Source organism: Oncorhynchus mykiss, chromosome 25, assembly GCF_013265735.2.
Source record: "Oncorhynchus mykiss isolate Arlee chromosome 25, USDA_OmykA_1.1, whole genome shotgun sequence".
NCBI classification, from domain to species: domain Eukaryota; kingdom Metazoa; phylum Chordata; class Actinopteri; order Salmoniformes; family Salmonidae; genus Oncorhynchus; species Oncorhynchus mykiss.
The window spans coordinates 13,865,209-14,009,387 of NC_048589.1; the positions used below are offsets into that span (position 1 = coordinate 13,865,209).

General features: G+C 42.4%; 1 protein-coding gene across 2 annotated transcripts; it reads left to right on the forward strand.

Moving 5' to 3' along the window:
* The first annotated feature begins 278 nt into the window (after window positions 1-278).
* LOC110504194 (collagen alpha-1(XII) chain) lies at window positions 279-69,395 on the forward strand. 2 transcript variants are annotated; one of them, XM_036962414.1, is made up of 66 exons: window positions 279-469; window positions 1,479-1,587; window positions 8,184-8,300; window positions 8,406-8,549; window positions 8,928-8,984; window positions 9,996-10,259; window positions 10,527-10,691; window positions 10,851-11,024; window positions 11,225-11,515; window positions 11,661-12,263; window positions 13,244-13,522; window positions 13,730-14,005; window positions 14,140-14,415; window positions 24,277-24,546; window positions 27,470-27,736; window positions 28,052-28,244; window positions 29,528-29,649; window positions 33,479-33,628; window positions 33,798-33,917; window positions 34,274-34,438; window positions 34,698-34,844; window positions 35,574-35,713; window positions 36,352-36,481; window positions 37,167-37,312; window positions 37,943-38,072; window positions 38,281-38,417; window positions 40,184-40,313; window positions 40,474-40,613; window positions 40,796-40,928; window positions 41,054-41,077; window positions 41,272-41,411; window positions 43,076-43,205; window positions 43,482-43,621; window positions 43,851-43,980; window positions 45,818-45,960; window positions 47,589-47,718; window positions 47,825-47,967; window positions 48,131-48,260; window positions 48,735-48,854; window positions 49,028-49,174; window positions 49,267-49,383; window positions 50,039-50,191; window positions 50,376-50,450; window positions 50,569-50,708; window positions 50,888-51,011; window positions 51,219-51,362; window positions 51,641-51,805; window positions 51,928-51,966; window positions 52,100-52,238; window positions 53,240-53,382; window positions 53,866-53,975; window positions 59,184-59,342; window positions 59,694-59,771; window positions 60,701-60,787; window positions 61,358-61,411; window positions 61,941-62,036; window positions 62,393-62,446; window positions 63,686-63,739; window positions 64,184-64,237; window positions 64,718-64,789; window positions 65,128-65,163; window positions 65,255-65,321; window positions 65,422-65,604; window positions 66,131-66,208; window positions 67,565-67,735; window positions 68,166-69,395. In XM_036962414.1, the coding sequence occupies exons 2-66, from the start codon at window positions 1,518-1,520 to the stop codon at window positions 68,174-68,176; spliced, it is 9,216 nt and encodes a 3,071-aa protein (XP_036818309.1). In that variant the 5' UTR covers window positions 279-469; window positions 1,479-1,517; the 3' UTR covers window positions 68,177-69,395. The 2 variants fall into 2 exon arrangements, with proteins under 2 accessions (XP_036818309.1, XP_036818310.1); XM_036962415.1 differs by lacking the exons at window positions 8,184-8,300; window positions 8,406-8,549; window positions 8,928-8,984; ... (10 more) ...; window positions 28,052-28,244; window positions 29,528-29,649 and having other exon boundaries at window positions 280-469.
* Window positions 69,396-144,179: the final 74,784 nt, after the last annotated feature.

Sequence of the window (144,179 nt, forward strand, 5' to 3'; positions counted from 1 at the left end):
ATATATATATATATATATATATATATATATATAGTATGTATGTAAATATATATGTATATATAGCCTACATGTTAAGTTCCTTAGGGCTGCCCATTAGGCACTTGTAACTCATAAGATCAATGTGCCGAATGAATTCAGAAAAGAATGCCGTTTCCAGAAGTGTATTCCCACTTTGGGGGATGTTTCATATATCAAACCATTGCGAGGTTTACCAGTGGAGTTTCGTAAGAGCTTATTGTAAAATGAGAGTTGGGAACAGCCCCCTATTAAGTAGCAGATTGTGGAAAGATTCTTCCCACTTGGAAAGAGACTTTCTTTCTGGAACACATGCTGTTGGATCTTCCAGTAGCCAGCGAGAGAGAAGTGTCCACCCAGAGCTCCTGAAAGTTCTCTATCAGTTTCTAGAAGGGGGAGTCTTCAAGGCGGGTGCGCCTACATTTTTTGATTTTATTCTGTTAAGATTGACCAGGTGAGCAACATATTTTATTTTCTTCTATCTTGCTGTGGGTTAGAAATAATATAAGATTTATACAAAATAAATGGTTTTCAATTAATCAAACATTGTGCTTAGCTGTATGTGCTATATTTATGAGTTTTTTCTAATGAAAGGACTGATTTATTATTTTTCTGTGAATAACTGACAGACAGGTGAAAGATTTTTTTTTGTGCTTGGTTAGTTCTTCAGCCTGTATTTTTCCCATAATGGAACATATATGTTGGATTATGACGGTACCCCTGTGTGGAATCAATAAGTATACTGTATTAGAGTATGAACATTGAATTAGAATAGCCTAGCCAAAGTAACAAATAAATTAGTTGATCATTAGTCATTTGCTAATAGGCACATTGTTTAGGCAAAAGTAATTTATACTACATATACTACATTTTTTTATTTATCTATGGGCCTGATGTGTATTAAGTTGACATTCATGATAGGATATATAAGGGCCAATTCTGAGGGTCTTGGGAGCTAAATGGGATAACTGAATGAAATGTCCTTCCAGTTTCAGTAGCCCTATATGAGCTCCTGTGCCACTAGGCGGGGTGCACAACCTGTAGGACCAGTAGCCTATTTCTGATATTCCAGGCAGGTTTGCTTTTGACGAAATTCTCAACCGTTTTCAATGTCGAGCCTATACGACAGGTCGAATTATGATTAAATGATTTACTAAAAGTACGTGATTTAAAAAAAAAACCGAATGGTTATTAACGAATAGAGTTAATATAGTTATGTTAATTCTTGAGACCGTCATTGTAAATAAGAAAGTGTTATTAACTGACTTGTAAATGAAAAAATGTAAAAGACAACGCATGCATGAGGTGACAAAAATTAGGTCGTTACTTTTCACTCCTTTGAACCCAATGTTGCCTCTTCAGTCACGTTCATTTAATATATTCCCTGTCAAAGGCTCGTGACTTTTTGCCCATTCTCTTCTCAAAGCTAAACCTAATGGGTTTGAACGCAACTCTCTCCTCAGATTCATTAATGTGCTGCTGCTGACCCATAACTTCTAAAAATGAAGATAAGGCTGTCATTGGCCGTGTCGGCTTTCGTTGCAGTGTTATTCGCCTCCGTTGAAGCGCAAGGTAAATGTGCCTCCCTCCTGCCCTTTTCACACACCCCCACCCCCAACTCTGGCTCGCTTTCTCTCTCTCTCTCTCTAGTCGTTTGATATAAACCTACAGGATTTAGGGTATTTATTGTGTGAGAACCATCACATGGAAACAACCATAATGCATTGTACAGTATGATTAATAAAATGATACCCAGTTGTGTGTATTTTACTTGATATGACTTGCCCTGCACCCAGGGGCACCATGCACCCCCAAAATCTGAGGGCACAAAGTACATGTTGTAGGGGGTGGTCGGGAGAATTTAGCTGAAACATCTTCTTCCTGGAATCAAGAGACATAATCATTGTGCCTAATTTGATGTAAAAAAGAGAAAATAATAAAGCTATATTTTCTGCATAGGTTATCTAAGCATACTGCCTTCACCTGTTCAATTGTGATTTTAATAAACTTGTATGCCTTTAGTACAACTGCCACATGGGTATATAGTATCATTACCCCATAATTAAAGCAATTTTATTCAATTGTGTATCTATTTGTCATTAGAGTTTTGAAAATAACAATCTAAATATCTGTCAATCTTTGCATGCATAGCTCTGTCTATTAAATTCAGTGGTTACATTTCCCCAGCCCCTGCCTGCATCTTTGCTAAAATATGGGTAAAATAATAGAATATGAGTCTTATTCAGTACATTTAGTAATTGCTTGCTTTTTTAGTTAGGTAAGCTAGCCAAGCTTGCTCAAACTTGATTGATAGGCTGAAATGGCTTCTAGATGGGCTACCCACTTGGCTAAATCCAACTTGATAAAATTGCTAGTTACCTGGCTAGAATTGCAGCAAAACATTTGTTTTATTTTGAATCAAGAGGGAATCAGCTATCAATATCTTGATCAAATTAATTTACAAACATACCTCCTGTGAGTTCTGCCCACCAATAAAATCAAACTACACTATATATACAACGGAATGTGGACACCCCTTCAAATTAGTGGATTCGGCTATTTCTGCCACACCCGTTGCTGACAAATGTATAAAATCGAGCATACAGCCATGCTATCTCCATAGACACACAATGACAGTAGAATGGCATTACTGAAGTGTTCAGTGACTTTCAACGTGGCACCGTCATAGGATGCCACCTTTCCAACAAGTCAGTTCGTCAAATTTTTGCCCTGCTAGAGCTGCCCTGGTCAACTGTAAGTGCTGTTATTGTGAAGTGGAAACATCTAGGAGCAAGAATGGCACAGCCGCAAAGTGGTAGGCCACACAATCTCACAGAACTGGACCACCGAGTGCTGAAGCGTGCGGCGTGTCCTCGGTTGCAACACTCACTAAGAGTTCCAAACGGCCTCTGGAAGCAACGTCAGTACAATAACTGTTCATCGGGAGCTTCATGAAATGGGTTTCCATGGCCGAGCAGCCCCACACAAGCCTAAGATCACCATGTGCAATGCCAAGCGTCGGCTGGTATGGTGTAAAGCTCGCCCCCATTGGACTCTGGAGTAGGGGAAATGCGTTCTCTGGAGTGATGAATCACACTTCACCATCTGACAAATCTGGGTTTAGCGGATGCCAGGAAAACACTACCTGCCCCAATGCATAATGCCAAATGTAAAGTTTGGTGGAGGAGGAATAATTATCCGGGGCTGTTTTTCGTGGTTCGGGCTAGACCCCTTAGTGCCTTTAGCATTACAGCATACAGTGACATTCCAGAATGTTTCTGTGTTTCCAAGAAATTGACTGGCCTGCACAAAGCCTTGACCTCAACCCCGTCAAAGACCTTTGGGATGAATTGGAACAACAACTGCGAGCCAGGCCTAATCGCCCAACATCAATGCCCAACCTCACTAATGATCTTGTGGCTGAATGGAAGCAAGTCCCCGCAGCAATGTTCCAACATCTAGTGTAAAGTCTTCCCAGAAGAGTGGAGTCTTTTCTAGCAGCAAAGGGGGGGACCAACTCCATATTAATGCCCATGATTTTGGAATGAGATGTTCGATGAGCAGGTGTCCACATACTTTTGGCCATGTAGTGTATGTGCGTGCAGCGTGTCACTCTAGTCTACAGCAAAGATGGTGGAGAGTCTACTCATACTCAGGCTGTTTACCATTGGAAAAAAATGGTCAGTTCCAATCTACTTAAGGGTGGTACTGTCCCATAGACACTAATGCAATAGCATCTGGGTCTGATCTACTTAGACTTCCATTGAAACAATGAACAGGTTGGTTGTTTATCAGCAAAACCGATGCTCGCGCAACCATGGGACAAAACAGACTGGGTTGGCTTAGATTGTTGACATGTAAACTATATTTAGTCTCCAATGTTTGTTGAAAACACAAATACATTTGCATAATGAGCACTTGTCTCTGAAATACATTGTTACAGTTGTTGGTTAGCTAGCTAGCATTTTTTTTTGCCATATTAGCGTTGACATGAAATCAGTCAAAACACCTCAAAACAAGACATGACATCAAGAACAAGACGAAACTATCTGAAACAAGTCACGATTCCCCACATGGTAGTTTCTTGTCATTGTTGGTAGCTATCTGGCCATCCAGAATCACAACAACTTGCAGACTTCTGGCCGAATGAAGCGCCTGCATTGCTTTCGTGACGTTGTCAGCTAACCCATCTATAGAGAATGATAGAGAAAACATCTCTATATAGTTCCCATTGTGGTGTATGTGAGCACATGTCGCAGAGCCATTGAGGCAATCTTCATTTTGAAGTCGTCAATTTAAAAAAAAAATGATTAGGTGATCCCTCCTAATGACCCGGTTGGACATGACTCCAACAGGGTCATCAGGAGGGATCAGCCAATAAATTTGGAAGTCCCACCCAGTTGACTACATTAAAATGGTGGAAGCCCTCAATGGCGCTGCCCATGCTAAAACTGCCTTTTGGCCACTAGATGGTAAATCTTTATTAAGTTTAGTAATTAATTTATTAATTTATGTTTTTTTAGCAGGACAAATCTGAGAGGGAACGTGCCCCTGGGCATGACGCTTCTGTCTACACCTCTTCCCTTTCTCTGTGATGTAATATGATGCCCCATTCTAGGAGTCCCATTCTAGAAGTTATTTCAGGATAATTACAATTTGATTAATTTATTTGACATTTAGTCCATCTTGGTATATATATATATATATATATATATATATATTACACATATACTGTGTGTATATGTATATATATATATATATTCTCAATTTGTTTTTTTAAATGTAATATCCCAAATTTTGGAAATGTTTCCAACTTTACCAATGAGAAAGCTCATGTTCTCGCTGGACTGAATCCTAACTTGACAAAACTCAAGTGACTCATGTTGTCAACTGTAACAGTTGGATCTGACTCTTACATTGATGTCAGTGTCTTCACAAGGCCAGGTAACAATGTGTTACCTTAGTCTTATTGATGTTATTGTTTGGTAGAAGAATCCAGGACCCAATAGTCGGTCCTTTAAAAATTGGATAGGATTTTTTTTTTTTTATCTTTCCAATTTTGTTTTCTCAAACAAAAATTAAGTAAAGTAAAACTACAATTATTTCATGGTTTAGCTATTCCTCTCTGTAATTATGTTGTTACATTGACGTTACGGTAGCTGTTCTAGATTTGATTGTTTCTCATATTTCAATATCCAAACAAAATTAATGGTCTTGATCATTTGTAGAAATGTGACATCATAGTTTCAATATCCTTGATGTTCAAAAACTGGAGCATTCAATTGTTCCCTTTTTTGCCCTGAAAGCTTTTTGGGGGAGTCCAATGTCTACTCCCATATATCTTCTCTAACGGAATGGAAAGATGTAATATGAGAATCGCTAATTAATGCTCAGACAGGGCAAAGACAAAGAGCCTTTTTAGGCTTTTTACGGACATTCTCAAAAACGCTGAGTTGCAATCCATATAGAAAGTTAATATGCAGAAATGTTTAATGTCAGCACATGTTGCGGAATTACTTTGGCATCTGTTCTGCCTTTTTGGGAGAGTCAGAGCTCTTTCTTTGACTGGCTGGCCTGGCAGTAGAGCAGGCCAGGATGAATGGCTGACTGGCCGCAGACTGAGGTTACTGACAGTAGCCAAAGTCTGGCCATGGGTAAGGCAGAGGTGTCTTCTGGTCGGGCAGGGTGCTGTGATCTGCATCCACACCTGGCAGAGGGAACGAGTCTGAAAAGATATCTGCTAATGTTTATTCTGATTATTTTATATCTTCAATTTATTTTTTTTCAATGTCTTGTTTTAGAAAATTACATTAAAATGCAACATGAGAAGACTGAAAAGAAAATGTGTGAAGTAACAACTCTGTCATGAATGATTCCAACTACTTGCGACTTTTTGTACAACGATGATCAAACACCTTGAGTGAGGTGACACAGCTCTTTGCTCTTGTGAGTGAAGACAATCTCCCTACCCAACTTTCCTCCCCACTGCCCCTCCCAACCCCCAAGTGGGTATATTGATTCTTGTTCGAGAGACTTTGTTGGAGAGGAGGGCAGCTTACCCGGGCCCCCTAAATTGATGTGGCAGGTTGGTGATCCTCCTTTACCATGTACCAATACCAGCTTGGCTCAGGTCCTAGATGTTGTCTGCCTGTACATTCAGTGTGTCCTGAGCTGTGGCTTGTCTCAGCAGGTATTTTACAGTGATATTCTTGCATCCCATCCCAATGCCCCTCCTCAGCAGCTTGCATGCCGTCCACTCGCTGACATAGTCTGAAAGGCCAGCCTTTGTATGTATGTCTTTATCACATCCTCATCATCATCCTGGACTATAGTATGTAGCCTATGAGAAGTACATATACAGCCATAGGCTACAGGAAGAATAGAAACTCATACATCACCTGATAGATATTAAGACTTTCTTATATTCTATGCAGTTAAAGCTTGTTATGCTGTTTACCCTTAAGTACAACCTTGTCTGTCCAAAACAAAAAATAGCATTTTTTAAACACTTTGTTTCCACTCTCCTTTAACTGCACTCACATAAAGGTGAAAGGTCAGCCAACACTGATCTAAATAGGTTGCACGTGAAACCCCAGTGAGGAAGAATATCATTGTAAAATACATTTATTGTCTCTCTGTGTGGTCCCTCGTGTACATGGAAACACCTTCACCCAATTTGTCAAGTTGTTCTGAACAACTTTCTCATGTACACATGCATGGTGCCGTGGCAACCTGCTCAATGTGGACACGCGTGTTGTCGGACTGCATCTGTCGCAGTTTTTGTTTGTTTATTTTGAATGTGTACACTATTTTTCCTCTGTATCTTAACTCTCTCTTCATTTTGACTGTGTACGCAGTGTGCCTTCACCTCATGCCATCTTGTGCACTCTGTCAATGAAAAGAACATACACAACAGTCTCCTGTGACACATTGTGTATTCTTTTTGCAAGGTTTGCAATGGATCTATGCCAAAGACTTGTGCTTGAGTCTCGCTCTCTCGCTAGCTCTCTCTCTCTCTCTCTCTCTCTCTCTCTCTCTCTCTCTCTCTCTCTCTCTCTCTCTCTCTCTCTCTCTCTCTCTCTCTCTCTCTCTCTCTCTCTCTCTCTCTCTCTCTCTCTCTCTCTCTCTCTCTCTCTCTCTCTCTCTCTCTCTCTCTCTCTCTCTCTCTCTCTCTCTCTCTCTCTCTCTCTCTCTCTCTCTCTCTCTCTCTCTCTCTCTCTCTCTCTCTCTCTCTCTCTCTCTCTCTCTCTCTCTCTCTCTCTCTATACATATATAAATATACATAAACACTTCATTTTGTCAAAATATGTATAAATACTCTATAAATACTCTATAAATACTGTATTTTTATTTATTTAAACAGGGAAATCCCATTGAGGCCTCTTTTACAAGGGTGCCCCACACACAATCATACAAATTCACAATATTTACAATTCCAACACAATAAAAGCATACAATATTTACAAGTAATTTAAGATAAGTAACTTACAAAACACCATCATGAAAAACAAACACATTCCTCAGTAAAAAAAGTAATCAACCAGCTGTCTGAACTGCTCTAGCAAAACATCCAATTTTAGAGTATATATATAACATTGGGTGTTAAATTCAGCAAATGCCACCCTCAACATTACCTGGCAATCTTGACTCCATTGTATAATCAATAACGTTGGAAGGAAAATGTTGCTGTAATTATGTGTTGTTCATGTCAACGTGTTGGTGCTGGTTGGTTGGGCATGCGTGGTAAGGACTGCACTCAGCATGTATTGGATGGTTCACTCAATGTTTGCACTCAGGGGAGTTTTGTGTGGAGTTGGTCTGTATTAATGTTGTGTACTCCAGACTTCCGGTGCTTGAGTTGCTGACTAGGGTTACCTGGTTGTGCAACTCAAACAAATGCCATTTTGTTTTCCAAAATGGCTACTCACACTTTTTAAATGTTGTTGTGTGCTTCTTTTTTTTGTCACTTTTACCATGGATGTTGGTTCTTCTTGTCTCCCTCAACAATGAACGTCTCAACTTCAGTCATGAAGTGTTTATCGTTGGGCTAAATGTGAATGCTTGATATAAAATGTCTTGCTGAAATACTTGATCAACATTTTTAAACTCATACACACGTTTTGTTATTCATGTATGTAAGTTAACATCAGTTCGTCTTTTGTTTGCAGTGGAGCCCCCCTCAGACTTGAAATTTACAATTCTAAATGAGAACACAGTGCAAATGTCATGGAGAAAGCCATCGCATAGGATACAGGGCTACAAAATACAAGTTGTATCGGATACAGGTTTGTATTTATTGATCTCATTAGTTCATTGATGTTTGCCTGACTAGTTATAGCTTTTCATGCCAACCCGAATGATCTAATAGCAACCCATGCTCTATATCCCAGATGAACCAGCCAAAGAGTTTAACCTCCCAGCCACTGCTACAAAGACGTCTATTACAGACCTAACTCCTGATCTGGACTACTCAGTGTCCATCAACTCCTATGATGACACAGAGGAGAGTATACCCATCTTTGGCCAGCTCACTAGTAAGTGTTCAAGATTCTGATGCTTTTACAAGGTTAAACATAACTTTGGGAAAATCCGATGGCTTTCTCAAAAGGCGGATATAGTCTGATATGAAAAGGGTTTAATCTCAGATCAGATTATTCTGTCATAAGGAACAAAGGACCCATTACATGGTTTCAAACCTCCAGCTTGTCTGTTAGCTTCTAGCGACATTAGAATCAAATAAATCTGTTTTTAAAACTCGAATCACACTCTGTTCATCGCCGATTAACCAGGACAAATATGTTTATATGTATGTGATTGAAGAGGCTTGATGATTTGTTGAATGTCTAGGATTTATTCCCCATACATGGCACACAGGATGTCATGGTAACAGTCCAAATTATTTTGTGTTTCAGTTCAGTCCAGTAACACAAGTGAAACAGAAAGGAGGCCGCAGACTTCAGATGCAATCAGTAAGTATGTTTACGTCAATGTCAACCAATCTGTACTATGCCCATTGCCTGTCCACATAGCTTTATGATCTTACCAGTCCATTTTTTTGTGTTTTTCCAATCCAATCATAATATTGTTCACTGGAATAATTTCCTCAGACTCAAATACCCCATCTGTACTGCTGAGTTGTTCATATTTGAGCAGACAGGGGGTTCTGACAGTGGCTGAGAATTAGTTTGTGATTGAAAACAGTCTTCACATCAAAATCTAAGAGTGAGAGTCTTCTGTTATGCGTATAATCCAAGGAGAGTGATGATGTCACTGTCGTGCCAGCTCTGTGCATTTCCGTCTATTTAAATGTTGAAAGAAGTGGAAAGGATTACTACTCTGACCAGAAGTCCTTTTACTGGAGTTGTGTGCCTCTCTCTGTGAGTTCAGTCTGTGGATTGACAGGGAGACATGCTCACTTTTTCCCTCACCATGTACGCTTTGGGTGTAAATTCAACCCAAAGTTCCTGATGGTTCAAAAACCTTTGCTCCTAGAAGCTATTTCTGGTGGAACGCTCATAACACTCTTTCACAATTGACCCAATTGGCCAGATAAATCCATAGAACTTGATATTTGATGTTTTGTCAAGAAATGCTCAAAAGGCGTAATAACAAGATGTGAGTAGCGTGGAAGGATATTCAGTCAAGTGGACCTACGATAGCTAGGATTTGAGACATTCACAGAAGTCCAGCCAATCATCTTGGATGTTCCAGAGAATCTGAACTATCCACGATAAACAAACAAAAAACCACGGGGGTTTGAAAACACAAAACCAAACAATGCCACTGAAAGTTTTAGTGATTATTTGGTCTACAAAAACACATTTTTGTCATCATGTCTGTTGAAATACCATCTGTCAGAGACCGTCTGTCAGATATACAGTATTCATTAGAGTACCGAAAAGTTGTGCCAATCTGCCAGATTGTGTCCAGACAGTTGATTGTGTTCCTGCTCTACCCCATCCCCCTCTCCACCCCTCCAGGGTGTTCAGTCAATGCCATAGCAGACCTGGTCTTCCTGGTGGATGGCTCCTGGAGCGTTGGCAGGGAAAACTTCAAGCACATCCGCAGCTTCATCAGTGCTATGGCTGGGGCCTTTGACATCGGAGAGGATAAGACCAGGGTGGCTGTGGTCCAGTACAGCACAGACACCCGCACTGAGTTCCTCCTCAACCGCCACTCTAAACGAGGAGAGCTGCTCAGAGCCATCAACACCCTGCCCTACAAGGGAGGAAACACAATGACAGGTATACATGATAGGTGGGACCAGACAGCATGGATATACAGTACTGCCGATATTTTGTAAATACTCGCTGGACTGAATCCTAACTTGAGATCTGTGTGTGTAACTAGAACATTGGTGCAAGTCTCCCGTTGATTGAGGTACATGTTTTGGTTACGCGCTTGTTCTCAAGGTAGGCTTTTGCCCACAGACAGTAAATGTTATAATAAGCAAAAATGTTTTAAGAAACGCTATTTTCTTAAAGGTTTAATATGTTACACTCTGTGTCTAGGGGACGCCTTGGACTACCTGCTGAAAAACATCTTTACGGAGGCGGCCGGCGCCAGGAAAGGCTTTCCGAAGATAGCCATGATCATCACAGATGGAAAATCCCAGGACCCAGTGGAGGAGTACGCTAAACGACTCAGGAACATTGGAGTGGAAGTATTTGCTTTAGGTACTGTGTGTTTTACCTCTGAATGCTAATCTCTCTTGAGAACATCTCTATAATGCTTTTAGTTTTTGAATGCCTGGAAATCCTGGAGATTCCGTAGTGGCTGATTTCCACAGTACTCCATTTGTCAGGCTAACTTCTGAGATGTTTTTCACCATTTAGGCATCAAAGGAGCAGATGAGGATGAACTGAAGGAAATGGCCTCAACTCCCCACAGCACACATGTCTACAACGTACCTAACTTTGATATGATCAAGGCAGTGCAGCAGAAGCTCATCATGCAGGTGTGCTCCGGTGTGGAAGACCAGCTCAACTCTCTAGTGAGCGGAGATGATGGTAAGACATTATAGATGATTCATTACATCACATTTCCGTTGATTGATTTAAATAGTCACATATTTCAAGTACATTGTCTATGGGCGGTCAGTGTAACAAATCGACAACAACTATGTAACTGTAAATGTATTGTTAAAGTGTTTTCCAACCATACTACAGTACATTCCAACCTCAACAGTGTTTATTTGTTGTGTCTCTAGTGGTGGAACCGGCCTCTAACCTCCAGGTGCTTGAGATCTCCTCAAAGTCCATGAGGGTGACTTGGGATGCCTCTCTAGGGGAGATCACGGGCTACAAGCTGACCCTGATGCCCATGATGACTGGGATGAAGCGCCAGGTTGTATATGTGGGGCCCACCCAGACCACTGTCAACATCCGGGACCTGTCCCCAGAGACCGAGTACGAGATCAGCCTGTTCGCCCTGAATGGCCTGACCCCCAGCGACGCTGTCCTGGCCATGGAGAAGACTCAGCCCGTTAAGGTGTCATTGGGTGAGATAAAGCTCTGTAACAGCATATCAGTGATCTAGTATCTCACTCACTCGCTCACTGAAATATTACATTGTTGCTTTAAAAACAAAAGCAAATCACGATGTAGACCATATACAGATGGTATCTAATGTCCTTCCCTCCCCAGAATGCTCTCTTGGAGTGGACGTACAGGCTGACGTGGTCCTGCTGGTTGATGGCTCCTACAGTATCGGATTACAAAACTTTGCCAAGGTCAGAGCTTTCCTGGAGGTCCTGGTCAACTCCTTCGACGTCGGGCTCGACAAGATTCGGCTCAGCTTAGTCCAGTACAGCAGAGACCCCCACACAGAGTTCGCCCTGAACACTTATAATGACATTGCTTCAGTGGTCAAGGCTGTCCGGACGTTCCCCTACCGAGGAGGCTCCACCAACACGGGCAAGGCCATGAACTACGTCAGAGAGAAGATCTTTATCCCCACCCGAGGATCTCGCAACAGTGTCCCGCGTGTCATGGTCCTCATCACTGACGGGAAGTCCTCTGACTCCTTCAAGGACGCTGCAACCAACCTGAGGAATATAGATGTGGAGATCTTTGCTGTGGGTGTGAAGGACGCTGTGCGGTCCGAGTTGGAAGCCATTGCTAACACCCCGGCGGCCACCCATGTGTACACTGTGGAGGACTTTGATGCTTTCCAGAGGATCTCCAAGGAGCTCACCCAGTCCATCTGCCTGAGGATCGAACAGGAGCTCCTCAACATCAAGAAGAGGAGTGAGTAGCCATTTAACATACCCTTATAACAAAAGGCCAGGGTTTTCTCGGTCTGGGCATGTGGTCAACTCCTAGGCCTACTCATAACACATACTGTTTGAAGTTGAGCATGCTTACCATGGACCATACACGTGCCGGTAACTATAGCTATATAACCATACATTCTGGTTAACTTTAGTGGCAGCCGCTAAATGACCTCAAACTCCAGACAGTCTATTGTAATCAGTTATTTGCGATGTGATACAGCAGGTCAAACTGAGCGGTGCTACTGAAATAGTGATGTCACGATGTAACTACATCTGCACAACACAAAAAGGCTGTGTAATTATCTTCATCTCTTAATTCCCAATGCCTTGGGTCTGTTTCAGGCAGGCACAAGCGAGACATATTCATTGTTTTAACTTTCCCTGACTGATCACGCTGCCTCAAATACCACAGAACCATATGCCTGCATCTCAGGGGAGCCCGTTACACCATTTGTCATTGTTTACTGTTTTTAAACACTATAGTAACTGACTGGATACTTTTATTCTGACCTAATTGTCCTGCTAATTCAAAGGCCACCTGTCTCTGAAAGTCAGCGGGACTGTGGATGGTTTTCAACACCATGGTAGCATGACATGAGTTTCTCCGCTGCACATATTGGTAATGATCCCCCTGTCACAAGAACACAGAACATTTAGGCATTGGCAATGTCCAGGGGTTTGTAATATAAATGTGTTGCAACCCTGTCGACTGAATGCATACTGCTAGCATACGAGGAGTGTTTCCTATGGCTAAGACACTCATGAAAAATAAATGTTCAGAGATGGAACTGTGAACAAAGTTGAATGAGTTCAAATAGTTGGTTCCATTCCAGCTTTTCTGAAGGAATGAGATATATAGCTCGGCTTAATGTTACCAAAAGCCATTATGATGACATTGTCTATGAGGACAAAACAGAAACCAGCCATTTAATTGTGTTTTATCCCGCTCGTCAGGTCTGATTGCACCCAGGGACCTGGAGTTTTCTGAGGTGACGTCTAGAAGCTTCCGTGCCACCTGGGCCACCGATGCCACCAACGTCATGTCCTACCTGGTGCGTTTCCGTAAGGCCGAGGACATCACTGAGGATTACATCTCCCTGGCTGTGCCAGCCGACACCACCAGCACAATCTTGCCACACCTCACTCCCCTCACCACCTACGAGGTCAACGTGTTCGCCCAGTACGACAAAGGAGACAGTTTCCCTCTGTCGGGGGAGGAGACCACTCTGGAAGGTAAGGGGTTGAAGGCGTACACGTTCAGGGGTTTCACAGCATAAGCAAGTGAAGAGATTTATGTTTTAGTGCTTTTGTTTTTTTCACAAGAAACCTACATGGCTTCTTTAGATGCAAAATCATTCAATAGGTTATCCAGAATATTTATTCTTAAAAGTTATATTGACAAGCTACTGCTAAACAAAACCTAAACATTCTCCATTCCAGAGCAAGGGACTGTGCGGGGACTGAGTGTGTCTGAAGAGACCACGGACAGTTTCCGGGTGTCATGGCTGGCGGCGCCAGGGCCCGTGGTGAGGTACCGGTTGTCCTATGTCCCCTTGACGGGGGGAGGAGAGAGGCTGGAGGCCCAGACCAACGGACCTGACACCACCATCGTGCTCCAGGAGCTGTTCCCTATCACCACCTACCGCGTGTCTGTGTCTGCAGAGTACACCTCCGGCCTGGGAGACGAGATGCAGGTGGACGGAACCACCAAGGAAGGTCAGTAAGTTAGCCAGCATGGCTGCTAACATTTAAATTCCTTACCTGTAGCTAATGCAGTTTTTTTAATTTACTATACAGTAAATAAGTGAAGATGCAGTAATTGGTTGACCACTATGTCTTTTCCCCCTCAGTCCGTGGTTCTCCCCGTGATCTCCGCGTCTTCAACGAGACCGTGTCCAGCATGATGGTGTCATGGCGGGCCGCTCCCGGGAACGTCCTCCAGTACCGCGTGGCCTTCAAACCAGCCGACGGCACCGGGGAGAGGAAGGAAATTGCCGTGAAGGGAGACACCACCGTGGCCCTGCTGAAGAATCTCCAGCCTGCTACTGAATATGAGCTGTTTGTCAGTGCCCGCTACACCTCTGGGCTGGGAGACCCCCTCCTGGGTACAGGCACCACCCTGGAAGGTACAGGAACAACCTTCTTGTGTCTGTCTTTATTACGACTGTCTGCTCTTTGGCTGCTTTGAAGAATGGGGGTTGTTTCTTTGACAGCTGATGTGAGCGAGAGTGTGAAAAATAGCTTGAGGCCATCTTCAAAGTGAGTGTCTATACTGGCCATCTCTGTGTACGGCATAGTGTCCTGCTCCACTTTTAAAGACTGAAAGAAGTATAGTGCCATTAATTGTGTATGCCTCTGTTTCTTAACCTTCCATTTTTTGTAAAGGGAAAATTGTCTTTTTTTTTTAAAATGTTCTGTGTTTTCGGAGTGCGATGTGAAAGTCTTTAGAAAAACATACTGCCCTAGAAATCCTTCCTAGATATCTCAGGATCCCTCTTCTCTGACTCAGTGTATAAGGGAAACTGTGCAAAATCTGGAATGTGGAGCTTTATGTCATTCCTGTGGCACAGACAGACTGTAGGTTAGTTCTGCTTTTACCGCCCATGAAGCTGGAAGAGATGGAAATGAGTGGGGGTACTCTCGTAAACCTATCAAATCTGGAACAGCCAACACATGCCATGCTAGGCTAGCTCATGCAGTTTTATACACTCCGGGGACATATGGTTTATTCAATATTATTTTATTTGGCACATGGGGAGTTGTTTAACAATTCTTCGATATCACTTTAACGATTTGTAAACCATTTGGATTAGCAATGCTGCTGAGCAGAGACGGCTACCTCTGCTATTCTGCTAACTAAGATCCTCAACCATAGAGTTTGATGCATGCGTAGGCCTACGTCTTCAAGAATGTAAATGAACAACATTAGCCAACATTTACCAAACCCTTTGAAGACTATACCCCTCTCTCTAACCCTAGGGGATAGTGTTAGAAAACTGACCATTATTCAGGACTGACATGCAGTGAATTAGTGTGGGGGGACATCTGTTAGTGCTATATAGGCTTTTCAGTAGGAAGCTCTGCCTAGAGGAAAACCTTCAAGCCATGGCAGCAGGGGGTTATGGTCCGGGTCACGCTAGCTTGGTTCCCAGGGCGCCCAACAACCACAAAGACCCCTGTATCCTACAAGCCAGAACTTACACGCCTCCACAATCCATTCTGCTCACTGCAGCCCAATCACAGGTCTCTGGATAGCTTCATGACATTAGTGGAGTTCCATCCTGAGGGTGGTCTAGGAGAGAAAGCTCTGGGGAAGGGGGGCTCAAATAGGACTGGGGTCAGGCACTCAGGAGGCTGTATGTGCTATGCTTTAGTTTGGTTTGGGGGTCAGTAGTATGTCATGTTTGGACTAGAGATATATAGTCCTTGTCAAACGAATTAAAGAACACTCGAATGGAAATTAATTGAGGGCAGAGAGGAAAAAAATATTTAGCAGTGATAGAACTTCAACCCTAACTGGCTCTGAGCAGAATCCAGCCTTCTCCCTTTAGTGTCCCCTATCTCATTCAGAGGCCAAGTTGAAAGCAGGTAGTGGATACCAAATGTGAACCATTTCAGGAAACTAGGTGTATGTCGTAGGTCACTACTTTACAGGAGAGCCGCTTGAACATAAACTTGATTTTTTTTAATAAAGGTGCATTTTTTTGGCAGAAATGCCTTCTTGAACATGTGAACTCTCATGTGCCTTAAAAAACTTCTTAGGGCTGAGATCCCGCTAATGGGATCGATATGACAACAGCCAGTGAAAGTGCAGGGCACCAAATTCAAAACAACAGAAATCCCAGAATCACAATTCCTCAAACATAGAAGTATTTCACACCATTTTAAAGATACACTACTTGTTAATCCCACCACAGTCTCCGATTTCAAATAGGCTTTACGGCGAAAGCACCACAAACGATTATGTTAGGTCAGAGCCAAGTCACAGAAAAACACAGCCATTTTTCCAGCCAAAGAGAGGAGTCACAAAAATCCGAAATAGAGATAATAGAGATGTTATGCATGGAACGTCAAATACACTTCTCCTTAATGCAACCGCTGTGTCAGATTTCAAAATAGCTTTACGGAAACAGCAAAACATGCAATAATCTGGGTATGGCGCTCAGAGACCAATCAAGCCAAAAAGATATCCGCCATATTCTGAGGTCAACAGAAGTCAAAAATAACGTTATAAATATTCACTTACCTTTGATGATCTTCATCAGAATGCACTCCCAGGAATCCCAGTTCCACAATAAATGTTTGTTTTGTTCGATAATGTCCATAATTTATGTCCAAATAGCTACTTTTGTTAGCTGGTTTTGTAAACATATCCAAAGTCACGAAGCGCGTTCACTAAGAGCAGACGAAATATCAAAAGGTTTCGTTACAGTCCATAGAAACATGTCAAACGATGTATAGAACCAATCTTTAGGATGTTTTTAACATAAATCTTCAATAATGTTCCAACCAGAGAATTCCTTTGTCTGTAGAAAAGCAATGGAATGCGAGCTACCTCTCACGTGAACGAGCATCACGAGCTTGTGGCACTCTGCCAGACCACTGTGACCCTAATGAGCCCCTCCTTTACAGTAGAAGCCTCAAACAAATTTCTAAAGACTGTTGACATCTAGTGGAAGCCTTAGGAAGTGCAACATTACCAATATCCCACTGTATCTTCAATAGGGAATGAGTTGAAAAACGACCAACCTCAGATTTCCCACTTCCTGTTTGGATTGTTTCTCAGGTTTTTGCCTGCCATATGAGTTCTGTTATACTCACAAACATCATTCAAATGGGTTTAGAATCTTCAGAGTGTTTTCTATCCAAATATACTAATAATATGTGTATATTAGCAACTGGGACTGAGTAGCAGGCAGTTTACTCTGGGCACCTCTGAGCACCTTATTCATCCAAGCTACTCAATACTGCCCCCAGCCATAAGAAGTTTTAATAACAAACTTGTATGCCGTTTGTAAATATAAATAAAATTGTTAAATTACGAGCCTAGTTGGTTTAGCCAAAGAAAAATCAGCAACCTTTCTGCTAGCCATGATTGGCTGAGATAATGAGTGGGCTGAACATGCCGAAAGATGAGTTTGGATTGGTCTGCCATATAGGATGCTTCTGTCTATTTGAGCTGGTCAGTATGTCTAGGAAATTCTCTCTAACGCGGCTTTTTTAAATGTATTGCGTAGGAAAACTGCTCAAGTCTAATGCCAAGTTAAGGTGTACCGTTAGCTAGCTAATGTTATGTGTATGTTCTCCACTTTCTGGAGGACTGAGTTTTGAAATCAGTTGAATTCAAGTATGATAGCTAAGGAGATGGAGAAAACACCAGTCTAGCTTGGGTGCTTGACTGCCGTTGTGAGGTCAGAACACTTGGATCAACCCTACTCCTCAGCCAGAGCGTCCAGTGTGCGCGTAATGTTCAATGAGCTCTTCTTTCATTTGTGTCTGGAAGTAGCTAGCAAGTTAGCTTGAGTACCTGACTGCTTTTTTTGTTTTTTTGTTATTATTATTATGAACAAAACAAATACAAAACAGAAATATACAAACAAGAGTACATAAACCTAACAGACAGGGGTAGATCAGATCGAGATCCGTTTTCAATTTGTTAAAATGTTTTATGGTACGTATGGCTTTTTAATTGTTTTTGCACTTTTTAATTGTTTTACACTTACTGATACACCCACTTAATTTTATGGATAAAGAATCTGCCATGAAAAATAAACAAATTAACAATGAAAGTTAAATCAGGGTCCATTTAATTTGGATCAAAATAAAACATAATATCGGAGTCTTTCAAATTAACATTAATAGTAGTTCATTTTAAAATAAAATCTTCTAACTCACTTACATCTTCTTGCAAAAGAACAGTCCCAAAATAAATAGTCAAGAGTCTCTGGGTCACAACCACAAAATACACATTTGTCAATAGCTATTTTGAATCTGTGTATAATAAAGGTCTTTACAGGGGTGCTTGACTGCTGTTGTTAGTACAGAACGCTCGGATCAACCCTTAAAGTGATGGGTGGGGCAAAAGCTTAAGATGGTGTGAACGATGCTGAATGGGTGTAGACGAAGAAGGGCTCTCCAGTAGTAGTACCAAAACATTCAAAGGCCATTTTCTCAAAAGTGAGTTTATCAACTTTCAAAGCAAAACTACTTTCCAATTGTTCCTCAGCTGTAGTGTATGGTATACTATTTTGTAGCTCTGAGTCTCTAATTTTATCCAATGTAAAAAACACAATTTCAAATTTTGTTACATAAGACCGATTTGAGCCTGTCACAAATGGTCTCTCCTCTTAAAAGCAGTTTGAGCCCTCTACACATCAAAGCTTATATCATTCATCATGACCAAACTGTGGAGTCCTTGTCTCTCAATGTCACCTCCTACCTAAATGACAACATGTCTAGCAGATCAAATGGCTTCTACACAAGGGAATATCAGATGCCTTCTCGTGCACTAGAGGACAATGGAGAGGTGTCCTGCTATGAAGTATCATGTAGCTATTTTCAGTTCACATGCTGAATGGTGCACATTCATTCTTTCCCCATGGGACTCTCCTGCCTGAGGCAACCTTCTCCCCCTTCTTTGACAACAAAACTGACCTCATGTGTCCACCTCTGGACCTCCAGCCTGGGAATGGTCAGAAGGTCAGAAGTCAGATGGTGAGATTCCATGACATGGTCAGTTATGCTGACTCATTAGCCTTAGCCTCCCACCAGAATAGAACCAGTGTCTGCGCTCCATGACAAAGCATTTGGTCTGGTTACAGCAGCACAGCTTGACGTCAGAAAAACAGGCCAACACTGATCTCGTTGTTTAGGGGGCCACAGACTTCCAGTCATCCACTGTGTGAGTTAGCCTATGTAGGCGGACCTGGAGAATCCGGAGGCACAGTCAGGCTGTATGGTAGAGAATGCTAACAGGATGATGGAGACAATATAGCGCCCCCTGTGGCAAGCTTACTGTATGTTGAGCATGCCATATCCTGATTCCTGACCAATAAAGATTGGCTTGATTAATGGAGTCAACTCTGGCCCCGAATCATGTGAAGTGGAGCTGAGTAATTGCTGAGATTCATATTCCAAATGTGAGCCTTTAGAAAACAATGTGGTGAGAATATGTATCGAAGCGCGGAGTCTTTCTCAACATGTGTTAGGTTTTACCTAGGAGGTACTGTACTTCAAACCTGTGAGCGGTCGAGTACTGGCTGGTTCCTCCAGCAGACAACTGACGGTTCACTTCCTCCCAGGCCAGTGAGGGGCCCAAAGAGCATGGGGAGAGAAAGAGCAGATAGAACCCACGCCACACTAAGCAAAGCCCAGTTTGAAGAACAAAGAATAAAGTTGAAGTCGGAAGTTTACATAAACTTAGGTTGGAGTCCTTAAAACTTGTTTTTCAACCACTCCACACATTTCTTGTTAACAAACGATAGTTTTGGCAAGTCGGTTAGGACATTTACTTTGTGCATGACACAAGTCATTTAAAAAAAAATTGTTTACCGACAGATTATTTCATTAAGAATTCACTGTATCACAATTCCAGTGGGTCAGAAGTTTACATACACTAAGTTGACTGTGTCTTTAAACAGCTTGGAAAATTCCAGAAAATGATGTGATTGCTTTAGAAGCTTCTGACAGGCTAATTGACATAATGTGAGCCAGTTGGAGGTGTACCTGTGGATGTATTTCAAGACCTACCTTCAAACTCAGTGCCTCTTTGCTTGACATCATGGGAAAATCTAAATAAATCAGCCAAGACCTCCACAGACCTCCACAAAATAGATGGCATCATGAAATACAATTATATGGATATATTGAAGCAACATCTCAAGACACCAATCAGGAAGTTAAAGCTCGGTCGCAAATGGATCTTCCAAATGGACAATGACCCCAAGCATACTTCCAAAGTTGTGGCAAAATGGCTTAAGGACAACAGAGTCAATATATTGGAGTGGCCATCACAAAGCCCTGACCTCAATCCTATAGAACATTTGTGGGCAGAACTGAAAAATCGTGTGCGAGCAAGGAGGCCTACAAACCTGACTTAGTTACACCAGCTCTGTCAGGAGGAATGGGCCAAAATTCACCCAACTTGTTGTGGGAAGCTTGTGGAAGGCTACCCAAAAAGTTTGACCCAAGTTGAACAATTTAAAGGCAATGCTACCAAATACTACTGTTTGAAAAGACTGCCTGAAGTTTCAGCCTGTTGAGGTGGGATGTTTTGGCCTGCCTGGTGACATCCCCAGGTGCTAAATTAGTTCATAGTCCAAGAAAAAAGAGAGTTCCTAACCTCTCTACCAATAACAGTAAGTTTAACATTTTCCTGTCCCCACTCAGACAACTCCCAGACAGTCCTCCCTAAATGATTGCTTGAGAAATTGCACTATATATAATGAGCTCCAAAAGTATTGGGAGTGACAATAACTTTATTTTGGCTCTGTACTCCAGAACGTTGGATGTGAAGTGAGACAATGAGGTTAAAGTGCATAATGTCAGCTTTAATTTTAGGGTATTTTCATTCATATCGGGTGAACCGTTTAGAAAATACAGCACCTTTTGTACATAGTGCCCCCATCTTATGGGACCAAAATTATTGGGACATACAGTGCATTCGGAAAGTATTCAAACCCCTTTGACATTTTCAACATTTTGTTACTTTACAGCCTTATTCTAAAATGGATTAAAATAAACAATTTTCCTCATCAATCTACACACAATACCCCATAATGACAAAGTGAAAACAGGTCTTTAGAAACTTTTCAAAATTTATAAAAATGTATAAAAAATAAAAAAACATATTTACATAAGTATTCAGACCCTTTGTTGTGAAACTCGAAATTGAGCTCAGGTGCATCCTGTTTTCCATTGATCATCCCCGAGATGTTTCTACGACTTGATTGGAGTCCACCTGTGGTAAATTCAATTGATTGGACATGATTTGGGAAAGGCACACACCTGTCTATATAAGGTCCCACAGCTGACAATGCATGTACGTGCAAAAACTAAGCCATGAGGTCGAAGGAATTGTCTGTACAAATCTGGGGAAGGCTACCAAAACATTTCAGCAGCATTTAAGGTCCCCAAGAACACAGTGGCCTCCATCATTCTTAAATGGAAGAAGTTTGGAACCACCAAGACTATTCCTAGAGGTGGCTGGCCAAACTGAGCAATCGTGGGAGAAGGGCATTGGTCAGGGAGGTGACCAAGAACTCGATGGTCACTCTGACAGAGCTCAAGAGATTCTCTGTGGAGATGGGAGAAGCTTCCAGTAAAGGCACATGACAGCCCGCTTGGAGTTTGCCAAAAGGCACCTTAAGGACTCTCCGAACATGAGAAATAAATAATAACAATAATAATAAATAACAGGGGAGGTTAGCATTTTTCATATAGGTTATACAAGCTTCAAAGCACAGCCATGAAAGGACATAGCTAGCTGGTGTGCAAGTAGCTGGAGAAGTAGTAAGCATTTTCAAGTAGTACGCATTTCATGGGCCACAGAGTGTGGCGTGAAACCCGGTGAATTCCAAGCCATTTGAGTTGATTTCCTTTCATGACGATCCCTTTGGAAACTGGGCTCTTGGCGGAGCGGTGGTTTGCCAGGCTCAGTGTCGCAGTGGAGCCAGTAGCGACTGTTTTCCTCCAGACGGATGGTCCTTCGAGGCGAAAGGGCAGAGCAGGGCATCCCTCACACGCAGGCGAACCCTGTGTCTTCACCATGGTCTGGCCTAGACACATTCTAGGTGGACCAGGCTCCAGGGCAGTTACATGAAGTAACTGTAAATGGGAGTGCCAGGCCTATAATGGCACTTTGGAGGAATAGTGGGTTTGATGGATCCTCTTTAGACCAGCCATCTGGAAAGAGCTGATCTCAAACCAGACGGAACTAAACTGCTGATCTGTACATTTAAGTGAATATCTCCATTTCCAGTGGCGTTTCTTCTTCACCTGTGTGCTCAAGAAATAGAACAGTCTGTAGGCCGTTTGTCGGGCAATAAATCATGTACTGTATGAATGCAGTCAATGCATGCTATTATGTTAGATTGACAAGACCGCTATTTGAGCGTGTGAGCGGAGAGGGTGAGCTTTTTATGAATGCTCAGCCTCATAGCAGGTAGCACACATGGTGTACTTTTCCTAGCACCTGACTCATCCTCTTGACACATTCCAATTCAAGCCCAAACTCACAAGCCTTTTGGCAGTCAATTTGAAGGTTAGGTACATCAACAAACATGCCTTGGTTACAGGAAGCACCTGGCTTGTCTACTCCTATACGTCAGTTAGTGAAGTATACAGATTAGGCTCTGTGTCTCAGTGATATGGTGAAGACCCATTGTGTTTGTCAGATCCGTTTCCTTATCGGGCTATTGGAGATTTGGGAGATTACCATGACAAATGTTTAGCCAAATTGCTGATAAATATGTGCTCTAAGTCATCCCTGGTTGATGGCTCCTTCCTCAGTACTCCCTTAATGCTTTTCTTTGGTTCGCTACACAGAGGCTAGGCCCAATTATGTAGTTACAAATCTAAGTCCTGCTAGCAATTGTTGGTTTCAAATGCAAGTTTAGCTAATTCCGACTGATTCAACTTTGATGAGGAACTCAAAATGGCGCCGGCTAGCTGTCTAAGTCTGTGTTCCATGTGTTTCATTTGTGTGCTTTAGTGCTTGGTCAGACAAGGCCCTGTGACTGTGCTGTTCTCAAAGTACTGAGGGAAAGTGGGCCATTGTCTGCAGAAGCGATTATTGTGTGATGCGGTCCCTCTTGTTCAGCAGCACAGCCGGGAAAGTCAGTGGCCTCGCTCCTCAGCGCTTGACAGCAGCTCGCTGCACCCTGGATAGAGGGGACTTGGCATCTACAGGGGCAACAGCACATTATCCTGGACAGGCCCTCCAAAATCTGTAATTCTCCGTTCATTCCTTGTTGAATTCATTACTCCTCATATCTGGAGCAGCTCTTTCTCTCTCTGTGCAACCCAAACTGCCTCGTTGGTGAATAGTGGTTGAATAGTGAACCCTGGGTTATTCATTTAGATTGATGACGTTTGATAACACAAAGAATCATGCTAGCTTCGTAGCCAAACCAGTCACTGAGGTGTCTCTTTACTGGCACACATTAACTACCTGATATCTGATTTGATATCTCTAGCTGTTCCCTCATTAGCAGTGTTAGGTCCAGGCTGTGTGCAGGTTACAGCAACAGCTTGGTCCTCTCCTGTCCTGTCCTGAGGTTGTGTGGGAGAGAGATGTGAGGTGGTCTTTCTCCCTGTGGTGAGTGAAACTTGTCTGCGCAGCCAGGCTGTGTTGAAGGAGCCCATCTCAGTAGGGGCGCCCAAAACAGCCAAAGATCTGTTGGCAGACAGCTGACACAGCTAACGCCACCGCAAATCCTTCTCCCGTAACTCAGCGTCTGCTACTTCCCACCCACCCCAATAGTCTCTCAGGAAAGAGAGAGATGTAGAGAAACAGAGAGCGAGAGAGAGCAACATCTGCGATTGTAGCAAACACACTTTAATGGATCAAGTTTCTTCTGTTTCGATGGAAAATGAAAGTGCTGCTAGACGCCCTAAACTGAGCTGAGGGCTGGAATCGGGTGATTGGTTTCGCAGAGCTTTTTCCAAACCCTCAGATTATGAACAATGTAAATCACTGGTTTTAAAAACACCCCGAGGGGTTAAACAGAAATAGATCAGTGATTGTTGGTGGTTTATCGTTATACCAGCTCATTTATCCTGCTCAATAGAACACAGTCCCCCAGACTGCATCTGTCTGCCTTGAAATCATCAGCACCCACATGCAGACAAGCAACCACATCAACTAGCACCCCTGACACAAACTCTGCTGTGGTTCATTTGTCAAAGACTCTATGCACTAACACTGATATGTGAGATTAAGTTTCCCAGCTTCCTAAGGTTTTAACTCTGTCCCTTTCCCTTCACAGTCCTTGGCTCCCCTAAAGACCTGGTCACCAAAGACGTCACAGACAACAGCTTCGCTGTCTCTTGGACGGCGGCGCCCGGTAACGTGCGCTCATACCGGTTGAAGTGGAAGTCGCTGTACACGGAGGAGACAGGGGAGAAGTCCGTCCCCGGGGACGTAACGACCACTGTGCTTGAGGGGCTCACTCCGGAGACGCGCTACCAGGTCTCTGTGTACGCAGCCTACGGCAGGGGAGAGGGAGAGCCGCTCGTGGGTGCTGAGACCACAGATAGTAAGTCACTCCCTAATGTTTCCACCATACACACACTTACTGTGGGACCTCTCTCTATGTCTCTCTCTCTCTGTCTATCCCCTTCTCTCTCTCGGTCTCTCTCTCTCTATCTCTCTCTCTCTACTCTCTCTCTCTCTCTCTCTCTCTCTCCCTGCCTCTGTAGCTCTCTCTCTCTCTACTCTCTCTCTCTATCTCTCCCTGCCTCTGTAGCTCTCTCTCTCTCTCTCTCCCTGCCTCTGTAGCTCTCCCTCTCTCTTTCTGCCTGAGAAGATGCATTTCCGGATTTCTCGTCCCCAGGTTAACTCAGAGCTGGAAAAGGATATAAAAATACCCCATGACCGCAGAGAGTTGTATCTACAGTGTCTTCAGAAAGTATTCATACCCCTTGACTTATTCCACATTTTGTTGTTACAGCCTGAATTCAAAATTGATTAAATTCATTTTTTCTCTCACACACAATACCCCATAACGACAGTGAGAACATGTTTTTAGAAATTTGTGCAAATGTATTACAATTTAGATACGGAAATATCTCATTTACATAAGTATTCACACCCCCGAGTCAATACTTTGTAGAAGCACCTTTGGTAGCAATTACAGCTATGAGTCTTTCTGGGTAAATCTCTAAGTGCTTTCCACACCTGGATTGTGCAACATTTGCGCATTATTCTTTGAAAAATCTTCAAGCTCTGTGAAATTGGTTGTTCATCATTGCTATAGACAACCATAACATGATGCAGCCACCATTATGCTTGAAAATATGGAGAGTGGTACTCAGTAATGTGTTGTATTGGATTTGCCCCAAACATAACACTTCTTTGTTTTCCGGACAAAAAGTTAATTTCTTTGCCACATTTTTTGCAGTATTACATTAATGCCTTATTACATGATGCATGTTTTGGAGTATTTGTATTCTGTACAGGCTTCCTTCTTTTCACTCTGTCAATTAGGTTAGTATTGTGGGGTAACCACAATGTTGTTGATCCCTCCTCAGTTTTCTCCGATCACAGCCATTAAACTCTGTAACTGTTTTAAAGTCACCATTGGCCTCATGGTGAAATCCCTGAGTGGTTTCCCTCCTCTTCGGGCAACTGAGTTAGGAAGGACACCTGTATCTTTGTAGTGACTGGGTGTATTGATACACCATCCAAAGTGTAATTAATAACTTCACCTGTCATTGGAAAACCCCCCTGGTCTTTGTGGTTGAACCTGTTTGAAATGTACTGCTCGACTGAGGGACCTTACAGATAATTGTATGTGTGGGGTACAGAGATGAGGTAGTCATTCAAAGATTATGTTAAACACTTATTGCACACAGAGTGAGTCCATTCAACTTACTATGTGACTTGCTAAGCACATTTTTACTCCTGAACTTATTTAGGTTTGCCATAACAAAGGTGTTGAATACTTATTGACTCAAGACATTTCAGTTTTTCATTTGTAATTGATATGTAAAATGACATTATGGTGTATTGTGTGTAGGCCAGTGACAGAAAAATCTGAATCGTATGAATTAATTTGAAGTTCAGCCTGTAACACAACAACATGTGGAAAAGGTGTTTGAATACTCTCTGAAGGCACTGTAGGTCATTATATAACTGGAATGTGCCTATGTAGAGCACCAGGAATGAAGACGAGGACCAGAGTGGGTCATATTTGTCTCATGACAATAAAGAGCGATAGCAAGATAGCTTCGGGGTTCACGAAATTGGATTTGGGTACAGACCTTATTTCCTTAAATAAACCATGATAATGTAGCTTTCATAGCCCGTATAATCCACAAATAGAACTGAGACATGGTAAGAAAAAAGCATTAAATGACTTCACTCCTATCAGCCTTCAAAAGGAGTGACGCAGGCTTTAGAGTTATGCCGGAAACGAGGGTTTTGAAGGCCCAAACTTGAGCCTCATTCTTGGGCGTGATGTGGAAAAAGTGAGATAGGGTGACAGTTACGGCTCATTCTTTGAGCTTGCAGATAACGTCACCGCTTCGGGCAGTCACCTGATCCACCTAAAAGGCCACTGAAATGCTTTCGTAATCAGGGTGACGACGTGTGTATTATATAGTATATGGCCATGACGCAATACGCCACACCTGCTACCAGTTATCAGGAGAGGCTGTGGATTCAGATAGACACAGGAGTAGACAGTGCTTCACTCTCCTTGTGATACAGCAACCAATTGAAGTGAGAAAAGCACATTGACGGAAACTTGCCCCGATTGGGGAATTTATCCGCTGCTTTGCGAGACAAAATGTGCTAATGGAAAGCTATGTCGCTCCATCGTTTTGCTTATTGATTCTGGCAAGCAGGACATGTGCAATTTACACCAAAAACAACCTTCAGGCACCTCCAGAGGCTTGTATGGTTTTTATCCGTGGTCACTTCGCCCTGCTAGTTCCTCCTCCAGAACCACAAGCTCTCTCTCTGTCTGTGCTAACAGGACAGGTCCATTTGGGTTGAGCCACACACTGAAAACTTGGACAGGCTGCTTTTTTTCCATCCATAAAACTCCTCCCTCTGAAGTCTAGCTGTCTGAATATTTTCCTGAGCTCGTTAAGGGTTTTGACAATTCACACTTGTCCTTCCTGCACCAAAGACATACTGGGGTCATAGTATGGAAATCTGCACAGTGGGTCTGGTCAGTGTATGTTCTGACTGGGATATAAAACAATGTTTGGGTGGATCTGTGTTCACAAGCGTATGAAAACTGAACCGATACCTCAGTAAAAATCTCAGAGCTAACCAAGCATGCCAATGTTTAGATTGCCAACAAGCCGTTATGGCTTTGTACCATTTGGAAATGTAGGCAGTAATTTGACATGCATTTCAATTCTGCTCTCTGCTCAAACTCAAACACACCATAATACCGTTATCAATCCATCAAGCATTGGTGTTTAATTTTCCTTCTTTTGCGCTCCCAGTGTCTGCAGCCGGAAAAGTTGTGGTGGTTTCCGAGGAGACGGAGAAAAGCATGAAGGTGACTTGGCAGCCTGCACCCGGAAACGTTGTCAACTACCGGGTGACGTACAAGCCAGCGTCGGGAGGGCGACAGCTGGCTACCAAGGTGCCTGGTGGTACCACCAACACCATCTTGAGACGCTTAACGCCCATGACCACCTACGACATCACGGTGCTGCCTGTGTACAAGCAGGGAGAAGGAAAAGCAAGGCAAGGAGTAGGAACCACACGTACGTTGGTCTATCATTAACCACAACTGAACTGTGCTCTGTGCTGCTTGCGTTAGCTTAGGGGAGTCCTGTGCAGTAGCTAGTTGCTGGAGGGTTATGCAGACTTGTATCATGTACTCATCATCAATCATCATCAACTACTAAATCTACGATAGGCCATGAGAAAATGGGTCTCCAGAGGCCGCTAAGAACTAGCATTTTACCTGTAATAATCTAATATTTAGCCTAATGTTTAGCCTAATTTTACTTCCACTTTATAGTCATCTGCTTATATAGTCATCTGCTTATATCAAATCTTCATGTTCTCTGTTCCAGTGTCACCGTACAAAGCCCCTAGAAACCTGCAGACCTCCGAGCCTGCTAGGACCAGTTTCAGAGTGACCTGGGACCCCGCTCCAGGGGAAGTCAAGGGCTACAAAGTCACTTTCCACCCCATTGGAAATGATATAGACCTGGGAGAGCTGCTGGTAGGACCCTATGACAACACTGTGGTTCTGGAGGAGCTCAGGTAGGTCTATCTTTGAAATGTAAAGTACAGTGCATTCGGAAAGTATTCAGACCCCTTGACCTTTTCCAAATTGTGTTAGGTTACAGCCTTATTCTCAAAGATTCAATTAAACAGGTTTCGCAAATTTTAGCTAGTTATAAAAATAGAAAACTGAAATATCACACATTGTATAAGTTTTCAGACCCTTTCCTCAGTACCTTTTTGAAGTACCATTGCCAGCGATTATAGTCTTGTTGGGTATGACGCTACAAGCTTGGCACACCTGTATTTGGTGAGTTTCTCCCATTCTTCTCTGCAGATCCTCTCAAAATCTTGTTTCTCATGGTCTGAGAGTCCTTTAGGTGCCTTTCGGCAAACTCCAATCAGACTGTCATGTGCCTTTTACTGAGGAATGGCTTCCTTCTGGTCATTCTACCGTAAAGGCCTGTTTGGTAGAGTGCTGCAGAGGTGGTTGTCCTTCTGGAAGGTTCTCCCATCTCCACAAAGGAACTATAGAGCTCTGTCAGAGTGACCATTGGTTTTTGGTCACCTCCCTGACCAAGGCCCTTCTCGCCTGATTGCTCAGTTTGACTGGGCGGCTAGCTCTAGGAAGAGTCTTGGTGGTTCCAAACTTCTTCCATTGAAGAAGCACGGAGGCCACTGTGTTCTTGGGGACCTTCAATTTTCGCACCCTTCCCCAGATCTGTGCCTTGACACAATCTCGGAGCTCTACGAACAATTCCTTCCACCTCGTTGCTTGGTTTTTGCTCTGACATGCACTATCAACTGTGGGAGCTTGTATAGACAGGTGTGTGGCTTTCCAAATCATGTCCAATCAATTGAATTTACCACAGGTGGACTCCAATGAAGTTGTAGAAACATTTCAAGGATGATCAATGGAAACAGGATGAACCTGAGATCAATTTCGAGTCTTATAGCAAAGGGTCTGAATACTTATGTAAATAAGGTATTTCTGTTTTTCTAAAATGTGTTTTTGCTTTGTCATTATGGGGTATTCTGTGTAGATAGCTGAGGAATTGTTTTTATTTAATCCATTTTAGAATAAGGCTGTAAATGTAACAAAAATGTGAAAAAAGTGAAGGGGTCTGAATACTTTCCGAATGCACTGTATATCAGATGGTTTGTCACAGTTACTGTATTGCCTTGCAAAGATAGAATGAACTGTGCTGCTTTTTCATTATTTAACCAGTTTGTTGGGTCCGTCTATCAGTAATTTCTCTCAGACAAACTGACAAACTTGTTGAGATGAATGAAGTGTAACTGATTTAGTTGTTTTCTCACAGGGCTGGTACCAAGTACACAGTGAGTGTGTTTGGAATGTTCGAGGGGGGAGAGAGCCAGCCATTGGCTGGTGAGGAGAAGACCACTCTCTCTGACGCCCCTGAACCACCACTGTATGATGGAGGTAATGCCTCCTCTCAAACTCCTCCTACATGATTAATCATATAGCCAGCAACACCAGCCACACAGCACTTTTTACATAAGAGACTACACTGTAAAGTACTGTATTCACTTTATGCCCAGCCAATTAATAGGCACAGCGGCCATGTTGAAAAGTAAAAGGTCATGCATAAGGTGAATATTAGTCTGTAGGAATCGTATAAACAAGCTGTGATCCATTTTATAGAGGCAAAAGTGAAACAACACATTTTCCTCAAAGAACTCAACAACCCTACCCACTGGGCACACACTGGTTGAATCAACGTTGTTTCACCGAAATGTGTCAATGTTTTGTGATGTGGAGTAAATGTGGAAAATACATTGGATCAAGTCATCAACCAGTATTGTAAACATTGAAATTATGGCTTACCTTCAACTTAAATACATTGACTCAACCTGACTAACAGGTTTGAACATCAATCTAATTTCAACATCATCATTAAAACTATGTATACATTGAAATTGAGTTGAAAATTCCTCAAAGAAATGTAAAAAAATGCTCCTATATTCAATATACTGTATATTGGGTGGTTGAAATTATGTTGAATTTTATAGTTGGTTAGACATTTTATTTGGCCTTGTTTCAATGTTGATAGTAAAATGGTATGTTTGATTCAACGATACAGTTTTGCCTAACAGTGACTCCTACTGGTATATGAAGGGTAATGCACTTCACTGAGAACAAGTCTACCATCCAGATGCCTATCCTCTATGTACCCTGCTAAGGTTTGGAAACAAGCTGTGTTCAATTCAGCTGAACTATCATGTCAACACGTATCATGTCAGACACCGATCAGCTCCGTACTCATTAGCGTAGACAACATAAATAACATTGAATAGTTTGAAGTAACTCCTCTAACTTTTCTTACACAAGCTGTATGTGAAAGTAAACTGACACGGAATCCAAACCGGCTGTGCACGTGCACCATCGCGCACTATCGTGCATACATTTATTTTGTCCCCCCACACCAAACGCGATCACGACACGCAGGTTAAAATATCAAAACAAACTCTGAACCAATTACATTAATTTGGGGACAGGTCGAAAAGCATTCAACATGCATGGCAATTTAGCTAGTTAGCTTGCACTTGCTAGCTAATTTGTCCTATTTAGCTGACTTGCTGTTGCTAGCTAATTTAAGATGGGAGAGGCAGGACTTGTAGCGTGATTTGCGTCAGAAATAGGAATGACTTCTATTTTAGCCCTTGGCAGCGCAGACGCTCATTGGCGCGTGCGAGCAGTGTGGGTGCAATAATTGAATAACATGGATTTCTAAATTTACGACGCTCGTGCACGCGACGTGTCCAGTCTGGTCAACATGTGAGTGTACAAAACATCAGGAACACCTTCCTAAAATTGAGTTGCACCCACTTTTGCACTCAGAGCAGCCTTAATTCGTCGGTGCATGGACTCTACAAGGTGTCGAAAGTTTTCCACAGGGATGCTGGCCCATGTGGACTTCAATGCTTCCCACAGTTGTGTCAAGTTGGCTAGATGTCCTTTGGGTGGTGGCCCATTCGTGATACATATGGGAAGCTGTTGAGCGTGAACAACCCAGCACCATTGCAGTTCTTGACACACTCAAACTGGTGCGCCTGGCACCTACTACCATTCTCCATTCAAAGGCACTTCCATTTTTTGCCTTGCCCATTCACCCTCTGAATGGCACGCATACTGTACACAATCCGTGTCTCAATTGTCTCAAGGCTTTTTACTTGTCTCCTCCCCTTCATCTACACTGATTGAAGTGGATTTAACAGGCTATATCAGTAGGGGATCATAGCTTTCACCTGGATTCACCTGGTCAGTCTTTGTCATGGAAAGAGCTTTGTTTTGTATATTTGGAGTGAGTTTGGGGTTATGTTGGTTACATTGACATCTGATTTGCCCAACAAAGGACCCCATCGTTTCGAACCCAATGTCATTTCCACGTTAATTCCACGTCACAATACGTTGACAAATTACATTGAAAGAATGTTGATTCAACCAGTGTATGTGCCCAATGGGTAATGACCAATATGATTTGAAATTCCTTTTCTAATCTCCCTCATCATACTTAAGAATTTATACAGCACATATATTATATGCTGTGACTTCTGCGGCCATAACCGAAGTGTGGGACATATATCACACTGTCCATTTTTCGTTAGGAAAATACGTTCTAATCCCTCTCCCCATAAAAACAGACGAGTTGCCCTAAATGCCTTTCCTCAAAGCTAATTGTCTCACCAAATAACAGATGTAACTACTATTCCATCTGTTGGCTGCTCGCTTTTTCATCATTTCGTCACTTTGGGTTCCTTTTTATTTTTCTGGATCCAGCAGCAGCTAAGAGCAGCAGAATTGACCCAAAAATATATAATCTGTTTGCAATTATAAATGTTTTACAACCTCACGGGTGTGAGCGCGCAGCACGGCACAGGGCAGTGAGTGTTAGGAGAGGAACGAGAGAGAGGAAAATGTTATGTGTTTTAAGGAAGGCTCCAGAGGCCAGTCCTGACCCTCAGCTGCCTAGAAGGCCTCCTCTAATAGAGAGCAGATTCAGTGACAAGACTCTGTCAGTCAGTCCACAATAATATAATTTAATAGAGGAGGCAGAAAACCCCTTCTCCACCCCATAACCCCCTTCTCCTCACCCAGTACTCCTCAATGTAATCCCCCATCCTGATCCTGAGGGAGGACTGAGAGTAAGAGAGAAGAGGGGTTTAGGTGCACTAAAAGTGCCTAAAGTAATATGTACATCAGCCTCCCTCTCCTTTGAACACATTTTACAAGAGACAGTAATGAACATTTTTGTCTCCCGGTTTCCACTTTTAACGTTTCTTTCTTCTCCCTGTAAATAAAAGATAACCTTCTCTTGAGTGACAGATACGCATGTGCTGCAATGCACAAGTTGTAAAGCTAACTTTGAATTTATAGTGCCATTAACAGGGACTGGACGTGAATTTATTGACTTGGCGAAATGCACATTGCAGTCAAAGGGCAAACATCTGGCGTGGCCAATAAATCTTCCCCTCTTGTCTCTGTCCGATAGCCTTAGATCATTTTCTTTATTACGACTAACGAAAACAGACCGTAGTCTGAACGGCCGGCGGTTCAGACACTCTCGGACCCTCACACTCCGCTGGGCATCTGTTTATCTGTGGGTCGCATGGGGAGGGAAAGAGAAGTCTGTAAATCAAACATGTAACAGTGGCAGATTGCGCAATCTGTGCGTTGCTGCCACACCTGCGGTCTTAACAGACTGCGGACTAGTCCTTCTTCTCATCATGCAGGTGTCCAGGAACACAGCGAAGAGCTGTGCCAGTGAGGAATGCACAGTAGCTCTCACCAAGGAGGCCCTCGTATATATCACATCAGGAGGGCTTATTTTTTGTTCTTCCCCCGGGGAGAGGCTGAGGAGTGGCCAGAGAAGAACACTCCTCAGACAGAGATCATCTCGGAAGAAAAGAAGACAACCATTATATTGACACCTGGAAATGAAATGTGTGATGATGAAAATGGCTCGTAACCCTGAAAATGGAATGGAAATGTGTTTTTACTGCTTGCTTGTAAAGAGACAGATATAGATGTGTTTGGGAATTCTGTGTGATGTTCTGTGAATCCATGTCAACAATGTCATGTCAATGACCTCTTTTCTTTTCTACTCCTTCACTTCCCTTCTCACTCATGCATTTTGAACACCTTTGCCCTCATAACTCCAGCTGTGTTATACCTGAAACTGCATGATAATAACTAGTGCCCCATCACTGTTCTGTACTGTCTCTCTGACCTGTAACCTCTGTTCTCTCAGATGTGGTGTGTAAGACCAAAGCCCGGGCTGATATTGTCCTGCTGGTCGATGGCTCCTGGAGTATCGGCCGCCTGAACTTTAAGACCATCCGCTCTTTCATCTCTCGCATGGTGGGAGTCTTCGACATCAGCCCTGACAGGGTCCAGATTGGTAGGTTAAACCTCAGTGTGCCTGAAGTCTCACAGGACATGCGCATTCCTGCAACCTGCTGCAGATAACACTATTGTGTCTCCACTCTTTAGTCATTTTCTAGGCACGATCATGTTGGAGGGTTATACAAGGCATCTGATCTGACAGAAGCTCTGTGTGTTTCTCTTAGGTCTGGCCCAGTACAGTGGTGACCCCAAGACTGAGTGGCACCTGAACGCCCACAGGACCAGGGCTTCCCTGCTGGAAGCTGTAGCCAACCTGCCCTACAAAGGAGGCAACACCCTCACTGGTACTGTACTCAATCTACAACCACAACCTCCATTCAGAGACTGTTGTATACCGTCAGTTCCATTTAATTAAAGGTCTATCATGTTCAAGCTTCTATTGGCTATTTAGACGGCTACTGAAAGAAGTTCCAGTTCATAAACTTCCAAATGAAAACTGTGCCTCTGCTTTGGTTGTTGGCGGTTGGGCTGTTTGTGTGATAGCCAGAAGGTGAAGGAAACTGAATTGTATGCTCCATTATGCGAATAAAACTGAGTTGTTCCTAATCTCCTTGCTCTTTAGCTGCCTTGTTGGAAAGGCCTCTGAGAAATGATTAAACCATATAATCAGTGTGAATAATTGTTTCGTCTCTCGTTGCAGGTCTCGCTTTAAACTACATCCTCCAGAACAATTTCAAGGAAAATGTTGGGATGAGACCCAACGCTCGTAAGATCGGAGTGCTGGTCACTGATGGCAAGTCTCAGGATGACATCATTGCCAACTCCCAGAACCTGCGTGACCAGGGCATTGAGCTGTATGCCATTGGTGAGTCTCAGCCATCGTCACTAGGCAGTTTTACCTTTGCTCTATTTTGAGTAGATAGGACATCTGAAGCTCCTTGTATCTGTCTTAACTCAAATAATGGCAGTTATCTTTGTCATCTTGAAGTACAGTGTGAATGCTCAAGTTGCCCCAGAATAATTCCTTACACACCTTTTCCATTCTCCACTTATCTTCCTCATTAAATATCTGTAATGTATTCTCAACCTGCTCTGAGGGGATGTCCCTGTTTGACTCCTCCTAGGTGTGAAGAACGCTGATGAGAATGAGCTAAGGTCCATCGCCACTGACCCGGATGAGATCCACATGTACAATGTGGCTGACTTCTCCTTCCTGTTGGACATAGTGGACGACCTGACCAACAACCTCTGTAACAGCGTCAAGGGACCAGGTACATTCAGGCCGGCATTACTGTACATTCCCTGCCGTGACAGTTAAGGTGGCAGTCTAAATAGGCTATGTAGGTTATCCCTCAAGGCTCATATTCACAGTGTCTCAGAGTAAAAGTGCTGATCTAGGATCAGTTTTGCATTTAAAATCATAATGAATAAGGGGGGGGGGGGGGGGCCTGGGCCCATATTCTCAAACCATTTTAGAGTAGGAGTGCTGATCTGGGATCTGTACATATAATCTTAATCATTATGATCTAAAAGGCTAAACTGAGCCTAGATCAGCACTTTTACTTTGAGACTCTTTGTGTATACGGGGGGTGATCTCTGCAGCCAGCTGTGTTGTGTTGTGTGAGGCTGTAGTTATGTAAACAGGGTTTAGGTCATGGCTAGAGGAGACCCTCAGTAGAGTAGCATGTCTGGTGCACCAGGGGAGACAACACAAGGAGCTGAAGGCCAGCCAACCACTGGAAATTATTTAGAATCTAAAGCCCTCTTTCCCCACCGATAGTTTATTTTTCCTCTCTAAAATGAGAAATAGTCTGCTCCTTAATCAAATTCAAAAGATGTAACTGAATACGTGTATGTAGGGTACATTTTTTAGGAAAGGCTTAGACTGTCTATATGTCTGTCTCCTGGATTTTCTGCAAGGGAGCTGTTTCCAGATCTGCGAAAGATGCAATGAGATCCTATGCTTAGGGTTGTTTTGACCCTCCTCTTTTCCCTGATAGGTGGTGGCCCCGATGCGCCCACTGACCTGGTGACCTCGGAGGTGACCCACTACTCGTTCCGTGCCAGCTGGACAGGCCCTGAAGGTCCGGTGGAGAAGTACCGTGTGGAGTACATGACCTTGTCTGGACGCCCTCAGAAGGTTAGTACCCCTAACGTCCACCCGAGCGGTAACCACGACCAACCCCAAACTCCTCTGCCAATCCCCCTCTATCAGCCTCCCAGACCCCTCTGTCACTCCAACCCTGGGCCTGAGGATGGAAGCAAGTTGTAGTAAAGACTATGTTCTGTGACTTACTTGGCTGAATAAAGATGAAAGAGATTACATTAGAATTCATTCTTACCCCACACCTAACTTTGACTGCAGGGTATTGGCTCCAGTGTACTAGCATGGGGTAGGCTAGCTGCTAGATCCACTTCCAACTCCTGGGACTCCAATTTCATTTAAAAAGTGTTTTAGTCCAACTCTCATGGTTTGGTGAGGCAGTGGTCTAGTATGTGATCTAAGTTGTTTTTGTGTTTGGCTCTTATAGAAACGCACACTGGGTTGAAAACGGTAGAGTTTGGCCAGAGTTCTACAACTTAAATTGTGGTTCAATTGAAACCAGATGCATCAACACAGGAAACACTTATAGCTGTAGTTTGTCTTGTTTGTCCACCAATAGAAACAAACCTTTCCAATGCAAGTGAATTGGTTACGTAAAATAGACATTCCAAGTCATTCTCCATAATCATGCTGTGTTCTCCTGGTTCATGTGCACTCTTGTTGTCTGGTTGTAGATGTTTGTTGATGGCTCAGTGACCACAGCCATGCTGCCCAACCTGAACCCTCTGACTGAGTATCTGGTCAACGTCTACTCTGTCATTGGAGAGGAGAGCAGTGATCCACTGAAGGGGACTGAAACCACCTGTGAGTCCTAATCTGTTTTTCTGTGCTCTTCTTTGATCCTATACCCCCCTCCAGCACTACACAGCTGATTCAAATAACTAACTCATCATTAAGTTTTGATTATTTGAATCAGCTCTATAGTGCTCGGGCAAAAAACAGAGTTTGAGAAACCCTGCACTATACTGTACCTGTCTATTATTGTGCTTCAACATACCTGTGTCCCAAACGTAATCCCTGTGGGATCAACTAATGGACATCTTTGGGACTGTAAAACAAACATTCTTCCAGTATATTAAGCACACCCTGTTCCTGTGATGCTTGTGTGGTCCCTGTGTTCAACATTAAAGAAAAAACTAAACTGATTTGTTTATGATACGATATGAGGCTTAAAGACAGCATCATTGTAATAACAAATATATATATGAGCCCACTCACTCTCTGCAGCGAGAATTAAGTGTTTCTTTAACATTGTTCTTCAGCTTTACTTTATTTGTACTCTAGAATAGCGTGATTTTATGAAGCAAGTCATTTCTCCATAAAAGCGGCCATAAAATAACTCATTGTTTAGTTCTCACCATATGAAATCTGCATGACTGCGTCTCACTGCGAACATGCCGTTTTGGATGGTATTGTGTGCGCGTGTGTGTTTGTGTGCATGTGTGTTTAGAATCTCACAGTGTTCACCTCTCCCTGTTTCCCTGTCCAGTGCCCCTCAGCGCGGTGAGGAAGATGACCATCTACGAGGAGCGTCCCACCACCATGAGGGTGAAGTGGGAGGAGGCAGTGGGCGCCACGGGCTACATGCTGCTCTACAGTGCCATTAATGCCACCGAGCCCTCTGTGGACAAAGAGGTGAGAAGGCCGGGCCAGAGAGAGAGAGGTCTGGCTGGGACTCCAGGCCAGACCAGCTGTGGAACTGACACAGTCAAAGTCTCCACTACACACACACACACGTACACACACACACACACACACGTACACACACACACACACACACACACACACACACACACACGTACACACACACACACACACGTACACGCACACACACACACACACACACACACACACACACACACACACACACACACACACACACACACACACACACACACACACATGCTGCCAATGACCAAATACACCGGTCCCCTGCCAATGTCTCCTGACAGCATGCAGATGTCAGTTACAAAGTGAGCCGTGTTTTAACTCCAGTTTTACGGACGTCGAGTCAACAAAACACACAATATTGAGGGTCAGAGGGATGCAAGGATTTATTTGCTTACTGTGGCAGGATATTAGTCCCGGAGGTGTCAAATCCAGAGGGTAAGATTGTCTGTAGTATTGGCAACACTTAGATCGTTTCAGCACACTGGACACCACCAAAGATTTGTAATCTGTTAATCTAAACTGCCTGTCTGAATGACAGTAAGCCTTGTAAAAGTTTGTTCCTAAGGTTTGTTCCGTTATGGTCCTCCCCTGCAGATAAGAGTTGGAGAGGACACAACTGATGTCCAGCTGATGCAGCTGATCCCCAACACAGCTTACACTCTGTCCATCTTCGCCCTACATGGAGAGTCAGCCAGCGACCCCCTCACCAAGCAAGGAGTCACACGTACGTGCAGTGAAGAATTCCTCTACATTCACATTCATGTTCATGTTTTACTATCTGTGCTTCATGGACGGTAAAGGACGACAGGTCCTTACTCCTACAGAGTAAACCAGGGCTCCTCACTCCCAAGTTTACGGAACTAAAGTGATTAAAGGAATAAAATATGAAATTTAGTAATCCCCATCTTTCTGTCCCTCTGTCCCCTCCATAGTGCCCATGCCCCCTGCTGGAGAGCTGAGGGTCAGAGACGTTACCCACAGCTCCCTGAAGTTGAACTGGGACGCAGCACCTGGAGCCGTCCTCAAATACATCATCACCTATAAGCCTGACGAGGGAGAAGCCAAAGAGGTGAGACTCAATGGTCACAATACATCTGTTGGATACAGACAGTAGTGAAAGCAATACTCAGCACCCTAGATAGATACTCCCCCTGGGACTGAGGTATAGGCCTAGCTAGCCCACCTACTGGTGACAGCAGAATCCTGCTCCTGTGCTTAGCCCGTTCTCTGTTTATGCCATAATAAGCCATGATAGTGATCCTGGATAGAGAGCTAGATACTTCTTACAGATAATTTGAGGTATGACATTAGATAGCATAATGTGAAAGGCAGCTGGTGAGAGGGGTATGCAGGGGACCTCTGGGGCTTTGCTTTTGGACCAGGTACCTGGTGGAATGATCACACCACTGTCGGCAGGAGATGGGGAGAGCAGGTCCCTGCCCCGCATCCTGGGGTATAAATCACATGGCGGTACGCAAATCACATGTCCCTCCTTTGGACTTAAGAGATGAAAAGCACATCTACGTGTCTGATTGGGATGCCGTGGCGGTGTTGGAGGGGAGCGGTGGCTAACCTCATGCCCAGAAAGTGGCAGCGGTCTGGGCTAGCTGATGGATGATGACGCAGGCCTGGATTAGCAGCTCCAGCACTCTTCCTGACACTGAGAAAACAGGAAGGGCTCTTCTTCTGCATCCAAGAAAGAACATTTGCTGTGGCTTTATGATCCAGAGCCCCTTGCATAGAAGTTTCTCCCCAAACAACTCTTAATGCAAAAACAATAAGCCAAAAGAAAGACAGAGATTCCGGACTAAGGAACATTAGGAATGGTGTGGTCATGAGATTCCAGCAGTGGTGGAAAAAGTACTCAATTCTCAATTGTCATCTTAATAGAAAATGACTCAAGTAAAAGTGAAAGTCACCCAGTAAAATACTACTTGAGTTAAAGTCTTAAATGATTTGGTTTTAAATATACTTAAGTATCAAAAGTAAAACTATAAATAATTTAAAATTCCTTATATTAAGCAAACCAGACTGCACAATTATTATTATTTTTTATTTTTTATTTACAGATAGCCAGGGTCACACTCCAACACTCAGACATCATTTAAAAACAAAACATTTGTTTTTAGTGAGTCTGCCAGATCAGAGGCAGTAGGGATGACCAGGGAAGTTCTCTTGATAAGTGTGCGAATTGGACCATTTTCTATCCTGCTAAGCATTCAAAATGTAACGAGTACTTTTGGGTGTCAGGGAAAATGTATAGAGTAAACGGTACATCATTTTCTTTACCAATGCAGTGAAGTAAAAGATGTCAAAATATAAATACTAAAGTAAAGTACAGATGCCCCCAAAAAGTTGTACTTCAATGTATTTCTATTTAAGTACTTTACAGCACTGGGTTCCAGAGGCATGAAAAGCAATGGAGAAGTTAATGATGCATTTTGAAGAAACAAAAACATACTACTGCTTCTACTTTGACAGAATATTTGTTTTGTTCATTGTTTATCCCTCTCCACCTCTGGATGTGCTGAGGATTTAAACATTTCCTGTGAAGGAAGTGAAGTTTACAGACTGTCTCGCCGGATGTTTACAAGGTCGCCCAGAGTTCTCTCACAGATTCTTTGGAACTCATCATCGAGACCAGAATGAGACTTTGGAAGCCTTTCAACGTGGCCTTGATGATGACATTATTACTCGTTATTACTAACCCTAACCCTTCATTTACAAACAAAAAAAAAGTTGTCATTCAGCTGTAGATACAAGCACGCTTTAAAAACCTAATATCTGTCACACAAAGAAGCTTGATTTCAACGAGGATGATTTCTTGGTCTGCAGCTTGAAGTGGGCGGAGGCGTGACTGCCAAATCCCTGGACAACCTCATCTCTCAGACTGAGTATGACCTTGCTGTTACACCCATCTACGACGAGGGAGCTGGCAACCCCATGCTCAACACAGCCATCACAGGTACAGTACAGTTACACAGCTTAGTACAGGGTTAACACACTGGGTTTACACTCCATGGAAGTCCTACCCACTACTATATAGTAGGTAAGGCCTGACCAGGAAGAACATTATTGATGGCATGGCAATCTCACCAATATAATTTTCCCTTTCTTCTGTCTAGATGTTGTTCCTGCTCCCAAGAACCTGCGTTTCTCTGAGGTGACCCAGACCAGTTTCAGAGCTCACTGGGACTATGGGGCCCCTGATGTGGCCCTCTACCGTATCGGCTGGACCAAGAAGGGAGAAACCAACTTCCAATATGTAAGAGCACTAGTATTACTGATTCTCATCTTTTAATATACAACAAAACCTGTCGAATGAGGCAAAACATTTGGCCAAAAATGTCAACAAACCCTTACAAGCAAAGCAATTGATGGCTTTGGGTAGCTTAAAGTCTTACGGGTGTTCTAGCTCCTTAAGGTCCATTGTGTTGTGTCTCCCAGGCCATCCTGAACAGTGATGAGACCAGTAATGTGTTGGAGAACCTAGAGCCAGACACTCTGTACGATGTGTCCGTCACCGCCATCTACCCTGACGAGTCTGAGAGTGAAGACCTGCTTGGCAGCCAGAGAACATGTAAGTCCATCATCTAATCTAATGCCACCGCAACACATCAATCAAGATACATAGTTGTAGATTCCCATCAATGCCCGATGAGATTTACTAATAAGAGCTCATTATATTTCTGTTTCTCTCTCCAGTGTCCAAGGTCATCATCACGCCTGGTAAGTTTGTTTGTTGCAATCAAGGAAAAACCATACAGCACCCTGAGAGAGCATGCATTTGAATCAAATACATTCCATTTTGTTCAGCAAATTTTACACAGGTTATCACAATCCAGAAGGTCAAATGTGAAGATCATCTGTTTTGGTTGGATGTGTGTTGAAGTGGTTGTTTATGTTGTTGTGTTTGTTCCCAGCCCCCACAGGCCCTCCCCAGAACCTGCAGGTGTTCAATGCCACCACCACCACTCTGAACGTCAAGTGGGACCACGCCCCTGGTCGTGTCCAGAACTACAAGATCACATACGTCCCAACTGCCGGAGGCAAGACCCAGTCGGTAAGAACCAGCCAGTAGCCACATGGCTCAGCTTAAGCATCACAGTCCCAAGTCCCAAGCCTTTCATGGTGCTAATTGTTTAATTCTAACCATCCTCTGGATGATGAAAGGAAAAGGAACTCTTTGAGGATCACGTCCATGGAGGCCTTGTAGCAGGACACACAATCACCTTGTTCGTGTGATAGACAGATCATATAAACCTATGAGAGTCTCCCACTGAAATCCCCCCCAGTAAAACATCAAGATGACAGGGTACATTGTAGGAGCACATGTGGGTCAGGGACATTGACCAGAGCCTCAGGGGAGTGAGTGTTATCAGTGAGGAAAGAGGGAGAGGTGGAGATGGAATGCCTGGGCTCAGCCGGGTTGTGTGTGTGTGTTTCTCTGTGTGTGTGTGTGTGTTTATGTAACAGGACGGGAGTGTGGTACCAGGGGTCGTTGACCTCAGACTGTTACAGGGTTACACAATGCTGTCTGGCCTTGCTGCTGCTCCACTCTAGAACTGGATAGTAGTTTAGTCAGACAGGCTTTTTTCATCATGCCAGATGTTTAGGCGCTTAGAGTTTGATGTAAAGGCACACAAAGAGAGAGAGATACAGCAAATGGATGGAGGCCGTTTGAGATGTTTTCTCTCTCTTATCAGACTTGTCTGTAATGTATGATAGGTCTGCCATGTTGGAGTTCAAGGGTAGCTAGCGTAATGTGAGTGTTTTGTCCATTCAGAGTTTCCATTGCAATGCGAGATGGAATGTTTTCCATTTTTTAATTAGAGGAGGGGAAACCTAGTTCTGTCCAGCGGCCATCCGTCCACCGGTCTCTGCGATGATGTCACGCGCTAAACGTTGAGGCATTGTTGAAAAGCTGGAAGCTAATGAGCCAAGCTTAGCCAAGTGTTTCTGGTTCACTGACAGCTTTTCAACAAGTATGGAGAGCTCAGGAGGCCTCGCTTTGTTTCATTTGTGACAACCGGTCTGTGTAGGAAATGGGAGACACACGCTCCATGCTTGTGTACAAGGAAAATTGTCTTGGTGCCAAATAACATGACTTCCATCATACAGTTTCCCATTGCCTGCTGATAAGCGTTTTCCCCAGGCAACACAAAGCATAACTTGAAAACCCACACTCACGCACACACACACACACACAGAGTCAGCCGTCTCTGTGAGGCGAAGCAACCCAGAAGTGTTCCTTTCAATACAGTGTCTCCCTGGTAAAAAAAAAAAAACACAAAAAAAAACGATGCACTAAATTCCCACTCATACCTCTAAGACAACACATCCCACTGGAGAATTGAGTTACCTTGGCTCATACAAAAACAAAGTGCAAAAATGCTCGCTGCATCCTCGGACAAAGATGTTGACAGTCTCCTATTGCTCAACCCGAATTCTTTCCATCAAGTTGCCGACACTGACAGAAAACTGTCAAGGGAGAGAAGATAGAATCAGAGGCATCCACATCCAATGAGAAAATAAATATATTTTTTCCTGTTCATGTCTTCTGAGGCCACGCTGAAGAAATGATTTGATGCACTTGTAATCTGAAGGGAATAAAATAACCATTCATGTTTGATCCAATAATTTAAAAATGAGTCAGCCCTTAGGCCCTTAGTGCAATCATTGACCAGGTGAGAACAGTAATTTTAATCTGTCTTCATCCCCCAACAGACGCAGATCGGAGGGAAGAAGAACACGGTGCTTCTCCCCAAGCTGACCCCTGACACTCCCTACTCCATCACCGTTGCAGCCATCTACGGCAGCGGGGAGAGCAAGGACATCTCTGGCATCGGAAAGACAAGTGAGTGACCTTGCTGTGGCCTGTCGAAGGCCTTCGCGATTACATCATGTTCCCTTTTGGCCTCTCAGCTGCACCTTCCCTCCCTCAGGGAACCAGGGTTACATTTGATGCCTAGATGAAGATGTTAAAGGTTCCCTAAATACTGTCTTAGTAAAACATAGATTCACACACCTACCATATGCCACGTCTGTACCTCCACGTGCATTTGAACATCAGAACCTCAGGGTTCTCATTCCACATAGTATGAATCCTATGGCCTCCCTTCTCTCTCTCCAGAGCCTCTGGGAGGAGTGAGGAACCTCCAGGTCACTGACCCCACCACCAGCACCCTGAACGTCCAATGGGAGGCTGCCGAGGGCAACGTCCGCCAGTACAAGATCTACTATGTACCTGCTGCTGGAGGAGCTGAGGATGTGGTAGGCTGAGCCACCTCTAACCAATCACTACTGAATTTCACTATGGAATGCACACACATCCGTTATCAAATCCATGATCTACTGCTAAAAGAATACTACACTGATACTTGGGATATTCGCTCAGACAGTCAAACACACATGCAGAAATACTGTTCCTTAACCAGACGTTTTATATCAGATCAGCTCTGTATAGCTAATATGACTGTTGTGTGGGTATGTGTATTCACAGGCCCAGGTCTCTGGTACTACCACCAGCACTGTGCTGAAGAACCTGATGTCTGACACCCTCTACACCGTCACTGTGGTCCCTGTCTACCCCCCTGGAGAGGGCAAACGCATGTCTGAGAACGGCAAGACACGTGAGTCCACGTACAGGTTTACTGTGAGGATGGTTAATGTTCTGTAGTACAGCTTCAACAACCCTTTTCTCATGGTAATTGTCACGCTATACCATGGTCACTCTGGAATGTAACCAAGAACCGGTGTTCAATACGACATGATTGTATTTCTACCACTATTAGTTCAGAATTTCCTGAGGAGAAGATTGTACAGTATGCTAAGGCTACAATATCAGATTACGAGTTGGGAGTCTGTTTCGTCGTTCTTTGAGAGCTGGCTTATCTGTAGAGCATACACTCCCGGGCCTTGTATTGCCTTATCTGTAGAGCATACACTCCCGGGCCTTGTATTGGCTTATCTGTAGAGCATACACTCCCGGGCCTTGTATTGGCTTATCTGTAGAGCATACACTCCCGGGCCTTGTATTGGCTTATCTGTAGAGCATACACTCCCGGGCCTTGTATTGGCTTATCTGTAGAGCATACACTCCCGGGCCTTGTATTGACTTATCTGTAGAGCATACACTCCCGGGCCTTGTATTGACTTGCTTATTCCTTATGCCAGTAAACTCTTGGATATGCCCAAAATATGTCCCAGTATTGTACCTGAATTTTCCTCGTAAAATAAGCCAAACCCCTTTTATATCTGAAGGCAATGCCAAAAATATCTAACATGGTTTGCTTCTCATGTGTTTACAGCTGAAATATCCACTTCAATGCTTGATAGAGGGATTCACTGTAGACACTATATTTAGTTTATTAGCTGTTTTCACTTTCCCACAGTTATAAGGCTGGGCCTCCCCTCAGTATGACTCAGTCCTTAGTGGTCTGATTGCACAGCAAAGGAATTCCTCTGCGTTGGCAACACTAGTGGTGTCTCCAGCCTTACGGTAACGGGGTCCATTTATGGGGTGTAATGCCTGGTTGTGGTGGTGGTAGCACCACGGGGGGGAGAGGGCTGGCATGACATCTTTTTTTGACATTCAACTCAGCAGTCTTCTCTAGACTGGTTATATTTATGTCATTACTGTTACTGGAGCCCTTATCCCCCCCCCCCCCCCCCATCAGAACGTACCCCAGGGGACACCGAGCAATGACAGCGTTGAAGTTTTTGATCTCTATCAGAAGTGTGGGACTCTACATCTGCATTCTCCATTCTCAGTGGAATCTATGTCTCTTCAGGCAGTCTGACAAACGTTGTTAATCAAACTTACAGATACATTTTACCGTGGCCTTGGGTCATCTCGTTCAACTTCAGAGATTGATGTATTGCTCTGACGGAGGCCATCGATATGGGCTACCTGTTGATGATGTGCTTTCATGGTGAAGTCCTTTCCTTCTTTGTCCCTGGCCAATACTGTCTGGTCTCTAAGTAAAGAGGCTCGCCATATACTTCCCACTCTGTCTTTATGAGGGTACATTGCTGAGTGGTACAAAGACTGGAAACATCTGCTTTAGTTTTAAAGGCATTTCTCAGGGGGCTTCAGACCTTCTCTCCTCTTCTTCTGAGCAACCGTTAGCTACTGTAGGTACTTTAGTGTTGTTTACTGAAGGTGTACAGTGTAAAGCTGATGTATGTTTAGAGCAGAGTCTGTGTGGTATTGAAGACTGGCCAACTATGTTGTGTTTTGCTGCAGTTTTAATGGTTGAGTCAACTAGTATGTATTGTACACAGGCCCAGTGAAAGCTTTGATGGCTTCAAGCGAACATTCCCTAGTGTCTCATTCAGGCACCAATAAATCTTTAGTCAGACTCTCTAATTTATATTTTCAGCTGCTGTTCTCAACCCAACTCTCTTATTTTCCCCCTCTCCCCTGTCCCTCTATCCGTGCCTCCATCTCTGTGTCTCTCTCTATAGTGGAGCGTATTCCAGTGAGGAACATCCAAGTCTTCGGCCCCACCACTAACACCCTGAACGTACGCTGGGAGCCCGCCTCTGGCGAGGTCGTGCAGTACAGGGTTGTCTACGCCCCCCTGAGCGGCACCAAGCCCTCCGAGTCGGTGAGTCACCACCAAGGAGACCCACAGGGCCTCTGATTGACCCCGCCCCAGGTCAGAGGTCAAATGTTAGAGTTCAGGGACATGGGGTGTGTGCAAGGGTGGTCGAGTCCAACGCTTCAGTTAATTTGCAGCACTACAGCTCTTTGTGAAGGGACAGAACGGAGCAACATCAACCTCGCCCCTGACTTAATGTTAGTTGAAGAACGCTCTGTCTGTCTGTGCTCCACATGGACTCTCTCTCTGGTGGCAGTTTTATTTAACTGTCTAGTACTGGTTTAAGGCGAGATGTTCATGTTTATTCATTAAAACAGGAAACCCCATCTGGGCTTTTTCCCTCCTTATCTGGCATGGCTGTGCCCACCTCTCTGGAGTTATGAAGTATGTATGGAGAAGCCCCACAAACAACTAATAGAGCGTTACTTGACACTGCGCAAACAGCCACATCTGTGAGAAGCATTGAGACACTGAGACCCTGTTTTTATTTAAAGTCAAAGAACATTAGTTCTTTGAAGAGTGATGCCGTTCCATTTTATTGATAGCTAGAGGTGCTCTCGTTTTTTTAATAAATTCATCACATTTAGTTTCTTGGGGAATATTATGATGGACTCAGGGCTGGGCTTTTCCAGTGCCAGAGCCAGCTTTCCATGTCAGCATGTGGCCAGTGTCACGGCCTACCATCAAATGAAACACTGGGAGATTTGGTGTATGCTTTAACCAGATTAGGAAAGCAGCTTTGTAATATTGGGTTTACCTCTTGAGAGGAATATGTTGCTATTAAACCCAGAGCAGAGACCGAAGAAAGGGTTTGATGACGCTCGTCAGAAACAGTCATGTGAAACAGAGAGATAAAAAAAAGCACACATTGAGCATGATGCAATGGTGCTTTGGGTCGGAAGTGAGAGTGAAACCAGATGGCTGTGGACAGGACTCCTGTATATTTTGTATAGTATGTGACTCTAGGTGACTAGGACATGGCAGGTAGATGAGAAGAGACTAGTTTCCCTTTGAGATCATGTTGGCAAGACACAGACAAGCGGTGTCTGGTATCCAGTATGGGTGAGCTAACACAGACACATGCAGACGACTGATAGTCAGTCAGATAGGTCATAAGAGCCAGGCGGCTGTAAGGAACTGTCAGCACATTACGTTAGTTACTCAGTGTGTTATTTCCCTGACTGTCTGGATGGGTCCTACATCATTGACATCAAAGCATAATTTTGTTCCCCCTTTCAGTGAGCACTGAGCAGTGACAACACAAGAGGTTGTTGAGTGAGGTGAGGACGAGCTTGTCAGGGTTGTCACATGAAACAGCTGTCAGGCTGGGAGGGTCACAGCTGCTAGGACCATGCGGGTCATAACAGCATAATGGCATGCTTGTTGTTTTCCCCATACAGCTGACACATTTTTAAAACAGGAAGTACTCCTTCCCGATCTGGATGTTGCAGTGAAGGCTAGCCTAACTGTTCTTCTACAGATCTCCTTGATATTACTGTTCATTCTGTGGGTATGGGGGTAGTAGTTTGATTGAATCCATCCCCCTGTAAGGCCTGCTGTTTGCTTCATCCTCCCATTGGGCCCAGTCCTTCATCATTGACCCCTGCGTCTCTCTCCTCTCTGTCCCTATTCAGATCCTGGTCCCTGGGACATCCACCACCACCCTGCTAGAGCAGCTAGTCCCAGACACGTCCTACAACGTGGGAGTGGTCGCCATCTATACTGACGGAGAAGGACCGCCGGCCGAAGACAAGGGCAAAACACGTAAGATCCACTAAATCACACATAAGATCCTGTGGCCTTTACAGGTTTATCCACGTCCACCTATTCGCTTGATATCGTGCTGACTTCCTTACTATCCCGGTCCCAGTTCCCCGCAGTGGCCCAAGGAACATGCGTGTGTATGATGCCACCACCAGCTCTCTGACCGTGGCATGGGAACATGCTGAAGGTCCAGTGCAGCAGTACAAGATCACCTACGCCCCCACTACTGGAGACCCCATTGAGGAGCATGTAAGCACCCATATTGCTGATATGTCTCAGGAAATTCTCATCAAACACCACCAAAGTTTTATGTGGCCCAAGGCACGTGTGGCCCAAAGTCCTTATTTATCCTCTGTTTGAAGTACCTGTAGTTTCTAATAGTCATGCAGTGTCCTGCCTGTATGTCCTGTAGACTATGGTTCCTGGGAACAGAAATACTGTCATCCTGCCCAACCTGGATCCAGACACTCCCTATAAGATCAACGTGCAGGCCATCTACCTTGACGGACCAGGAGGAGATCTGGATGGAGACGGACACACAGGTATGCTAGCACATTGTATGCTTGGTCCTCTATGCAACATGATAGAATAACAGACCCACACGGCGCTCACACACACACACACACACACACACACACACACACACACACACACACACACACACACACACACACACACACACACACACACACAAAGTTAATGGAGAGAAAGAATTACCAGTAGAGGGGTTTTATAAACTCAGCCACTGATTATTATCCTAGATCTAAGAAACAATAGAAACTGCATGACTTGGCTTCAGCTCAGTCTGCCTGTTTATGCCAGAGACGTGTACTGGCTGTCCTCCAATGGGATAACTCATACGGGAGCTGCCCAATACCCAGTCTCATTTCCCCTAACAAATTACACCACATCAAAGCAAATACATAGCGTAGGATCGCATGGCTATGATATTCATGTTCAAAGCGTTTAAATATGTTGTTAATATGTTTTGAATGTCTGTGTTTCCTTCCCCACAGTTGGCATGCTGGGGCCTCAGAACCTGAGAGTGTCAGATGAGTGGTACACTCGCTTCAGAGTGTCCTGGGACCCCGCCCCTTCCAGAGTGGTGGGCTACAAACTGGTCTACTCACCTGCAGGTCAGATAGCTACTGTTCTTTTCTATTCAGCCGTGAAAGAACATTGTCTGACGACAAATCACCTGACTTGCTTAATATACCTATCCTGCTAAAGAAGAAAGTCACAGATCTTTTGAAGATGTGATTGCTTGCCTGCTGTTATTGACCTGGAGTGTCCCTGTATGTGCTTGAAGGTACTGATCAGACCATGGAGACTTTCGTTGGAGATGTGACCACCTACCAGCTGCACAACCTGCAGCCAGGAACCACCTATGACCTCAAGGTGTTGGCCCAGTATGACGCTGGCCTTAGCGGACCTCTCATTGGACAAGGAACCACACGTAAGTTATTGATTGGTTGTTTGATTGTTTTGGTTGATCAAATGGTTGATTGATTGGTTAGTTGATTGATTGACTGTTCCTGTCTTTCACAGTGTACCTGAACATCACTGACCTGACCACCTACAATGTTGGTTATGACACCTTCTGCATGCGATGGACCCCGCATAGGGCTGCCACTTCCTATAGACTCAAACTGAATCCCTTCGACTGTAAGTACTATTCCTGGCTGGGAGCCAGACGAGGCTGGTGGGAGGAGCTATAGGAGGACAGGTTTATTATAATGGCTGGTATGGAATAAATGGAACAGAGTCAAACATGTGGTTTCCATATGTTTATGTGTTTGATACCGTTCCATAATTCCGCTCCAGCCATTACAACAAGCCCGTCCTTCTGTAGCTCCTCCCACCAGATGGATTGTTGTTATACATTGGCTCTCGTTTTATATTTATTTCAGAATGTCTGCTGTCGATCAGACATGTAGCCAAAGTTACCAACCTATCACAAAGGTGTAGTTGATAAAATGACTTATTCCCACTGATCCATCTGTTTCTTATTAACTCTCCGACGCTAGAGTTATGTAGAAGAAAAAAGATGTGAAGAAATGTTGGAATATTTAAGTCTGTTTACAGTATGGCAGCCATTATTGATGGAAGCAGTGCACTTTGCCACATTAAGTAAATTCTTGTTTATTTGAAAGGGTATCTGTTGAATAACAGAAATCACTGTGTAAGCCCACTGGTGCCTCAGTCCAAGCGCTACAGTACCACTGGCTGTAACCCCTCTGAGGGAATACGTTTAGAGTGTATGGGGATAAATCACCCGATCCACTACCGATGTGGGTAACTCTTTCCTCTTTACCCGCAGCCTCTAACAAGGGAGCTCAGGAGACCACCATTACTGGGTCTGAGAGCCACTACTGCTGGGACGGCCTGACTCCTGACGCCCTCTACAATGCCACAGTGTACACACAGACCCCCAACCTGGAGGGGCCCGGAGTCAGCGTCAAGGAGAGGACGCGTAAGAAACCCCACTAACCATCAGTCCTGTAACATGTCACTTCCATTGTGTTCACACGCATGTATACCCCCCCCCCCCCCACCACCACCACACTCAGGGTGTAAGAAAACACCTCAGTGTCTTTGCAGGGGGATAACATGGCATGCTAGTAAAGCTTATGTTTATGTTCTGGTCTTTGTTACAGTGATCAAGCCCACAGAGGCCCCAACTGAGCCCCCCACCCCGCCTCCACCTGCCACCATCCCCCCTGCTTTGGACGGTAAGGAGAGGCTTCAAGTCAGCAGGCTGTGGAGTGACGTGAAGCTAACACAGAGGAGAAACTCTTTAAACGTCTCCTACCTGACATGTCCGTTGACTTTGCTCTATGTGCTCCACAGTGTGCAGAGGAGCCAAGGCTGACCTGGTGTTCCTGATTGATGGCTCCTGGAGTATCGGAGACGAGAGCTTCAGTAAAGTGATCCAGTTTGTCTTCAGCATGATCGGCGCCTTCGACATCATCCACCCTGGCGGCATGCAGGTACATCTGAGATATAACGCTTCAAAACGAAAGTGATGAGTCTCTGGTTGTTTACAGCATATTCTGTTCTCCTTTCCTTTTTTTTTTAGAGTGGATTCATGTAAATGCTTTATGTTCTCTCACTATCACTCTCCCCCTCTCTCTCTCTCTTCCCTCCCCCTCTCTTCTTCTGGAAACAGGTGTCTTTTGTGCAATACAGTGACAGTGCCAAGACAGAGTTCAAACTGAACACTTACCAAGACAAGGGAAGGACCTTGGCTGCGCTGCAGCTCGTCCGCTACATGGGAGGAAACACCAAAACAGGTACGCCCACAGACCACTCTGACTGGCTGCCAGTCTCAATATGACTGACTGACATCCTTAACCCTTAATACATAATGTTGAGTTAATAGAAAAGTCGAGAGACATTCACTCAGCGACAATGTCATCATAGTGCCTTCATCGTGCTGGTGGAGTTGAATGAGTCCACAGTTAAAGGTTGAGACTGATGTCCGACCCCTCTGTATACAGGTGCTGCTCTGAAGCACGTTGGCGAGAAGGTGTTCACCTCAGACAACGGCATGAGGAAGCACGTGCCTAAGGTTCTGGTGGTCGTCACCGATGGTCGCTCCCAAGACGAGGTCCAGAAGAGTGCCTCCAACCTGATACACTCTGGTAAGTGTTCAAAGTTGGGATTTGTCCTTATAGAAGTAAGAAACTGGATATTTTCAGACTTTAAACGTCATTTTAGCGTAGCTAGCTACGTAACTTGTTTTGAGGTATAGCATTGTTTACCTCTTTTTGGGGGGGGGGGTTTCATTTTTTTTCAAATTGGAGTGCTGTACTGGCAGATCTAATCAGCTACTGTGAAATAGATGTGAACAGCCACTAAGGCTTGATTAGGCCATGGCGTATGGATTCTAAAGGTTGTCTTTGCACTCATCTCACTCCAGGTTACAGCGTGTTTGTGGTCGGTGTGGCCGATGTGGACATGACAGAGTTGAGGAACATCGGCAGCAAGCCCAGCGAAAGACACGTCTTTGTTGTGGATGACTTTGACGCGTTCGCCAAGATCCAGGACAACCTCATCACATTCATCTGTGAAACGGCCACATCCAGTAAGAGTAGCATCGGCGTGACGCAGTACCTTAAGGCACAAGTTAAACCAGATTGACGTTTGCTGTCTGTTGTCCTCTAGCCTTTAACAGCTCATCATGTTGTTTCATTTCTCCCTCTTCAGCTTGTCCTTTGATCTACATCAACGGGTTTACGTCCCCTGGTAAGTATATATTCCGAATAAACTGACAGATACTGATAGCACCTACGGGCCAGTCAGTACTGTACAGAATCTTCCTTTGTATTGACTTGTATTTTCTCATGATTGTGTATTTGACCTGATGTGTATTCTCCAGGCTTCAGAATGCTTGAGGGCTTCAACATCACAGACAGAACCTTTGCTGCCATGAATGGCGTGTCCATGGAATCTGGCTCCTTCAACAGTTTTATAACCTACAGGCTTCACAAGGACGCATTCCTCTCTGCGCCCACAAAGTAAGTGTGTGTCCGTGCTTGCAGCCTGTTTCCTTCGTGCGCGGCCTGCTCCTCTCCTGCGTACTGTAATGCTGGCCTGTGTAATTATTTTTAATGACCTTCAAAGGCTCGGCAGCCTGCGGTCCCCCCAGCGCCCATCCAGCATCTACAGAGCCCCTTGCCAGTTCTGTTTGTTGTTGCAGCTTGTAGAATATGAAGTGTTAGTAAGAGAAAATAATTTTGTTCGGAGTGTAAAGCTCCCGGGGTAGGGCCCTCTTCCACATATGTCATAGAGGGAGCAACCAAAGCAGCCACAGGTCAAAAGCCCAGGTCTTTATTGAGCCCATTAAAATGTCTTCAAGCGATTGCTGAGCTGCTCAAGAATTCTGTTCTAACCTCTAAGGCACGAGCATGCTTTGTTAATTTGTCCATAATGGTTTGTATTTGTGCGTGGGTTAGCCATTGACTCAATGTGCACATGTGAAAACACTTCCAGCCGTAAAGTAGGGACAGAAAAATATTTCAATATGTCAGTCATTTTTCAACCATTTTCAGGTTGTGTGGCCAACGTGAAAGGGTGGTTATTGTGTGTCTTTTTGGTTTATGGTGTGGTTTTTAAGGTGCCAACATTGTTGCTCTGTGTCTTTGGTCTTCCAGGAGTTACAAAAAATCTAGTGTTTCATCCTGGCCAAAGGCTCTATAGGTTATGATTTGCCATCTTAATCCAAACAGGTTTTTGTGAACTCTCCCATGTTGCTCAAATATTTATGATTATCTGATGATCTATACCCACTGGGCACACACTGGTTGAGTCAACGTTTCCATGTCATTTCATTGAAATGACGTTGAATCACAGTGGAATAGACTTTTGAATTGACATCTGTGCCCACTGGGTAAACTAGTGATCAGATATTCTCAAGGCTGGTGTCTATGAAGTTGACCATCTTACAAAAGTAGAATCCTTTAGCTCCAGGAAAGAGGTCTGCCATGACACCTGTATCCTGTATTTTTGTTCCTGCCAGGGAGATCCACCCAGAGGGTCTTCCTCCATCCTACACCATAATCCTGCTCTTCCGTCTCCTCCCCGACACCCCCAACCAGGCATTTGATATCTGGCAGATTGCTGACAGCAACAACAACCCTGAGGTTGGGGTCACCGTCAACCGTAAGCCATGCTTTGTTTCTCTTATGGGGTAAAGCTGTGGTCTGATTCCCCTCCTTACTGCATCAGATAACAGTGTTTAGAAACGTAGACCAGTGTAATGACCTGTAGGCCACTACGGTCCATTGATCCTCTGTTGGTAAATGAAGGATAAAGGAGATTTAGACCTCTGAATGCAAAAGCATCAACCCCCAGACTTGGCTGTATCAAGTTCTTTCTCATGGGAAAGTGTTTTGATTTGACACTGACTTTTACGCTCTGTGCGTATTTCCAAGTCAATAAGTGTTCCCTTGTGTGCCTAAGTTTGTGATCAAGTATTGTACCTAAGTATTCGCTAGTTACGTAAGTGTTTAGTTGTTCATAAGTGTTTACTTGTGAGGGCTATCTCCCCTGTAGCTCACTCTCTGTGTCTGTTTCCATGTGTGTTGCGTGACGTCTCCCTGTAATGTATGGGGGCCATCTGAAACCATTGTTCCCTCTTTTCAGCTTCCAGCAAAACAATCACGTTCTACAACAAGGACACCAGAGGGGAGATCCAGAGAGCCACGTTTAATGAGGATCAAGTGAAGAGAGTTTTCCACGGAAGCTTCCACAAGGTAAACACCATTTCACTTGAATGACATTAAGGCTTGGCAAAGGAATCACATATCTTGGCTTATTTTTCTGGTTGAATTTCCTGAGGACATACAGATCAGCAATAATCTACAATAATTTGGGACAATTACTTCCAAAACACCAGGGTCCAAAGAAGCCTTTTCACATGAATAATGGATTTCTGTGGTAAAATTTTTAGATTAATGTTCAGGGGAGATTATCCCTGTCTGGGATGTGTACAGTTGATATGGTCACCACCTATGATAGATGTATTTGTCTGTTTCCAGTCTTTATGAGCAGTTATGTCTGTTCATAGTTGATGTTTCTGTGGATTAGTGTTTTGCCTCATTGAGTTCACCTACTGAGGTGATAATCAATGCCAAGACTAAGGTCTAGCTAGGATCTGGTTACCTACCTCTCACGACATTGAATGCGATATGGATTCGGTGCCAAAGTGGAGTTCAGGCCTTTTTACAATCTGCCGTTTAGCTTTGTTTTCGGAGACTTTAGGCAGTTATTTTGATGAATGGTTTGGAAGGACTATAAATATCTTTCCAAAGGTTGAAGGAGACTTTGGTGACCCATGGTCACCTTGCACAATGTGCAACCAGTTAGCCTAGCGATGGAGGCTTACAGTGTGCTGATTGGCCATTGTCCTGGCGGCAGTCAGGTGGGAATTCCTGAACATTCTGAGGAAGTGGGCTGTTATTGGATCAGTGTTTGTTGTGGTTTACCTCGTTTACAATAAATAAAACATGATACATTGGGAAAATCACCAGGTCATACTTTTACCACGCAAAACAGAAAGCTAGCTGCGTCTGCCCTATGAAGTATTTTCAAGACTATTTGCTGCTTGAATCGAATGATCTGTTAATAACATTAATTTCCTGCTTCAACATATGGTTTCTAAAAGTCAGAGAAAATCCTCTCACAGTATTATCACACGCCATGTTTGCAGCCTGTGGAATAAACTGAAAAATTTCAACAAGCCCAAAGAGACTTACAAACATCTGTAAACATGAATGGAGATATTTGAAGATATATTGCATCTCCTATACTTCACATCTTCCTGCCTCTGAGTCTGGATTCCCATTGCCGCCCTGTTACTTTCCTATGGTGGGATTACAATGTCAAGTCTGAGTGGGGGTCATTGAGTACATACCTACAGTCATTAGCCACTCAAGGCTTTTCAACCCTGTTGAAATAACACTACAGACAATGCCGTAATTGATTTTAAAAGCCCTTGTTTCTCTAGAATGATTTTGTCACATGCCAAGTTTTAAAGTCGTCATATACAGTGTTTCTGCCACATTCTGGGTACCGCAAAGTCACAGCAGGAGTAGAGGAGCTCACATGGGACATCAAACGCTAGGCCCAACTCAAAGCAGGGCACAATGTAAAACATCCTCTGTTATGCTCAGCTATCAACAGATGAGAAGGATTTAAACAATGAACGTCAGTATATTTTCATATTATTTTATGAACGGTTCAAGATGTAAGATACATCTAAGATGTAGATGTTATTGTTTCCAATGGACTTGAAGAATGTTTCAAGTGTATCCATGTTTTTGAGGGTCCTCCAAAATCACGAGGACCCTCTAGTGTAGTCTACTCTGATCTGACATCAAATGTACTTCCTAAGGTCAATGAGTCCACTCTGAACACTTAAAAGTTATGAGGGAGAATGGTTTGCCCATAGAACCTCAAATGAATGTAGTTTCAGTCAGACCACTAAGCAGCGAAGCTAATTACAGGACAGTGTTATGAATGGGACCCTGGAAAATGTTGGGTCAGGGCTATATCCGATGACGTCAGTGACATCAGCACAATGACATCATCAGAGCTCTAGTTGGGTACCAGCCTACATGTCTGTGTTTCTTGTCTATTGCTGTGGTGGTGCCTGCAGTCTGAGTGTTCTGAGTGGCTAGTATGTGGTGCTGCGGTTACTGCGCTGAGGGAATAGGAATCTATAGTGGTCTACCTACCAGATTAATTGCTGGACTGGTGCATGTGTATACTGTCGTTACTGACTGGACTTTTTGTGTGTATTGTGGTTTCCCAATGGTTCATCCATGGGTGGTTTGGAGTGACCTCAGCGTGTGGCGCTGGAACCTATCTGACTAGTGAAGTCAGAAAGGACAGCTGGACGTAAATACAGCTGTTCCACAAATGCTCAAATGTAGCCCGTAGCATGGATAGTGTTCCCTACCTCAGAACACTTCATATCTTTTGATATGAACTCAGAATAGATTGTTATGAGACTCATAATACATTTGAGGTTTTCCCCTCCTCTCGACTATTTCACTCACAAAATGAATTGTTAATTCTAAGATTAGACATGTCCATGGGAAAATATGAGACAATAATCCAAACCAACCCTCATCTTTATTTCTAGTCTGACCCATGCTCTCATTTGAACTATAGTCCTGATGTTTGCCAAGTGTAGTAAAATGTGTAGGGTGTAGCTACTTCATATAGTTTAATAGCAGGGTAAATGTTTTTTCATCAACTCATATATTGTATGTATCATTGGTGCCATTGGGGGTTTTGCATTTTGTTGCGATCAAGTGGAAATATTAACGTTTTTAGTGGTTTTTGTCATAGCTAGATGTATTCAGTCCACCCACTCTGCAGTTTGCCCATACTTAAAGCTTCACAAATGCAGCTATTATTCTCTGAGAGGACCCAAACTCTCTCAAACTTTCCATTCAGGGATTGGGTGGTTAGGTTTTGCCAGTATTTGCAAGCACTTATTGAGAATGAGTGGGAGAAGAGAATGCTCCAAAGAACCCGAGTTGTTTAAAACGTTGGTCTTTGGTCAATCTCTAACTGATACTTTGCCATAGCCCTGACTGCCCTCTTTGTACTCTCGTTACTACAGTGTTTTCTCTGATGACTTCTTTTAAAAGCCTTCCATTCCGTGAGGTAGTCAAGCAGATTTAATGAAGCATACTACCATTCCAGCCCCAGAGGAAGCCACTCGGAAATGAAATGGTGACTTTACAACCAATGCTAAGCAAGCTCCTTCGGAAGCCTGGATGGGAATATCCCATTGTCCTCCAGGACTGGACATGGAAGCATAGATGTCTGGAATGATATGGTGGCAGTAGTATACCCAAACTGGGATTTTGTCTCTTCCTGAAAAAAGTTGAGACCTGTGAATGCAATTTAGCTTTGCATCAAAACATTTCAGATATGTCAATCTAATTAAGGAATCCTGTCTTAGGTAGTGAGGCTGGATGTGAACTGTGATTTCATGGCGATCAGGGCTCAGGGTGGAGAAAAAGGAGGAGCCGTGAAGACACAGCCAATACTAAGAAAATGGAGTCCGATAGAAATCATGAACGTATGTCAGGGGAATCAGGGGGAAAGAAGCCAATATATGACTATATGAACTGTTTCTGTACCCTGTCTGTGGACTGGACACCTAGCTCTAATACAGCCTACATTATGGTGTCTACAGTATACCAATGGGAGAATGCTGAGAAAGAGATGTGTCCAAGATGTGTCAATGTCCAGAAGAGCTACGGGCAGAGGAAGGGAGGATTAATTGAGTGTAATTGTGACTTGGCTGGTCACGGTGGAAGTCGAGGTCTGGTCTGACTTGACTCCTGTGGTTTTTGATCCATTCAGAAGATGTTAATCATCTGTGTCAGTGTGATAGTTTTCTCAGGCTTTTGTTAGAGAATGGGCCATTGTGCGATTCAATGATTGGGTTCCAATTGAATAAGCTTCCTGTTCACCAACATCAGCCTATTTCAGTTGATGGAATTCTATTTTGCTTTCAAATGATGAGAGAAAACACTGACCTTTTTATGGTAAATCCTAATTTTCCAGTAATATTTCCCAGTAATGTATAAGTTCGCATTCTTTGCACTTGCAGTACATCATTGAGCTTTATTTTTGGTAAGCCCACAAGTGCATCAAAGTATCTATGTCCATGCCAGGATCCTGAGGTATCAGACCCCTCTCCTGTGGTTGGCCAGATAGTCTGTTCTCTTGCCAAGAAAGTCCACTGTAATTTTGTGAGTGGTTGCCAAGTGCAGTTGTTATTGCTCTATAGGACAGTAATGTTAGCCTGCTCTCTCTGTCAGGGTGAAAGCTTGTCAGACTGTTAAAAGAAAATGCAACTGCACAGGAAAGTGTATAAAGTGTAGTGCTTTTGATGGGTTACCCTAAACAACATCATTTCAAAGGCCCATATTCTGACAGTGTGTGTTGTTTCATATATAGCCATAGCTTGTTTAATCTTTTAGATTTTTTAATGTTCTGACATCAACTTTCTTCCAAGGGACCTACAACCAGAATGTTCTTACGTGATTCTAAGCCATTGCCTCACCTCCTTACTCCATTTGCACACACTGTATATAGACGTTTCTATTTTGTTGTAGACTGTACTTTTGTTTATCCCACGTGTAACTCTGTGTTGTTGTTTTTTGTCGAACTGCTTTTCTTTATCTTGGCCAGGTCTCAGTTGTAAATGAGAACTTGTTCTCAACTAGCCTACCTGGTTAAATAAAGGTGAAATAAAATATATATATAATAACTTAATTATAAGGAGGACTGAATAACAAATCATGTTAATAGTGGTGATTTAGTGAAATACAGTATCAGCATCTTAATAAACATCAGTTTCGACTCCACATGGGTTCAACTGGGTTCTTAGTTTCAAATCAAATCAAAAAACAACAAAAAAAAAGGTAGTTTATGTTACGAGACTATCGAATCGTGTCCCTTATTAGGTCTTTCCATTGTAGAGAGAGGCTCTTTTTTAATAGGGAAATGGCATGTGAAAAACTCTGGACATTCTCAGTATCTTACGCAAGCCTGGATGTCCAAACATTGTAATAAGATAATAATAATAATAATAACATGTTGGGTGCTTATATTTGGCCTGCTTCACTTTGGAAATGTTTTTTTTTTTTTACATTTCCCAACTCCCCCTGAGACGCCCTCTGAGTGTATAGGGTCACGGCCAGGGTCTGCCATTATCAAGGTGACCCTGGAGCAATTAGGGTTAAGTGCCTTGCTCAAGGGCACATTGACTGATTTTTCACCTTGTCGGCTCGGGGATTCAAACTAGCGTTTTTTTGTTTACTTGCCCAACGCTCTAACCGCTAGACTACCTGCCACCCGTTGCTGTCGTAGTTCATATTGGGATTAGAGTGGTCTTGACTAATAATCCTCTCCTCTTCCTCCTCCTGCTACAGCTTCACATCAGTGTTTCTCCCGAGAGGGTCAAACTGAACGTGGACTGCCAGGAGGTTGCAGAGAAACCCATCAAGGAGGCCAACAACATCTCCACAGACGGCTATGAGGTGCTGGGAAAGATGGCCAAGTCAGGAGGATCAAAAAGGGAGTCGGCAACGGTGAGTGGAAAATGTACAACACTTATTCAGACTGGAAAACCCCTAAGGAAATGCATCCGTCACTCACACACAAGCTATTGGTGTTAAGTGTGAAGTGCAAAGTGCCCAGGTTTTACACCTAGCTCCTCATCTGCTGATGCTCAAGTAAGAGCTACAACTCAGCCATTGCTGGAGGAATGAAAGACGCTGCTCTCTCTCATCTCACCTGTGTTCCAGCTCTCTGTGGGTGCTGGTCTGTGTCTGGAGCCGTGCCGTGTTGAGTCCTCAGCGCTGGAGCTCAATGGAAGCCATGTGTAACGCCCATCTGTGTTCTAATCTCTCTTTTTCTCCTCTCTCTGTTCTGTTGTGCAGTTCCAGCTCCAGATGTTTGATATTGTGTGCAGCTTGAGCTGGACCAGCAGAGACAAATGTTGTGACCTCCCGGCCACGGTAAGAGCAGTTTCACCGTGGACGGCCTTCTAGTAAAGGCCTCATACCTGTACAGTACCATCAAACCTTTGGCACTTTGACTCGCCCTCTAGCACGTACTATAAATTAAGAGAGCCATTATATTCTTCCGTGCATGCATGTGTCAGAGGTTATGTGTTATTTCTAAAGTGTGCACGTGCTGTATAGACTTTGTCTGAAGCCTAGCTGGGGAAAAGTTTCAAATGAAATGATTGCGTTGGCAGGCCTGAATAGACCATTGTATTCCTCTTTAACTGGATTAATCTGTGTACAGTTTTACAATTCCAGTCCCACCAAAACAACTGGTCCTTTTGATCATGTGGTGAACATATGAATCATAGTACTCATCTGTGATATGTTTATTACCAGATGCATGTGCACTTACTTACTTGACTGTAGCCAATTACCCATCTCTCCCTCTCTGTGTAATTTGCATGATATATTCATATATCGTGGCAAAGAATGCTGTGTTGTGTAAGATGTCATATTTCCTTCCACAAAACAGGTTTCAGTTGTCAAAGAGTATTTGTGTGTAGACCATGCATTCCACTAGTCATATTTCAGTATGCACACCAGTTTTATAAAAACTTGATCAGCTTTTCTAATGGGTTTTCCTTAAGGAAAACTTCAAGGCACCATTTTATGGTTTGGGTTGTCAGAGCAGTGGCACTCATTTTCAATACAGATACTCTTATCTGCACTTATCTGTATTTTGTGGGTTACCAGAAAGGCCCACAGATGTCACGTGATGCCCAATGGGTCATACTATTAATATTGTATTTTAGTAAAGTATTTTTGACATTCTCATTATCTTCCTCTCCCTCCCCCTCTCCCTCTCCCTCCCCCTCTCCCTCTCCCTCCCCCTCTCCCTCTCCCTCTCCCTCCCCCTCTCCTTCCTTAATGTATTGCAGAGAGATGAGCTCAAGTGCCCGGCTCTTCCCCACGCATGCACATGTGCACAGGACAGTGTCGGCCCTCCGGGGCCACCCGGCCCCTCGGTAAAGACATTAACCATCCCTCCATACCTTCGTCCCTCCATTTCGCCTTGTCTTGGGGCAGGGTTCTCTCTACTTCGGTCTGTCCTCGCCTGGCAGCAAAGCTCTCTGTCTACTCTCTTATATAATGATGATGATGATACCACTCTGTCTCCACTACGATGATGTGGACATATAGGAATAGTGTTACAGGGGTATTCTTTTTTCTTCATAATTGTTGCCGTGCTCTAACGTTTAAGCATGTGGATATTAGAGTGGGGACATCCCTCATGTGAGTGTCTGTGTTTTTCCCATGGAAAACGAAAGAGAGGGGGATGAGATGAATGGCGTGAGATGAGGTGTGGGCTATCAGGCTTAGAGATGTGTCAAAAGATAAATGCCCATCTGACAAAATAAAAACCCAGGAAAAACCTTGAAGAGGAGTCTGGAATATGTATGCTTCACTTTGCAACCTCACTACTTCAGGGGATTCCTGAAGGCTTGGGGTTTAGGTCTGGAAGCAGCTCCTGTTGTGGGGATGGCTCTGATTCTCCGTCTCTGACTCTGTCTTTCATTCTGTCTTGACTTTCCCAGGGTGGACCAGGTACTAAAGGACCCAGAGGAGAAAGAGGAGACTCAGGCCCAACTGTAAGTCAAGATTGTTGGATCATTATCAAGCCATTTAACACACACTTGGATCCAGAGCGATTAATGAGTCTGAGTCATTGGATATTATGGTGTTGTGTGGTCCGAGCCACAATCAAACGTTGAATCAAGCCATATCCAACTGAGCTAACTCGGCTACAGTCCAAGGCCCAACTCATTTACAGTAAAGCAGAGTTCAGCATAATGCAGTAGGGATCTCAAAGCAGTTACCACTGAACAGTACAGTCCACCATTTGCATGCCCCATCAGACAAAACAGATTGCTCACATCTGAACTCACTTATTGAATGTACTGTATATTCTTCAGCTTGATTTGTACTGTGTATTTCTCCCCAGTTTGATTTACGGAGGCCAGTGTCGAGAGGTCTGATGAGAAATAGAACTTGTTTCTCACCAACAGTTCATTCTCATTCTCTCAGCCCTGCTGTGGAGAGGTCTACAGGGAGATATGGTGTGAATAGTTTAAAAGTAATGGGACTATGTTTGGTTTTGTCATTCCTCTTCTACCATAGGGTTCAATGGGCCCCCGTGGAGAACAAGGACTTCCAGGACAATCCGGACCTCCAGGTCCACAAGGCCCTAACGGCTTGTCTCTGCCAGGAGAACCTGTAAGTAACACCCCCTTAGATTACGAGGAAAACTAAACTATGTTTAGTGAACATAAAAATGCAATTGCAACCGTCCCTGCAGCTATCCTTCATCTGGAATGTTCTGTTGGATTCACAGTGTGTGGGGACTGTACGACGTCCTCCCTGACTTATGATTTACACACACAGTCACCGAGTGTTAAGATCCTATTTATTCCAGAACGTTCTTCCTTTAGCAATTCTCCTAAAGCTGGGCTGTAAATTCACTCTCAGTTACAGACTACATGACAAAGAGAAACACCAGATCCCTGTAGTTGTTCAGGGTTGGACTTCCCTTTGTACTCATAGTTCTAATCCTCCCCTCTTCGTCTTCTCAGGGACGCCCCGGACCAAAGGGAGATCCCGGAGACTCAGGCCTGACTGGGCTGAAAGTGAGTACAGCTCTCTTTTTCATTAGCTGTGGTTTGGAACAGGAAACCGGAGGCGATTCACTGAGAGAAACATTGCTACTGGAGCCTGGAATCTGTCCACATGGCAATGCTGCAACCACTTTCAAAGTAGGAGGTAGACCATACAGTCCCCAGAGTGGGGTATACTCTCTAATCAACCTGCTGTTTGACACTCAGTGGATGGCCACCAGTTAAGATATTATGGGAAACAGAATGGTCTTGCCAATGGGAGTGGAGGATTGATATGAACTGTACATGTTGGTGTAGGCCACCATTGTAAATAAGAATGTGTTCTTAACTGACTTTCCCAGTTAAATAAAGAAATAAAACATGTTTAAAAACAAATTACACTACTGTCCTGCAACTGCACTTACTCTAAACCCTGTAGTCAAGGCCAAAAATAGGTATTTGCAGACTATTCGTGGCTCTACTTGTGTACCACTAATTGGATTTAAATAGCTGGGAAAGAATGTGTTGAGAAGACGAACAACCTCAGCATTGGATGAGTAAATCATTCAAGGTTGCCAATGACCACATGATTATGTTCTCAAAGTGTATGTGGAGCCTACATAGCATCAAAAGCCCAAAGAGCGATTTCTGGAGACAATGGGACTAAAGATCAAGAGTTTTCTTGGAAGATATCCTTCTTCTTCTCATAGATGGACTCCTTGCCCATCTGAGAAGGGGACCACAAGATACTGTGATAATTCTTTGGCACTGGTCCTCCACACAACATCCACCATGGCCAGGGACTTTACAAACTGAAAACTCCAGTGCCGAATGATCGGAGGGATTATTCTGTAACGTCAGTAATGAGCATCATTTACGTAGTCATTCGCGTCCCATCAAGGACGACTTTACTTTGGGAATATGAGACTCCCCTGAACCCTAATAATTACCCTGCCAAGTTATTAATACTAAAGAAACATTTTGTTGAGAGTTTCTCATTGCGTTATGATTATGGCTATAGCAGCCTTGTCTGTCAAAAGCTCCTGTTAACAACATGCATTTCAACAGCCAATACACGTATCCTAAGGTACTGGCACTAAGATGCATCAGCTAAGTGCATCATGTTCTCACTAAATCACAGGGAACCTAGAGAGAAAACGAGTACCTTTCTGGCAATATGAAAATGCAATTATGGGCCATTTGGGACAAGTCCAACGTGGGTGTGTTATTACTGGTTATCACAGTTTGATTGAGTGTGTTGTGTTCCTGCAGGGTCCTGCTGGTGCTGCTGGTCCTATGGGTTCTGTTGGACCAGGTGGAGTGAGGGTAAGATCTGCCTCTCTGGACCTCTACACAGAGCATGCTTAGTGTACCCGCCCCGTTGAAAGGCCATGAATCGAGCCAGCACCTACTTAAGCATGTGATCACCTACTTAACTCAAAGTGTGCAGTTAAAATGTTGTGTGCTCATAGTATTCTGTTGCATGTTAATGATGTTACTACCCTTGTCAGATGACGTAGTTTGGCTCCGTAGGATGGGTGCAGTAAAATACACTACAGAGATAGGTCACTAGGGAGATCAGAGAGGTCCTGGTTTATGTCACTAAATCTTTATATACTCATCTCTTGGAAAGACAACATAACTTGGAAACAACAACAACGTTATACCAACAACTTAAGGACTGCAACTAAAACTTAATGCCAACTTCTTTATAATGAAGTGTAACTTTTATTGTTGCCTGTTTGTGATTGCCCACCTTTTTTTCCCCAGGGACCACCAGGGAAGGAAGGACCCTCGGGACCTAGAGGCCCAACGGGACCGATGGTGAGTACTGGATTTCAGTCAAGAGAAGTAAAACCTCCTGGGAGTGTCTTTTAATACCTGATAGTAAGCCTGTTAGTTAGCCTGCAGCACGTGGTCAAAACACAGACAAACTCAGTCCTTCAGTAAGTATTGACGATCAAGCATGCATCTCATTCCCTATACTCTGGTGGAGGCCTGCCTCCAGTTAATGAATGGCCACACCATTCCAATAGGAAGAGGGCCTACTTTACCATAAGGACTGATCTGAGGACCGTTAAGCATCCTATCCCTGTTGGCAGTGTTTCCACCCATTTTAGTGTTCTTGGCACAGTATACTGTATGGTGCCTTGACTGTGGATACACAACACAATATAAGGCTGGACAGTATTATACAACATGTTATTTAACAGAGACCGAGAGTGGTTGTTGTTCTTGTATTTACTCCTTGGTAACTTTGGTAAGTGGATGTAACAATAACGCTGTTATCTTTCCATCATCCAGGGAAGCCCAGGATCTCCAGGAAACACAGGAAACACAGGCAACCAAGGAAAACCAGGAGACACAGGAAACCCAGTATGTACAAATACAAGTGGTCATATGGTGATTTGCATGGGTCATCAAGGAGGCAATGGCCAAGATGTGCCAAAATAGTGCAGAATTTCCTCCCACTCCTGAAATTAAGTTTGAAACTTCATTTGTGGAAGCATGAAGGGATGGTTTGGTTAAAAACAAGGGAAACTACAACAGTTGATTACATTGTGTCTTGGATTTTACTCTGGTTCTGACTGGATGACCTTATTCGGAACATTTACCCCTGATTGCATTCGATTCAGTTGGAAAACGTTGCAAATCTCAATCAAATGAATGCCATTCCTGTTATTGAGAAAATCCATGTTTCTTCTCTTTCACAGGGATTGGCTGGAATAAAGGGAGAAAAGGGAGAGAGGGTATGTATATGTACAGTACTGTATCTTTGGACACTTCATAACGTTTCAGAGTAGCATTACCTTGTCTCACCAAAATGTGTCTGTTTTCCAGGGAGACTTTGCATCTCAAAATCTGATGCGCTCCATTGCCAGACAAGTTTGCGAACAGCTTGTGAACAGTGAGTGGCCGTTTAGAACTTCATAAGCCAGCATTGGTTGGGTACACAAACACACACTGGATTCATTGTCTGGCGTCATATCTTTATTCATTCCTCTCAGGTCAGATGAGCAGAATTGATAATATGATCAACCAGATCCCCACTGGTTACCGTAGCAACAACCCGGGCCCTGCCGGCCCCGCTGGTCCTGCCGGCAACACGGGTCCCCCTGGAGAACCTGGACAGCCTGGCCGAAACGGTTTCCCTGGAAACGCTGGCTTACCTGGAAACCAAGGAGAGAGAGGTGAGTGTGATATGTGTTGTTTTTTGTTTGCCTGTTGTATTACTTCCTGTCTGTTTTTGGATGACTAGAAAGTAAATGACAAGTTCTGCAGAGATGCAGAACTTCAAGTTGTGACTTACATGTAGGACACAGTCTGTGCTCTTGTTCATCCCATGTAACCTCATAGCAAATCACCTGGAGTAGCATTGAAACTTTTACAATGATGGTATAATTAAATAATGACGAGCTCAAAGATCAAATGGCAGTTTTGATTGCAAGCGATTGTGCAAAACCCCCATCTACAGTAGGCTGAACATATAGGGTTGAAGTTGGAACCTGACATCATGCTAAGACCTGAGGGTCATCTGCCATCATGCTTCACTTTCTACAGTAAATCTGATATATGCTACAATTTCCTCCATCCTCAAACATGCTCATTTGTGGTTTCAAGAGCAGTTATTTTCTGTTACAGATACATTGTACCGTACAATGGGACCTTTTGTCATTGCTAATAACCCGTTCTCTGTGTCTGATTGTGTTGTTGCAGGGACGCCAGGAGAGAAGGGCGAGAGAGGATCCCCTGGAACTGGACAGAGAGGACAGAGAGGACTCAGTGGTCCGCCTGGTAAGACCTCGGACATCACTTCTCAAGTACAATAACCTATTGCACAACTATGCCTCTTCCAAGGTCCCCCCCCCCCCCCCCCCATCTCACTAGAAGACATGGACCATTAATGCAAGGCCCTGACTCTGTAATTCAGCTCATGTACCTTAACAACGAGGCATGGAACATAAGAATATTCACACATATTTACTCTAAACGGTCATTTTCAACAGCTGGAGACAATATGTTCCCATTCATTAGTTCCTGATCTACAGTTCGAACCTAGTTTCACCATGGCAGCCATTTGTTCTACATCCTTTACTTGGACCTCTCTTTGTGACCTTTAGAACTCCTCCCAGTGCGATCTAAATGACAGACCTGAGTGGCAGGCCAAGATTTGCCTAGCTGTGTCTCAAGAACCTTCGTTTGGGCTGCTGTGCTTCATAAATTCTTAGTGAACGATCAGATGTATTTCCAGCAAAACACTTCTCCTTTCTAGAGATAATGTATGTTTCTTCTTCATGGGATCGGTCCGTGTTCACACGTTTTCCACGGGAATTAAAGTTCCTCTTGATCAACATACCACAAGTCTGACGATGCAAGATCGACATACAGTAATATACATCAAATGACTGAGGGCCTGGGTCTATTTCTGAATGAAGGATTTAACATGTGCTGATGCATTATAGCTGCTATTTTCTATAATCAAAACAATCTTACTCCTACCTCTAATCATTCACCAGTGATCCCAAACCCATTCTAGAAATGGCTGAGGATTAGTCTCTAATAGCCGTCTTATTCAATGTTGATATTATTCTGTCTTCATAGAGGCCCCTTTAACATAGCATTCCCCTTTAATTGAAATTCAGCATGTGAGTCCCCAGAAGCTTTCCTATCACGGGCTAGTGGAGATATCAGGCCAGTCATTGATGTCTACTTTTCCCCTTCAGTCGAACACTGCCAAGTCTGTTTCTGTGAATGAAGTGAGACAACCTAGCAGCAGAGGGAGGAAGGTAGCTAGCAATGATTACTCATTGTTGAGTATGGAGAATCAGATTTTTGTACAATGAGCATTGCTTTGGTGGCTCCTTCATTGACAACACATGTGCTCACTTAAGAGAGCGAGAGAGAGTGGGGGGAAATTCCATCCTTGGTTTGTACTGTCTAGACAGACTGGGGCAGGGGGTAACTCCACAGTCTGACTGGCTTGCTTTTTTTCAGACTTTTAATTGAGCTGTCTAAATATCTCAATTACAGTGGTAGAAACCAATCCCCCCCCACTTCCTGTTGCGATTTAAGGGTAATGTCAGTGGGGTTTAGCTCTGAGTCTGAGTATTTGTTATTTAATTCCCATACCCTACCTTTATCTAATCCCAGGGCCACCAGGTGAGGCTCGGACTGGCCCCACAGGTGCTACGGGCTCTGCTGGGCCTCGTGGCCCTCCTGGTCGCCAGGGAACCCCAGGAGTGAGGGGACCACCCGGGCCCCCTGGCTACTGTGACTCCTCCCAGTGTGTTGGCATTCCTTACAATGGACAAGGCTACCCAGGTATGTCCACGACTGACTGAATCTCTATCTGCATGGCAGGATAGCTGAATACATAGTGAATGCACGAATGTAACGTATGCACACAAATGTATATACAACTTACAGAGACATACTGTACTCAACAGCCAACTTTCTGCTCTGGTTCAATGTATGGAGACCATGGGTTTCAAGGGTTTTTAACAAAAGTGCAATGTTGATATTCAGTATAAGTACCCAGTTCCTTTTGATCCAACAAATTTTATGCAAATGGAACAGTGGATTTATCTTAGTGCCCACGACAGGCTTTTCACAACATTATAAACCCTTTACTTCCAAGGTTTCAATATGTTTGTCATAGAGTTAATTTTCATAATAGCATGTAAAACAAATAGAAATGGCAAATAACTTTCTCCAACAGAGAGATCTAACCCCCTGTTTGAACTGTTTCCAGGTCGGTCCTAGTAAACTTTCTAAGCCGCCTTACACTTTGAAGTCCTGTTTCTGAGATGTTAGCTCACTGGCTAATGACCCCGTAAGGATAACCATTCTGGACATAACGAATGAACAACATTAAAAACCCCAAAAACGAGAAAGAAAGGAGTGGACTGGCACTAACACCACTTCACAGCTTCTATCAGACAAGCTGCAGAGATGGCAACCCTACTGGCCTGTTTGCAGCAAAACGAGCGAGAGAGAGAGAGAGCTTCTCTGCGCAGGAAGGAGCATGTAAAAAAAACCACTTAAAAAAAAAAAAGACTCATAAATTGGATCTCATAACAAAAGAAAAACAGTGTTAACATGGAGACGTGATATCTGTAAATAAACTAATTGTGCCTTGTAAATTATGTTTGAACCACACAATCCACTAAAATCAGTTGGCATCTGTATTGAGCTCGTGCCTTATAACCCCGCTTCCTACTGACGTACTTCCTGCATAACCCTCTGTTTTATTATGATCCCTGAGTGATTTACACAGCTTGTACTCCCATCCAAACTGAAGCATGTGCCATTTGTACATTTAATAATGATGTTCTTTGTATGTTTGCCTAATCTATGCTAAATGGGATTTTCTTGACATTTTCTTCATTTAAAACAAAAAACATATATATATATATATACATCATATTAGTTCCTTTGCTGTAGAACATGTGTTTTCTAATACCTCAGTGGGTTTTAGGACTAGCAAAGGGATATAGGCAAGAGCTAGACACTAGTGGCAGTGTCGTCTTAGTGTTTTGATGCAAATTCCATCCCAGCTTTATAACTCTTTATTTGGGGTATGTGTTCAATATGGCTGATAGTTGTCAATAACATTAAGTGCTAGAGTGCATGGAATCACTAACATTCTTAGAAACAGAGAATTTAACAGATAAATAACAGTTCTTAGGTTCCAGTTCTTCGGTCCATATTTAGGAGATAGTCAAAATGTTTCGGTTGTACATTGTGCATATCAAGTCTCAGACTGCCAACTAAAGTCCTGTTTGATTGGCCAAACAAATATTTCTAGCCAACGGCTACGAGCTCGATCCTGAAACCTACGTAGTCCCTATACTCGAGGAAGAATCGGAAGACGGATCTGAGGCTATGCAGTCGCCTGGTTACTCACGAAGCCAGAGAGGAAAGAGGTCACTATCAAGAGATGATGCAGAGAGGATATCACAATAAACAAAAACAAAACAAAGAATTGTTATCTTGAATTGATCTACGTTTTTACATGAGCGAGTATCAGTGAAACTCAGATAATAACATCTATGGGTTTGATACCCCTAGCTTTATTGTGCATATCTTTACGCATAAACAAGCTAAGTTTAGGAAGATTAAGTGAAAAATATAAAGAATCTAGACATTATTTCATTACAAATCTGTGTGCTTGCTAACTGTTCCCTTAAGTGTCTCTGCTTGTAATATAACTGCATTAAGTGTTTATTAGAGTCCAATGTTTAATGCAATAATCATGTCAAAGTCAGCAAATACATTGGGGGAAGTATACAGTGGCAAGAAAAAGTATGTGAACCCTTTGGAATTAACTGGATTTCTACATAAATTGGTCATCAAATGTGATCTGATCTTCATCTAAGTCACAACAATAGACAAACACAGTCGACTTAAACTAATAACACACAAACAACTATACGCTTTCATGTCTTTATTGAACACACCATATAAACATTCACAGTGCAGGGTGGAAAAGGATGTGAACCCTTGGATTTAATAACAGGTTGACCATCCTTTGGCAGCAATAACCTCAACCAAAGTTTTCTGTAGTTGCGGATCAGACCTGCACAACAGTCAGGAGGAATTTTGGACCATTCCTCTTTACAAAACTGTTTCAGATCAGCAATATTCTTGGGATGTCTGGTGTGAACTGTTCTTTTGAGGTCATGCCACAGCATCTCAATTGGGTTGAGGTCAGGACTCTGGTTGAGGTCAGGACTCTGACTGAGCCACTCCAGAAGGCATATTTTCTTCTGTTGTTGCCCTTCTGTTGTTGATTTACTTCTGTGTTTTGGGTTGTTGTCCTGTTGCATCACCCAACTTCTGTTGAGGTTCAATTGGTGAACATTCTCCTGAAAAATGTCTTGATAAACCTGGGAATTCATTTTTCTGTTGATGATAGCAAGCTGTCCCAAACTATGACACTCCCTCCACCATACTTTACAGTTGGGATGAGGTTTTGATGCTGGTGTGCTGTGCCTTTTTTCTCCACACATAGTGTTGTGTGTTCCTTCCAAACAACTCAACTTTAGTTTCATCTGTCCACAGAATATTTTACCAGAAGCTCTGTGGAACATCAAGATGCTCTTTTGAGAACTTCAGACATGCAGCAATGGTTTTTTTGGACAGCAGTGGCTTCTTCCATGGTGTCCTCCCATGAACACCATTCTTGTTTAGTGTTAACGTATGGTATACTCGTCAACAGAGATCTTAGCATGTTCCAGGAATTTCTTTAAGTCTAGCTGACTCTCTAAGATTCTTCTTAACCTCATTGAGCATTCTGCGCTGTGCTCTAGCAGTCATCTTTGCAGGACAGCCACTCCTAGGGAGAGTAGTAACAGTGCTGAACTTTCTCCGTTTATAGACCATTTGTCTTACCGTGGACTGATGGACATCAATGCTTTTAGAGATACTTGTGTAACCCTTACCAGCTTTATGCAAGTCAACAATTCTTAATCTTGGGTCTTCTGAGATCTCTTTTGTTCGAGGCATGGTTCACATCAGGCAATGCTTTTTGTGAACAGCAAACCAAAATTCTGTGAGTGTTTTTTTTAGGGCAGGGCAGCTCTAACCAACATCTCCAATCTTGTCTTGATGATTGTACTCCAGGTTAGCTGACTCCTGACTCCAATTAGCTTTTGGAAGGGGTTAGCTTAGGGGTTCACATACTTTTTCCAACCTACACTGTGAGCGTTTAAATTATGTATTCAATATAGACAAGAAAAATACAATAATTTGTCTGTTATTAGCAGACTGTTTGTTTAAGCAGACTGTTTGTCTGTTGCTGGGACTTAGATGAAGATCAGATCACATTTTTTGACCAATTTATGCAGAAATCCAGATAATTCCAAAGGGTTCACATACTTTTTCTTGCCACTGTATGTATGTTTCTGTACTCATCCACATTACCCCTGTCCCTCACAATTCATTGTAAATTTCACAATGTCAAGCGGTCTGTTCTATTGAAATCATATAGTTTGCCACCCTCCTCATCAGAAAGAGGGTTACTGGTTCCAGCTCCATTAAGGTTCTCAATGACTGGTAAATCCAGCTTTCAATTAGTTACTTTAGACCGAATGTGTGTCTGTTTTTATAATACCAACTCACAGCTGATTTTTTTTACCGAAGTTGGAATTGCATGTCTGTGTTGTATATTTAGTAAAGAAAAAAAAAGAAAACAAAAAAATAGTTGTTTTGTATCAGTACCAAATGCAGTTGGAATTTGTTTGCAAGACTATGGACATAGAATTGCTTTTCTCATGTTTTAACTGCACATTGTGAACTCCACAGCCTTATTTTCTTATTTATTTCTGAAACAGAAGAGGCATTTTTCAATAAAACTACTGAAAATGTATATTTTGTTTCAGTCTCATGTCTGTGGTGTGCACTGTAGCTGCAAACATTAGATACAGTATGATCACATGGCAGATGCCAATCCCTCCCAAAAATGTATTTAGTAGAGTGAGTATTAATACGCAGGTATAAGAGCAGACCCAAATCAATTTCCAAGGTTATAGCTACACATAGGCCTACAGGTACAGGAACACTTAGTATGAAAAGATCACATGGAACATGCAATTGAAGGAGAAGGTCCACAACTGTACAATATTAACTGCACTATTAAGATTGGCACACATACTGTACAAGGACAGGCATACCATACCGTACCACATGAGTAGAAAATGTAGTGACCATATTATAATAGCTATATCCAGAAAAGTTCCCAAGGCCAGGCCGAAAATAGTTTATAAGAAATCATACAAAACGTTTTGTAATGACTCCTATGTTCAAGATGTCAAAAATATTTATTGGTCAGATGTGCGTAATGAGGAGTGTGCAGTGGCTGCACTTGATGCCTTTATGAAATTGCTCCTTCCCAGTTATTGATAAACATGCACCTATTAAGAAAATGACTGTTAGAACTGTTACAGCACCATGGATTGATGAGGAATTTAAAACATTTGTGGTTGAGAGAGATGAAGCAAAAGGAGTGGCTAATAAGTCTGGCTGTACAGCTGATTGGCAAACTTACTGTACATTGAGAAATTATGTGACTAAACTGAAGAAGAAAAAAAAACAAGAAACTGGATTATGAAACCAAAATAAATGCTATAAAGTATGATGGAAAAAAGCTTTGGAGTGCTTTAAATTAACTCTGTGAAGCATTTACTTAGGCTGCAATTTCTGAGGCTGGTAACTTATCCTGGGCAGCAGAGGTAACTCTGTGTCTTCCTTTCTTGTGGCGGTCTTCATGAGAGACAGTTTCATCATAGCACTTGATGGTTTTTGCAACTGCACTTGAAGAAACTTGACATTTTCCAGATTGACTGACCTTCATGTCTTAAAGTAATGATGGACTGTCATTTCTCCTTGCTTATTTGAGCTGTTCTTGCCATAATATGGACTTGGTCTTTTACCAAATAGGGCTGTCTTCTGTATACCACCCCTACTTTGTTACAACACAACTGATTGTCTCAAACGCATTAAGAAGGAAAGAAATTCCACAAATACAATTTTAAGAAGGCATGCCTGTTAATTTAAATGCATTCCAGGTGACTACCTCATGTAGCTGGTTGAGAGAATGCCAAAGGTGTGTAAAGCTGTCATCAAGGCAAAGGGTGGCTATTTGAAGAATCTCAAATACAAAATATGTTTAGATTTGGTGATTTTTTTGGTTACTACATGATTCCATATGTGTTATTTCATAGTTTTGATGTATTCACTATTATTCTACAATGTATAAAATAGTAAAAATAAAGAAAAACCCTTAAATGAGTAGGTGTTCTAAAACTTTTGACCCTTAGTGTATATAAATATATTGATTATATTGATTAGAAATGATGAAGACATTACATTGATTGAAGCTACAATCTATCTGCAATATTAAAGCTGATCTACCCCCTAAAAAAAACTAAAACAAAACATGCAGACTTGGAACAGGGATGTACCCATCAAAGACACTTAGAATTGAAAGCAAACTTATGAGCAGTGCTTGGGTGTGTGTTTAAACAAGGTGCTCTTTGTAGTTATTAGAGCTTACTTCAGTTTTCAAAACATTTCCCCAGCACTCTTTAAATTGTGGAACGTTTAAAAGCCTTTATTATATTGGCATGAACATAAGGTTCAGGTTAAAAACTTCAAACACGGTACACTAAGAAAAACACTCTGAAATGCAACACGGGAGGCCACCAAAGGGGGCTGTCTAAAGATTAGAATGTTCAGAATGCAAGATGACCTCATTTTCTCTTAACTTAAAACGGAGGCTCTTTCAGAGTACAGCAATGGTTGATGAGTTTAATTATCAAAAATTGATTTACGTGTAGCTTAATAATAACTATTTGATAGTGATCTGGCTGTTGCTCCTATTAATGTTTGGCTCAAAGAGCACCTGGCAAATTCCTGCAGATCCCTATCCAAAGAAACCAACTCCATGTGAGTGCCTGAATAAGGTCCGAACTGTGACGTAAGGAACAACTGAGATTATTTATATTTATCATGATGAAGAGAAAATCCCTTACAGGGGGTTCTGTAGAGGAAAGGCCTGGAGAAAGAGTGGGAGAAGAGTCATTTGGAGGTCAATACTGCTACCCCAGCAGACATGGGAAACTGTTAAAAACAAAGGATCAAAGGATCCAAGTGTTTTCACATTCTCCGCCTGGATGCAAACATTAACGACTGTAAAAACGGCTTATTAAAAACATTTTATTTGCTTCTTGGATCTTCAAATAAATTCGATACAAGCTTTTTATTTGATAGAGCCCTGCATATAACAGTGAGTGCTAAACTGCCGGCAGGTATGGTTTTGTGACCAGATGATATGTGTTAACCATGAACAATTTGAGAAAACCATATCCACTAATGTACACAGCCTAACCCTTTAGGGGTTTTGATCTTTAGCTATCAAAGGAAACATGAGAATCAGAATAGTGAAACTAAAATACCTTTGTTTATAAGATATTGTTCAGTGCAGGAAAAACTAATCCTCTCTGCTTTTAAGATGTTAACCACAGTATAAACATACAGATTTGTGTCAAAACCAACTCTTCTTTGAAGCCGATATGTACTACTGTTCTGATTAGGAAGGGAGTATACTATGGAGATAAGTAAAACAATCTATAAAAAAAACACCACATTCCATTCACTTCAAAGCCTGACCCCTCATCATTTCTGAATCATGACTACTAATAGTAGACTAAACAATGACTATTTCATTATTCTTTATAAAACCATCATAACCAACCATAGCCCTAAATCATGAAATTCTATTATCTATACACAAATAAGTCCAACTCAGTTGTGGCAACATCCTGGTACTAGTCACCATGTCTGGTTACTGTCTTTTTGTTTGTCAGAATTTGCCATAACCCAACGTGCCTCTGTGATCAATTTGTGGTAAGTGTTTAAAGTGAGTTATGTCTCAGAGACTCTGGTTGTGAGAGATCTTTACTGCCTCCTTAATTCACTTCCAGTTGTCTCCCTCATTGTCAGACAATGCACAAGCTTCATATGGCTCAGACCTGCAATTATGTCAAATTTTCTCTGTAGACTACAACACAGATTTCATTGATTATACTGTATTTGTTCTGCCGGATGGGATGGCATGTCTGCCGTGCTTCCTAATGACATGGACTGTTTTATGTTCAGGAAATATAATTCCTTAAAAGACAATCTATTGTCCTCGTTGCACTTTTAAATTCCATTCAAAAAAAGTGTATTGTCCAACAACATGTACATATGTTGGAAAATTGTCTTTCGATTTGACTCATAACACTCAACACAAATTGACACTTGACCCCCGAAGATCTGACTGGGTGACCTTTCCTTCTTCTTTTTTTCACAGAGGACAACCATATGAGGACTGATGGGTACAGTATGTGGTTAGATGAACTTTCTATTGAATAAGTAACTTGATACTACATTTTATTCCAAACAGTCTACCACACTGCTTTGATGTGCCCTCTTACAATAATAATACCATCACTAAGATGCCTGCCTTTGCATGTTTCAAAGGCTTTTCTCCCTGGTGTGATATGACAGTACTAAATTCACATCGACCCCCTGAGGACAGATCCTAGTGGAGACATAATGTCAGACACATTGGCAAGTCAAAACACCCTGCCTGTCTGTGTGTATGGAGGTTCAAAGAGAGGGAACCATAACCACAGTGGTTCCCACAAGTTTCTGATTTACAATCGAACCACAGAGCTGAGTATAAGTTTAAAGAACGCTTGAGAACTTGTCTTTGTATCTTTGTTTGACAATTTACAATTAATTGTAAGCTATTGATCAAATGGTCAGATTTATAGTGATTCGTTGCATAAATCACCAGACATAGTTTTAAGCCAAAACAGGCTAAAATAATTGGAACATGCATGGACATTGGCCAGTCCATGAGCGAAATATACCAAGTATTGAACAATTCATTAAAAGTGATTGAGAAGCAAACTCTATCTTTAAGAGGTCACTGAAAAGGCTAGTATGAGGAGTTGTTGGAATTAAGGCTCAGAAAAGGAAATTACTCATAAAAACGAACATGAGAACAGACATGTGGAAAATCTTTATATTTGATTGAAACCGTGTTAATGGTCGGTGCCTTTTGATGATATACTGTAATGTGTCACGGTTGTTGTAGGGTAAAAGAACCACAACAGATAAGAAGTGGAGAACTCTTGATTGTTTTGTTGTAAGTTGGAAAATGATGAACACTGCTCTTGTCAAAGATGTGTGGTTGGAGTTAACCACCTTAATATCACCATTGCTCTCTGAATGACTGTATTAAGAAATCTGTAGTTACGTCTGTCCATTTGTAGCACCCATATTACACTATATGCCTTACCCAACTCTGCTTTTGGTCTTGATCACTATGGGGATATCAATACGTCGTTATCTGTATCCTTATTACGTCACCACCCAGACAGCAGCTACAAGTGTCAGACTGTGTTTGTGTTTTGCTCTGGGATAGACTGACAGGCTCCAGATTTATGAAGGTTTCATATCAAATCTTTTGTCTTTTGTATTGAACCGTGCCATTTATAATTTCATACTCTGAAAACACTCTGTAAACTACAGCATATCTAACTCATGTTAGTTTTCCTCTACAATTTAGATACTAAATACGTTAGTTTTAATTCAAGAATTTGGTTTGGCATTTATTTTAAAAACAAGACTCAAGACTGTTTCAAGACTGTGGAAATGTGAAGAAATACCCAGTAATGCATCAAATATTGGATATTGAAAGGATTCAATCTTTCTACTATTGTTTAATGTGCAGGCATTACAGAACACCATTTTCCCAGAGTAGGACAATGGAAGCACTTATTAAATTCACTTGATACCTTTGGAATGGAGGAACCAGAATGAAGTTACTGAACCGGAATTCCTCATCCACTTATACTGAGGTTACTGCTTTGTGTAAAATCTCCTTACAATCGCATTCTTTATGCAGCCTTACATCCGATGCGTTCCTGATGTCGTAACCTTTTCCATGTGTACTGTTCATCTCGACACAAATACTGTTTCTGGAAAGTTTTCACCACCAAAAACACACAAATGGCTTGACTTCATTGAAAATGGTGCAGAAAGTCTTTAATTCATAATCTGCCAAGCAACACTTCAGGAAGGAATGAAGTGGTCTTTTAGAACTAGAAGGGGGTTGTCCTCAAAGGTCAAGCATTCAGCATTCAGACACTAGTTTTCCAATGAGGTTCCAAAACCAACAGGAGAGCAGCAACACCAATTGAATGAGTACTAGGAGGACGGCCAAGAGCTCTCCAACTGACTCATTAAAGTGAAGCAGTCGGGTCCACAGTCATGAATTAAAGCCTGTCCTCATCTGCTCCTGTCATTACCTGTCCCTCCCATGTCCCAGACACTGGAAAATAAAAACAGGAGAATACTGTACAGTGTACAGTATATGGTAATACAGTATAAAGATAACAGTAGTTCCAAGTAATTGAATTATCATTTCCTACTTTTAGTTTCCCATGTGAATAGTCACTATAATCCAGTAATAGTATCTAAGTATAGATCGTCTGTAATGTCAAGTGTTGTTTTGCCATGCTGTGGGAGGCTTAGTAACACAGATTACACTTACAGGAAGCCTTGGAATTGACAACTGATTTTAATTTACCTTTGTCATAAAAGTGTACCTCAATCGTCTAGCAGTCTGTTAATTCTCTCAGTCTTAAATCATTAGAGTGTTTTATTCTCTTGTGTACACTCGTCTTGCTCCTGCAGGTAAAGGAGGAGAGGAGTCTCCCTGTGTCCTCCATCTAGGCTCAAACAGATTCCTCTCCAGCAGGATGCACCACATGGAGTCTGAGAGACACAGCTGTGCAGATAGCTGATACTGAGCCAGCTGCTGTTTAGATTCTTCTTTCCCATAGAGGAACTGTTTATATTTCTGATACAAACGTCTGATCTTGTCTAAGTGTGTTTTCCCTGAAGTGTCTTCCTTGATTTTTTGCTATTTGTACAGTGTTGTGTCTGGAGGGTTTTTGAGGTGAATTGTCTTGGATGGTTGTCTGTTGCAGGTATCAGCGGCTATTTTTAGAAGGGATCAGATTTCAAATGATTGTTCATAATTCAGATTTTGCACTACATGAACAACATACATTTTAAGAACTCTATACATTTTAAGAACTCATAAACCATCAAATCCTTGGCGTAAATGGTCAGCATCTTAGTTTTTGTCCAAAATATGAAATAGTCAAACCCCATCCAGAAATATTTTATTACTTCAAGTTATCTCCAATGTTTGCAGTGGCGGACTGGGATAAAAATTCGTCCCTGGCATTGCTAACACACAGGCCCATTATTTTCCTTGAGGCCCCCACACCGGCCCATTCTTTTCCTTCAAGCCCCCACACTGGCTCATTATTTTCCTTGAGGCCCCCATTATTAGCCAGATAATGACAATTCTGCGCAAAAAAAAATGAAATTATACAGGCCCACTGGGCAAGAAATGGACCAGCCCATCTGGCAAATGTGCAAAATGCCAGATGGCCAGTCCGCCCCTGATGTTTTTGGCATGGTCCATCAGCTTCCATTAAAACATTCTAATTTCATCCCAACTTCTTACTTAGCCCATTTGACATGTTAACAATAAATGATATACATTTTATCATGGCAGATGAATTCTTACTTCAGTAGATTGAAGTTGAGTTGGGTTATGGATACACTTGATCGAGATGATCTTACAGATGATTTTACCATTTTCCATTAGCCTTTAGATATGTCTTAATCGAAATTACGGAATGCCTCTTATCCGCTCATTGTTCTTTTAGTTTAGTAGCCTAAACCGATCGATGTTGCATTGAACTGGGTGAATGAATATGAATGACAGTCAACCAATATGTTGTAACTCCCAAAATAATAATCGTACTCCCTCATCTTAAGCCCGCCACTGATTTGAATGTGTGTGAAACTATAACAAGGCCGGACCACTGAGGTGACTTCTTGATATACAGGTAACTGCCGAACTAATGGAAACACCAGAGTAAATGAGGGATACAAAGTATATTGATAGCAGGTGCTTCCACACAGTTGTGGTTCCTGAGTTAATTAAGCAATTAAAATCCCATCATGCTTTGGGTAATGTATAAAAATGCTAGGCAGGCCATTATTTTGGCTACCATGGCTGTGCCCCCATCAGATGACAATGCCCCCAGCCACAGGGCACAAGTAGTCACTGAATGGTTTGGTTAGCATGAAAATTATGTCAACCATATGCCATGGCCATCTAAGTCACCAGCTTGTGTCAGAGTTGAAGGCTGTGTCTTGAGGGAAACACTGAAAAGAGAATGGATGCCTCTTCATGGATGTATTATTTTGAGGAATAAATACCATAGATTTCCATCCTGAAAGTCATTCTTCTCAATGTGAACAAGACAATTAAATATATTAGAAAATACACTTTCCTATTCAAATCACCCTGATCCAAGTAAAAAATATGTGCATGAAAAAATGCAAGAAAATCTTCAGGAAGGTTACTTTGGTCTGAGGGAAGCTTTTACAGTGGCTTGCGAAAGTATTCACCCTTCCTTGGCATTTTTCATATTTTGTTGCCTTACAACCTGGAATTAAAATATATATATATTTTTTTTTTTGGGGGGGGGGTTGTATCATTTGATTTACACAACATGCCTACCACTTTAAAGATGCTAATTATTTTTTATTTTGAAACAAACAAGAAATAAGACAACAAAACTGAAAACTTGAGTGTTTAAGTCATACCACAGATTCTCAATTGGATTGAGGTCTGGGCTTTGACTAGGCCATTCCAAGACATTTAAATGTTTCCCCTTAAACCACTTGAGTGTTGCTTTAGCAGTATGCTTAGGGTCATTCTCCTGCTGGAAGGTGAACCTCCGTCCCAGTCTCAAATCTCTGGAACAGGTTTCCATCAAGATTTTCCCTGTATTTAGCACCATCCATCATTCCTTCTATTCTGACTAGTTTCCCAGTCCCTTCCAATGAAAAACACCCCCATAGCATGATGCTGCCACCACCATGTTTCATTGTGGGGATGACCAAAAAGCTCAATTTTAGTCTCATCTGACCAGAGTACCTTCTTCCATATGTTTGGGAAGTCTCCCACATGCCAAACATATTTGCTTATTTTCTTCTTTAAGCAATGGCTTTTTCTGGTCACTCTTCTGTGGAGTGTATGGCTTAAAGTGGTCGTATGGACAGATACTCCAATCTCCGCTGTGGAGCTTTGCAGCTCCTTCAGGGGTATCTTTGGTCTCTTTGTTGCCTCTCTGGTTAATGCCCTCCTTGCCTGGTCCGTGAGGGCGGACCTTTTGGTGGGCAACCTTTTGGTTGCACCAGATCTTATTTAGGGGCTTCATAGCAAAGGGGGTGAATACATATGCACACACCACTTTTACGTTTAGAATTTTTTTGAATTTTTTGTAACACGTAATTATTTTCATTTCACTTCACCAATTTGGACTATTTTGTGTATGTCCATTGCATGAAATCCAAATAAAAATCTATTTAAATTAAATGTTGCAATGCAACAAAATAGGAAAAACGGCAAGGAGGATGAATACTTTTGCAAGGCACTGTAGTATTTGCACTGGCACCATTCTGGGACTAAGGGAGAACATTTCAAACTGGGCTCATTTAGATGTAGCTGAGCTTAGTATGGGTGGTGGTGAGGGGGTCTAGAAAGTTTATGTCCGGCCAAATAAGTTAAAATGCCTCTCTCTAGAGGGCAATGAGGAGAAACACTCACTACAGTCTGGAACCAACACACCCTGAACAGCTAAACCCCAAGCTATATGATTGCTAAATAATTAGTTAAATCGTTAACCAATAGCTACCCGGACTCTCACGGCTGCTCCCGCTCTTCCTCCCCCTTGCGCTCGGGGGCGCCAGGATCCCCGGCATTATGCACTCAAGCCACCATCAGTACGCACACCAGCGATCATTGGACTTACGTGGACTCAATTACTTGTGTCATTACCTTCCCTATATCGATCTCTTCCCAAGCTCTGTTCCCTGCTTCAGGATTAATTGTCTCTTGTCCGTGTTACCTGTGTTCTGACGCTGTTCCTGTCTTGTTTCCTTGTCTGTTCCCGAATAAAGGTCTGACTCCCCTTACCTGCTTCTCCTGTCCGGCGTCGGCCCTTACACCGGACTCTCTGCATTGACCCTTTTTGCACTCTTTTGACACATCACATACACTGCTGCTACTGTTTACTATCTATCCTGTTGCCTAGTCACTTAATCCATACCTACAGTGTACAAAACATTAGGAACACCTGGTCTTTACATGACATAGACTTACCAGATGAATTCAGCTGAACGCTATGATCCTGGAGACAGGTTAAAGAAGGATTTTTAAGCCTTGAGACAACTGAGGCATGGATCGTGTATGTGTGCCATTCAAAAGGTGAATCAGCAGGACAAAAGATTTAGGTGCCTTTGAACAGGGTAGGTGCTATGTGTACCAGTTTGAGTGCTGGGTTTTTCACGCTCAACAGTTTCCTGTGTGTATCAAGAATGGTCCACCACCCAAAGGACATCCAGCCAACTTGACGCAACTGTGGGACGCATTGGAGTCAACATGGGAATGTGGAATGCTTTCGACACCTTGTAGAGTCCATGCCCAGACGAATTGAGGCTGTTCAAAGGGCAAAATGGGGTGCAACTCAATATTAGGAAGGTATTCAGTGTATGTACATATCTACCTCAATTACCTCGTACCCCTGCAAATCGACTGCAACCCCGTGTATATAGCCAAGTTATCGTTACTTACTGGGTATTCATTCCTTGTGTTATTATTTTTCTATTATTTCTCTATTTTCTTTCTCTCTGCATTGTTGGGAAGGGCCCGTAAGTAAGCTTTTCACTGATAGTCTACACCTGTTGTTTACGAAGTACGTGACAAATCTTTTTTTACAGAATACTGTTGTCATGTGTCAAAATCCTTTCTCATTTCTCCATGATAGGCATCTAGTTCTGAGCAGCTGGTAGACTGTTGGTCATCATGTCCTGGGACCATTGGGATGTGGTAAGCAGGGGGAAACCCCCAACAGAGGAAGAGAACCATGATTACAAAGCTCCCATGAGTGTCTGTCTGGGTGAGGGGGAGGCAGTGTGGGGCTGATGAGAAACACCTGCTGTTGTTCAATGGAAAGCGAGGACTGGTCATGATGAAGAATGTTGTGTGGTGTTTTCATTCATTCTTTGCCAAAGAAATAGTGAGCTTTCCCAGATGAAGACATGTGGGTGGATGTAAATAAGATTTCAAGATTTAGGATGCAATAAACATGCTCACATGGAGTGAATGAGAGGAGTGGAATTGTGTTTGTTTTTGGTATGAAATTATCTGTATTTTGTATCTCCACTTGTGTGAAGTTCTGGTAGAATGTGATATGCGTACATTTTATTTAGCAAACTGTGAATTAATTAGATAATAGACATGATTGTCAAATGAGACCTCACATTGTTATTCTAAGAACATGTACTCTACTGCCAATGTGAACATGTGTAGAAAACAGTTACATGTATCCCTTGCTAGTCATTCTAGGGCCTTTTCATGCTTAAATTCCTCTTGTCCTAGAGGTAATGCGAGCCAGTCACTATTTTATGGCGAGAGCGCGGCTTGAAGGCACGAACACCCTCGTAACCCTTATAGTTTTTACACTGACATCGTCACCAAACGTCCCCATGGAACATATGTAGGTTTTAGGTTACGGAACATATATCAAGGTTAGGTTCCACCACTTGGTCTTTCACTCACTGCCATAAAGTGGTCAGTTATGTGGAATCCTATTATGTGGCAGAGATGGGATGTTATACCGTCTACCAGTGTGTCCCACCTTAGTGAATTTCCCAAAATACAAGGTAGTATGTCTCATGCAGTTCCCAGCATGCATTTCATAATAGATTATATGGTGCGATGGCTGGTATGTGTGGTTCCATAGATTATACTTATATGGCTGTTTATATGAGCTGTATGTGTGAGTAAAGTTGTCCTCATAATAAATAAATAATATGACCATGTTGTATAAAATATCATGTGTGGGTGGGATATTACAAAGGGATGATAACGGCCTTTAATAATCCCAGTTCTTGTCATTGACGATCTTCCCAGATGTCTGTTTTGGTTAGTGTACACTGTGCAGGTCCCATGCTACAGCCTAAGGTGATAACCCCTTGAGAAAAAAACATTTCCCAAAGAACTGTTGTATCCTACTGTAGTAATGTGTATGGGCAACACATGGAGCGCCACAGAAGTGATGGTCCTGTTTTTCATTTGAGGGTGATTGAGAACATTTCAGCACGTTTGCTTTAACGTAAATCAGAGAACTGTACACGTGAGACACTGTATGCCGTGCAGCCCCCAAATACAGCACCAGTCTTCACGCTGAGATCAAAGAGGATCAAATATAAACTAGTCATGCTATTTATTGCACATAAACAATATCTTCATGACATCTAAAGTGGTCCATTGTTATGTTTACAGCAAATTAACATTTCGGTTTGATTGAAGAATTGCTGTTGGTGAAGAAATTGTTAAGATATTTTTTTGAACTCAACAATCATAGTGGCAGTATATTATATATGGTGCAGTACCGTATATCCTGTAGTGTTGTATTTGGCTCTACACGTGTGAGCGTGAGTCATGTGTTGTAATGCATTTTCTCCTGAAATGAATGTTGATACATTGGATTCAGACCTAAAACTAACTGTAACTAATGAAGGCCAGGATATATTTCAGCTCTAGGGTATTTGACCAGGTTTCCAAAATAAATTACAAACATTTGTCTTCTTCCTCTTCCTCATGTCTGTTTGGATTCATGCACTCTGCAAAAAAAAAGTGTTTATGATACCAAAAGTAAACCAACTGAATATTAACTTAAATAGCCAGACATTGCATCATAAGTGTTATTTCTGACATTTCCCGGGTTTGATTGAAAAGGGTCTCATATCATATTAGGGGAAAAGCAGATTGAGTGTCTACTGTCTAGCCATGGCAAAGTTGATAAAACATTTCTTCATAAGTTTAACAGTGGAGCTAAACAAAAAGGTCTAATCGTCTCTCCACCTATTGGTTTCAACAGGAATGATGAAGGAAAGTTTTGTCGCACTCGATAGAAGTTGTAACGTTCTGCAACGCTTACCCAGAGAAGACAGCTGATAGACAGTCATTGGGTTCCCCCAATTGTCCAGCATGTCAGGGAACAAGATATTTGAAAGTCTAGGTTTGAAATAAAATAAGTCACCAAATACTGTTCCAAAATGTTTTTCGTTTTTTTTTATTAAGACCTTATGGTGGCACTCTAAACATATGCAAATTCCCATAGGAACAAAGCTCAGAGCTTGTGCAATGTGTCATGCCTTCATTTTTTGTTTTACAAGAATGATATACTGTGTATTCACACCCATTGACTTTTACACATGTTGTTGTGTTACAGCCTGACTTTAAAAGGGATTAAATAGAGATTTTGTGAGATTTTGTGTCACTGGCCTATGGGCCTTCAAATTAACAAGTCACATAATAAGTTGCAGGTTCTCACTGTGTGCAATAATAGTGATTAACATGACTTTTGAATGACTACCTCTTCTCTGTATCCCACACATACAATTATCTGTAAGGTCCCTCAGTTGAGCAGTGAATTACAAACACCGATTCAACCATAAAGAGCAGGGAGGTTTTCCAATGCCTCGCAAAGAAGGGCACCTATTGGTAGATGGGTAAATTCATTTGCCGGGGAGAAGAAGGAAAACACTTGGTTACAGAGTTTGGCTGTGATAGGAGAAAACTGAGGATGAACAAACAATATTAACCTAATTGACAAGGTGAAAACAAGGCAACCTGTACAGAATAAAACATACGTTTTTTAAAGCATCCTGTTTGCAATAAGACACTTAAGTAAAACTGCAAAAAAATTGCAAAGAAATTACTTTATTTCCTGAAAACAAAGCATTATGTCCAACACAACTCAGCACTGAGTACCACTCTTCATTATTATGGGTATGCTTGTCATCTTTAAGGACTGCAGAGTTTCTCAGGATGAAAAAGAAACCTAGTGGAATTAAGCACAGGCAAAATCCTAGAGGAAAACCTGGTTCAGTCTGCTTTCCACCAGACACTGGGAGACGAATCCACCCAGCAGTGAATGTTCCTGAGTGGCTGAGTTACAGTTTTGACTTAAATCTGCTTGAAAATCTATGGCAAGATCTGAAAATGAATGTCTAGCAGAGATAAACAACCAATTTGACGGAGCTTGAAGAATTTTGAAAAGAATAATGGGCAAGTGTTGCACAATCCAGGTGTGGAAGCTCTTAGAGACTTACCCAGAAAGACTCACAGCTGTAATCGCTGCTGTATTGACTAAGGGGGTTGAATACTTATCACTTTTGGTAACTTGACCTACATTGCATACTCTATATGACCATAGCGCATGATTTATGGAGGTGGGGGGAAGATTCTTATGACAGTGCCAGCAGTAAGATTTGAGTTCAATTTCCAAAAATATAATGGTTGTAGATTTCAAATGATATGTCACGTTCTGTACTTGCCGGGCCCTGTACAAGGCCCAAAACAACCGCTCAGAGTTTGTTGAAGTGGCAGCACTCAAACCTCCTTTCACACTGAGTCACTGACATTTTGTGGCCGTTACTGGGCTTTGCCCAAACTGGCAAACATGACAACACTGCCCATGTAAACTATGGGGATCAGGCAAGCTGTCAGTAATTACATTGACAAAACAGTGTCAGACCATGTGGGGTTGGTTGGCAGAAATGGTTTAGATCCCTTGACAAGTCACATAAAAGCAGACAATGCATCAGTGTCTACAGCAAGGCTTTAGTAACTGTGCAATTGCCTTGTTGTTAAATTTAGCATTTGACATAAGCAGAGATGGGACCAAGTTACAATTTTGCAAGTCCCAAGCAAGCCACAACCTTTGTGTCTCGAGTCAATTCCCAAGTAATAATGAGCTAGTCTCAAGTTCCCCAGCTTAGGTCGAGTCAAGCCACACGTCCCAAAATTCGAGGTTTCGAGTCCTCAAGTCAATGTTTAAGTGTTTTATGCCAATTTCATTGCAATTGCAATGATTCAGTGATTTTGGACCCACATGTTTTACAAACTGCATCCATTTTTCCCCCCACTACCACATACTGTAGTCCTTGAAACCAAACTCAAATATTTGTGGCTTGTCTAGCAGTGATCCACAACCAGAGTTGTGGGGCAACAAAAAAAAAAATCCCTAGGGCCCTGAGGTATTCCTAACTCTATAGGGACTGACAGCGATTCCGTAGATGTAAAAAGCTTTTTATATGGGCAATCAGACCAGATTTACATTTGAATCATTAAGCAGACACTCTTATCCAGAGTGATTTACAGGAGCAATTAGGATTATGTGTCTTGCTCAAGGGCACACCAAAAGCTTTTTCACCTAGTAGGCTCTGGGATTCAAACCATCAACCTTTGGTTACTAGCCCAACTCTCTTAATCACTAGGCTACCTGCTGCCTAGGTATACAGATCTTTTCTAAACAGGTCACATGGTTTTTAAGAAATTCTGGGAAAACTCCTGGCCCTAAGGAGGATGAAAACCCCATCAAACTGCAGCAACCTTGTACTGAATTATATTTTAAAACGTTCCTTTACACACACAGGGCTGAGCTTGCTTTATGCAGTTTTGCACCGTGTAGACCTATGCAACTGCAATTAAAAAGTAACTCACACAGTCTATTTATGTAATCTGTGTTGTGTTGTTTGATTAATTTCAGTTAATCATTTTGGGTTGAAGAGGTAAAGGTAGCCTAGCCAGCCTGCCCAAGTTTGAATATAGCCTAAACCAAATTTGATCACATTCACATTTTCTCCTAACAGAAATTCATGGGCTCTAAATAGGCAGAAAAATATGTATTTTCCAGATGTTGAAATGAGTTGAATTTTTTGTTCTGACTGAAAGTTGAAAAGACGTAATTTATAGATGTCTATGTTAGGACCAAAGCAAGGCTGGTCCAGATCGGACAAAATCTAAATCAAACATAAACTTCTATGATTGGTTCCGATTTAGTCCGGACCAATGTCGGTGGACGTTGAAATAAAGTTTGGTCTGGACTGCACCAAAAAAAAGACTTCCAAAAGGTGTCGTGTCGGTCCATGCTTATGAGATGTAGTCTACACTGTTGCCTGAAATTTTATTTCATGAATGCCCATCTATGTGGTAAGCTTACCATTTGTAAAACACAAAACAAAGACGTCCAGTCCAAAGGAAGTCATCCAAAAGTAGTTGACTCGTGCTTACTGGGGTGTAGCCTACCATGTCGGCCCCCAATGGATTTTTTTTCTGAATGCCCATCCATGAGGTTGGCCCACCATTTGTAAAACAAGCCGATGCATTGGCATTATTAGTCCTGATTCCCATTGACTAACCAATTTGGCGATTTTAAGCTCTGAATATCAGCTACCCAACTTTATCAGGAGTTATCAGTGAGCCTATTTGCAATGTGTTTACACAGTGGGAAATGCAGAAGCATTTTCTTTTTTGCTATGATCAGCTTTTCAAAAATTGACGGATACAAACTTGAAACCACTGATCATGGCAATGGGGTGAAACTCCTGGGCAACAGTTGTGATTGATGGTCCATTCCATATTGTCCATTTAACTTTGACCTGTCCTGTTTTTAGTACATGTTGTTTGTTAACATGACAGCACATTTTTTATTTGAATGAGCGCCATTTAGGTTAGGCTATTTGATCAGAGAAACTTAAATGATATAAAAAGTGTCTCTACATTGTCATACATTTTATCTCTAGCCGGTAGCTACAGAAAAGGCCACGTACTCTTTCTACAATATACGATATCTGCTACATGATATTTTTTAGATTATTTTCTTTGATGGAATGTTGGTGGAGCACGGCAGCGATACGTCTCTCCAAAAGCACCCTGGAGAGGCGCGCTGGGAATGGACAAGCAGGCACTGCTTATCACAAGGCGGCATCAACTCTCACCTAAAAAGCCCTTATGCCACTGGTTGAGAGAAATTGTCATTGTTTTGGGGCAGAATTATGTGAGGTTTTAGGTTTTGTTGTTGGAGGGGCGTCATGGTCAGTTTAGCTCAGAAAACGCTGCCCTCGTCAATCTGCCGCCGCGGGCGGCCACCTAATCCTGCCTATTGAGCAGGCTGGCCCTTTTTCTTCCTATACAGTTTAAGTGTAGGCTGCTGCAACATTTCTGTGAAGAGTTCTTGCTTGTGTCTTTACGGTGTGATGTGTTATCACATATGCTAAATATATACCGGAGGACAGTGGAGCAGATCGCTAGATGACATGCATTGTGCCCAGCCTGCACAACCTGTGATTTTCGTGAATCTGATTGGTCAAGAAACAGAACACACAGAACCTGCAGCACTCCGTAATAAAAAAAAAACAATAGTGGCGGCCCGTAATTCAGGGCAGAGCCCCACCTGTTTGAAGCCCCACATGTCTTTTTTTGTGTGCCTGTTTTGCATGTTATTTTGGCATTAATACGTGTCACATATCAGTTTGCAAACAATGTAAAAAATAAATCAAATAATTGAGTTAATAAAGCCGCATACAAACTTGGTCTCGTTTTTGCTTTCTTGAGTAATGCAGCTCCAAAATGTAGGTATTTCAGCCTAGCTCAGTGCTTTCTGTGGTGGTGGGACAGCCAGCGGAAAATACGGATCACAGGGTTTGGTAATGTTCTCTAGTTGTGCTGTGATTGGTTCAGTGTTCTGTCACTCATGGGGACACCCCTTGGGTGCTACCAAAGAGTTACATTAGATGTGCCCATCCAAGAAGGCTCAAGGTCATTAGCCACAGATAAAAGGACATCAATTCCCGTTATATCAACAGTAGCTTTGATTGGATTGTCAACATCATACTTTCAAAATCTTAGCTAGCAAACTAGAAGTCATCATCATGAATCAAGTTGACCATCTACTGGCATATCCTGTTCAATCCTTGTCATATGAAGAGAAATAGTGAATATAAATTGTAGATTAAATGTATCGGTGCTCGCGGCCATTGGACATGAACATTACACAACAAGATGGAAATTGCAAATTCAACAATGAGTGGTTTGGAAGGAATCAGCGGCTCACGGTCATCCAACTTGGAATTGCAAGTCAGGAACTCTGGGCTCTTTCTAGATCACTGACATCATCAAGATTCAACCTTGTTTTTTCCGAGTTACCAGTTGTCTTGAAAGCACCATAAATCCAAAGAATGCCAGACTTTGATGACAAAGTTTGATGACAAAATTTGCCCATGAAGGACCGCCGCGCCACCTTCCTTTTCATGTGAGCAAGGTGTCCAAAATGTATTATATGCTGCTGCATAAATTATGTAATACCAGGGAGATACGTATACTGTCTGTAGCTAAGAAAGTAATACTAAGTGTATGTTGTGTAGTAAGCTGTTAGTGTGCCTCACCCTAATAATTTGGTAACTTTTCACCTACTGTTCTGACTCTTTATTTTTTTTACCTTGATTTAACTAGGCAAGTCAGTTAAGAACAAATTCTTATTTTCAATGACGGCCTAGGAACAGCCCCTGCCCCTGAACTGCATGTTCAGGGGCAGAATGACAGATTTGTACCTTGTCAGCTCGGGGGTTTGAACTTGCAACCTTCCGTTTACTAGTCCAATGCGCTAACCACTAGGCTACCCTGCCGCACTTGGTGGTGCACATGTAGCCTATAGCCTGTTTTAGAGAAATGTAAATCATTGAATATTGTAAGAGCTTACATTGTCTGCTTATATGACCCCATTATTTATCCTATGGTTCTGACTTGGTGTACAGGAAGAATATTGTAAGAACGGCCTATGTTCTGAGTTATGTCGTTGTTTCAAAAGTGCTGAACAAATAGTTATATTGACTACGTGCGTCCTAGCTCGCTCAATAATGTCCTAATCGAAATTACGAATTGCCTTTCATCCGCTCGTAGTACACTTATGCTGTCACGTCCTGACCTTAGTTCCTTTTTATGTCTCTATTTTAGTTTGGTCAGGGCGTGAGTTGGGGTGGGCATTCTATGTTTTGTGTTCTATGTTTTCTATTTCTATGTGTTTGGCCTGGTATGGTTCCCAATCAGAGGCAGCTGGCAATCGTTGTCTCTGATTGAGAACCATACTTAGGCAGCCTGTTTTCCCACTATGGGTTGTGGGTAGTTGTTTTCTGTTTAGTGTGTTCACCTGACGGAGCTGTTTCGGTTGTGCCTTTTGTTACTTTGTTATCTAGTAGTCAGTTATATTTAATAAAATGCCGAACACGTACCACGCTGCACCTTGGTCCTCACCTTCTTCCACCAACGACAATCGTTACATATGCCATAGTTTATACATCTCAATTGTCAGTAGAAACTACATTTGTTTACGCAAGTCAGCCATATCAACTTTTTTTAAAGGCAGTAAATGAGGCTGAATGAACTGTTTCGCTGCCAGACTGCGCTGATAGCCAGGTGTAGCAGGTGTAAGGTGTTGGGACTGCTGTTAGCACTCTGCTGTTGGGACAGCTTTATGGAGGCTCTAACAGTTTTTGGGCACCATTTGTCACCATTATAGGGCAATTAATGTATTGTTTAGTGTTGTGTAGTGGCTTTGCTGGCATGCACCTAAAAAACAAATCCAAGTTAAGTCACAAGTCATAGAAGCTTAAGTCGAGTGGCAAGTGTTTTTCTTTTTGCCAAGTCTCAAGTCTCACATGACTTGAGTCCACATCTCTGGGCATAAGTGACCACAGGTATTGTTTCCTAAAGTGACATGAAATTCAATACTTAGGGTATGATAAGCAATTGAAAGCCAGTTGTGCATATGAGTTGATGAATAGCAGTAATATACTGTAGCTTCCCTGGTTTATAAGCACGGACATCGACTGTCAAAGTGAGAAAAAATATTTAACCTCTACGGGATCAGTTAACGTAGGCTAATGTGATTAACATGAGGTTGTATGTAAAAAAAAAAGAAATATCCCAGGACATAGACATATCTGATATGGGCAGAAAGCATACATTCTTGTTAATCTAACTGCACTGTCCAATTTACATTAGCTATTACAGTGAAAGAATGCCATGCTATTGTTTGAGGAGAATGCAGGTGCGCGTATCGATGGTGACAGGTGTGCGCCATAATGAGCAGCCTGGTGACCTGGAGGCTGGAGATGGAGCACACGTCACAATTATGAACTTGAAAATGTATTAATTATCAAATTAGGCATATTTGGGCAGTCTTAATACAACTTATTGAACAGATAAGCAATGGTTCATTGGATCAGTCTAAAACTTTTAACATACACTGCTGCCATCTAGTGGCCAAAATCTAAATTGTGCCTGGGCTGGAATAATACATTATGGCCTTTTTCTTATAATTCAAAGATGATGGTTCAAAAAAAGAAGGAAAAAATAGTTTTTTTCCTTTGTATTATCTTTTACCAGATCTAATGTGTTTTATTCTCCTACACTCATTTCACATTTCCACAAACTTCAAAGTGTTTCCATTGAAATGGTATCAAGAATATGCATATCCTTGCTTCAGGTCCTGAGCGAAAATTGAAAAAAAGGATTGGATCCTTAAGAGGTTGCATGCTCAAGTGGTAGAGTCGATATCAGCACTTATAAACCAGGGTCGCTACAATACATTCATGGACTGCATACTATAAAGATATATTTTGCCATATCCCCACTGCCTGATGGGGCAGACTTGATCTGGTGTGGTAGTTAGTCATTTATCAATACTGCAGACCCTCAGCCAGCACCAGCTATAAGCTGAGGAGAGAAACAGAAAAAAAATCCACAGTGGAGCATCAGTTTTCACTCTACCTTCCCCCCCCCCTCAAAATCCATCACTTTCACTCTCATTTTCCCAAACATTCCCATGCATTTAAGTGTAGTGTAATTTCAATTTGTGTAACTGTACTTCTAATACCAGTTGTCGATAGAATGTTTGTGTTGAAAGTCCTTTGACCAATCAGAATCAATGGAGGAAAATCCTTAATGGAGGCAACTCTTTTTCCCCTCATCAAAAAAGGGACACCGGAGTGCATCCTTCTGCAGTAATACTATTTGTGTAAATCTTCCACTGGCCTTCAGAAGTAGGTAACGTTATATTAGTGTTAACCGATAGGTGAGGACTTCATGAGACACCAGAGACTCCCAGTGGAGAAGGTCATTTTCTCTTCAGCAGACTGGGTCTTTCCCTGGCCATTCCTTAGCTGGGAGGAAATTTCTATCATCCCCTGGGACGGCTCAGTTACGTCTGCCGCATCCATTCTAGAAGTTTGTTATACCGATTACAAGGAGAAAGTGGTGTGTTTCAGCCGAGAGACAGATTGTTGTGGGACTGGGATTACTACAATACTGACGGTTTGTTTGGAGATGCTGTTGTCATCAGGAGCAAACTGTTAACCAGCGGACACGTCCTCCCTGCTCAGGTCACAGGGTCTGAGACGTTTTATGGGTCTGAGCTGCTTCCTCAGCACAGTTTATTCTGTTGTTTCATTGACCCATTCCTCTTTCTAGAGCCCATGATAAGAGTTTTAAGGACCGCCTCCTACTGTACTGTTCTCACAGATCTCAAAGCATGAAAAACAATCAGGGACTAAGAGACTTTGTTGCACCCTTCCAGCTTTTCCTCTGCAAACACATCCCTTCAAAGTTGCTGCACACTGTATAGGTAATGCAAGGGAGTGGGCTCTGTAATGTGAACTTAGAGCACTGGAAGAGGTCCATGACAGGATGAATATGTAAGATGTTTCTGGTTTCATGGTTAAGTTTGATAGGGTTTTAGGAGCTCAGATGCTGCCAACATCTCTGTGCAACACAGCAAATACAGTACAATGAACAAGAGTGCCCCTTGGGTGCCACTTGTGTTGCTGTATGCAGGCCAAGATGAGCCGGAGCTGGGCCACGGAGTGATGGTGACAGCCATGGTGTTACAGTCCAACTCCCAACCCCACACTAGCTGATTCCAGTTCCATTTAAGTCTTGGAACGCGGTACTAAAAAGGTAGACATCAAGCACTTACTGCTCATAGTATCCCTTGAGCCTGTCATGTTTGCCTACCCATCTATAAAATCTCCCTCTTGCACCCATGTGGTCCAGATTAGCGCACCATCATTGAAGTATTTCACCGGTATGACTGACTGAGGGTCCGGCCAGGTTTCAACAGATGTCTTCAGTTTCATCCACCTCCCTGTTCCCTTCCCTTCCCCCCCACTGGCTTTCCTTTCCACAACAGCTTGGATTAGGATAGGAGAAATAGCTATGGATCCGTACAGTATTTCCCCTTCTGTTTTCACTTAGGCCCCGCAAAGCCAGCTAATTATCGCTCTCTCCCCCAGATCGGATTAACAATGGGGGAAATACAGAATAATTGAAGGCTTCTAGCGTGATTCAACGTTGGGTCAGAACTAGTCCTTGTGACTTCCCCTGAAGGTAGCCCTCTCTCTCTCTCCTGGTGTGGTGGTTTCAGCTCCAGACCTACTCAGTGCTAACAGCCCCACTAACAGCCCTATGCACTATGACAAGGTGATGTCTTTTCCTGTTTCCAGACTAGGAACCCATAAAGGCAGAACCGTCTCCCCCCCACTCTCCCTAATTTCCTTCTCTATTCACAAGAGTTAACTACTTTTTGGTGGAGACTCAAGTAGCTGTCTTTTGTAGAAAGTGTTCAGACATTTAACAGTAGCCTTTCCCTTTCACAAAATGTCCTATTTCTTTGTGCCTCAATAAAGCAAAATGGGGATTATTTCATTGTGGTGTTTTTTTTTACTATGATGATGACTGTACTTTGGCAGATACCCAGCAGGGCCCAGCTAGATTCATTGTTCTAGGGCCATTGCATCATTCCAATACACCAATAGTGCCAAAAAAGCCATGATATACTGTGCTGTATGTTTTGAACAGAACTGTTACAACAGGCAGAGGTGATTTGTTGGTACAATAGTGATTATTTTACTTGGCTGTCAAGTTCAGAGCACAACCGCTGTTGTGTTTTTCCTTTTCTGTCTGACCCACCTTCCCTAGGCTTACACACATGCACATTTTAACACTATCTGTAAACCATGTTTCCCATATACTGTATGTCAAATGTGCTAGTTTGAAAGGCAGCCCAGCTAGCACATTTGGTTCCTTGGAAGTTGTGGGAACGTATGTATTTTGTTTCACATTGGTTGTGGGAATGAAGCCATATGTTTCCTGACCGGTAAAACTTAACATGTTTTAAACGTCCTGAGAACAGAATTGAAGTTCCGGGAACGTTTCACTTTATGTTTCATTAAGACTTTTGAAAACACTGCTAGTTTATTTTGGGTTAACTTTTTTGAAGTTCAAGCACAGAAACGCATACATTTGGCAAACACATTAATATTTTATTGTGACACGGCATCAGTGAGATTCAAACTTACACAGTATACTCTTCTGTCTCTAACCACAGAATTAGTCCACTGTGCCACTAGGATGGAGCAAGCATGTCATGTTTTCTATGCATACAAATCTGTTCATTTTCGTCTATTCAAACAGACCCCATTTCAAAGGAAACTAGTACTCATTAAGATCAGGTGTGGCCAATTAGTGGGCACAGCCAATACACCTGAACACACTTGAGAAAAGAGAGAGTTTTGTTGATGCTGAAAACGGAATGTATATGCTTTTAAATAACATTCTCTGTTACTAAAGTTTTCTTGTGGTTTTTATGGAAAGTTTTAACATTCTCAGAACAATTTGAAACCATGACTTTAAATGGAACTAAGAGGAAAGCCTGTAGGAAACATTAAGCTAAAGTACTGAAATTCCCAAAGAAAATGGTTGCTTAATGTTCTTGGAACAATTTCAGAACATGACTTTAATTAGAACCATGAGGAAACCTGTAGGAAATGTTATGCTGAAGTACTGAAATTTCCACAGAAGAACGTTGTTTCTTAACATTCTCTGAACTATTTGAGGACATTTGCGATGTCAAACCATTTGGAGAACATTCCAAGAACATTACCAATGTTGATATAAAATGTAAGCATGTTTGGAACTTTTTAGCGTTCTGTTAAAGTAATGAAATACCAACAAATATTATATATATTTTTTTTTTTTCACCAAGTTCCTTAAATGTGCTGAGAACGTTCCAAAGCCAAGTAATTATCTTGAACCATTCTCAGAAAGTTGTGGGAAGGATGTATGCAAAATAACCATAGGACAACAACGCTAACATCAAGCTCTAAAAAACATATGGTTCTCAGAACATCATATTTGCAGTAAAGGAGTCAATGGAAAGCAGATGTTCCATTGAGCAGATTGGTGCACATTCAACAAATCTGATCTAACAAAGTGGATATTTGTCAAATCCGTTATGATTGGAAATATTTGGCTGTTTTCGCTGCATAACAGGTAGAAGTTTTTCCTTTTCAGGTTAAGAAAAAGTGACCGCCAAATGCTAACTCCTGTTTGTATAAGATGGTTAGCATAGCTAGCATACAAAAATTGGTGGTGGTAGTCAAAGTCTTTCTTTAACTGTAATGCAGGTGATTGGTAACGATGACATCCATACAAGCATTATGCTCTGATTTTTACCTCAACATCGAGTGAAATACATATGTAGACAGTAGCTTAAAGAAAGGCTAATTTTGCTGGGGGGTAATGAGTCGACTCGGATTCTTTCCCAAATGGCCCTTTCCACCAAGTATTTCCATGGCAATTCCATTGTTTTTGGTCGAGTTCGATTGACCTCCTTAACACATTTATGTGCTAGCTGGGAGAGCTTTATTAGTGCTCAGGTGTCTGAGTAACACAATGCCCTAGAATATTGGATAATGGGATTATTATTCATAATTGTAATGGGACTCTCATAATTTACCAGAAACACATATCAAAATATATGAATCATACAATTAAGTTGGATAATTCATAGTCAACGGTCAGTACACTACAGACCATTTTTGTGTAATGAAAGGGTTTTTGGCAAACGTGTTTATACAAAACAGTAATTCAACTAGATTAGAAGTGAGTAATGACTCACACTATAATCTTTCAGAGGTACATTGTGATCAGGAGTACATGATTGGGTGTACAGCACTATTCAGGAAGTCATGACCTTCGAGAGGGATGCTTTGACTATTACTAATATGGGTCTGCTTGCTTTGGCCGTTATCATGGACACAGAGAAAGTGAGAGATCCCCAGTTTGTGTTAGAGATCGTCCAGTGAGTCAGCCGGCCAGGCAGCCTTCCATCAGAGCATGGGGTCCTCTGGCCGTACGCCATGCTGTTTAGGCCACAAGGCCAAGTTTACTATTGGACCAACACTGCTCTGCTACGTTACCAACCCTGCTCTGCTACGCTATGCCTGGTTGGCTGGCTGACTAGCTATAAGAGGAGCTGCGCTGTGCTGCCTGCCAGCCTTGGGCCTACTTTAAACGTCCAGTCAGACAGACAGACTGACAGAGACAGTGAGAGACAATGTGATCTGAGTGTGATCTGATCAAACACCAGACTCCCCACCCATCACCACTGATAGCCCCCTAAGTGAGCAGGACCAATAAAAGTCTCAGCTGCGCTCCCAAGCTTATAAAGGCCAGACAGTCCAGAGCAATGAAATGAGAAAAAGAGGTAACCATTGGAAACATGGAGAAGACAAAATAAAACAGCCGAAAAACATTATTCGAAGGGAAATAGTATGCACGTGCTGATGTCATTGAAAATACCGGTTTTCTTTTTCATCCGGAGTATCAATTTGGACACAGCCAATATGATTCAAAAGGTATAGAGATATAAATCTTGTTGCATTAAGTGTGTGCATGTTTGAATTGGTAGCATTCTATTTAAATTACTTTCTCATTATCATTCTGCCAAGTGTTGCTAATGTACAGTCAGCAGCATTCCACCCTGCATGCCACTGCAGGCTTCCTTCTGAAGTTAAGCAGGGTTGGTCCCTGGATGGGAGACCAGATGCTGCTGGAAGTGGTGTTGGAGGGCCAGTAGGAGGCATCTTTTCCTTTTGTCAAAAATAATATATCCCAATGCCCTATGTAGGGCGCTGGCTTTCGGATTGGAGGTTAAACGGGTCACCCAATCATCCCCAGTTTACAATTGGCCTAATTCATCTCCCCTATAACTATTCCCCAGGTTGTTGCTGTAAATGAGAATGTGTTCTCAGTCAACTTACCAGGTTAATTAAATAAATATCCCCAGGTCTATATGTCGATATGTCCTACTAAATTATAGACGTAGGATTATGAACTGAGCCTGCTTTGTGCTAATATTTTAGTTATTAATTGTTTTATTTTTTATTGAACCTTTTTTTAACTAGGAACGTCAGTTAAGAACAAATTCTTATTTACAATGACGGCCTACCCTGGCCAAACCCGGACGATGCTGGGCCAATTGTGCGCCACCCTATGGGACTCCCAATCATGACCGGATGTGATACAGCCTGGATTCGAACCAGGGACTGTAGTGACGCCTCTTGCACTGAGATGCAGTGCCTCAGACGGCATCCATGATGAAAAGGGGTGAATGCACGCAGTGGCAACGGAAAGCTTTGGATTAGGTTGTAGTTGAAGTCAATCAAAATAAGCATGATTGTGATTCAATTCTCCAATGGATCTATAAATGCATGTTCGTTTAGCCAATGATTTGTTGCAGATCACTACATTATAGACCTATATCCATCCTGCCCTGCCTTTCTAAAATGTTTGAAAGCCAAGTTAACAAACATATCACCGACTATTGAGAATCCCACCCGTACCCGCCCGCCCAACTAGCATCACTACTCTGGACGATTCTGACTTGGAATATGTGGCCTGGCACCTAATTCTATACCCCATTCAAAGGCACTTAAATATTTTGTCTTGCCCGTTAATCCGCTGAATGGCACACATACACAAGCCATGTCTCAAGGCTTAAAAATCCTCCTTTAGCCCGTCTCCTCCTGTCCTCCTGTCTCCTGTCGTGGTGACGAGAGGCAGCGATACCTGGAGAACTGGACTTGGGAGGAGATATTAGACGGCAAGGGACCCTGGGCACAGGCTGGGGAATATCGGTGCCCCAAGGCAGAGCTGGAGGCAGCGAAAACCGAGAGGCAGCATTATGAGGAGCTAGCATGGCAGCGCAACAGGGACGAGAGGCAGCCCCAAAAATCTCTTGGTGGGGGCACACGGGGAGTGTGGCTAAGTCAGGTAGGAGACCTGAGCCAACTCCCCGTGCTTACCGTGGAGAGAGGTGGACCGGGCAGGCACAATGTTATGCCGTGAGGCGCACGGTGTCCCCGGTGCGCCGGCATAGCCCAGTGCGTTACATCGCAGCGCCTCGTATCTGCTGGGCTAGAGTGGGCATCGAGCCAGGTGCCATGAAGCCAGCTCAGCGCATCTGGTCTCCAGTGCGTCTCCTTGGGCCGGTGTACATGGCACCAGCCCTACGCACGGTGTCCCCGGTTCACCAGCACAGCCCAGTGGGGTCTGTTCCACCTAGCCGCAGTGGCATGGCGAAGGGGAGTATCCAGCCAGGTAGAGTTGTGCAGGCTCGGTGCTCGAGACCTCCAGTGCGCCTCCACGGTCCGGTTTATCCAGTGCCTCCTCCACGCACCAGGCCTCCGGTGGCAGCCCCACGCACCAGGCTGTCTCTCCGTTTCCTTCCTCCAGGTGCTCCCGTCTGTCCTGAGCTGCCAGAGTCTCCCATCTGTCCTGAGCTGCCAGAGTCGCCAGTCAGTCTGGAGCTGCCAGAGTCACCCGTCAGTCTGGAGCTGCCAGAGTCGCCCGTCAGTCTGGAGCTGCCAGAGTCGCCCGTCTGTCCTGAGCTGCCAGAGTCGCCCGTCTGTCCTGAGCTGCCAGAGTTGCCCGTCTGTCCTGAGCTGCCAGAGTCGCCCGTCTGTCCTGAGCTGACAGAGTCGCCCGTCTGTCCTGAGCTGCCAGAGTCGCCCGTCTGTCCTGAGCTGCCAGAGTCGCCCGTCTGTCCTGAGCTGCCAGAGTCGCCCGTCTGTCCTGAGCTGCCAGAATCGCCCGTCTGTCCTGAGCTGCCAGAGTCGCCCGTCTGTCCTGAGCTGCCAGAATCGCCCGTCTGTCCTGAGCTGCCAGAGTCGCCCGTGCAAACAATTTACAGCATCAAAAAATTGGTTATATCTAACTTCATTTTATAATTTACAGAACAGTTATTGTAAGTTGGATCTACTTCACTCTGCATTGAAGTCACAAGACCCGGGTTTTCGGGGCTTTAGCCCCTAATGATCTTGTCTCGGCCCAGAGTTCTTTGCCCTGCTGGGATGGTGTAAAACAAGCGGCTACACTGCATTACACACCTGCAACAAATACTCCACACCCTTTAGTGCTGCCTAAAACCAGTATTTCTGTGTACACGTTAGGAGGTGGAGTCAAAGTGGTTTTCCAAATACATTTGCACCCACAATGCTCACGCACGTCACCGAGCATCTGGACTGCACTTGTGGAGAACTGAGAAGATTTGACAGTTGTTATCAATCTGATAATAACTATACCTTGCCTCCCTAGGTGATAGTTATACCATATTATGTAGAACAATCAAATCATCTCAAGTGCGTAGTGTTTGGGGGACGATTTGGGATTGGCACATTGTAACATTTCCTTCTCATTTGGTTAAAGAAGTTAAATACACGCAAGTCTTGGTGTTTATTGGTCCAGTTTCTCCATGAAGGTGGATTGAAAGCAGATGGTCCTGCTCCTTTGGATAATTCACCCAAATTACCAAATGATAAATAAATCATGAATAAGATGTTGAATTGTGGTGAGATTTGAACAGATTTAAAAAGACAAAGCAGATATTGTTAAAGCAGACAAATGAGGCAACACAATTACCCTTCAGCAGGAAAAGCCCTATTTGCAAACTCAAAAGGCTGCCCAGTCTTTAAGTTAGAGTAAACTTTGCATTAAACATAAAGCTTTGTATTAAGCATTGAACACTTTTTCGCTGCCCAAAACATTTGAAAGATTCAAGTAGGGATGATTCAAAACAATGCGCACTGACTTGACTGAGAAATATCAGCAAACAGCAAACACAGAACATCACATCTGACTAAAGACTTAGGTTGCCTAGGCAAAAGCCCTTTCAAAATCGTTCACTTGCCATTTAGGCAAGGGTTTCCCTCAAAAAAACATCCTCTCCACCTCAAAAGTATATTTCAGTTGTTTGGGGTAGCTTAGTTTGTGTTGTGGAAAGAACAGCTGCTTTCCCCACTAACATGGACTCATTACAACATTATTAAACTTTGTTGCTCCTTGTTTTAGCAATGTGTTGTAGCAAAAAAAGTATTGTTTAATGTATGCACTCGATCGATGGCTTACCAAAACAAAAATAGAACATAGTGACTTGATTAAAGAAATACCATCAAAATGTAAACACAAAACAGCATACTGATACAGTCTCTGATTTGAGTCTTCGGTTGCCTAGGTGAAAGCTGCATCTTCAATGTTATATTCTTGCCATTTAGGCCTGCGTTTCCCAACCACTAGAGTTTACTACTGGGCACTTGTTATGACAAGTAAAATATAAAATCCCCAAACACATGGGTAGATAGTTCTAGGTGAGTAACTTGGTCCTAAGAGTTTGGATCTTGTGGGAGGCCTTCAATGTATCTATTTACAAAAAGTCTGTTTGGAACATCTCAAAGGTGTATTTCCATTTTTTGAGGTAGCTTATGTATAAGCAATAGATAAAGCCCATAGGCAAGATACAAAAGTGCAACACTGGGAATACCAACTAGGACCTTGGCTCCTTTGATGCAGATCCCTCACCACGAATACCTTCAGCACATGCTGAGCGAGGTCCTCTTGGAGAATGTGGTCGTCAGCATCCTCAGAAGTTAAAAACAATAAAGTACATAGACAAGGTCAACTAGATCTAAGCTGTGCAACATGAGGGAAGAGAGATCATGCCTAAATAAATAAAGCTATGAAATGGAAAATAAAATAACCTTTACCTTGTAAACCTTGACAAGGTCCTCAACCCTTTTTCTGAGGTATATGATCAGGCCACAGTTCAGTTCAGTCTCTTCTTTCCTCTATGGTGTTGTCACTGTCAAAATTGTTGTATTTACTATATACAGGCAACTAAATAAATGTCATCAAATGTCATTATTGACTGTACTGTGAATGTCTCTTAACTGCATACGCTGCACTGCGCTTCCAGGATGCCCTGCAACTCTTCCTTTACAGCACCTCCTTTTGACTTATACAAGGACAACGTTCCCCATGAAGGTGGACCGAAGTCAGACGGTCGTGATTCTTTGGAACTCTTCCTCTATCTGTGAGCGAGAGAACAAGAGAGGGAGAAAAAGAGAGAGACTTGTTACTCATTACCAATCTTTACATTCATGATTTACCATTATAATTCAACTGTAATTGTACCTGAATAGGCTGGAACAGCCTTTGAAGGCATTCACGTCAGGGCTCTGCACATGTGAGAAGGCTCTGCACATGTGAGAAGGTCTTGGACATTTTTCACTCACACTGTTGAAGCACATAGTCCACAAAGCTATAAGGGGTACAAATGCCTTTATCCGTTGCGTGTAATGATCAATGAGATTATGCTTCGGGATAAGTCTTTCCTGAGGAAAAACCTCCAAGAATCAATGCCTGTGCTCAGATATTTTTGTGTCAATGTATCAAATAGCATCCTCTGTGTGAAGTGGGGCAACACACAATATCTTTCGCAATATGTTGGCTCCATAAACATTCATGCTGAAAGGACAGAGGACAGATGCGTGCCTTATAAGATGGATTCCAAAATGCTCAAAATGATTATTTTCAGTTGAGAAACTGCGAGAGTTGCACACTTCATATCTAAAAGAGAAGACCTCTGCTCACCTTACTGACTGGTCAGTTAGAGGTTGTCTGGACAGATGTGACTTGAGAGTACTGATTGCCTGTGTCCATGCCAGTGATTGACTGTGTCCATGCCTCAGCCTATAGTGCTGAAGAAGTTCAGTTTGTTTAGATACGACAAGGTCTACATCTCATTTGCTGTCTGAGCCCTACAGGAGGAAGAAAATGTGGACCGTCAAATAGGGGGAATGCTATTATTTAAAAAAAAACCTGCCTAAGCAATCATGTATTGTGTAAAATACCAAGATTGCTTGTTAATGTTGGTAGCCCTAATATGAACTACAGTGACAGACTGACATGATCTGAATATACCCACATACCATAAAATGAATTCACGATAGCATGGACAGATGGAAGCTCATGGCAGCATCCTTGAATGGGTCATCACCTGGTGAATAAAAGTTTTGATTAAAATCAATGAGAATGTTAGGACACCGAAGTGCTCAGTTAGCTAGCCACTGGTAGCTAGCTAGTTCAAATAGCTTCCTGATTTATGCTTTACTAATACTATTAGTAAACGTTAGCTTGTTCTTGTTTTCCACGTGCCCAAGCACATACAGTGCCTTGTGAAAGTATTCGGCCCCCTTGAACTTTGCGACCTTTTGCCACATTTCAGGCTTCAAACATAAAGATATAAAACTGTATTTTTTTTGTGAAGAATCAACAACAAGTGGGACACAATCATGAAGTGGAACAACATTTATTGGATATTTCAAACTTTTTTAACAAATCAAAAACTGAAAAATTGGGCGTGCAAAATTATTCAGCCCCCTTAAATTAATACTTTGTAGCGCCACCTTTTGCTGCGATTACAGCTGTAAGTCGCTTGGGGTATGTCTCTATCAGTTTTGCACATCGAGAGACTGACATTTTTTCCCATTCCTCCTTGCAAAACAGCTCGAGCTCAGTGAGGTTGGATGGAGAGCATTTGTGAACAGCAGTTTTCAGTTCTTTCCACAGATTCTCGATTGGATTCAGGTCTGGACTTTGACTTGGCCATTCTAACACCTGGATATGTTTATTTTTGAACCATTCAATTGTAGATTTTGCGTTATGTTTTGGATCATTGTCTTGTTGGAAGACAAATCTCCGTCCCAGTCTCAGGTCTTTTGCAGACTCCATCAGGTTTTCTTCCAGAATGGTCCTGTATTTGGCGCCATCCATCTTCCCATCAATTTTAACCATCTTCCCTGTCCCTGCTGAAGAAAAGCAGGCCCAAACCATGATGCTGCCACCACCATGTTTGACAGTGGGGATGGTGTGTTCAGCTGTGTTGCTTTTACGCCAAACATAACGTTTTGCATTGTTGCCAAAAAGTTCAATTTTGGTTTCATCTGACCAGAGCACCTTCTTCCACATGTTTGGTGTGTCTCCCAGGTGGCTTGTGGCAAACTTTAAACGCCACTTTTGATGGATATCTTTAAGAAATGGCTTTCTTCTTGCCACTCTTCCATAAAGGCCAGATTTGTGCAATATTCGACTGATTGTTGTCCTATGGACAGAGTCTCCCACCTCAGCTGTAGATCTCTGCAGTTCATCCAGAGTGATCATGGGCCTCTTGGCTGCATCTCTGATCAGTCTTCTCCTTGTATGAGCTGAAAGTTTAGAGGGACGGCCAGGTCTTGGTAGATTTGCAGTGGTCTGATACTCCTTCCATTTCAATATTATCGCTTGCACAGTGCTCCTTGGGATGTTTAAAGCTTGGGAAATATTTTTGTATCCAAATCCGGCTTTAAACTTCTTCACAACAGTATCTCGGACCTGCCTGGTGTGTTCCTTGTTCTTCATGATGCTCTCTGCGCTTTTAACGGACCTCTGAGACTATCACAGTGCAGGTGCATTTATACGGAGACTTGATTACACACAGGTGGATTGTATTTATCATCATTAGTCATTTAGGTCAACATTGGATCATTCAGAGATCCTCACTGAACTTCTGGAAAGAGTTTGCTGCACTGAAAGTAAAGGGGCTGAATAATTTTGCACGCCCAATTTTTCAGTTTTTGATTTGTTAAAAAAGTTTGAAATATCCAATAAATGTCGTTCCACTTCATGATTGTGTCCCACTTGTTGTTGATTCTTCACAAAAAAATACAGTTTTATATCTTTATGTTTGAAGCCTGAAATGTGGCAAAAGGTCGCAAAGTTCAAGGGGGCCGAATACTTTCGCAAGGCACTGTACATTGCAAGCTACAAGTCACCAAATATACACTACCGTTCAAAAGCTTGGGTTCACTTAGAAATGTCCTTGTTTTTGAAAGAAAATCTATTTTTTTGTCCCTTAAAATAACATAAAATTGATCAGAAATACAGTGTAGACATTGTTAATGTTGTAAATTACTATTGTAGCTGGAAACGGCAGATTTTTTAATGCAATATCTGCAAAGGCGTACAGAGGCCTATTATCAGCGAACATCATTCAAATGTTCCAATGATACATTGTGTTAGCTAATCCTCGTCAGTCTATTCTTGTTCTGAGAAATGAAGGCTATTCCAAGTGAGAAATTGACAAGATACTGAAGATCTCGTACAATGCTGTGTACTACTCCCTTCACAGAACAGCGCAAACTGGCTCTAACCAGAATAGAAAGAGGAGTGGGAGGCCACGGTGCACAACTGAGCAAGAAGACAAGTACATTAGAGTGTCTAGTTTGAGAAACAGACGCCTCACAAGTCCTCAAGTGGCAGCTTCATTAAATAGTACTTGCAAAACACCAGTCTCAACGTCAACAGTGAAGAGCCGACTCCGGGATGCTGGCCTTCTAAGCAGAGTTGCAAAGAAAAAGCCATATCTCAATAACTCCATCTCCAATAACTATTTAGGGAAGAAGCAGTCAGCTGGTATTCTGTCTATAATAGGGTGACCAGCACAGTCTCTGGATCTCAACCCTATTGAGCTGTTGTGGGAGCAGCTTGACCATATGGTACGTAATTAGTGCCCATCAAGCCAATTCAACTTGGGGGAGATGCCTCAGGAAGCATGGGGTGAAATCTCTTCAGATAACCTCAACAAATTAACAACTAGAATGCCAAAGGTCTGCAAGGATGTAATTGCTGCAAATGGAGGATTCTTTGAGGAAAGCAAAGTTTGACAGACACAATTATTATTTCAATTAAAAATTATTTATAACCTTGACTATATCAACCTATATCAACCTTGACTATGTCAACCTCTTGACTATATTTCCTATTCATTTTGCAACTAATTTCATGCATGTTTTCATGGAAAACAAGGACATTTCTAAGTAACCCCAAACCTTTGAATTGTGGTGTATATCATACTTTTTCTAAACTATTCAAAAAGTTGATGTTAGTTGATGTTTAATGATGCAAAAAAATATATATAAATACCACACAATGCTAGTTACAATGACAGGAACAGTCTCTGGTTCTATTTCTATCAGCGTGGTTGGTTAGCCAACAACTTGTTAACATTAACTCCCCATATACAGGCCATTTCCAATTTCAATGAAATAGCTATGTTTAAAATACCGCATCTGTTGGACTGCAATGCAATAACTTGGCTTTAGGCTGAAAGACGGTCCTTACCTGTGGCGTGACAGCTTGATTCAGTCAGGATTTTCCCTGGGCGGGCTTGTCTGTTGGTTCTCGTCCACTGTCCAAACTCAAGTTCCTCGCAAATTGTATGTCTGTACAGATATGAGAAAGATGCAGCAAGTAAATCATACATACTTTTTTAGGTTGTTATATTCACGAATAATCATTTCAATTTGGGAGTATATTGAATTGCATTTACATTTTTGAATATCATGCTTTTTGAACACCTACAAATGAAGTAAGCTATTAAAATAAAAACCAGCAACCTGCATTTTTATGTGAAAATCATAGATGTTTTGGGGTAATATTTAGATATTTTTTTTTACAAACTGAGCTACAAATGACCTTTGGCCCTCTTCTCATAGGAAGGTTAAAGGGCAGGGGCTCCAGCACCCAGAGACCCCTATCTGTGCATGTGCCTGTATGGGAACCATTTAAGACAGCCCCTGGACCTGAAAAATATGCTGTGGATGGCGTGACTGCTGAAGACTTCCAGTAAAAGCCTCCTGCCTTTATGTTACTTGGGATGAGGAACGGAAAAGGTAGAAAAAGCAGACTCACGAGATATTGGGAACTGTAACTGTACCTTAGAGTTTGGGAAGCAAAAATTAGTGATTTTGGGCAACTTTGCTGTCCAGAGATTGTAAAAGGAAACTTTTTGTACTTTGTTTGCAGAAACATTCCCCCCTGGGCTACCTTTAGGTATCCTCTCAGCACATGACAGTTGAGTTAGGAGGTAAATGATGAGTTAAGATATTTACTTAGAATTTTCTACAAGAAGATTCCCTTTTGAGACTGTTTAAAAAAATATGATGCCTGCTTTTAGTTATGAGGTGGCCATGAAATGTCTGACTTGGAAAAAGAGAGGATTTTTTTACACCTTTAATTTGTTATTGATTTATTTATTCAGAAAATGTAATCCTTCTCTCTGTAGTCAAGCACTGTCTAGTTCAATTAGACATGTTCAAACCATTGGTGCTGCTTTTTCCAATGTTTGCTCTTCGTTTGTTCACAGTTTCCATTTGCTTCGAAAGCCTCGGTTCCAATGTTTTCAGCAGAAATTCAAGGCACTTTTCCTCTCTTTGCTCTCTGTTCTGTAATACTTCTTCGATAGGTTGAAGTGGGGGGAGACAAAATCACCTGTGCAGCCTGAAAGCCCCATCCAAACTGGCTATTTCATTCTATTTGTGTGTATGGTCAGTGGGAGTTTAACATGGATGTAGTCCCTTCAGGTCAAGTTTAAGTACATTTTTGAATGTTGTCATTAAAAAGCTTAAAACAGCAACCACAGTAGCTGACGCAGTTATTATATTTGATAGATTACGTCATTAAACTAACTTTGTCTTCTTACTGTAAAAGGCTGACTAACATTTGTCCTGTCAAGCATTTGTCCTGTTTACTGGAGTGTTTTATAAGTCTTGTCCGCATTCCTTCCCCCTGTTAGACACCTCTTTATTTTGGTTTTATAGCCTCTTTGTAATTACCCCATATCACATTATACATCAGAAAAAAATCTGAATCATTGGAAAACATTCAGATGCAGCTTGCTCATGTCATTTTCCACAAGCATTCCAGTAAAGCCATTTTGGGAAACCAAAAATGGTGAAGGAGTGAGTGATTCTCTGGCAACAGTCTTTAAAGGCCCAGTGCAGTCCAAAACTTGATTTATCTGTGTTTTATATACACAGAGTGTACAAAACATTAGGAACACCATTCTAATATTGAGCTGCGCCCTCTTTTGCCCCCAGAACAGCCTCAATTCATCGGGCCATGGACTCTACAAGGTGTCGAAAGCGTTCCACAGGGATGCTGGCCCATGTTGACTCCAATGCTTCGCACAATTCTGTCAAGTTGGCTAAATGCCCTTTGGGTGGTGGATAATTCTTGACACACACAGGAAACTGTTGAGCATGAAAAACCCAGCAGCGTTACAGTTCTTGACACACTCAAACTGGTGCGCCTGGTACCTACTACCATACCCCGTTCAAAGGCAATTCAATAATTTGTCTTGCCCATTCAGCCTCTGAATGGCACACACACACAATCCATGTCTCAATTGTCTTAAAGATCCTTATTTAACCTGTCAGTGACATTTAAGATGAGGGAGGACTGTTATTTTTTTATGAGCATGGCCTTATTTCAATTACAACATATTGGATGATTATAATTCATATTCCATTCATCCAGCTTAATGTAACATCGATAGGTTTAGGCTATGACATGATACTCACATTTTCCATACAACCTATGAATTAAAGTTTACAAGATAGGTGCACAGGTTGAGAGAACATTTTGTGTACACTCTTGTAAACTCTTACCTGAATCTAGCTGATTTAGGGTGTAATCATTAGTCCAATAGCTTCATACGAGAGTTTTTATTGGAACTATGAGCCTCCTAGGTTTTGTATTGAAATCAATGTACCCAGAGGAAGACGGACAACTAGCTGTCCTCCGGCTACACCATGGTGCTACCCTACAGAGTGCTGTTGAGGCTACTGTAGACCTTTACTGTAAAACAGTGTGTTTTAATCAATTATTTGGTGACTTGAATATATTTAGTATAGTTTTAACTAAAAAGGATATAATTTTTTGTGTTTTACTATAAAACATTTTTTATGGTCCTCCCCTTCCTCCTCTGAGGAGCCTCCACTGCAGGAGACACTCGGGATGTTGTGGTGGACTGTCCATTACAATTGCTTCACAGGGACCTGGTAAATATATGTTTGTAGGGAAGCTAGCCACTGAATGGCTCTGAATTCACTGTCAGGTAGCCGTCAAAGTTGTCCCCACCTTTGGAACTAACAAGTGCTCTCAAAGCATGTATTGATATCGACAGCAGATGAGAGATGAGAGTTGTGTTCATTACATGGCTACCTTAGGTGCACTGTTCAATTATTTAGCCATTCAAACAATATTTGTTTTAAAGAAAACTCTCTTTTTTTACCATTGCCATCACTGGCTTTCATGCGTTTGAAATGTGAGCTTGTCCGAGGTGTCGGACTCGATGACAGTTGCTATCCATTGGAGCGCCACTATTGGTTGGCCAAAATTCTGGGGTGGGTCATAACGAAGGGTCAATTGTTACCCAGAAATGTTTTGATATTGAGATAAAAACCGGCTGCATTGGACCTTTATATCACGATGTGGAGCCAGGCAGGAATGCTGATGCTCTAATAGTTATGGTTTTAGCTCAGAGTTGAAGGAACGACTGCAGAGGAACTCCTTGATCCTGTCCTTTTTACCGATTGGTGGGAACACCAAGCACTGGTCTCACTCCCACCACAGTCACAGGGAAGGAATCCAATCCACAGACTGGAAGGTCATAATGCATGATATATCTGAGTAGCTTATTGCAACTTCTTACTGGACTGTGTCTGGATCACTGTAAATGTTGGTTAGTGACTCCCTCCCTCTCAGGATATAGTTTGTGTGTGGGTTGTGGATGGGGACAATATACTTCATTATACAATACTACGCGTGCAATTGTTGATACAGTATGTGATGCCCTTGCTCAAGTGTAAGGGAGTCACCATTTAGGGAACATTTACATTTTTGTAATTTAGCAGACGCTCTTATCCAGAGCAACTTATGAGTGAGTGCATACATTTCCATGCCTGTCCCCCGTGGGAATCTAATCCACAACCCTGGTGTTGCAAATGCTGTTGTTTCTTAGATGATGTAGGGTGTCAATGGGATCTTAGAAACGGGACGTCTATCTGAGAGTGATGAGCACTCTATCACTGTCAATTATTCATTTCCTGAGCTACTCCTTTTACCACATCCACCTGGAGAGTAGGATCTACCCAAGGGGCAGGAAAAGCCTACGTTATCGTCGAGGTTAACGATTCACAGAAACATTTCATTTCAAATCAAAAATCAAATCAAATCACATTTTATTGGTCACATACACGTGTTTAGCAGATGTTATTGCGGGTGTAGCGGAATGCTTGTGTTTCCTGCTCCAACATTGCATTAATATCTCAAAAGTAATATCTAACAATTCCACAACATATACCCAATACACACAAATCTAAGTGAAGGAATGGAATTAAGAATGTATAAGTGTATGGACGAGCAATGTCAGAGCGGCATAGACTAAGGTGCAGTGGAATAGGATAGAATATAGTATATACATATGAGAAGAGTGATGCAAATTTTGTAAACATTATTAAAGTGACTAGTGTCAATGATTACAAGTCTATGCATCTAGGCAGCAGCCTCTAATGTGCTAGTGATGGTTATTTTACAGTCTGATGGCCTTGAGATAGAAGCTGTTTTTCAGTCTCTCGGTCCCACCTCTGAGGTACTGACCTCGCCTTCTGGATGACAGCGGGGTGAATAGTCAGTGGCTCGGGTGGTTGTTGTCCTTGATGATCTTTTTGGCCTTCCTGTGACATCGGGTGCTGTAGGTGTCCTGGAGGGAAGGTAGTTTCCCCCCCGTGATGCGTTGGGCAGACTGCACCACCCTATGGAGAGCCCTGCGGTTGCGGGGGTTGCAGTTGCCATACCAGACGGTGATACAGCCCGACAGTATGCTCTCAATTGTTGTATGGGGTTAGTTCAGGTAACAGGCGTGCATCTGGAATTGAAAAATGATGTGTGTGTCTTTCTGTGTGTCTGTGGAATGTCCAGGTGCTGTGGTATATATGTATATATATATGTATATGTAGTGACAGGATTATATGGGACATGATGACTAATAATTGTCCAGTCCTTACTCTGCTCCTGCACCAGACACAAGCTACTTGAAAAGCCTTGCCTTTCCGTGTCGTCCTCCAATGCCATGGGAGGAAAAACCCTGAGAAAAGCCAACAGTCACGTCAGACATTGCTAGAGAGCTAAATAGATTTGAAAACATCATGCGTTTCCATAAAATCATATTTTAATATGTTAGTCAACATCTCTTCAAATATACAGATACATTGGTGGACACATTACCTTTACAACAGGGACAAAAACTGTCTTGATGGTAAATCCACATTTTCTCAACACTTAATTTAACTAGGCAAGTCAGTTAAGAACAAATTCTTATTTTCAATGACGGGTTAACTGCCTTCTTCAGGGGCAGAATGGTATATTTATACCTTGTCAGCTCGGGGATTAGATTTTGGAACCTTTTGGTTACTAGTCCAACGCTCTAACCACCAGGCTGGTTTCTAGTCCAACGCTCTAACCACCAGGCTACCTGCTGGTTACTAGTCTAACACTCTAACCACCAGGCTGGTTTCTAGTCCAATGCTCTAACCACCAGGCTACCTGCTGGTTACTAGTCCAACGCTCTAACCACCAGGCTACCTGCTGGTTACTAGTCCAACGCTCTAACCACCAGGCTACCTGCTGATTTCTAGTCCAACGCTCTAACCACCAGGCTACCTGCTGGTTACTAGTCCAACGCTCTAACCACCAGGCTACCTGCTGGTTACTAGTACAACGCTCTAACCACCAGGCTACCTGCTGGTTTCTAGTCCAACGCTCTAACCACCAGGCTACCTGCTGGTTTCTAGTCCAACGCTCTAACCACCACGCTACCTGCTGGTTTCTAGTCCAACGCTCTAACCACCAGGCTGGTTTCTAGTCCAACGCTCTAACCACCAGGCTACCTGCTGGTTTCTAGTCCAACGCTCTAACCACCAGGCTACCTGCTGGTTACTAGTCCAACGCTCTAACCACCAGGCTACCTGCTGGTTACTAGTCCAACGCTCTAACCACCAGGCTACCTGCTGGTTTCTAGTCCAACGCTCTAACCACCAGGCTACCTGCTGGTTACTAGTCCAACGCTCTAACCACCAGGCTACCTGCTGGTTTCTAGTCCAACGCTCTAACCACCAGGCTACCTGCTGGTTACTAGTCCAACGCTCTAACCACCAGGCTACCTGCTGGTTACTAGTCCAACGCTCTAACCACCAGGCTACCTGCTGGTTTCTAGTCCAACGCTCTAACCACCAGGCTACCTGCTGGTTACTAGTCCAACGCTCTAACCACCAGACTACCTGCTGGTTTCTAGTCCAACTCTCTAACCACCAGGCTACCTGCTGGTTACTAGTCCAACGCTCTAACCACCAGGTTACCTGCTGGTTACTAGTCCAACGCTCTAACCACCAGGCTACCTGCTGGTTACTAGTCCAACGCTCTAACCACCAGGCTACCTGCTGGTTACTAGTCCAACGCTCTAACCACCAGACTACCTGCTGGTTTCTAGTCCAACTCTCTAACCACCAGGCTACCTGCTGGTTACTAGTCCAACGCTCTAACCACCAGGCTACCTGCTGGTTACTAGTCCAACGCTCTAACCACCAGGCTACCTGCTGGTTACTAGTCCAACGCTCTAACCACCAGGCACCTGCCATCTAGTATAAAGTTACAAAAATTATAATACAGAATACAACAATCTTACAGCTTTCCTTGCGAGTAAAATAATTATGCGGTGCACCAACAATTTCTGGAGTAAATTCAAAATGCTCAGAGGCTAACCCTACACCTGCAAGATCTCTTTTGAGAACATTTGAGCTTCTTTCCTTTGAATACGATTAAACCATTTGCCACTGTGCATGCTGTACATGTACTGTATGTGTAAACCTACAGTATATAAGCCATCACTCAGATGTATTGGACACCCAGAGAAGTCCCACACAGTGTCTACAAGTTTTATTTGCCAACCGTTTAAGCTGATCTAGCTAACGGGTCAGTGAAACCCACCCAGTTGTCCAAATCACCCCTGTGGCTTCTGTTTTGTGCTATGATGCATCATTGCGTCAACTCTCAGTGGAGAGCTTGTGATCAACCATTTTGAAATAGAATGGAATGGCATTTGTGGGGCTGCGTGCAGTTTTGCAAGTCTCACATGCTGTTATTATAATTTTCATTGGTTTGAGGATGTCTGCCATGTACTGTTAAAAGAGAGCTTCAGCTCAACATATAGATGATTAATAATGCAATTAGAGGTCTTGGAACATGGACATGATGCCAGCACAGAGAGCCTGTGAACTTTCCAACAGCCAATTATATTGAAACCAGTTCCTGTTTCATTCAATGGTTCTGGTTCTGGACGTTAAAGGCTTTCCTTTGGTGGAAAACTAAAGCACCTCTTTACCCCTTCCCAACAGCACAAACTATGTACACAAACTATGTGCTATCTAGAACCTTGGCTGTCCCCATAGGAGAACCCTTTGAAGAACCCTTTCCACATCGGGTTTTACATGGAACTCAAAAGGGTTATATCTAGAATCAAAAACGGTTCTATCTGGAACCAAAGAGGGTTATCCTATACTCCGGGTCGATATTCACGTAATAATAAGGAATTCACCTCCACTACGCCCACAAATTGGGGTCAACTAACATTCTTTCCTATTGACCCCTATTGTAAAAGAGCAAACTTCGTCGCCAATTGTTTGTTTTTACAAAAATAACAAGACATGCCGAAAAGCTCCTGTGTTGTTCAATGTACATGTAACCAGGTTTAAAAAATCCAAACCTACAGTTCGCAATGCCCCCACGTAGGTAAAAAGAGCCTGCGACAAGAGCCCTGTGGCTTCAGGCCATTCTGCATGGGAGTGTGGGAAATGTAGGGACCCGGTGTCCAAGTAGGCTAACTGTTACACATAGCTATTTGTGTGGAAAACATTTCATCACAGGTAAGACATTTAACTTGTCTAGTATAGTCTGTTTGTAACTCCACTCATTACTTGTAGCTGTATAGTCTGTTTGTTTTTGTCGTTGTTCTTGGCTACCTAGCTAGCACTCACTTGTTTGAGCATGAGGGAAGCCCTACAATATTCAGTTTTTCTAAGTAGTGAGAATGCTCGGGAGCAGGCAATGTTGAAAAGTCATCTTTAGACTTGTTCTTTTCTTAAATGTAGTTTTCTAATTGACTAAAATATGCAGACAACCAGAAAAAGTTTTTGCTGTGAACCAATGTAACCTTGGTAACCACAGGTTGTTTTCCACACAGGCGGTTAGGGCCGCGACGTTCTATCTTTCTTATACCGACTGGGACGATGTGGACAGCAGAAGAACCCTTTTGAAACCCTTTTTTTGTAAGAGTGTGGGGGTTAGGGTTAGGGTTAGGGGCTGTCAAAGCCCCATGTCAGAACCCACTGTCAAAGCCCCATGTCAGAACTGTGTTATTTGTTTCAAAAACACCCTCCGCTCCACTCTTCTCTTCCCAAAACTTAGGCGGCAAATAGCCCAGCGGTTAAGAGCGTTGGGCCAGTAAATGAAAGGTTGCTGGTTTGAATCTCTGAGCCAGCAAGGTGGTAAAACTGACCTTCTGCCCTTGAGCAAGGCAGTTAACCCCCAACAACAACTGCTCCCCGGGCGCCGATGACGTCGATTAAGGCAGCCCCCCAAACCTCTGATTTGGAAGGGTTGGGTTTAATGCGGAAAACACATTTTGGTTGAATGCATTCAGTTGTGCAACTGACTAAGTATCCCCTTTCCCTTCCCAAAGATTACAAAGAAGTTGAACAGACCATACATTCCTTGAAGACCAATGCATTTTCATGGTGTTCCGTGCAGTGGAGGCTTTACCAGAATCTCCCTAATTGTGTTAAGGCTGTGTCTTTGAGACATGACGCAGGCAGCAAGCTGGAGATGGGAGTCATTATGTTGCCTGATAGGGTTTGGATCTCCACTCTCTGTCTGTCAGGAGAGGAACAGGATAAGAAGGATCTCCTCCAGATTGGCTATTAATCCGTGTGTAGAGATGAATTTAAGATTTCACCCAGCTTTTCATTGAACAGGAAGCACCTGAATAAATGTTCACGAAAAAAGGTCTGCCCTATTAGGTATCCCTTATCAAATCTTATTTACAGTACGATCAAGGGTTGTGGTGTAAGGGTTCTCCGAGTTCATACAAAGCTGACAGTAAAAGCTAGTGGGCATCTTATTAAAGTGTCCTCATACTGTATATTTTGGACGTGATTTGCAGGCCGCAAAGCTTTATTAGCATCCGGATCGGCCTTGTGAATGAAGTCTAAATATAGACGGTTGATCCAGGGATGTGGGAATCCAGTGATTTGGGGAAACCAGTCCAAATTGCTGTGAATTTCCATCATTGATGTTGTCTATTAATAGTTTAATAAGGGGTCAGGACTATTGGCACTGATATTAACCTGGAAATATACAACAAATTTGTCTTAAACAGCTCTAAAAATGTACAATTCTATCTTTCGGATTTTTCTTGCGTTGTACTGGACTGCATTCAGGATCCTTAAAGAGTTTCATAACCAATTGATAACCAATAACCAATTTGAGCTGACAAGTAGTTGGATTGAGATTCCAGTGGAAGAACATTAAAAGCAAAAAAAAAGTGAATGTCCATGTTCTCTCAACACTGACCATCAAATAAGGGAACTATGTCTTCCGCAACCTCATAGATGGCCACGGTATCCTCTGATGTTCTCCAAAATCCTGAGGAGTGAGAGAGGCAAGAAATGAATTACTCTTGCAACCTCAAGAAAATTGGGCAACCACAAACAGATCTTAAATATCTTAGCAGGGGATCCATGACAGACACTGGAACAGAGTAGAGGCAAAGGCAGCACAGCAGAGTTAATGTATTTCCCACCACCTTGCCATACTACAGTATCCTGATGTTTGGAATAATAGGGATGGATAGGACTCTGGTCTCAAACCACAGACATAGCCTACAGTATATTCACTGACTTTACATATTGCGAATCAAAAGGAGAAAAAGTGCTGGAAAAAGTGGCCATTTTCCATAGAATTAGCATACTTTGTTGAGAGAATAAAACTCGTTGTTCCTGCTCTTCCCTGATCATTTGAATGAACTCACCAGATGTTAGGTACATTATGTTGCTTTGTGAGTTTGTGCCGACTCTTTACCGCATTCAAAATATATGTTCTCAAAGTCTAGTGTGGACTAAATATCTAGGACTTACAACTACTTCATGATGTAACATGTGGCTGGCTATCAACTGATAATTACTCAGCATCCACATTTTACTTTTGACTTTTACTTTGTTTTTACTGGGCAATCTCTTCTTTTCTTCTGTTATTTACAACACAGCCTTTGTTTTCAAAGTTAATAATAATTTACAGAGGTGGGATCAAGTCATTGTTTTACAAGTCACAAGTAAGTCTCAAGTCTTAGCACTCCAGTCCCAAGTCAAGTCTCAAGTCAAGACAGGCAAGTCTGTGTCAAGTCTCAAGTCCTAAACTTAGAGTTTCAAGTCCTAAACAAGTCATAATGTGCTCTTCACCAAATGTAATACCATTTCATATTTTTAACAAGAGTAATAGTTAGTATATTACATTTACGCATATAATGAATGCTTTAAAAAAAAAAAATATATATATATATATATATATATATATATATATATATATATATATATATATATATATATATATATATATATATTTATTACTTTCCAAATAAACATATTTCCATGTAAATACATTGGTACCCCCCATAGCTATCAACTATCGAGGATCGCAATTGGGGCAATGTAGGCATGTACACAATCGCCAAACCTTAACACACACACACACACACACACACGCACAGACACACACACTCTCTCTGTGTGGTTACAGTAGGCTAATGTATGTCAATGGTTATAGGAACAGCAGTAACACCAGGCAGGATTTAGGCTACCAACTGCCTAGCCAGTTGTAGCTCAATCTTGGGTGCAATGATCACGTTCCCGCACTGACTGACTGTGTGGAGGTTCATTCATTTAATGTTATGTTAGCCTATATGCTACACTAGCAAAGTTATATATAGCTGTCGGCTACATTAGCCACGATTTACCGTTCTTTGTGCAGGTTCAAATGTCAAACAAAGTTGGAAGTTGTTGATCCTCCGTCTGTAATTTTCTTCCCGCATGTTTTGCAAGTTGCAATCCGTTTTTTGTTGACGACAGTGTAGTCTTTATATCCGGAAATAATCATTTTGGGTATCATCTTTCCAAAGGCTCCGACTGAATTCACCCACCGACATTCCTCTGCACTGCCACGCGCAACGTTTTCTCAGCTGGCACAATTTGATTGGCTGCTGTCTGATTCAATCTGTAATCTTAAATTCTTAAAGAGAGTTGATGCGCTGCACACTTTTTTAATAGCATCATTTTTAACATTTGGGCTTGGGGAGGGTATCAAGTCAGTTCAAGTCAAAAGGCTCAACTGCAAGTTAAGTCACGAGTCATTGGTGTTAAAATCAAAGTCGAGTTGCAAGTCATCATGTTTGTCAAGTTTGTCAAGTCATGTGACTTAACTTTTAAAGTTAAGAATAAAAACCATTAAAACACGTCACACTAGGGCCAAAGGGCCTGAGTCTTGTCAGTAGTACGTAATTAGTACCTTTACTGATGGCATAATAAGACCATCACTCTCTTTTCTCTTCCTCCTCCTTTGATCATTGGTCATCCATCATTCCTAGCCCTGACACATGGCCACTTAGCCATTGAGCCACCCTCCACAGGGATGAACCACTGAGCGAGGCTGGTTAAGCCTCAGGGGGTCCTCTTCCTGCTGGGTTTACCTCCTGGTTACCACAGTACCACTCTGTTACACAAAGAGGCCTCAGAATACTGTCAGACAGGGATGGTGGTCCCCTGGTGGCTTCCCTTTGACTTCTGAACTTTTGACCCCCTCAGGGTCATGTGTGTGTAACTGTAGGTTTTTTACTATTGTAAGTTTTCTTCTGCTTTTAAAAGGAATGCACATTTAGTAAAGGACATGTAATGCATTGGGTGTTGTAGGCCTATGAACAATACGGGGTACAAATAGAAATATCCCGAATGTGTATTCATGCCTCATTTGCTCTTGCAGAACATTTACATTTGTAAGTGCAACCATGGACAATAATTGTAATATTGTCTGAGAAAAAGCAGCAGAATAATAGCTACAGTTTTTTTTTCAGAGAACATTTGGCAACTGAAGGCCGGTGTTGAGAAACATGCAATTATTGGTTTTGCAAAAAACTCAGAGCCTTCTTTTCACTTGCATTTTTTGACAAGCCGAGGCAGAATAAGGGTTTGGACTCTCTCTCTCCCCTCACTCTTTGGCAACAAGGACCTCTAAGTTCAGATACTTCCATCCTACATAAACTTAATAAGCTGTAAAAAAGAACTTTATTCTCTATCATGTAGGAATACACTGTCTGTAATTATGGCTTTTAGTGCTTAAAGAAGCATATCCAGCTCTTTCAATGAGTAAAGGGCTTGATCTCTCTGGAGGTTATTGAAACAGTGCTATCGCAGAGGCTGATCAGGAAATGTGTCCTTAAACGACATCATGCATACGTTGTGCGGTCAGCCGCCTGCCTGGCTGCCGGTCAGTTACAGTATGTCATCCTGTGAGAAACGGGGTATTATTAGCGAGGGTAAATAGCACACCCCTGACGCACTCCTTCATGTAACGTTTAGTAGGGGACTCGTAAGGCTGAATATAGTTCTGATCGGTCCGATCTCTACGTCGCAAAATGAACCAGTGCTACTCTGCCAATTTCCCTGTGGTTAGCGGAATGTCTAGACTTGATTTCTTAATTTACTTTTACACGTCGAATGGCCTTTGAAGGTTACCTGAGCATCTGCTGTGCCAAGTGGGATGGAAACCCATGGTGAATGCTGAATGTTAAAATACAGGGTCAATGGAAAGCTTGAGTTGCTGGATAGTTCTATCCTTACATGATGCGGTTCTCATTCTAAACACAACTTAATGAGGCGGCAGGGACGCAATCCTACAGATGCTGGTTCGGTTAGCAAACATATTTGGACTAACTGATATCGTCATTTGACTTTGAAGATAATCTATCTGAATAGCAGAGCAACCACCCTCACACGGATGCATATAAACCTATGTTGCAATGGGACTATTTGGGAATAAACAGTCAAATCCTCAACATCCTCTCAGGACAACTCATGTAATATACATACTAGTAAAATGTCACCCAAAGGCCTATTCAATGTGAGACTGTAAAATGTGAGTGTCTGAGTTTAACAATGAAGTTTGCACCCAGGGCTACCTCATCACATGACCATGAGCAACTGTGCCTGACTCATGTCCGCTACACATGCTGTACAAATGCTGTAGGCTATGTGCCGATGTACACTGAGTGTACAAAACATTAGGAACACCTGCACTTCACATGACATGAAATCAAATAAATTCAAATTGTTTTTGTTACATGCGCCGAATACAACCTTACCTGGGAAATGCTTACCTACAAGCCCTTAACCAACAATGCAGTTCAAGAAATAGAGTTAATAAAATATTTACTAAATTAACTAACCAGGTGAAAGCTAACCCTTATTGATGTCAGTTGTTAAATCCACTTCAATCTGTGTAGATGAAGGGGAGGTTAAAGGAGGATTTTTAATCCTTAAGACAATTGAGACATGGATTGTGTATGTGTGCCATTCAGAGGATGAATGGTCAAGATAAAAGATTTAAGTGCCTTTGAACTGGATATGATAGTAGGTGCCAGGTGTACCGGTTTGTGACAAGAACTGCAACGCTGCTGGGTTTCCAACAGTTTCCCGTGTGTATCAATATTGTTCCACCACCCAAAGGACATCCAGCCAACTTGACAACTGTGGGAAGCATTGGAGTCAACATGGACCAGAATCCCTGTGGAATGCTTTCGACACCGCGAAGAGTCCATGCCCCGATGAATTGAGGCTGTTTTGAGGTAAAAAAAAAAAAGGGGGTGGACGCAACTCAATATTAGGAAGGTGTTCCTAATATTTGGTATAGTCAGTTTATACAAATTATGGTTCAATGGAAAGCAGTTAAAAGTCCAGCTATTTGCAACCTACCTGTAATAGTCATCATAGCACAGTATAGATATATAATCATAGAAGAATCATCAGTTGTTTTCTGTTCAAAAAACACTGCATTTTATTATTCCATTTGCTCAATTGACTACAAAATATTCACATTTTCCCTGGAATGGAAGACTAGAATTTCATAAATGGAAAGCTTTATCATAAAGTGAACCGACAAACAGTGTGTGTTTTATGTCAATTTCATCTGGTGTTAACTTTATGATTGTAACGCTCACCCAACCATGACTGCATCCACAATCTGCTCCAGAAAGGATCATGGAACATTTTTAATAGCTGGTTCTGAGATAAAACATCAGATGGCTTTAAACAGCTCAGTTACAATGTCTAAACACTCTGTATTCTACATCAGAATTAGTATTTGTAAGTAGGACTGTTAAAGCAATGGAGCTGTTTTGATGTTCAAAACATGTTTAAGGTGATATTAGGTAGACTGGGAAACAGTGTCAAAACCAAGTCATTCACAAAATAACATTATTCAAATCCTTTCACATGTAGGCTACAAGGAGCAATGCCACATATCTTCCCTAACTGGCCCAACAGAGGAGACAGAGTGGTTGTAACAGAGTGGTTGTAACAGAGTGGTTGTAACATAGTGGTTGTAACATAGTGGTTGTAACAGAGTGGTTGTAACAGAGTGGTTATAACAGAGTGGTTGTAACAGAGTGGTTGTAACACAGTGGTTGTAACAGATGTGGCAAGGCTCCTTGTAGCCTACATGTGAAAGGATTTGAGTAATGTTATTTTGTGAATGACTTGGTTTTGACACTGTTTCCCAGTCTACCTAATATCACTGTAGCTGTTTAAAGCCATCTGATGTTTTATCTCAGAACCAGCTATTAAAAATGTTCCATGATCCTTTCTGGAGTAGATTGTGGATGCAGTCTTAGGCAGGCACCTGAACAGTAGTCTAGGTTTTAGGCTATGAATAAAGGGAGCAAAATGTGCCTTACACAATTACCCTTTTTAAAACATTTTTAAGAACAGTCCCTTTCCTTGGTAACCAACCACCTCCAACCACCTGTGGCCCCCACTATCTGTAAAGACTGGGGCACGTGACTCACATGAGAACTGTGGTTAAGATGCCTTCCACACGCATCACTCTCTTGGATCTAGCGTTCATTTGTCACCTCCTTTCCCAGAAGTTTGTGAGTTCGGATGAAGACATACGAGACTTGTTTCAGGAAACTAGGCGTATGTCGCACGTCACTACTTCACAGGAGAGCCATTTGAACGTGAACTTTTCTTTCAATCAAAATGCCTTTTTTGGCAGGAATGCCTTCTGGAACATGTGAACTTTCATGTGCCTTAATTACACATTTGTATCTCATCTGTAGATATTCAGTCAAAACGTATATTTTAAGAATATCATGGAATATAATTTAACATTTTAATTTCTCCATGCTTGTCTCAGAGCAGCACGAAATGGTGCTGAAATAGTTGACCACAACAGGTAGGCTATATATAACAATATTTTGGAGATCATTTCATTTTCAAAAAACGAAAGTGAGCAAATGTAATCAGAATAAAGCCCAAAATATTTATTTATGTTTTTAGAGGGGGAGAAACCAAGGACATCCTGGCCAGCCAAACTCTCCCCTAACGCGGATGACGCTGGGCCAATTGTGCACCCCCCTATGGGATTCCCAATCACAGCCAGATGTGATACAGCTTGGATTCAAAACAGGGACTGTAGCACTGAGATGCAGTGCCTTAGACCATTGCACCACTCAGGGCCATGACCTATATGACCAATATATATCCTGCTAATAGCCCATTTATGTCATCCAGTGATATTTATTCCCATAACCAGGGTTGCATGAGGTCGCCCACACGCACTTTAAACGTTTGGACAACAAAGCATATAAAGCATTTTGAAGATAGAAGCCGTTTGCATTTGTTTATTAGGCTACTGTACAGTCTGACAGGTAAGCATAGCCTACAGTACATGCTGTAGTAAACATGGTAAAGTGCCTAATTCCATACATAAGGGAAAGCAGGCCATGTCCAGACTTTCTCGGTGACCTCAAGTACTCATTAACTCGGTCTTTAATGCTTTTTCGGGTTGCGTCAGTCATGGACAGAAACGTCTGAGACACAATATTAATGATGAACACCCAGTGGTTCTCTGGTAATCCACATTTGCCTCGGCATCCATCCCAGTTGTTATTCTGTGTCCACTCGTGGTATCTGTCTTCGGTTACACATCCTTGGAATAACAGAACAGCATAACGGTCCGGACAGCCCTTGCTGTGCCTGGTGAGCAGTTGTTCAAGCTCTGTTGTCAGAAGAGGAATGGAAATGTCAGGGTGAACCGACGACCTGACGAACCAGCCAGGTACGTTGACTCTGCCCGTCAGAGGTGGTGTGACTGGCATGGATTGTGACTCCATCTCGTTCCTCGCCCTCTTCAATGCGTCATCCTCCACCTGACTCTCCGCCAATGCTACCTGACTCCCTGCCAATGACGAGTGACTCTCTGCTGGTCTGCCTTCAATGACTCGATCTCAGTCTTCAAAGTTTGATTCTGATCCATGTACACCTTCATCAGATGAGCAGAATGGTACCGCCCTGAGCCTCCAACGATTACAGTGGCCTATGTTAGAAACGATAGATCAATTAAGAATGAAAAGTGACTCCAACACACAAATGCTATGTACACATTATAAGAATCTAGCAAAACTAACCGCTTTCTTGGCAACCATGCGTGAACATTAATGGATAATAGACAAGAAACAAACAAGGACAGCATCTGGACAGGGGAAAACATAACGACATCAGTAATGACACGGGGAACAAACTGAGGAACAGACAGATATGGAGGGGCAATCAACAATGTGAAGGAGTCCAGGTGAGTCCAATATTGCACTGATGCACATAATGATGGTGACAGGTGTGCGTAATGATGGGCATCCTGGCGCACTTGAACGCCAGGGAGGGGGAGTGGGAGCAGGCGTGACATGTCTCTGGATTACATCTTCAAACTAAGGGCAATCATGGTATCCGTGACAGAGAGGGAGAAGTGTCCATCCATGTATACGGTAAGATAGTCTAGCTAGCTACATTTTCAGAAATGACACGTTTCTAATTTTGTCAGAAAGTCATTTTCATTTCAAGTTAAAATGTACTGTTAGCTAGCTAATGTTAGCTGGCTGGCTTGCTAGCTAACATCACATATATGATATGCGTAGTTATATTATTCGTATCTCAGAGCCATTTGCATTGCTATTTATAGCCTAATGTTAGCTAGCTAACATTGAACTTGGTTGGTTAGCTATCTGCATATTCATGCAGGGTAGTAATGTTATGAGTTGGGATTATGGTTAATTGTTTAGCTAGCTAGCTACATGTCTAAACAAAACACTCCTATGCAAGTAACCATTTCAATAGAATGTTCATGATGTCAGTGCGACAACTGTCAATAGACATAGCTGGTAAATTTGTTCTGGTTATCTACTCCAATTTCAGAGTACTCTCAGCTGAGTGTGCCAGAGCGCAGAATAACTGACAAATTGATGAATGCTCAACACCCATTGAGTATAGTCGGTGTCAGTAAACTTCAGAATAAAAATGTAATTCAATTGTTGCCAGCAGCACAGTTGCAGTCACCAACTCTCTGGACAACATAAAGAACTTCCTAACCAGCTCTGCTAGGGCAAGTAAAATGATCAGTGAGCTGTTCTCTCATTTGTGTCAGGAAGTAGCTAGCAAGCTCGCCAACGTTAGCCAGTTGGCTTGGGTACTTGACTGCTGTTGTTAGGTCAGAACGTTCAGATCAATCCCACTCCTCGGCCAGAGTGTCCAGTGTGCACTCTGAATTTACAAATGGACAATCTAACAACGCTCTGAGTTTACGAATGCCCAGAGCGCTGAGCACTGAGCACACTCTGAGCACACTCTGGCACTCCAGAATAAATGTACAAATACTGTACACAAGTAGTGTAAACCAGCCTTTATCTTTAAATATTTGGTTGTTTAGTACATGGCCTCACATGTGAATCCTTAAAGAGATGGGTGTGGCTAAGGCTTTAGAGGGTGTGAACGATTCTGAACGGGTGTAGACAAAAAAATTGTGGTTACAAGTTTATCAACTTTCAAAGCAGAATTACTTTTCCATTGTTCCTCAACTGTAGTCTATGATATACAGTTTTCCAGCTCTGAGTCTCTACTTTTATCCAATGTAAAAACTACATTTCAAATGTAGCATTTTGCTACATAAGACCGAATCAAGCCGGTCGGTCACATTTACTTCTGTGCTTTAAAACTGAAGAGATTGGTCACACTGTGAGGTTAATGAAATAACATTATGTTAGAGAGGATTTTTTCCCCGCCTCATATGTCAAGTACTGTATGTTATGAGTTAAGGCTATTGACCATGACTGTTCCATAAATGTATCATTGACTTAAGCGTTTGAAATTAATTACAGCTTTAACAAATGACTGCATTGAAAAACATTCACAAGGTCTAAGCATACATATTTAGGATCTACATTTGATCACACTTTTGTTGCTGAGCATTTTCCTGCACAGCAGGTTTAAAAAGTATTCTGAAATTTGTAATTTCCAATTTCATTTGCCTTAACGAATAATGTATCAACCCAGGCAAAAAATGTCCATTAATTATAATTCACATAATAATTCACATTTCCTGTTGCTTCAGGGTTATGTTCCTGCTGTAGCAAACTCGCTCATATTCAGATCCTACATCTGTACAGTCTAACATGTTTAAAAACCAGAAGCATACTTTATGACAAATGAGCTACCAACACAGAGAATAGGGAGGCTCTGGACAGAGAAGGCAGACTGAATGATGGAGGACTGTTTTGAGAATACTGATTGGACAATGTTCAGATTCATCAACCTAGGACTCATCCATCAACATTGAGGAATATACATTGTCATTCACAGGCTTCATTAGGAAATGTGATGATGATGTTGTACTCACCCCAACTAAAAACCATGGAGGAACGGAGAAATCCATACTATGCTGAGAGCCCGCAGTGCAGCATTCAATGTCAGCAGAACAAACCTCGGTCCGCAACATTATGTTATTATATTTTTGCCATCTTGAAATACAAGGGCAAATGTTATTAATCAATGATGGAAATGTTGCGCTAGGTGATATTCACTTCCGGACATGGAAAGTGCTCAAAGCATTTTAGAACGCCCTTTGAAGTCATTTTAGAACGCCCTTTGAACCGCACCACGGGGCGTGGTTTTGGCTTAACTGCATTGTGAAAAAGAAAGATGTGTCCCAGGATGTAGTCTCCACTTGCTTCAAGCAGACCACCATCGTCCCAGTGCCCAAGAAAAACAAGGTGACATGCCCAAAGTCCTATGACTCTGCTGCACTCACCCCGGTCATCATGAAGTACTTCGAGAGGATGATCACATCAGGAACAGTATTCCAGGCACACTGGACACACTCCAATTTGCCTACCGCTCCAAAAGATCCACTGTAGATGCCATTTCCATTGCTATTCGCACGGCCCTAAAACATCTGGACTAAACGTACACCTAGGCAGGTAGCCTAGTGGTTAGAACTTCTTTGGGATTGGTGTCCCGTCCATGGGACGGTTGGGATAATGTAGGCTAATGCAATTGGCATGAGGTTGTAAGTAACAAGAAAATTTCCCAGGACATTGACATATCTGATATTAGCAGAAAGCTGAAATTCTTGTTAATCTAACTGCACTGTCCAATTTACAGTAGTTATTACAGTGAAATAATACCATGTTATTGTTTGAGGAGAGTGCACAGTTTTGAACATGAAAAGTTATTAATAAACAAATTAGGCACATTTGGGCAGTCTTGATACAAAAGGTTGAACAGAAATGCAATGGTTCATTGGATCAGTTTAAAACTTTGCACCTACACTGCTGCCATCTAATGGCCAAAATCTAAATTGCACCTGTGCTGGAATAATACATCATGGCCTTTCTCTTGCATTTCAAAGATGATGGTACAAAAAAAAATATTTGTATTATCTTTTACCAGATCTGATGTGTTATATTCTCCTACATTCCTTTCACATTTCCACAAATTTCAAAGTGTTTCCTTTCAAATGGTACCAAGAATATGCATATCCTTGCTTCAGGGCCTGAGCTACAGGCAGTTAGATTTGGATATATCATTTTAGGCGAAAATTGGGAAAAAAGGGTCGGATCCTTAAGAGTATTTATTTAAAAAAAAGTTCCTCGGATTCCACATCACGATTCAAATCAAATTTTATTCGTCACGTGCTTCGTAAACAACAGGTGTTGACTCAAAGTGAAAAGATTACTTATGGGCCCTTCCCAACAATGCTGAGATAAAAAAAGAAGAAAAAATAGAAAAATAATAACGCTAGTAATAAATACTCAATGAGCAACGATAACTTGGTTATGTACACGAGGTACCAGTACAGAGTCGATGTGCAGGGGTTCAAGGTAATTGAGGTAGGTATGTACATATAGGTAGTGGTAAAGTGACTAGGCAACAGGACAGATAATAAATAGAAGCAGCAGCGTATGTGATGGATCAAAAGAGTTAGTGCAAAGAGGGTCAAAGCAGATAGTCCGGGTAGCTATTTTGTTAACTATTTTGTAGTCTTATGGCTTTGGAGTAGAACCTGTTCAGGGTCCTGTTGGTTCCAGACATGGTGAATCGGTATTGCTTGCCAGAGGACAGGACATGGACCAACACCACCATTCTTGACAAGAGGGTGCAACAGCGTCCCTACTTCCTGAGGCAGCTAAAGAAATTCGGCATGCCGCCCTGGGTCCTCTCCAAATACCACCGTTGCGTCATTGCAAGCATCCTGACCGGTTTCGTCGCAGCATGATATAGAAATTTCTCCCTCCACGACCGCAAGGCCCTCGAGAGGGTGGTGAAGATGGCCCAGTATATCACTGGGACTGTGCTCCCACCCATCCGGGACATCTATTCGAAACAGTGCCTGAGGAAGTCCCGCAGCGTCATCAAGGACCCCAAACGCCCAAGCCACAAGCTGTTCACTCCCTTATCGCCGGGCAGACGATATTGACTCTCTGCACCTGCACTGACTCTCCGCACCTCAGCACACATGCACTCACTCACTCACTCACTCACTCACACACACACACACACACACACACAGACATTCATGCTACACACACATCACAACTGCTGCTACCAGAATCATATTATTATTGCTAAATACTGCACAACTAAAACTCTTGCCCTCACTCTCCCTTCGCCAAAACGTGTAAATATAAGCCTATACATTGTGCCTTCCTGCATTATACTTGTGCAAAAATCTTTTGTATTCTACTGAGCCATTTACTTTGTTCCTTATGTTGTATTATTTCTTACCAGTTTTATTGTCCAGAAGGAACCTGCCAGTAAGCATTTAGTTGGACGGTGTATACCATGTGTATCCTGTACAGTACATACAACTAATACAATTTGAAACTAGAAATGACATACTGTTTATTGTTGCCCTTTTCATCGTTTTCATAGATAAATTCCTGCTGCTCACAAATAGGCTCCTTTCTCATGAAAATTGAAATATTAAAAATGAAACAAAGACCTCTTATACTTCTGGAAACAATTGTTGAAAACTAATTGGGCTCATTTCTGAGATTGTCCATTTATGATGCTCCAATCTGTTTCCTATCAACACAGGACTTGAGTATAACAAACATAAGTCAAGGAGGTTCATGGAATATTACTCACAAATTGGTATTTAAGACAATTTCCACAATTTTAACACATATATGATTTAAAGGTATACTTTGTGTTTGTGTGAAATAATATTATATCTATATTTACTATCTATATATATATATACTATCCCACAAGGACACCAATACCCTCATGGATGTTTAAACTTAAATGACTCACGAGAGAAAATAAAGACTTTGACATCACAGGACAATGGTTTGTTATGTTTGGACATACAGTACAATAGCGATCTGCCAAGACTTTATTGATTATCATCATTCAATATGGGGTAGGTTCAAGAGCTTAGCATGTGTCTTTCTGGCTTTACCGGTTCACTTAACGTAATAGCATCATGCTGTACTGTTGTAACTGGAATCATATTTTATGGATTTTATCATGCATATTTCAAATCAAATCAAAATCACATTTATTTATATAGCCCTTCGTACATCAGCTGATATCTCAAAGTGCTGTACAGAAACCCAGCCTAAAACCCCAAACAGCAAGCAATGCAGGTGTAGAAGCACGGTGGCTAGGAAAAACTCCCTAGAAAGGCCAAAACCTAGGAAGAAACCTAGAGAGGAACCAGGCTATGTGGGGTGGCCAGTCCTCTTCTGGCTGTGCCGGGTGGAGATTATAACAGAACATGGCCAAGATGTTCAAATGTTCATAAATGACCAGCATGGTCAAATAATAATAATCACAGGCAGAACAGTTGAAACTGGAGCAGCAGCATTGCCAGGTGGACTGGGGACAGCAAGGAGTCATCATGTCAGGTAGTCCTGAGGCATGGTCCTAGGGCTCAGGTCCTCCGAGAGAGAGAGAGAGAAAGAAAGAGAGAAAGAGAGAATTAGAGAGAGCATACTTAAATTCACACAGGACACCGGATAAGACAGGAGAAGTACTCCATTTCAAACATTGTTGTGCCTTTTTTTTATGTATGGGATTTATCACTAGGGCTTTGATAGTTTGGGACAAGTGCGTACATGTTTTTGGAAAACAATTCATGTCCAATACATTGTCCAATAAATGTAACAAATCACTTGATTATAGTATGAATTATGTATTATCTGTGCGAGTCAAAGCTATCAATTTGGTATGAGCTTTATCTGTTATGAGTTTCTTATTTTAGAGACAAATTTATGATAGCAATAACGACCTCACATTCCCATGTAGGATTTTTTATGTTCAACAAGTGCTCCGTTTTGAAGCTTGTTGACTAGCTTCCTTGATGTCTTTTTCCCCACTTTAGTTTGGCTCATTACATGAGAGGAATTACACATCCTGCTGACAGGTCTCTCCACAGTGATATGTAGAATGTGGTAAGTATCCAAAGTGTTTGATGAGGACATGCAAAAACATGTTGCTCTACCTTAACTTTAGTTCAAAGGTGTCAAAATAACAGGTATTGGAATAAACAGATGTTGGACTCTTGCTTTTTGCGAATTCGACTTCAAAGTGGCACCCCATTTCAGATGTGGTGTGTGACAAGAGAGTTCACTTAAACAGTAAGGCTTAAATTTAGGAACCTCAACACAGATGGAAAATAATCTTGAATCTAGGTAAGTGTTGCCATATGTCCATGTAGACATAAAGAAATCACCATGTAACAGGAGGAACTAGGAGAAGCACATATCATTCTGTAGCTGATCCAGGATCAGATTCTGAAATCACATTACCATTCTGTCTCTACAGTGATGTCCAACGTGGATAGTCAAAGTTATTACCAGTGAGGGTGAGGGACCTGGTGAGAAGTGTGTTCAAGGCCCTCAGAGTTATGCATTCTTACACGTTAGCACAACCTCAAAAAGTCAGACCATGTGTGTTAATTATTAATTGCAGGAGAGCTAGTAAGATGGGTGCACTCTATATGTGCTCTGGGTCATTAGACACCATTAGACATGCACCTGTCTGGGAAGTGGACACGACTGGTTATTCCTGTAACTGTGTTATGGCCTAATATGTACTGTTGCTATGGTTATACCTCTTGTGTATTTTCCCTTTCAGAGGAGTTAGCAGGATGACATGTCTGGTTATTTCTGTAAAGTGCCAAGGACTGTTGGTATGGTTCTACATGCATCCACCTGTCTTAAGGCGAGTACATGTCTGTATTTTTTAACTATTGGTGTGGCTCTACAGTTTCCATGCCCTAATATGAAACCAAACTAAAATTAGTGCAAGGTAATAAGATAACGGTGGCTAAATGCCAGAGGGGATGAGTCATTAAGAGGAGTTACTATGGGTGTGACGGAAGGAAGAAGAATGTATAAGAAATGTGTGCCAAGACAGGAAGTTAGTTGATTTCACGAACCAGCTCAGATTTTATTATGTTGTAATAAAAGTATATTTGAACTCACAGGAGAAATATGATTGACTGAATATTTCCACGACACAGGTAGCTAACCAACCAGGTTCTATGGCTATAACTAGTCAAGCACATGTGTCTGAGATACGAAGAATAAGATCATACGCAACATTAGCTAGTGACCCAGTCAGCTAACATTAGCTAGCTAACAGTACACTTGAAATTAAACCACTTTCAAAATTAGAAACGTGTAATATCTGAAAATGTAGCTAGCTAGACTATCTTACCAGTATACATCATGGCTGGATGTGTCTCCTGTCTGATGCCATGCATGGTTGCCCTTAGTTTGACGATGTAATCCAGACTAGTGTTTTCTCCATCTCCTTAGCTATCATACTCAAATTCTACTGATTTCAAAACTCGGTCCTCTAGAAAGGGGAGAGCATACACATAACGTTAGCTAGCGAGCCAGCCAGCTAACGTTAGCTAGCTAACAGTACACCTTAACTTGACATTAGGTTAATGCAGTTTTACTACGTGATACAATTTTTAAAAAGCCGCATTTGACACGATTACCTAGACATACTGATCAGCTCCAAAAGACAGACGCATGCTATATGGCAGACTCATCTCATCTCCAAACTGTCAAGCCCACTCATTATCCCAGCCAATCATGGCTCGCGGGAAGGTTGCCCCCTTTTTCTGTGGCTAAACCAACTTGACTCGTAATTTAACAATTTTATTTGCATTTACAGATATACAAGTCTGATATTGAGGCACATGAAAGTTCACATGTTCGAGAATTTTTATTTAAAAAAATGTTTTACGTTCAAACAGCTCTCCTGTGAAGTCATGACTTGCAACATACGCCTAGTTTCCTAAATCGGGTCCAATGTAACCCTATGTGTTTGATGTGTTTACAAAACCCACTCTAGTTGTGCCTCCAAAGAAGAGCTGGAGAGTGGATATCATGCATGGTATGAAATAACAACACACCACTAAAGCTAGGTGATCATGCAAGCAGTACCAGCTGGCAATCAAGCCACATTTCTTGATCACATGATTTTTCAACTAAATATTACCCGTCTGTGAATGACAAAATGTCATCTGCCTTGTAACAAACACCAATACCGACAGTATGTCATATTTCAGGAATTCCTATAAATCAGAGAGAATGGTGCATGGCAGTGGCTGAAGGGAATCAAGCTATTTTCAGCCATGGATAACATTAGATATTTTCCTTCCTGACGGCTAGAAAGAGAAGCTATGGCATGGCATGACCAACTGTATCTTTCCCCTGAGGCTCAGAGGTGGGAAATGTGAATGTTTGACAATGAAAAGCTATTACTCTAACAATCACGACTCATGGCCGTTAAGCTGCCACTGTGTTCTCAGAAACATCCCATTTAGCAATTCAGTAGCAACTAGATTAATGGGCCACGTTTGGGAACACATGCCGCAGGGCTTCAATTAATGAGCTGTTTGTACATGTGGTAACTCCAGTTCGCCAGCTTTGATTATTTTAAAAGAACATAACTTCAATGTTATGCCGCAAATCTATTTGCTGCCCCCTCTGTAGAGGGTGTGGGGGAGGGGGGTTGGTGGGTGGGGTAGTGCTCCTTTGCTCTGTCGATGATGTAGCAGAGAAACTATGCCCAGTGTCCTGGTGTGTCACAGTGATGACTCTACTACCTACCAGTTTTACTCCGATCAGATTCGGCCAGGTTTGGTCTTCAGTATTTTTGAAGCTAACTAGACCCAGATTTTCCACTAAGATCTGTCAGTGGTGGATAAGTAAAAGTCTGCCTGGGCATCCATTGGAGGAAGATTACAGATTACAGCTGCTGCTAGCAGGCTAATTCAGACCACATGAGTTGGAGAGAGGCGAGAGAAGAAGCCTGTGAGCTGGAAGAACAACAGCAGGGAGCAAGACGGCTAGCGCTTTTAATCTCGCACTTTATTGAGAGAAGATCAGGATTTCTGAGTTGCTACCTCCCTCAGTACGCTACTGTACTTGTTTGATCTCTCTTTGGAACACAACACACCATCTACGTTTACCCAACTCATTCCCCCTCACCCCTACTCACCCCTTGCAGGCATAACTCAGTAGCCTAATGACAGGTACGATATCCTTCCAACATTATCCATCAGCTGTGCCTACAGTATATGTGCAGTGTCCCTTATGGTCATAACAAAGATGAATTATAGAAGTGTAGGAGCAGTTGTGATATTTACTGTTAGTACATGACTCACTGATAATCATAAAACAATAATGGAAGATGTGTCCTGACCAGTGTTGGTGTGGGATGCAGTCTGAATTACAGCCTGGGTAGCCCTGGCTAGAAGCAGGCTGATATCGCCTTCAGGAGGCTAATCTCGCCATCAGGGTGGTCACGTCTCCATTCTTATATTTGTGTGATGATGAGAAACATATTGATACAAACATTAACTATTTACCGCAGAAACTCAGTCAAGCTTTAACTCCACCATAGTGTTGCCTATTATTGCCATCAGGCTCTGCTTGACATGATATAAAACAGACAACATTAAACAATTATTCATAATATACAAAAGTGACGGACAATGGGGAACAAGTAATTCCTTTATTTCTCTAGTGACAATTCTTTCCATAGAATCATATGTGCATGCTCAGCTGACTGTGTTGAGTAAATCATCTACAACTGTCCTTCAGTTTCCTTCAGAGGAAGTTATTCAGCACAAGTCTTCATTTATATTACATTTATTTAACTTGGCATGTAAGTCAAATGCCCTTTAAATTAGACTGTTTTTCATACCTCTCGTTTTCCCTCCATAATTCGCTCTATTAAATCCCATCTGCTTTTGCCGACATCCACATAGTGGTTGTTTTGGCGGTGTCGCTGGTTAAAACACTTACTTTGATTGAATTTAGGTCCTAGATCTCCAACCATTTCACCAAACACTGTACAGGTTACACACTTGTGCATGTAAAATCAAATCAAATCAGAGTTTATTTGTCACGTGCACCGAATACAACGGGTGTAGACCTTACAGTGAAGTGCTTACTTATAGGCCCTAACCAACAGTGTGATTTTTAAGTAACAAATAGGTATTAGTTGAACAATAAATAAGTAAATCTACATGTAAGTAAATGTACATGTAGATATGGTTAAAGTGTCTTTGCATATATGATGAACAGAGAGTAGCAGTAGCGTAAAAGAGGGGTTGGCGGGTAGCAGGGTAGCAGTCCGGGTAGCCAAAGTGCGGGGGCACCAGTTAGTCGGGCTAATTGAGGAAGTATGTAAATGAATGTATAGTTAAAGTGACAATGCATATTTGATAGACAGAGAGTAGCAGCAGCGTAAAAGTGGGGTTGGGGGAGACAATGCAAATAGTCCGGGTAGCCATTTGATTACTTGATTACTTGTCTTATGGCTTGGGGGTAAAAATTGTTGAGAAGCCTTTTTGTCCTAGACTTGGCGCTCCCGATACCACTTGCCATGCGTTAGCAGAGAGAACATTCTATGACTGGGGTGGCTGGGGTCTTTAAGCATTTTTAGGGCCTTCCTCTGACACCGACTGTTGTAGAGGTCCTGGATGGCAGGCAGCTTAGCCCCAGTGACGTACTGGGCCGAACACACAACCCTCTGTAGTGCCTTGCGGTCGGAGGCCGAGCAATTACCGTACCAGGCAGTGATGCAACCAGTCTGGATGCTCTCGATGTTGCAGCTGTAGAACGTTTTGAGGATCTGAGGACCCATGCCAAATCTTTTTAGTTTCCTGAGGGGGAATAGTCTTTGTTGTGCCCTCTTCACAACTGTGTTGATGGGTTTGGACCATTCTAGTTTGTTGGTGATGTGGACACCAAGGAACTTGAAGCTCTCAACCTGCTCCGCTACAACCCGTCAATGAGAATGGGGCATGCTCAGTCCTTTTTTTCCTGTAGTCCACAATCATCACCTTTGTCTTGATTATGGTGAGGGATAGGTTGTTATTCTGGCATCACCCGGCCAGGTCTCTGACCTCCTCCCTATAGGTTGTCTCGTCATTGTCGGTGATCAGGCCTACCACTGTTGTGTCGTCCACAATCTTAATGATGGTGTTGGAGTCATGCCTGGCCACACAGTCGTGGGTGAACAGGGAGTACAAGAGGGGACTGAGCATGCACACCTGAGGGGCTCCAGTGTTGAGGATCAGCGTGCCGGATGTGATGATACCTACCCTCAACACCTGTGGTCGGCTCGTCTGGAAGTCCAAGATCCAGTTGCAGAGGGAGGTGTTTAGTCCCAGGATCCTTAGCTTGGTGATGAGCTTTGAGGGTACTATGGTGTTGAACGCTGAGCTGTAGTCAATGAATAGCATTCTCATGTAGGTGTTCCTTTTATCCAGGTGGGAAAGGGCCGTGTGTAGTGCAATAGAGATTGCATCATCTATGGATCTGTTTGGGCGCTATGCAAATTGGAGTGGGTCTAGGGTAATCTGGGATAATGGTGTTAATGTGAGCCATTACGAACCTTTCAAAGCACTTCATGGCGACGGATGTGAGTGCTATGGGTCTGTAGTCATTTAGGCAGGTTGCCTTTGTGTTCTTGGGCACAGGGACTATGGTGGTCTGTTTGAAACATGTTGGTATTACAGACTCAATCAGGGACATGTCGATAATGTCAGTGAAGACACCTGTCATTTGGTCAGCACAAGCCCAGAGCACACGTCCTGGTAATCCGTCTGGCCCTCGTGAATGTTGACCTGTTTAAAGATCTTACTCACATCGGCTACGGAAAGCATGATCACACAGTTGTCCGGAACAGCTGATGCTCTCATGCATGCCTCAGTGTTGCTTGTCTCGAAGCGAGCATAGAAGTGATTTAACTCATCCAGTAGGCTTGTGTCACTGGGCAGCTCGTGACTGTGCTACCCTTTGTAGTCTGTAATAGTTTGCAAGCCCTGCCACATAAGACGAGCGTCGGAGCCGGTGTAGTACGATTCAATCTTAGCCCTGTATTGGTGCTTTGCCTGTTTGATGGTTCGTCGGAGGGCATAGCAGGATTTCTTATAAACTTCCAGGTTAGAGACCTGCACCTTGAATGCGGAAGCTCTACCCTTTAGCTCAGTGCAAATGTTGCCTGTAATCCATGGCTTCTGGTTGGGGTATGTACGTACAGTCACTGTGGGGATGACTTATTGATAAAGCCAGTGACTGATGTGGTGTATTCCTCAAAGCCATCGGAAGAACCCCGGAACATGTTCCAGTCTGTGATAGCAAAAAAGTCCTGTAGTTTAGCATCTGCTTCATCTGAACATTTTTTTTATAGACCGAGTCACTGGTGCTTCCTGCATACATTTAATCTTGTAAGCAGGAATCAGGAGGATAGAATTGTGGTCAGATTTACCAAATGGAGGGCGAGGGATAGCTTAGTAAGCATCCCTGTGTATGGAGTTTTATTTCCCCCTGGTTGCGCATTTAACATGTTGATAGAAATTAGGTCAAACTGATGTAAGTTTCCCTGCATTAAAATCCCCGGCCCTTGGAGCACCGCCTCTGGGTGAGCGGTTTCCTGTTTGCTTATTTTCTTTTACAGCTGACTGAGTGCAGTCTTTGTGCCAGCATCTGCCTGTGGTGGTAAATAAACAGCAACGAAAAGTATGGGTGATAACTCTCTTGGCAAATATTGCGGTCTACAGTTAATCATAAGATACTCTACTTCAGGCAAGCAATATCTAGAGACTTCCTAAGATTTCATACACCAGCTGTTGTTTACAAATCCACACCGACCAACCTCCCCTCGTTTTACCGGAGTGTGCTGTTCTATCTTGCCGGTGCAGCGTTAGCTGAATATCCATGTCATCATTCAGCCACAATTCCGTGAAACATAAGATGTTACAGTTTCTGATGTCCTGTTGGTGATCGTACCTCGTCTAATTTATTGTCCAATAATTGCACGTTGGCAAGTAATATTGACGGTAATGGCAGCTTTCCCACTCGCCGTCTGTGGAGCGTTACGAGACACCCCGTTCTGTGTTCACTGTACCTGTGTCTCTTTCTGTTGCCAATGACGGGGATGTTGGCCCTGTCGGGTGTTCGAAGTACATCCTGTGCGTCCTGATTGTTGAAGAAAGCCGTAAGATACGGTGGCAGAAACATTATGTACAAAATAAGTTACAAATAACGCGAAAAAAAACCACAAAATAGCACAATTGGTTAGGTGCCCGTAAAACTGCTGCAATTTCTTTTCCGGCGCCATTATGGATGTTTGAAACAAGACACATATAAGCACCCCTATTTGACCTTTGAGGTGTACCACATAATGATTCATGTAGTCATTTGTAATTCCTCACAATATATATTACCAAATGGGTGATAAAACAGCTTTGTTGTCTGTCAACCCACCAGGAACAGCACTATTTCTTCCAGAAAACTGTTGAAATTAAAAAAGAGTTTGGTATCCACATACTGTATGTACAGTGCCTTGCGAAAGTATTCGGCCCCCTTGAACTATGCGACCTTTTGCCACATTTCAGGCTTCAAACATAAAGATATAAAACTGTATTTTTTTTGTGAAGAATCAACAACAGGTGGGACACAATCATGAAGTGGAACGACATTTATTGGATATTTCAAACTTTTTTAACAAATCAAAAACTGAAAAATTGGGCGTGCAAAATTATTCAGCCCCTTTACTTTCAGTGCAGCAAACTCTCTCCAGAAGTTCAGTGAGGATCTCTGAATGATCCAATGTTGACCTAAATGACTAATGATGATAAATACAATCCACCTGTGTGTAATCAAGTCTCCGTATAAATGCACCTGCACTGTGATAGTCTCAGAGGTCCGTTAAAAGCGCAGAGAGCATCATGAAGAACAAGGAACACACCAGGCAGGTCCGAGATACTGTTGTGAAGAAGTTTAAAGCCGGATTTGGATACAAAAAGATTTCCCAAGCTTTAAACATCCCAAGGAGCACTGTGCAAGCGATAATATTGAAATGGAAGGAGTATCAGACCACTGCAAATCTACCAAGACCTGGCCGCCCCTCTAAACTTTCAGCTCATACAAGGAGAAGACTGATCAGAGATGCAGCCAAGAGGCCCATGATCACTCTGGATGAACTGCAGAGATCTACAGCTGAGGTGGGAGACTCTGTCCATAGGACAACAATCAGTCGAATATTGCACAATTCTGGCCTTTATGGAAGAGTGGCAAGAAGAAAGCCATTTCTTAAAGATATCCATAAAAAGTGTTGTTTAAAGTTTGCCACAAGCCACCTGGGAGACACACCAAACATGTGGAAGAAGGTGCTCTGGTCAGATGAAACCAAAATTGAACTTTTTGGCAACAATGCAAAACATTATGTTTGGCGTAAAAGCAACACAGCTGAACACACCATCCCCACTGTCAAACATGGTGGTGGCAGCATCATGGTTTGGGCCTGCTTTTCTTCAGCAAGGACAGGGAAGATGGTTAAAATTGATGGGAAGATGGATGGAGCCAAATACAGGACCATTCTGGAAGAAAACCTGATGGAGTCTGCAAAAGACCTGAGACTGGGACGGAGATTTGTCTTCCAACAAGACAATGATCCAAAACATAAAGCAAAATCTACAATGGAATGGTTCAAAAATAAACATATCCAGGCGTTAGAATGGCCAAGTCAAAGTCCAGACCTAAATCCAATCGAGAATCTGTGGAAAGAACTGAAAACTGCTGTTCACAAATGCTCTCCATCCAACCTCACTGAGCTCGAGCTGTTTTGCAAGGAGGAATGGGAAAATATTTCAGTCTCTCGATGTGCAAAACTGATAGAGATACCCCAAGCGACTTACAGCTGTAATCGCAGCAAAAGGTGGCGCTACAAAGTATTAACTTAAGGGGGCTGAATTATTTTGCACGTCCAATTTTTCAGTTTTTGATTTGTTAAAAAAGTTTGAAATATCCAATAAATGTCGTTCCACTTCATGATTGTGTCCCACTTGTTGTTGATTCTTCACAAAAAAATACAGTTTTATATCTTTATGTTTGAAGCCTGAAATGTGGCAAAAGGTCGCAAAGTTCAAGGGGGCCGAATACTTTCGCAAGGCACTGTATGTCTTTGTTTTGCAGTTGAACAAAACAAAACAATCTGAATAATTTACTAAATGTTCGCTTATTCCACAGAGAAATTCTAAAATGGCCCAGACAATCTTATTGGCACCTTCTAGAAGTAGTTAGAAATAACTCGATTTCAAGCAGGTAATTCTCCTTAACTTTGTAATTGAACTCACCTGTGGTGAGTTGCAGGTGTCTGCAATGTAAAAATCACTAATTCAACCTGTTTGAATAGAGCAAGGGACTCATTCTCCGGTTTTGTGTCACTGTGTGTATAGCAATGAGCATGCAAATAAAGAAAACAAAATGGAGAATTATCTGAGGTCAGACACAAGATTGTAGCCAAGCATGGACAATGTCAAGGCTACAAGTCCATTTCCAGGGACCTTGAGGTACCTGCTTCCAACATACCTAATGTTATCAAGAAGTTTAAGGCCCATGCCACTATAGCCAACCTTCCTGGGCGTGGCCACAAGAGAAAACTTGATGGAAGATTGCAGCAGAGGATTGTTTGAATGGTGGAGAAAGCACCTCAATCAACAGCCACGCAGATTCAATCTGACCATCAGACACAGGGTACGACAGTTTCAACTCACACCATGCGTCGCCAACTCAATGAATGGGGGTTATATAGTAGGAGACCCAGGAGGACACCACTGCTGAGAAAGCCTTAATGCAATTTGCCAAAACACACTTGAACATGCCAAAATCCTTCTGGGAGAATGTCCTGTGGACAGAAGAGATGCAAACATCTCTATGTTTACAGAAAACAAAATGAAGGCTTTAAAGAAAATAACCCCTTCCCTACAGTCAAACATGGATGAGGTTCAGTGATGTTTTGGGGTTGGTTTGCTGCCTCTGGCACTGGGTGCCTTGAACGTGTGCATGGCATCATGAAATCAGAATACCAAAGCATTTTGGAGCACAGTTTGCACAAGAGGAGTGTGCCAAACTGCCAGTAGAGAGGTGCAGGAAGCTCATCGATAGCTGTAGGAAGCACATGATTGTAGTTATTTTGACCATAGGCTGTGCTACCAAATATTAAGTCTAGGGTGCCTATAATTTTGTCAATAACATTTCTATTAATTTTCTGATTTAAATGGATATATTACCGTCATATATATGTGTATATATATATATATATATAACAGTGAAATAAAGAATTGTGGAGACCAAATACTTTGCTCAATTTCGACAAATTCCGGGGGGAAATTGTGAGTTACTTGAAAAATGTGCAATGGTGCCAGTATTTTTGGCCACGACTGTGTCTCATCTCCGATTGGAATGTATGCAATTCACTTGATACTGAATGTGAATACTGGACCAAGTCCATCCCAGAATGTATCATCCCTGGACAACAAAGCATATCTCAGGCCTTGGCATGTTCTGCATTACTGTGCAGCATGTACATTTTCCACATACTTTAGTTAACATGATTTCTTCCTCCATAGTATCTTCCCTTGGGTATGCAATGATCCCTACTCTTGTATAGAAGATCCACCTAATCTGGTCTGAGAATATTAGGCAGGTTACAAACCTTATGTCTAATTGTCCATAAATACACTGTAACTGGAACAAAGTGATTGGAAAAATGATAATAATAGCAAACAGGTTGACAATTTATTTGTATTTATTTTTAAGGTCGACAACATAACTTTTCACCTACAGTGTCTGAGACAGGCATGATTTTGTGTTATCTATGTTGATTTATTTTTTCTATCTGTCAGAGACCATTCGGCACACTTTATATGCTTTCCAGCTATATACATTGCTGAAAGTAAGTTGTAGTAGTAGTAGGTTTACATTGAGAGGATTTAGCATCACTCTGGGAATGGTCTTGGCATTATGACATGCATCCTTGAGGACGGAGTCTCCCACTGCATTTTGAGCATTGGATAATGGCTGGGCATCTTATTACCATATCAGGAGATCCCATTTCCTTCTCTGATTTTCCCTGCCCTTTTTTATAACCATAAAGAGTGCTAAGGAGACTCATTCACAGACAATCCCTCAACATTTTGCCAAACACGCGACTAAGTTATTGATCTCACGTTCAACTGAACGCCAAACTCTTTATCACATGGTCATTTACTTTGTCTTTAGGTACCTTCCAGTAATAACAGTGATAGAGGTATTTCTTATTATGTATTTGGATCTGCACAACAACCCCAGTTCAGGGAAGTCAGTGCATTAGCTCAGCTTTGTAGAGTATGTGGGATGCAAAATCATCAAATCAATGCTGGTCGGGTGCTTGGTGCTGCTGGGTGTTCATTTGTTTGTGCCAGAGAGGCCATGTGAGATGAAAAATGCAACAGCTTGAGAACACAGTAGATGTAAGGAGGAAATAAAGAATAAACCGCATGCTGAGGAGCTGTAAACGAAAACAGGGTTAAGTACCTTGCTGAAGGGCAAATCAAGAGATTGTTTGGGAGAAATGCAGTTTAGGCCTAAATGTCCTTTAGAAACTACACTGAAAACAATAAGTAGCATTGCCAAGATTATGAAACAGCCCCGACAACCACTGTGCTTATTATTATTTGACCCTGCTGGTCATCTATGAACATTTGAAAATCTTGGCCATGTTATAATCTCCACCCAACACAGCCAGAAGAGGACTGGTCACCCCTCATAGCCTGGTTCCTCTCTAGGTTTCTTCCTAGGTTCTGGCCTTTCTAGGGAGTTTTTCCTAGCCACCGTACTTCTACCTTGCCTGCTGTTTGGGGTTTTAGGCTGGGTTTCTATACAGCACTTTGTGACATCAGCTAATGTAAGAAGGGCTTTATAAATACATTTGATTTGATTTGATTTGAATAGATTTTCCACCATGTCGGCTGAGGTATTCGAACAAGCGACCTTTCGTTTAGTGGCCCAAAGCTCTAATCGCTACACTGTACAAATAGAAAGTATTATGATGATACCATTAAAAGTAGGACACCTAAGCTGAGATCTGGTGTTTGAATATAAACCCAATGTAAGTGTTTTAATACATAGAATGTTAGTTGTATTTATTTTTTACCCCTTTTTCTCCCCAATTCCATGGTATCCAATTAGTAGTTACAGTCTTGTCCCATCGCTGCAACTCCCGTACAGACTCAGGAGAGGCGAAGGTCGAGAGTCGTGCGTCCTCCCAAACACAACCCAACCAAGCCGCACTGCCTCTTGACAAAATGCCCACTTAACCCGGAAGCCAGCCGCACTAATGTGTCGGAGGAAACATCGTACACCAGGCGACCGTGTCAGCATGCACTGCGCCTGGCCCGCCACAAGAGTCACTTCTGTGCCACTCAGGAGGCCCAGAATGTGTATTAAAACAGAAATGAACTACACTGAAACACCCAAAGTGGTTCTTCAACCTGAATATTGGTGTTTTTAAGAGAGTGTTGTTAAAACTATTTTGGGGGTTTCAGTGCCTGTAAAAGGCAGCATCAAAACATAAACATGTTTCTCATACAATCAATGATTTATAAATGCTTCTGGTTTATATCCTAAATATTGATGATAATGAATTATGGAAAATATCTTTAATATTTGACCCCTTTTTTTCTCCCCAATTTTGTGATATCCAATTGCGATCTTGTCTCATCGCTGCAACTCCCCAACGTGCTTGGGAAACATGACCCGCCTAACCACGCTTCTTAACACCCACCCGCTTAACCCGGAAGCCAGCAGCACCAACGTGTCAGAGAAAACACCATTTAACTGACGACTGAAGTCAATCTGCAGGTGCCCGGCCCACCACAAGGAGTCGCTAGAGTGCAATGAGCCAAGTAAAGCCCACCCGGTTAAACCCTCCCCTTACCCGGACGATGCTGGGCTAATTGTGCGCTGCCCTATTGGACTCCCAGAGGTGTGTTGGGTCATTGTCCTGTTGAAAAACAAATGAAAGTTGTCCCACTAAGTGCAAACCAGATGGGATGGCATATCGCTGCAGAATACTGTGTTAGCCATGCTGGTTAAGTGTGCCATGGTTTCTTTGTCTCATTCTCTCTTACCATGCTTAGAATAATGCCTTGTAATGCTTGTTAATGCTTTGTAACTTAAGCTGTATGCCTAGAGAGAGAAACTGACACCAAAAGAGAATCTAATTCTGCACTCAACAGGACTCGAAAGAAAGCTGTCATCAAGGCAAAGGGTGGCTACTTTGAAGAATGCAAAATATAAAATATATTTTGATTTGTTTAACACTTTTCTCATAACTGCATGATTCCATACATGTTATGTAATAGTTTTGATGTCTTCACTGTTATTCTACAATGTAGAAAATAGTAAAAATAAAGAAAACCCTTGAATGAGTAGGTGTGTCCAAACTTTTGACTGGTACCGTATATTTTTAAAAGGTAGACGATATAACTTTCCACCTACAGTGCCTTATCCAGGCATGATTCTTTTGTTATCTATATTGATGGAAAAATATCAATTTCAGTCATCAGTCATTTCAGCCATTCTAAGCTTAATAGTAGTAGGTTTACATTGAGAGGATTTAGCATCACTCTGGGAATGGCCTTGGTATTATGACATGCATCCTTGGGAATGGAGTCTCCCACTGTGTTTGGAGTATTGGGAAATGGGTGGGCATACCATTACCATATCAGGAGATCCCATTTCCTTCTCGGATTTTCCCTGCCTTTTTTTATAACCATGAAGAGTGCTAAGGAGATTCATTCACAGACAATCCCTCAACGTTTTGCCAGACACGCGCGACCAGTACTGAGTTACTGATCTCACCTTCCTCTGACCGCCAAACTCTTTATAACATGGTCATCTACTTCGTCTTTAAGTACCTTCCAGTAATAACAATGGTAGATATATTTCCTATTACGTGTCTGGGTCTGCACAAAAACACCAGTTCAGGGAAGTCGGTGCAATGGCATCAAATCACAGCGTACTGGCTGCTGGGTGTTTGGTTGTTGTTTGTTGTTTGTGCCAGCGAGGCCATGTGAAGTGAAATGTGTACAAGCAACAGATTGGAAACACAGTAGATGTAAGGAAGAAATAAAGAATAAAACTGCACGCTGAGAAGCTTTAAACGGAAATTGACCACAGCTTTGGCAAGGCTTGTTAGTTTTTCTAGACAGAGGATGGTCTTATGAGGAAGTGTTGTTAAGTACAGGTACTTTAACAAGATTTGGATTCAATCGCTTTTCCACAATAAAATCTCTTTATTGTGTGGGATGAAAGCTGAAGCACTCCGATGTTATACTACAGTACCTGGAAAGTACACTTGTCACTAATAGAACAGGATATTGTGAGGAGTGTCAGGCAACATTTTGTTGACGGTGTTCTTAGTTATGTTTCAAAAGACAACAAACATCAAGAGATTTACAATTCGATTTTACAAGGTGCTTGTTGCTTGAAGATAGACCTAAAATAGCAGGCTTTTACAACCTGTGAGTGATTTGACAACTTTTCCATGAAAGATGTGATGTGGAATGAAGCAGTAGCGTGGGATAGGTTTACAATCAGTAATCATAGCCTAATTACATTGACAGAGGTTATTTGTTAAGGAAAGCTCCAATCTTGGTTGGTCAGTGACCATTCTCATCGATGGGGCTGTAGTGGAGCAGGTTGAGCACTTCAAGTTCCTTGGTGTCCACATCACCAACAAGCTAGAATGTTCCAAACACACCAAGACGGTTGTGAAGAGGGCACGACAAAGCTTATTCCCCCTCAGTCAACTAAAAAGATTTGGCATGGGTCCTCAGATCCTCAAAAGGTTTTACAGCTGCAACATCGAGAGCATCCAGACTGGTTGCATCACTGCCTGCAGGTCCCGCAAGGCACTACAGTGGGTAGTGCGTACGGCCCAGTACATTACTGGGGCTAAGCTGCCTGCCATCCAGGACCTCTACAACAGGTGGTGTCAGAGGAAGGCCCTAAAAACTGTCAAAGACCACAGCCACCCCAGTCATAGACTGTTCTCTCTACTAACGCATGGCAAGTGGTACCGGAGTGGTACCCCTCTTTTACGCTACTGCTACTCTCTGTTCATCATATGTGCATAGTCACTTTAACCATATCTACATGTACATACTACCTCAATCAGCCCGACTAACCGGAGTCTGTATATAGCCTCTTTATATAGCCTTGCTACTGTTTTTTCACTGTCTTTTTACTATTGTTTGGTTATTTCTTTACTTACCTATTGTTCACCTAATACCTTTTTTGCACTATTGGGTATAGCCTGTAAGTAAGCATTTCACTGTAAGGTTGTATTCGGCGCACGTGACAAATAAACTTTAATTTGATGTGATTTAAAAGTGCATGATTGTCCCACCCAGGAGTTTCAATTCCACCACCAGAAGTCAAAGCTCTAGATTGCGAGTTTTTCCCATAGCTGCTCCAGTACTGAGGCATTAAATCAATCACATTTGAAAGAGCCACTGAGAGTTGTCAGGGAACTATTTCCCTACTGTTTGAACACGGATAGTGAACAACCTGATTCCATATCCACCATGTGACCAAAGCCAATAATCTACTCTTCCCCCTAGCAGAGAACAGACATGATTCAAAGGCTTAGATTAATGACAGTGTGTGAGATGATGTTAAAAGTGCTGAACCAGGTGTGAGAGAATGGAAAATCTCGAAGTCTCCTGTCTGGTGAATGTGCAATCTCAGCAGGAGCGCATGTTCCTGTGTTGCACGCACGCACGCACGCACGCACCCACGCACGCACCCACACACACACACACACACACACACACACACACACACACACACACACACACACACACACACACACACACACACACACACACACACACACACACACACACACACACTTAGCCCAGTTCCTGTGATCCATCTGTATTGGCTGGGGGCTGGAGAGATGACCAGAATCCCTGCTCACTTTCTCCCCCTCAAACACACATCTGGGATTTACATTACACTTCATGTTCTGAATGGATAATAACGTTGATAATAGAGTCTAATAGAATGACCTTATATGACGGGGTGTAGTAACTGTGCGGATTACATAGTCAATTAGGGGAACGGTCAGATCAGATGGA

Excerpts from the sequence above, each read along its gene's own strand:
- LOC110504194 (XM_036962414.1), top strand. The coding sequence starts at position 1,518 with ATGAAGATAAGGCTGTCATTGGCCGTGTCGGCTTTCGTTGCAGTGTTA. Across the intron at positions 43,622-43,850 it reads CTGGAGGAGCTGAGGATGTG|GCCCAGGTCTCTGGTACTAC; the intron begins GTAGGCTGAGCC and ends GTGTATTCACAG. Across the intron at positions 60,788-61,357 it reads CGGGGCCACCCGGCCCCTCG|GGTGGACCAGGTACTAAAGG; the intron begins GTAAAGACATTA and ends TGACTTTCCCAG.